Here is a 110,673-nt window from a genome sequence, read left to right on the forward strand (position 1 = left end):
GGTGAGCTGGACACAAGACAGCCAAGCTGAAGGGATGGAAGTCAGCAGGGCTGCCTTGTTTGTGCCAGCTGAAGGTCTTGACTTACCTGCTTAAAATGCAAGGACAGATCCGTCTAACTCAAAGTCTGCAAGATGTGACTCTTGAAAAACAGAGGGTTTCATTCCTTCCCTGAAGTAGCTCAGTGGCTTCATTGCGTCCCTGGAGGTACCGTATGGGTGAAGCTGGCTCCTTTGTTTAAAGCCTTCACTTTACCATCAAGATTGTTACAAACCCCTGTGTCAAATTAAATGTTGTCATACTCTTATTCTGATCCTGTCTCCTCCAAGTGGCTGTTTATATAAAAAAATAAATGTTGTCATCATCCTCCTTGCTCACCTTTCACAGGGAATCAAATCCAGCTCCTTCTTCTGGTTTTATTACTAAGTGCCACTACAGAAGGTGATTAAGGGGCTTTTTTTAACCAACTGGCAGCTACAGAAGTCATTGCACAAAATGTGTGATGGATATTGAGAACACTTTCAACCAGTTGTTTGCCTTGTTTGATTTGTGTGGCACAACTAATGTAATAACATCTTTGCAAATTACATCAATTATGACTTTCCCTTGTGTTATGGAAACAGAAAGAAGAGGTTTTTCAGAATATAACAGCAGCAATTTCTCATGTCCCGTACTTTGCAATGTTCAAACCAATTATCACATCAGAAAAACATGAAAAATATTTTCACTGTTACAGTCATTACTGAGAATACATGGTTGTAGTTGTTGAAAATGTGCTATCTACATTAACACACATCCTAGCAAATGCCAGAAGAATTTGCTTAAAAGAATCTTGTATTTCTCAAGCAACCACAGTATTACTAATAACCACAGTGGTGATAAACAAGTACACTTGCCTCTGTGGTCATGGCTTAAATTCTGCTTTCAAGATGAATATCTGAATTTGCTCCTGTTGATTGATACAGATTTTAAATCTGTATTGTCATAAATGTGAGGTTCTGCTTAGCAGCTGGGAAAACATATTTAAAGCTGGGGAGAGATTAATATGAATAAGAGGATGTGTGAGGAGCTGTTTAATACTGCCAGGAGCAGAAAGATCAGGTTTCTTCAGTTAATACAAACAGTATATTTGCATCCACATCTTAAGACAGGGACCCAGGAGTGACTAAAAGCTGCTGTATGGATGTTTTTGTTGGTAGGATTTTGTCAGCAAAGACCAAAGTAGAGGGAGAGCCTATAATGAGAAAACTAATCTTCTTCCTAGAGAGCTAAAATCCTCCTATCAATGTAATTAATATAGTAAAAAGACCCTACTGCTGATGTGAGTTGTGCACGTGTCAGGGGCTATTTTCCCAGCGTTGTTCCACCAGTGGGAGAGCATTTTTCTTGTCCTTGTAGCTCATTGCAGGAGCCTGGCACTGCATCTGCTCAATCACCCTGACACCAGGGTGGATTTGAGTGGGCAGAGGCACCAGGTCAGAGGCAAACAGCAAAGTGCTTGTGGTGAGAGCACTGAGTGGCGTGTTACACCGTGGGGTATTTGTTTGCCCTCAGTGTGATAGTAGGGTCAGGTTTTAGCCTGAAGCTCTGCCTTATAATGAGAAAGACAAGCTCTCAGTCTGCAGTTTCACCAGTACTTTAATCCAGCATTTTCTGTCACCAAGAAAGGCAGCCCTACTGCCTTCCCAGCTCTGTGCTCTTCTAGCCCCTGTGTTTCACAGCAGCTGTGTGTTCAAGTCTACACAGGACCTGATCTAGATCAAAGATGGCAATTTGCTCTCAGCCTTTAGTTATGCTGAGTTTCCCATCAAGCTCTTTGCTGTGTTAAATTCATCCTAGGAAACTGCAGAACAGGCTCATGCCGAGCCCTGTTGTCCAGTGCACATGGTGCACTGAAGACTGCTTTCAAAGTGTGGCTTTGACCGCGGGTGGAAGTCTTCACCTGAGCAGCCTGAAGGTGGCTGGGTGAAGCAGCTGTACCATGACGCAACTGGGAGGAAAACTTGGCTGCCTGAAGTCTGCAACATTACTTTAAATGTGATTAAGCATTAAGCCTTGTTTTAGTTAAAAAGCTTAATGAAACACTGCTACGGAGGTATTTCAGGAGTCCTGCTGGCCTCCCTTGTACTTCATAAAGTTCCTAAATGATCCTCTGCCTTATTTTGGTTTCATTCTCATGGGAAAAGCTTACCCTTTTGTTTTTTTGTAACTCATTAAACGCTGACAGATGGCATGATGTTGTACAAGACACAGGAAAAGAGAGCAGGAAAATTCAGAAGAAACATAATGCAGGATGTGTCCCCACAGTAACCAGAAGGCAGCTCTAAGTGGCAAAATCATGGGACTTGCATCAGCCTGATGTTTTCTGGATAAACAAAATGAAGCTAATTTACACCAATGACTAGACTGTGTTTCTGCTGAGTCCAATTGCAGTTTCCATTTGACACATCAAATTCAGCAATTAGATTTGTATGTGCGATATCCCCTGAAGATGGGGGACCCAGCTAACTCACAGCAAGGGCAGCCTTATTTTTCTTTGTGAACCAACCTGTCATTTCATGGTCACACTTACAGTGGTGCTGATACCGGTGAGGTGGTGTTGGCATAGCGATGCTGTCATCCTCCACCGAGCTGTGGGTTGAAAGCAGGCCTGATACACATCGATAGTGTAGTTGTTATGCCTGATTTGTCACATGCAAGTAACTCTGCCTTGCCCATCCTTGCGTCAAAGCAGTCTCTCAGAGTGACATTTCTCGAATCTTTATTTAATTTCATCATCCGTGGAAGGAGTAAGCAAAGGAAGCTGGAAGACAGATGTGTGGCTGATACAAACACAAATCCTTCTAATGAGCTCAGTGGAGCTGAACTAGTTACATTGGCAGAAAAAAATTCCCTTTCTTCCCAGGTCAGAAATTGAGACCTGCACCCTGGCTCATGCCTGAGTGATGCCATTTGCTCCCAGAAACTCAATTTCTATATTTTCAGAAAAGGACAGTGAAGGTTTCTTGGCCAGGGGGAAGAGCTGGGGTCTCAGCCGCCCAGCAGATGGAAGCTCAAGTGCCAAAGAGAGGAATGATGTTCGTTCGCCACCTTGCTGGCTGATGGCGACATCTGGGTGGCCCAGCACAGCAGAGTGGGAGGTGCTGACCTAGTCTTCTTGCATATGGCAAGGATGTGGGCTCATGACACTAAGAAGTGACGTGCTCCAAAAGCCAAGCGCTGCAACACTGATGTGCACAGACATGGCATGGTATTGGCCAGCAAAAGCCTGGATAGGCGTCATCCCTTACATCTCATCTGCCCTCTTTTTAGCAGAGAGTTTGCTTTTTTAATATAGGGGTAATAAAGAAATGAAGTTATATTTTTATATAAGCAGCAACAACATAGCTTTAGGGACTTACTGGGAATCCAAAAATCTGATGGTAAGAACAGGCAAAAGGATAACTCCAGTGGTTAAAATCTCAGGGCTGTTCTTTGAACTTTCACCTCATTTTTTAAACAAAGTCATCAGCTGTGATTGCATCCAGTTTGAGATCATTGCCTTAATTAATTTTAATTAAAGTATATTTAATTTCAACCTTAAAAAGCTTTTTCATGTCATTGCATAGTGCCAATATTCATGTATGATAGAACATTCCTCACATGCAATTTTGCAGTTCAGTGTTGACTCATACAATGCCTGCTAGCTTAGCCATGCTTTGAAAATTCAAAATACACTCTTGCAAGTAGGCTGCAGCAAATGCCAATACAATGATTACACAAGGCAGAGAAATCTGCTGTCGTGCATAGCTGCAATATTGTGGAATACCACATCACACGTGTCCTTGCACATGCCAATAGGTTTTTATGGCAAACTGTGGATTGATTTTTTCTGTGCCTTTATCTGTCGAGCGAGGCAGCGGGTCTGCCGAATGCCTGACAGAGAGCAAACAGTTTGACCTTGACCAGCATGTGGTGTACCCTTGAGCAGCTGGAAGGTCCTGGAGAAGTGCTGTGTCAGCTTGAGAAAGGAACTAAAGATAAGGAAGTAGAAGAAAAATGCTGTGGTTGTCAGATACCCAAACAGTGAGGGATTTCCAGGGAAGTAGCCAATAAAGTAATAGACAAACAACTATGTAACCAATGAGAATGATGTGTGGATAAAGTATATAAAGATATGAGAGAAGCAATAAAGGCTGTTTTTTTGCCACACAAACATTGTTGTGTCTGTCTCTCCCATGACAAATGGTGACCCCGACGTGATAATGACAAAGACGGGATCTGAGAAATTCTGCATAGCTGCAGGTCGACGTGCAGCGGGACGGAGCCTGGCATGGCTGAGAGCAGAGGGAGTCTGCCTGGTCTGGACCTGGACTTCGACACCTGATAAGGTGAGCCGTGGGGAACGGGACTGTAATTACGGGGCAACAAATAACTAAAGAAGGAGAAATTATATTGGCCACATGGAAAGCCCTGCTAGAGAGAAAAGGTGTTAAAACCACCGAGCAGAGTTTAAAAAGGATTTTGATATGGAGGAAAATTCATAGATTTGAAGCTATGGCAGCCACTGCATTCAGTGTGACTGTCTGGCAAGAAGTAGGACAAAAACTATGGGATGCAATTTCTAAAGGACAAAAAGATGCCAGCAAGTTGGCAACTACATGACACTTGCTAAGTGAATAAAGAAATGGAAGGCAGAGTGTGAGGAAAAAGAAAAGACATTAGAAATAACAAAAGTAAAAGATAACAGGCGAGGAATAAGCGATGTTGACGCTAAAATGTCAGCTGTTGCAGGAAGAAACCCCCTTACGGGAAAAATAAGATTACAGCTCCGATCTCAGCCTCCTCCTCCTCCTCCTCAAAACGATTTACAGGGTGGCGATGGGCATATGGCATCAGGGGATGAAGCGGTAGAACAGGTGACCCCTTCAGCACCCCTCGAGGAGGGGGAAGAACTGACCAAGGAGGGCAATGAAGTGCAGGAGAGTGAGAGTGATAATGAGAATGATGAAGAAGAAGAATTAAGTCCTGCTATGCAAACTTAGCACCTCTCTGATAAACCCACATGAAAAGGAAGTCAGTCATGGACTTTACCCACTGCAACTGTGACAGTGACCCTGAGATCTCCTGCTCGGTTTTGGGAAGAGGTTAGGAAATATGCTGCTGAGGTGGGAAATTGGGATTTAGTCAAATGCCTTGGTCCATGTTCTCTGACACCTATATATCAAAATAACATGGAAGGTGCTTTCCCTGTTGTCCTGGCTCAGCTAGGATAGGGTTAAGTTTCCCCAGCAGTGCGGAGGGAGCTCTAGCTGGGTTATTCAATACCATGCTGACGTCAGGTCCAGGCGCCCAAGCGCAGGAACAGTTTCTGTGTGGCTTTTGTCCCGGAGAGTACCCGTGACGGGGCTGCTCTATCCTGTTGGTATATCTCTGTATATCTTTTGTCCTGTGTACTGTTATTACTGCTTATTGTTATTGTTGTTGTTCAGTTTATTAATTGTTACTCTGTTGTATTAAATTTTTCCTTATCTCAAGCCCGGGGTTTGTATCTCACTCCCTGCCCCGTCCGGTCTGAGGCGGGGGAGGGACAATGGCAACATGGTCTCGGGTCCTGGCAGGGCCTAAACCACCACACCTGTCATTAAAGTGACTATGGGAACGAAACACAGATCTCTCCCAGTTTTTAAGGCAGCTGTGGGTATGAACCAAGATGATGAGCATAACCCAATAAGGCGGAAAGTGGTGCAGGATTTGCAAAGCAAACCGCAGAAATTTGGAATTAGTTCTCCTGAAGTAATGCAACTCATTCAAATCATCAGTACAGATCTTTTATGTCCCTATGATATTACTCATTTAGCACAGGTATTTTTCCAGCCCGTTCAACTTCAGGTGTTTCAACCCACTTGGAGGCAAATGGCCCGCGTGGCACCTCAAAATAATCAAAGATTGGCACAGGGTGACCCCAGATTAGGGGTTGGAGAAGATGCGTTGCTTGGTGAGGGACCATTTGGTAATCCCCAACTACAAGCGACCTGGCATCCCCTTATATTGGAACAATCTCAACAAATAGGAATTAATGCTCTAAAAAGGACAATGGAGTTAGCAACACCGAAAAAGAAGTATGTTACTATTCGCTAGGGTCCTAGAGAGCCTTTTTTGTAGTTTGTGGAAAAAATTTTGGCCACTTTGGAAAAGCATGTAGAAGATGATGAATTAAGACAAATGTTATGTAAACAATTGGCTAAAGACAATGCTAATAAGGATTGTCAAAAAATTATTGAAGCTCTGCCAGGGGACCGTGACAGACATGGTTGCTGCCTGTTCAAAAGTGGGCACGGTAGAACATAAAGTGTCAGCATTGGCTACAGCCATGAAGAGAAAAGCATCTCCTAAGTGTTATGAATGTGGTCAGGATGGGCATGTTAAGGCCAATTGTCCAAGTAAAAATGGAACACAGACAGGTATAACTTGCAATAAATGTGGCAAACTAGGACATTTTGTGAAGCAGTGTCGCTCTAAATTTCATGCCAATGGGAAATTGCTCCAGGGAAACGGCAAGAGGAGTGTGAGAGGGTGCGCAAAGACACAAAATCCCCCTGTACCCATGGCAGCTCGGCCGCCCTTTGTAAACAACTGTGTCACAACAGCCAGCTCCACAGGATTGGATGTATCCACCACCGACACAGTAACTATAGTGAGAAAAGACATTGTTAAGGTCCCACTTGATGCGAAAGGACCTATAGGACGAGGACTGAGTACGCTATTATTTGGGAGATTTAGCAGCACCTTAAATGGATTAATTGTGCATGTGGGAAGTATTGATGCCGATTTTGCTGGGCCAATTTGTGCTATGATTTCTACTCCTTACCAGTCACTATTCCCAAAGGCACTCACATTGCTCAACTTGTACCCTTTTTGAGTTGTGTTCCTAAAACAGAACAACAGTTGTGACATGATGGAGGATTCAGCTCTACAGGATCTTCACAAGTCTTTTGGTCACAGACTGTTTCATCATCAAGACCACAGATGGCCTGTGTACTATCCAACAGAGGACAATCGCCAGCAACATTGATACTTGCAGGACTTCTGGACACAGGAGCTGGTGTAACTATTACATCTCAGTATTCGTGGCCATCCACTTGGCCAACAGTAAATATAGGAATGGGAGTGGTGGGACTGGAAGGGTCAGTGCATTCTGATCACCAACCCTGAGGGTCGACAGGTGACCATCAAACCCTATGTGACAACAGCCCCCCTGAATCTGTCGGGGAGGGACTGTTTGTCACAGTGGGGATGAAAATTACTATGGATTTTTGATGGGGGCTACTGTGCTGCAGGGTGTAAAACAACCCACACTTGCGTTGACCTGGTTAACAAATGACCCTGTGTGGGTGGATCAGTGGCCCCTGCCAATTGAGAAATTAAAGGCCCTGCAGGAGCTGGTAGCAGAACAGCTAACTGCTGGACATATTGAGCCTTCCCATAAACCATGGAATACCCCCGTGTTTGTAATTAAGAAGAAATCAGGAAAATGGCGATTTTCACATGACTTATGGCAAATTAACACTGTTATGGCTACAATGGGAGCCCTACAACTGGGCCTACCCTCACCTGCCATGATCCCTATAGACTGGGAAATTATTGTGATGGATTTAAAGGACTGGGTTTTTACTATCCCATTGGCCTCCAAAAATAAAGAAAAAATTGCATTTTCTATGCCTTCTTTAAATCATGCGGAACCTACAAACAGGTATCAATGAAAGGTTTTGCCACAAGGCATGAAAAATTCACCAACAATTTTCCAATGGTTTGTAGCCCAAGCTTTGTTACCTGTAAGGGAAAAATTTCCTACTAGTTATTGTTACCATTACATGGATGACATCCTGTTAGCATCAAACAGCAAGGAGCAATTGAATGACATAGAAAATTTAGCCAGAGATTCATTACAACAATATGGATTAGTTATTGCCCCTGAAAAGGTACAAAAGGTAGAACCCTGGAAATATTTGGGATGGACAGTTACAAGCAAGCGGGTTGTGCCCCAACCTGTGAAACTCAGCCTTGAGGTTAAGACACTCAATGATGTACAGAAACTGTTGGGATCCTTAAGTTGCATAAGGCCCTATCTTGTACTTACCAATTCGCAGCTACAACTATTATTGGAATTATTAAAAAACTCCAATGATCCAACAGAGCCCAGAATATTAAATAAGGAAGCATTAATTGTAATTCACATGGTAGCACAATCTATACAGGAGAAATCTGCTTCTCGAATAGATCTGTCTCAATTAGTACAATTCTTTGTATTAATTGACAAAACTGTGCCATTTAGTGCTTTAGTGCAATAGAACCCTCAATAGGATAACCCATTACATATTTTAGAATAGATGTTTTTGTCATTCCAGCCACAAAAAAACTGGTCCTGTTTGAGCTTATTGCTGATTTAATTATAAAAGCCAGAAAACGACGTTTAGAACTAACAAGGCATGATCCAGCTACGATTGTTTTACCTGTACAAAACTGGTATTTTGAATGATGTCTGGCAAATAATTATGACCTGCAAGCAGCCATGGCAGGTTTTCAAGGGCAGATATCGTATCATCTACTGTCGCACCCACTATTGAAATTTGCTCGAGAAGTACCATTTGGTCAAAAAAATTTAAGCCAACCAGAACCTGTAAAAGGCCCCACTGTCTTAACAGATGGCTCAGGAAAACCAGGTAAAGCAGCAGTAGTGTGGTATGAAAACAACAACTGGAAAAACAAGGTAGTATATCAAAAAGGTTCTCCACAAGTAGTGGAGTTGCGTGCCATGGATGTTGTATTTTCTATTTTTTCTACTTCTGTAAATATTGTGACTGACTGAGTGTATGTAGCTAACTTAGTTGCTCAACTAGACAAAGTGGGTTTGACTATGTCGATCAATCAAGTATTATTTGATATTGCTTTTGGAACTCCGGAAGAGTATTCAACTGTGAACAGAACCTTATTTTATCATGCACATTCGTAGTCATACTACCTTACCAGGGTTTTATACAGATGGTAATGCCAGAGCAGATGCTCTTATTTCTGCTATGGCTCTGAGTCTTGTTCCTAACATGAAGCAACAAGCTGTATTATCACATGAATTTTTCTATCATGGTTTTCGAGCTTTACAACAGCAGTTTGGTTTGTCCCATACTGAAGCTCACTCTATTGTAGCTGCCTGCCCTGACTGTCAGGGAACTCACACTCCAGTGTAATTTGGTACTAACTCCAGAGGTATACAGGCCTTACAGATTTAGCAAACTGATATTACTCATATAAATGAGCTTGACTGACAAAAATATGTTCGTGTCTCTATTGATACATATTCTCATGCCTTGGTGGCAACAGCACATAACGGAGAAACAGGAAAAAACATGATTCAACATTTGCAGAAGGCCTTTTCTGTGCTTGAGGTACCATGCCAAATTAAAACAGACAATAGCCCAGCATATGTCTCAAAAAAAGTTCAAATATTTTTAAATTTGTGGGGTGTTACTCATATTACAGGTATTCCCTATTCCCCAACAGGGCAAGCAATTGTTGAACATGCACATGACACGTTGAAGCAACAGGTTCAAAAACAAAAAGGGGGAATGATTGGGGAACCAGCCCAGGCATGTTTAGATAAAGCAGTTTATGTTCTTAACTTTCTCCATTATGGGGATAATTCTTTACCTCGTCTTTTTCAACATTTTTCTTCTTTCTTTTTTTCAAAACAGAATTTGCAAAAAGGTGTCAAAGTACATGTTAAGGATTTAGTTACTGACCAGTGGAGTAGACCATGTGAGTTATTAACCTAGGGCAGGGGCTGTGCTTGTGTCTTTACGGATGCGGGCCCTCACTGGGTTCCTGCTCAGTGTGTTCGGCCTGTGCTGGAACCTGCATCAGGGAGAAGGATGGGTAGTTCCACAACCAAGCAGAATGTCTGGGTAACTTTGGCAAACATGACACATCAAGAAGCCTTGTGTCTCTCTACTGCGAGCCCTGAAAATCCATTCTCCACATGCTTGGTGGGATTGCCAGTAGACACATGGCCAAACCCACTGCACTATGTGGGTCTTTGCAATTCTCAAAAAAATTGTACAGCTAATTGAGATTATATATAGTTACCTTTCACAGGTTACACAAGAACCCCAAGAGCCAGAATTGTTAGGTTCTGTTATAATGGATGCTTGTGTGTTTTTTAATTATTCTTATAGTAATACTGCACAACGAGGGCAAAATATTAATGCAACTAATGTTATTTATCATAACCGCTTGGTGTAATTATACCTCACCTAACATTTTACGGTCTTTTGCTGTTCCTCTTCTGCTACCTCCTGGTGTGTTTTTGATTTGAGGAGATCGCGCCTGGGGAGGCATTCCATCCAAATTGAATGGAGGCCTGTGTAGCCTTGGATGCCTCACGTTATTAACACCAAACATATCAATGATTTTGAATATGACTTGAAGCCATAAGCAAGTCCGAAGGACTGTTCATCAGTTTAGCAGTTCCTGTCAAGACAACGTTGAATTTTGGAATCCAGGTGAAATCATAGCGGCCTCTGTGTTGCCACCAGAAGTTGCCGTTGCAAATGCTTTAACTACTTTGAATAAATTAGGATGTTGGCTTAGTAAGCAAACGAATGCTACTTCTTTAGCTCTAAGTGGTCTTTTAACTGATGTTGATAGCATTAGGCATGCTACGTTGCAGAATAGCACTGCTATTGACTTTTTGCTTTTAGCACAAGGACATGGTTGTGAAGAATTTGAAGGGATGTGTTGTATGAATTTGTCTGATCATTCAGAATCCATTTTTAAAAGCATTCAACAGTTGAAGGATGGAGTTAGGCAATTAACGGAAAGTGATGGCCTGGATTGGCTGACAAAAATGTTTAAAGGATGGGGACTGTCGGGATGTTTAATCTCATTGATCAAAACTGTAGGGGTAGTTTTCCTGATCATAATAACTGTGCTTTTAATGTTTCCATGTCTCATCAGTCTCCCGCAAAGGGCCCTGCAGAAGACTGCCAATGCAATACTCTTAGCACAAATACAAAAAGGGGGAATTGTTGGGGGAGGCAGCGGGTCTGCCGAATGCCTGACAGAGAGCAAACAGTTTGACCTTGACCAGCATGTGGTGTACCCTTGAGCAGCTGGAAGGTCCTGGAGGAGTGCTGGGTCAGCTTGAGAAAGGAACTAAAGATAAGGAAGTAGAAGAAAAATGCTGTGGTTGTCAGATACCCAAACAGTGAGGGATTTCCAAGGAAGTAGCCAATAAAGTAACAGACAAACAACTATGTAACCAATGAGAATGATGTATGGATAAAGTATATAAAGATATGAGAGAAGCAATAAAGGCTGCTTTTTTGCCGTACAAACACTGTCATGTCTGTCTCTACCGTGACACTTACCAATCTATTCCATCTCAGTATGAGGTGGCGATGCAGGATGGACAGGGCTTTGATCCTCACTTACAAAACTTCTGTAACACTGGCCATTTGACTGGCAAATTTATCTCCTTCTTCCCTAAATTGGAGCCATCCTGAAGCAGTCACTGGCTCCCAGCAGCTTCCAGCCCTGGCTGCTGTGGCATTCACTTTTGGGAAGCTGTGAAAAACAGTGAATACATCTACAACTGACTTGAGAGTCAGAAACATTTGGTATGGTAATAAAAATGTTCCTGGCAGAACAGTAGCAGCTGGTTTAATAGCTAATTGGCTTTATTCTCACCAAGTGGTATCTATACATTTCTTTGGAAACTGGATGTGGGGTTGAAGCAAGTGATACTCATATAAAGCTGACACAGATATCAGAAAGCAAGCATTTAAAGGTGTGATGCTATTAACTAGCTTATGAAAATACCATTTATATTTAGTAGAAAATGAAACAGAAGTATTTTATTTATATGTTTGAAACAATCAAATGTATAGACAAAGCAAACTATTTACTGTACGTATCTCCATATAAGCAGGTCACCACATCTAGCTAAGGCTGCAAATATTATTAATGGAAAAATGTATTGCTTCTCTTCCTGAAATTTACTGCCACCTTGAATTAGTATTCCTCATGGTAACCGCTTGTCAAGCACACGGCCAATAAATAACACGAATGGTGTAAACACAGCTATGTGATCGGGAAGCTAAAAAAGGTTTGGCAGTGCCTTTTGGGGGGTCTTTCTGTTTCTCAGATTAAGAGTTTTTCCTATACACAAAACTCCAAGTTATCTGTACAAGCCCATGTTGGCTCAGCCAACAGTTCACCTCTGTTCTGCAGATTTCAGCTACATGAATCATTTCCAGTTCCGCTTTCCTATTGCCACTGATTTTCAAAAGGGAGAGGGCGCAATCAACAATATCCAGCATTACTATTGTTATTGCTAAACCAAATGAAAATAAAGTTGAAAAAGCTCTTGAATGGACTCCTGGAAGCCAGTGTTTAACTCCTGGTGTTGGGATGAGAAATGCAGATTTTTCTACATCCTGGGAAGCATCCAATACTAGTCTGCATCAGAATTGCTGAACAGACTGGACTTTGAGATCAAGCCAGAAGATTAATTCCTACTTTCCTGCCACAGCCTCCTTCCTCCTGGAACTGGAAAGTGAGCCAGAAACCCCTAAGCAGCCTGTCTGGCCTCTGCTGTTGGCTGCCAGGGCCCTGGGTGCACCCGTTGCCTTGCTCCTGGGACCGCCATGGGCCCCATTCCCATCCCTGGCTGCTCCTCACTTGCTGTCTGGATGTCCCCATCTGGTCATGGACCTACAGTGCAGGGCCACCTCTCCCATCACCAGACTGCTTCCTGGCATGGTCACTCACCTCCATCTCTTGGGCAATTCATCCTAGCTTCCCTTTGTTAAAAAGCAGAAATTTGGTTCAGATCATTCAGAATTCTTTATTTTCAGTATAACTGGGGAACTGGCAGCATTTGTCACATAGATATGGTCTTTACAAAGAAAGATGTTGGAATTTTGTACAGTGAACAGGGTGACCTTTACTCACATGCTACCAAATTATACATAGGTAAACAAACCAGGTTCGAGACAAAAGGAGGTGGTTCTCCTTGAAAGAAGTGATGGATCTTAAGAAGTCTTTCCAAAAAGGGTGGTGTTTGTATACAAGACATTTTTATGAGTTCAAAGGGAAGATGGAAATGTACTTAGAGGAGAGACCCTTTGGTTACCAAAAGACAAAGCACACCAGGCTCAGGAAGCTCACAAGCTGAACTTAAGTGGAGGTTAGGAGAATATTAGGGGGCAGAAGAATCACATACGCTTGCGCTGCTCCTGGTCTCCCCTTGCAGTCTACTTATGGCCACGGCCAGGTACAGAATGATGGGCCAGGGGGATCCTTGGTTGGAGTGAGTGCAGCCACCTTGTCACCTCGTATGTGGCTTTCAGGAGCAAGACACAGCATCTGAATGGTGTTTCACTGGCAGAAGTTGCCCCTTGCTGAAGTCCTGCTTCTGTAGAGGAAAAGTTGTTGCATTTCCATGCTTAATGATTTATATTTCAAAATAGTAGGGTTTGGAGCAACACTGCTGCCTTCTCATGTGGATCCTGGGCACCATGAGGTGTTTAGTTGGTGATTGATTTGGATGGATTGTCTTATTGGTGGCTCAAACCTTTGGCTATAGGAACAGTGAATAATAGCAAAAATAACTTTTAACTTTATTTGACTGATTTTTTGCTTAAACATTAAGTAAATTCATCATCTTGATTAATTAGAAGTGATCTTTCAAAGTTAACAGAGCAAAATTACTTACTGGTGGTGGGTATACATAAAGATCTATGAATAAAGATCTACACAAAAGCCTGATCCTACTTTCCTTGTAATTTAACTCATGTGCAATGTTTCTTCAGGTTAGAAGTTATACAAAATAAATTTGGTTTGTCTAACTTCTCTTTCATGGGTTCCCAGAATAATCAAATGAACCCTTAAGTAAGGTGTAGCAGTTTCTAGGCTTCATCCCAATCCACTGGAACTCAAAAATCCAAGTTGCAGTAAAGAGAGGAAAAACAACATCATGGTTCCACAGCACCTCAGAGATGCCACTGGAATAACCTTAATTTGGTCCACTTGAAGATCTTGTTCCATGTTTCCAGATCAAATCTTACTTGAGCAAGACATCAGTTCAGAGAGAATTCAATGCAGTTTTTATTCATCGTGATAATTAATTAATTAAATCTTGTGTTTCTCTCAGCCAGCTGAGATTGTCTGAGGTTATTCTCTCTGGTGCACCAAGGGGTTTAGAGCCAGAACTGATGTCAAGTATATCAATGTAATGTAAAACGTTAACGATGATTTGTATTTTATTTTGTTTCTCATCATGTTTCTCATCACGTTCCCGTCTCCCCACTGCCTCTCTCAGGATGAGTGTGTGCTCTCCATGTGGGCTGGAGGCTTTCCTCCACCCCCAGGTTTTGGCCAAGGCAACTGTGATGGCTGGATGCCTCGGGCTCTCTGGAGGAAGGCAAACAATGCAATTTTGGTAATACAACATCTTTTATGTATGTATTAAATAGAAATAGACGGATCCTCAGCTATGGAAGAGGCTATCCTCATGCAGATGCCAGAAAGTATGAGTCCTCTGGACAGCTGAAATCAGGTCCAAGCAGTGATCCCCGCCAACTGTTGCACAGATGTTCCTGTTGGAAGTGTTTATAATTTGGGAAACTCAACAAGTACCATCTAAGAAAGTCCCCTTCTTTTTGCCCAGGGCGCAACCCCTCCAGTGGGTTGTAGTATCAAACTCTGTTGATTTCTAACTAACTCTCCAAATAATATAAATGTAAAAGATTTCTGGTGATAAAGTGTAATGATCTATGGAATAGCTGGTGCATGCCTCAGAGCCTGATTTTGATCTGTTATGCTGCTGTAAATCTGGAGTGACATTGAAAAGATTAGGAGAGATCTGACAGAGAAAGGACGTGGGAAGCAACACGCTGAGCAGGTTTGCCATCAGGATGGCTAGTAAAAATGCAGGTGCTCTGCAGAATGGGGTCATGGTGGTGGTCACTTCTCTGCGTATGAGTTAAGATGGGTTTTATAGCAACTGCTCCAGTGCCAAGGGAGAAGGACCTCTAAAAGATTCTCCAGTAACCATCCTGGGAGGCCAGGCTCAGGCTAACTGGGAAAAAAGGTACTGGAGCCTGAACTCCACTGTGGTCCCTTCTGACTCCTTGGAAGGGGCAGAGAAAGCCCCGCACGTCTCACTGGCAGAGGCAGTCCCTATCGCACACAGGGAACAGGTGTGCAGAAGGAGACTTTGTGCGCCCAACCAGAGACAATCTCACAGACTCCAGAAAGGAAAGAAATTTCTCTGGGGCAAATTCTGTCATCCTAAACCAAGCAAGATGCCCAGCAAAACCCTGGGAAGTTTACAAGAATTGCTGTGATTGAACCAGTAATTTCTGACTAATCATCTTCACCTTGTTGTACCTTCAGATACTCTAACCTGAACATAGCCCCCTCTTTTGCTGGACTCCATGCACGCCTATAACAAAACAGATTTATAGTCAATTTTTAGATATATTCTTACAGTTAAATTATATATATACAAAAATATACATACATACTCACATATAAAATATGTGCATGTATGCATTGTGTATAAATAAATATATACACACATACAATAATCTAAACTTCAAAAGATAAAGTTTAGAAGTGGAATACAATTGGTAATTCATAGTGTTTCCGAAAACCTTAATGAGGATATCCCTGAATATGTAGGACAGTCCAGCTCAGGAACATCAGCTTTGCTATTTTGAGTGGTATACAGAGAAAATTTCTTGCAGTGATTAGAGCTGTAAACTGCTGCTGAGCGGTAACCAATGCTACATGCAAATGCAGAAATTGCTTGTTAAGTGTAATGTTCAGTGATAAATGTTTTGATTGCAGTCGTTTCAGGGAAGTCTGGTATATGGCAGCAGTGAGATCGAAGGAATGTTAATTCCACCTTGGATCATCTCAAACCTGGGTCTGGTTGGAGATAGAGCAAAACTTGTCTCCTGGATAGCTTTAAGTTTTAGACAATTCTGAATTATTTGGGTTATTATAGCTAAAAGAAAGATCAGGATATCCAGGCTATTAAAGCCTGTGAAAGCCAGAGTGTAGAACCACCCCACCAGCAGATGCAGACATGGAGGACCCACCACAGCTCTCCAAAACTTGGTGGGCAGCTTCATTGGCTGGACTCTAGTCTTACACTAGAAAAGGCAGATTAAATTCTGGTCATAAAAAACAATAGGAGTGGGGATGAGAAGCGAGATATACAACAGCAGCATGCATGGCACAGCTGGAGCCAAAGCCAAGCCTGGCTTTGACATTCAGGGGTCCAAAGAACCTCTCTTTCAAAGTGTCCCTTTGCTATGGTCCAAGCTTTGAAGTCTCTCTTTTGTTATCAGTGTTTCAAATTGAAACAAATGTGCAGTTTGAAATTCATTAACACTATTTTTCTCCTATTCTTTTGTTTCTGACTAACACCAGCCTTAGATGAGGATCAGGACATTTTCCAGATGTATGTGCACAGACACGTGACCCTGAACAGAATTGCTTTCTGTCCTTTACACGATCAGCCCATCCACTATTTTAACTGCTCTTTAGCAGTTTGTAAATTCCCATTCACATCTGGAAACATCCCTGGGGAGCTTCCTCCTGCTGGTCCTGCTTGGATGCCATGGGGATATATGTATAAGAGGTGCTATGCTGCACGCTGCTGTGCTGCACAAGGATCTACCAGCCCTGCTCAAGCTGCACCATGTGCCAAAACTACCCAGCTGAAGAGTTGAGATGCCACTCGAGCATCATAGGGCAATTCCCCAGCAGGATATATTAGCCTGTGTAGAGGTCTACATCACTAGTCCCAAGGGATGTCATTATTAGCATGACTACCTCAGATACCCAGCAGATCCATGATCAACAGATTTAATGTTGGCAAGCCAGATGTTGGTGCTTTTGATAGTGACGTGGATTAAAACCTCGATAAAAATATGAGTGATGGATATTGTGAACGTGCCTGAAAGGAGTGGCTTTGAGAGAAAAAGCTTCCTGTACTCAGCCAGGACCTTTAGTGGCATACGGTTTGCTGGCCACAATGAGTACATGAACACATCAACCAAACAAAAATGCTGCATGATCATTATGCTGCCCTTAATCAACTGGAAGGCACCTTCCTGAATGCCACAGAGAAATGCACCAGCTGGTGTTGAATAGGTTTTCTTCTCTCCAAGTAACAAGACATCTGAGTCCAGCTTATTTTCCAAGGCCTCGTCCACCTCCTGCTCTGACTCATGAGATTATACCCAGTGTCAGGGCACTGAAGAGAACATATTTTATTCCATTGCTGGGAGTTTCAACCCAGTTGGTCCTTCAGCCCAGCACATCCTGTCCAAGCAGTGAAAGAGTATTTTTTTGTCTACAGAAGAAAGAAGACCATTTCAATCACCATTCTCTCCCCTGCTTTTTATACTTGGAGTGATGGCAAGGTCACAGGTTGATACTTTTATCTACTTGGTATGCCTTAATTTTGTTTCTATGCATCAGCCACTCAGAAACAGCTAGCAGGAGCCATGCCAGCCCCCAGACACACGGTGATAAGGATTTCAGTGTTCATTAGTTGAAAAAGAAAGTTTGGCAAAAATGTGGGTTTAGCTGTCAGAGACAGTGCAGATACAAAGTCTTTGTCCATTATGTTTCTAAAAGTTCCAGCCAGGGAGCCTGTCTGAAATCCCTGACTAGAACAGGCTATGAGTTTTCCAGCTTGCTGCTGGAGTATCATCCACGTGATAGTGACCTTTCTTACCTTGCTTGAAAAGTTCATTGAGAATCGGTTTGCAGGTACCAAACCAGCCACTGTCATTTGACTTGTACAAGGACAACATATCCCAAGCTTCTCTTGTATGACAAGATCATCAAGCAACTTCACTCAGGAATGGAGGGAGATTCAGGCAAAGGGAGACTTACCTGCAGAACCAGGCAGTGAAACTATGATTATCAATGCACCTGGAGTCTCAAGCCACGTGGGGCCTAGAGAGAGAGGATCTGGAACTCAACACTGCTCTCCTTACGGTCTTCTATCATATCATAAAGTTACTGGAACTGCCTGAGTCAACGCTTCAGTACCACTGATGGCATAACTCTATGGCAATCTCTTGACATGAAAGCATTGCACAAAGAGCCTCATGTGTAATATATATAAGAAATATCTATGAGAAATACGCACTCCTGCTTGCCCCATTCGTAATCCCAGTTCTTGTCTTATTTCTTTTCTTTCCCCTTTATATATTTTTGCAAATGCTTTGAACTTCATAAGAATGAAGTGGCAGTTCCACGTACAATCTTTCCGGCCCGTCTGTAATCCTTGAATTATGGGTTATGGGCAATGAAGAAGGAGAGGCAGGAGAGCCAGGGAGATATGCACTCCTGTCGGAGATATGCCCTTGCTGCCATCAGTGTCCCCATCACTGCCATTCCTATTGCTTCCGTGTCTTGTCCAAAAACCAACTCATCCAATGCCAAAAACTGCATATGGAGGGTTGGTGGTCCTTTCTTCCCCCAGATCTGCGCAGCATCTCTTCACTTGCCTTTGCAGTACACAGGTAGAATAAAAGAGCTGGTAGACTGATCATTGTCATCCTTTGTCTTGTGCTAGTTGCTCTTTGGTTTGTAAATGTCCTGTGCAAAAGGGGATGTTCAGAGACCATCTCCTAAAGCTGTCCTCCCAGCAACTGCCGTGGATGGCTTGTGCATTCCTCTTGCTGTTGGGCTGAACATTAGGATGGCATCACCCCAGGCTCACGGGCCTGTGTAAGGCCGAGTCCAAAAACATCCAACAGCAGAGTCACAGCTCTTCTGCACTGTTATTAATTCAGACAAAAAAATGATGGCAAAGCAAATCTCTTCAGAGATTATTGCAGAGTTGCTGAACCCCAGCCCACCAGCGTGTATTGATGAGGTGCTGTTCATCTCTGTCCCTCCCTGCATTAACCCACCTATCTATTAGAGGAAATTATAATAACCAGCTGCCTCAGATGGTGTTTTGAAGCTAAGCGCCTGCAAATCTTGAAGATATTTAGATTAAAGATAGGCTAAATAAAAGCTGATATGAGAAGTAAAGCTTATAACATGCAGTAAGACAAGGGGCTAGATTTCAGATTCTTTTAACTGGGCTTTAAATCATACCTTTTCTTCTGAATAATAATGTAAACCCATAAAACCTTTGTTACTAAGAGGCACCATAATAAGCATTTTGCATTGAAATCAAAATAGTTTCTTTTAAAAATACTCAAGCTCTCTTTAAACTGCCAAGTCCTTAGTCAGATATTTAACTCCAGATCAGAATTTGAACTATTGCCATTTGCCTTAAAATTTTAAGCATCAGTATAAAAATAAACCACAAATAAATTCATTTTGAGTACTGCAGAATACACAGACACAACAAGTTGAAAGCCAATTGTTAAACAAGCAAGTGCTCTCCTAATCATAACAAAAAGAGAGTGCCTTAACACAAGGTGAAAATAACCAGAAAGCAAACAAAACACACCATTGATTGAGTCCTTCATTATCTAGGATAGCTTTTAATGGCGGAACCTGTGTGTGTGTGTGTCATTGCTCTTATCTCTCCAAAGGCAGTATGCACACACTGTAAAAATCAGTCTCTTCATTTTCTGCTTGAAAAGATCATTGTAAAAAAAAAGTGTCAGGGAGTGGAGGTCATGCTGATTTATTGGCAATTAAACCTGCAGGATTTCTGCACTCCTTTCAAAACAAAGTATCTCTGGGTAATTCAGTTTGGCAGATTACATAGTGGGCTATCTTCTAAAAGGCATGAATCTTTTTGTTTGTGCACAACAAAAACAATTGACTTGGTCTTATTTAGGAAATTCCTACTATTTTCTGTAAGGTATTTGTATTACCCATGAAGAGAGGAAAGTAAGTTTTTTTCTTAAAAATGCAAGATTTTTTCCAATAGATTTATCCATTGTTGAGGATAACAAGTCTACAGATAAACTTCCTCCTGCTTAAAAGTAAATAGATGACGGTGCTAAATATATAATCCCAATGCATTGCTAAGGAAGACCCCATTTACTTTGGTCCGTGGCTGAATTATTCATACTTGAGTAGGTACTTCTGCACAAGCTTTCAAACCAGACCTGGTCTCTTTGTGATGAGCTTCCAGCTGTATCACTTAGAAGTCTGAAAAAAAAAGTCACCCTTAAGTGACATAGCTGAACTGTCAAAATGTTCACTGTTCTGTTTTGGCAGAACCAGCTCATGCGGGTTTGGGCTTACATCATTTACTGAGCTAGCATAAGCTGTGCCAAACAACCAGATGCAAGTTTGATCAATATTCCCACCCAAAGTGTTTCCTAGTGTAGCTTTTTAACACATACACCTTCTCAGCTCTGCAAACAGTTTCAGATAGCCAACAGTGTAGAGTCTTAATGTTTTGAGGGCGATTCAACACATGCCTTTTCAGTTCTTGAACATGCAACATGTGGTGCAGGAGGAATACTGCAACCAGCACTGAACATCTTTCCTATCACTATGGTTGGGAAAGCTTCTAATTATTAACTTTGCTGGATAATATTGCCCCTAAGACTCACTTTATAGTTACCTGCTTGTCTGAGCTCTGGATCTTTACTGCAGAGATACTCAGTGGAGAAGAGTGGGTCTCAGGAGATGTTAATAGATCCTCAGTCTTAGGAGGAGCTGTTAAAGGGGAAAGAAGAAAGCAGAGAGCATATTCAGTCCCTAAAATGAAAGACTTCAGACCTGTCTGTATATAGATACAACCAGATCTGAACAAGAACTTCAGCACTGAGTCCTACTTAGGGTGTAGCAAGAGATGAGAGAGAGAGCAAATGTGGCAGGTGTCAGGATGGTAGGAGAAGAAATGCTACAAATCCCACACTGCACAGTATCCCTTGTGGCTTTGCCTAGGGCAAGTGAAGAGATCAAATGCTAGACTAGACCAGTGGTAGGAGAGAGCAAAGCAGAAGACATTCCCAGACAGAAACTGCAAGCAGAAAGTTATGGTGTGGGAGCAGAGTCAGCACACACCCACCTGGATAAATAGGAAGTCCCTTTGAAGTTATTACTTCAGACAAGCTGCCAATGCAAATCAGAGATGAGACTTGCAACACGAAGTCCTAGTACAAGCAGGTGTCCAGCCATTGCTCAACTGGCATTTCTCCCATGGCATCCCTGGGCAGAAACAAAGCTTAAACAGATCCTGTGAACAGCAACCTGGTTTGCTCCTTTGGAGAAGACAATGCCATTCTTGTGTGGTTTAACCTGATAAACTCTTCTTATGCTGACTTTCCACAGGGTGATACACCAGCTGTAGGTCATAATGTGAAGTGCTGAGGCACTACAAAGCCTGGCTGACCTTTCACACATGTGACAGAAATCCTGGCAGAGTAACGCATGTCCATGTCACTGGACCCCCAGCACATGCCCTTCTGCTTTTTAGCGGTTCCTTTCTTGCCATTCCCCACTCTCCATGCAATTAGGTCGCACATAAGAGCACTGATGATGTGTTGTACTTTAGATGACAGGATGAGTGACTGGCCTGTGTGAGGAGGTGCTTTTGGGGCACTGGGTGACACGGGTTGGGTCTCGCTGATACAGCCCTGAGAGTCCCTGCTCTGCCCGCTCCTCTCAGGAGAGGCAGACTGCAGCTGCTGGGAGGCAGGTTTCATCTTCCCAGTGGGTTTGTCCTCCACATAACAAGTCTGGATCACCATCCTCTCTGCCTGGAGAAAGCCTTATCCCACTATGCATGTATAAATGCCACCTACCATCCACACCTCAGATCAAAATAAGAGAGAAGGTCTGAGGATTTTGACCCTGACATGGGAGAGGTGGAAGGTCCTATTTTGTGCCCAGAGCAGAAAAAAACCCAAATCACTTCTCTTTTACTTTTTTTTGTTTGTTTGCATTTCACAACCTGTGTTGAGGGCAAGGCAAGCAGAGCCGTGACTGTGCCCTGATGGGGAAAGGACAGCTATCGTCTGGCAGAAACCACGCAGGAGCTGGGAAGGAGAGCTGCAGTGATGAGAGAAGCCTTGGCAAAGCAGGCATGGTGTGTCCTTGAGCGGGCAGTACCTTCAAGGACAGCCCTGGAGCTGGGCCAGGAGGCACCAGCAGCCTCTGCTGAGTCTGCCTTGGCTCTGAGCAGGAGGTGACAAGTGTAGGGTGGTGGGCACCTCCTGCCATCTCCTCAGCACTTGCCTCAGCCTCTGCAGCCCGTCTTCCCCACGCCTCCTGCCTTGGGGTACTGAAGGAGGTGCTGCATGGACATCCTGGGGAGACACGCAGGTAGCACCATGACTAATTCTTGTCCCACCTATTTTAAAGGTGTGTGTTGGGAAACAGCACTATGACCTTGTCATGTTTATTGGATGAGTTCTGCTTTGCTTGGTTGCCGTTTGCTGTAGGTTTCCTTCTGTAGCTCTAGTGCTTGTCCTGCTTGCAGGAGAAAGCTGAGGTGGACTGAGAGGGAGACCAAGGCGGTGTGTGGGCTTGGACTGCCAGCAGCCACAGGCCTCCTTTGTGGGACAGGGTAAACTGCAGGAAATAATAGTTTAATGCCTTCAATCCAAAATCTGGGAGCAAGCAGCTTTCAGGGATTTTGCATAAAGCAGCCTGGCAGGGCATCCTCCACACCATGGCTCTCCAAGCTTCTCAGGGGTGAGCAAATGCGCAGCAGGACGACACAGGTGGCCTTGGCTCCATCTGATGCCGTCGCTCCCAGCCATCCACCACCTGGTCCCTCTTGCTCTCACAGATCATGTGCAGGATTTAGCAGGCAAGCTGGATGATGGTAAGGAAGCAGGGATCAAACGCGGTGTGGACACCAAACAGAGAGAAACACAGGTTTCTCAATCATCTGGCAGCTGCCTGGGCACTAAGTGAAGGCATCCTGATGCTGGCTGAGGTCACTAGTCAGGAGTCAGTACAGGCAGGGACAGGCAGAGCAAGCAAACATCAGGAGAGGTGTGAGTGCTCCCATGATGGCCCAAAAAGGCCTGCGGTGGATGACTGTCCCTGCCCGTTCATGAAGGGTGCATACCCTTCCCTCCAGCTGTGTGTTTGGTGGGGACCAGGAGAGCCAGGAGCTCTGGCGTGCCCCAGCTCCTGCATCAGCTGCAGGCACGGATCTGGGCCGCTGATGAAGACAGTGTGGAAACAAAGCGTTGCCCAGGGGTGCAAAGAGTGCTCTGGCAGGAATGCTGGTTTTTGAAGGGCTGCTCTTGGAGACTGTGGCTGGTGGGAAAGTGAACACCCTTGAGGAGCAACCCCCGATGCTGAATCACGTATCTCTGTCATGTGCCTGTCCTGTACTGGGTACCTGACCTGGCAATGCCCACTCAATGCTCCGTGCTCCAGCTGAGCTGAGTCCACTCCAGGTGCTCGTTCAACACTGCACGACCAAGCTGCTACAGAATTGCAACTGTATATGCTCCTCTAGAAGATGTAATTCTGCCAGTGGCATGTCACTGAGAGGAGTAGGATGTGAGTTGCAGAGCTGAAGACTCTCTAGGGATTGTGCTGTCTTTGGCCTTCCTTGACCCCATCCCCAAATCCACTGCTGCAACCACTGGTCATTTCACAGGCAGCAGAAGAGTGAAGGCAACTCTGGTTGGTGTTGGAGTTAAGGACCTGATGCAGAAGGCACTCCAGAAAGCTTCAGATCTTGGTTACTGCCTTTATTGATAGAGTTGCTGGATTTTCAACAACACAGTGTGTTTTAAAGGGAAAAACCCTACCGTGGGCATGTTGAGGAGTAGAGAGGACCAAGGAAGATAAAAAGTGACAACATTTTTCAGAAGGTGTAGAAACATTTTATTTCAATTGCTACACCCTGGTTTAAATAAAATGCCCGTTCAAAGGCCAAGTCCTATTTTTTTCTTCTGCGAGGGGATGGACACTTTGGGGCACTTTCAGCTTTTATCTTTTTAAGTTCCGTTTGGTTTGGGGTTTTATATCTTCCGTTAAAATATAAAGGGTGAGAGGGTGTACATTCCTGCTGAACTCAACTTACTTTTTAAAGGGTAAATGGGAAAATCTGAGAGCAGCCCTGCTTTAAAGGCGAGGGTGTAAATGCAATCAAGGGATGAGAGTGGATACCGCCCTCAGTGGCCCACACAGAACCTTTCATGTAACATATTCAAGGCAAAGGGATCCCTGATTCAAACATCTCTTTCAGGTTGCCGCCCAGCCAGGCAAAAGGCAAAGCAACACACCCTGGATTCCAACAGGCAAACAAGGCTCCGCTCGGCCCCCACTCCTCCCTCCTCTGAAGCAGCTGAGGTGTGGTAGCTAGCAAGGCAAGCTGCAGTGCACGCTTTCTGGGAGGCAGAGGGATGGGAATTTAGGCTAAAGAGCCTCTTATGGGCAAAGCGTTGTTGGTACCAGCAGTGCTAGAGGTCTATTTTTAATGATTTAGGAATGGAGGGCGCTTTCAGCATTAGACAGCTTTAGTAACACATAATTAATGTAAGCGCACCAAGTCCGCCAAGAGGGTAGGAAGGGCCTCGATAACTTCTGAAGCTGTGAAACGGAAAAAAAAGAGGTTGAATGAATCGTAATGTTGTATTCAATCAGTGGAAATTAGGTAGGAGGAAAATGAAAGTTGCTGAGAACAATTTATTTTGGTCAAAACTGTGCAGTTGTTTCCAAAGCTGGTCATGCTTCACGGCGCAGCAGAAGGAGCCTGTACGTGCTGGGCTGAGCCTCTCTGCCACTGCATTTGATCTTCCGCCCTTGGGAGAATAATTCTGCCTGCTGTAACCCTGGGCCTGATTCATCCTTACTCTTAAAAAACCCAGGAGGTTGTTGTCTGAAATTATTTCAGATTAAAAAAAAACCAACCCAACGACTGGTTTTTGCTAATGCGGAGTGGGGGAATTTCTTCGAAAGACGTTCCCATCCTCCCTTATAAATAAAATTACTGCAATGCATCATGAGGCGGGCAATAGCCAAGTGTCCTTCAGAAGGCAAGGAAACCTTGGAAGGGCAAATAAACTTTTCTGCAGCGGCAGATCGGCCGCAAAAGAAAATTTCTCCCTGCGAGCGACTTCCTGAGGTTCTCTTTTATTATGTTGCAAAACTGACAGTGTACGCAGCGCGCTGTAAAACCCTGCTAAGCAAACAGCAAAGTTCTCGCCCTGAAAAGCTTAAAGACGAAGGCACGAGTGGAGGACAATGCGCTACAAGGCAGAGCAAACACGGCGGCGGCTTCATCTTTGTTAAGAGGACAAAAAAAAAAAAAAAAGGTTTAATGTCATGGGAGAAATAAGAAAAATGTGAATAAAGGGGGGGGCATGAATAGGCGCGCACGGGTGATCGTGGACTTGCGAGGGGAGAGGAAAGGGAAGTGACACTGAAAGGAGGGTTTGCGTTTGAAATTTGGGGATCTTTGGGGGGTATTTTGGGGCAAATGGAAACTTTTCCCAGGCGGTGAGGATGCTCGGGGCGGGGTGCGGGGCCTGGAAGCCGCTCGCAGCCCGCTCCGCCCCGGCGGCCCCGAGGTGGCGGCGGTGCCGGAGGCACCCCGGGGCCGCCGGGGCGGAGCGGGGAGGCGGTACCGGCGGCGGGGGGGTGTGGGGGTTGTTCCCGGTTGCCATGGGGAGGCGGGGAGGGCGGTGCCGCCGCCGCTGCGCAGGGAGCAGCTGCTCCCTGACACATCCCCCCGCTGCCATATTGTGTCCGCGCCGCCGGCCGCACGGCTTCATGACCGCGGTGAGTGGAGCCGGCGCTTCTCCCCCACCTCCTTTCCCTCCTTCCCCGCCCCCACCCCCACGCCCGGTTTTGTTGCTTTTCTCCCTTTTTTGGGTTTAGTTTTCGTTTTTTTCGCGGGTTTGGGGGTTGGGTTTTTTTTGTTTTTAACGCTCTGGAGGGGTTTCACGGGGAAATGGGAAAGCGCGGGGAGCGGAGCGGCGGGTGCCGCTGGTGCTGGGGGGGGTGGCTGGTGCCCCACCTCGGGGATGCTGCGCCCCACGCGCGGAGGCGGGGAAGCGACCCCCCCCCCCCTCCCCCCGCGTGGGGACAACGCTTGGCGGCGGCGCTTCCTCTTCAACCGGTCTCGATGACGATGCGTGTGGAGGGGGGTGCGCACCGTGCGTGGGGACCCCCCCACGCGGCGGCCCTGCTGGCAGCGGGGCCACTCACCTCCCCCCCTCCCCCCCCCGGAGCTCCTCCCCCCGGCGCGTCTCCGCGGAGCTTCCGCCCGTCCGCGGGTTTTACGCGGGTGACCCCTCAAGGCAGCTCAGGCCCGCGCTTCTTACGCTCTTCCAAGTGGGGTGATGGAGAAGGGGACCCCCCGCGGCAGGGACCAGGCAGCGCGGCCCCTCCGTGCCCCTCGCCTTCGGGTCACCCCAGCAGAACCCTGACGCGGTTTACTTAACTAATTAAACGCCCTTTTGATGTCATTCCGGTGCGCCCCCTTGTCCCCAGAACGGTGGGGATCCCCCACGGGTGTGCAGAAGGTCTGCGGTTTGCAGAGGTGAGGAGGGGAGCGGGAGACACGTTACAGGGGTCCCGCGTTTTGGGGTTTAACACTCGAAACGGCTCCCGAGGTGCTCGAGGCCAGGCTGGGATCTGCACGTGGCCCTTTGGAGTTTTCCGCCTTTTTCAGGGGTTTTTGGTGGAGTTGGGCAGCGAAGCACAGTGGCGCCTGAGGAGCGGCAGCACCCTATTGCCCGCCTGGCTTAGTCCTGCTCAGCCACTCAGATCCACCAGCTCTCCCAGCCTGTGTGGGAGCAGAAACTGGCTTTTGTTCGTAAAGGTTTGGATTCTGACAAAGCCCAAACAAAGAGTAAAGAGGACAAAAAGTAAAACTAGAAAATGAGGAGTAACCTTGAGCGGGATGCAATGAACTCACCTCCCCGCCTTGGTGTCTGCCTAGGGGTGGACATTATATGCAAAATTAACTGTGGAGTTAAAAACACTGAATTATGTTGGACTTGAATGCTGTGCAGGTAACTTGATTAGGTTTGTGGCTAACCTGTGAAATCAAGATAATTTGATATAAACTACATATATATATATATAGACACACACACACAGAAACACGCCAAGCCTTGTTACGGGCGGACTCGCGTGTAGGTGAACTTTGGTAACGGTTGGACTGTGTTATATTGACACATGAATCATTTAACTTCTGTTGTGTTTCTTGGTTTGGGGTCTTTTTTTCCCCCCTCTCCTGGAAGTCTGCTGTGATGCTACATCTATGCAAGAAAAATTAAGCTGGTGTTACATTATGTCAGCAAACTTGAACTAGTTTGCGGTTGGTTTTTGTGGGTTTTTTTTCTTGGCAGGTGCCAACTCACATTTCGCAAGTTCTGCAAAAGGTAGTTGGAGACATCGACTCTGAACTGAAAGCTATATAGTAGCAATTAACAGGGCACAGAGCTTGAGCTAATGAATTTAGCTGGGTGCCAGGGTATGTTATTTCTGAGCTCCACTGCCTGTTGCTGCAGCAGCTCAGCTTGTGCTGGGGGCTCACTTGCGTCCAGCTGTGTGACTTTGAGTTTTGTAGAAATAGGGAGAAGATGATAATTCTCACTTTGTATGTATGAGTTGCCTTCAATATAAATAGGACTTTTCTGTGCTCTTAGTCTTTTATTTTTTTTTTCTTTTTAATGTGCCCATAAACCGAGTGGTGCCACTATATATGGTGTTTAGGCTTGGAGAGCGTGGTGGACATGCTGCGGTGCTGCCCTGGGGAGGCACCAACCCCATATTGCTTCAGGTGTGCAGCCCTGAGTGCTTTTGGGGACCTTGCTGGAATAAAACTTGGTTGATGTCTTTGTTGGCAGTGTCTTGAGCAGAGGATGAAGTTGTGACCCCCTTTGAGTGCTGCCACCGAGGCTGTGCTGAAGGAGCTCCACAGGGATTGCTCAGCCCAGAAGTAAGATTTATTTTTTTTGTATCCAAAAGAGACACCAACCAAGGAGCGTGCTGCCTCAACAGCTCCAATCGCCACAGGTTTTCTGTTTGAGGAGCCTTCCCGTGTCCTCTGGGGAGCTCGGGATGGAAGGTGCCAGCATTGCAGCAACTATCTCAGTGTCAGGACGTGCCAGTCCAGTAAGTAATGGAGCAGGTATAGGGAGCTGTAATGGTCCTGTCGAAGGAGAGAAAGGACTGCCTGGTGAGCAAGTGTAGTGCCTGGGAAAGAAGATAGAGGCTTAGGGGCATGTCAAGCTGATTTTTACCATCTTTATTAACCACACACAGTCTCTTCCCACTCAAGGTGAAAACCTGACACGTTGAGCAAAGGCAAACTCTTCTGGTGAACAAGATAGTTTGGCACCTGAAGATGCTGTGTATGGATTTAGTTTAAACTGGTAAGAAAGCGATGCAGTTTTTGGGCTGTTCTTATGGGAAACAACATTTCTGCACAAGTTTTTATGCTGGCTTCATTGGGATTGTAATTCCACCTTCCTCTCCTGTTGTCGCTCCTTGGCTACTCGTTGGGGTTAAAAGGAGCCGGTATTTATGAGAGGAAATATCCCAGGCACTCAGAAGACTTTTTCCACATGCAGGTTCAGGTTACCTTATCAGAATGAGCTGGACGCCAGGATTATAGCCGGCAGGATCACAGAAAGTAGGGGTGTTGGGAGGAGTGACACTGCTGCCGTGCATCTCTTACGCCGTTCCCTTCAATGGGGTAGTCTTACTGTACCACCACGGTGCAAAATGAGCTGTGTGAAATACAGTTTTCCTTTCCTGACGGTAAAATAATGAAGAGCAGCCTTTAGTCCCTGTCACTAAAGGCTGTCTGTGGTATGGATGCATATTCACAACCTTTTAGCACAGGTATAAATTCTGCCCTTTCTATTCCATTTGGCTCCTTGAGTTTTGTTTTTATGGTTGTTGCTGTTCCTCTGCCTCCTGTTAAAGAAGTGTATTGTGTATAAGCTCATATATAGGATGTCACTGCCTTGACTGTAACTTTTTTGAGGGAAGTAGATGGAGGCAGTGAGTGCCTCATCCTCGCGTGTGTGCCTTGCTGCTTGACAACTGAAATGGTGTTGGGCAACTTCCTGCGCCGAGATGCTGCTGTCAGCGGCTCTTGGTGACTCATGTCAGCACGTGGCTTTGTCTCTCGACAAGTGTGCACTTGCTGACTGCAAACCTTGTCCGCATCCCAGCGCAGCAACTGAGAGGGTCGGTTTGGGTGCCTGTGGTGTGTCTCTTCCCAGATCCAGCAGGCTCCTTGACTCCTGGAGGAGACACAAGTAAAACAAGAAAACCCTGAGATGCTGCTTCACATTTTTTTCTGGCTGGACCTTTAGGTGTGATACTTGTTTATTTGTTCCCTGTCATATTACATGTGCCTTCTGACTTAGTGCATGCTGTGTGATGATGAACTCTCCATCCCATCCTCACCATGCCAAGTAAAAGCACTCAGCAACACTCCAGGGTACTTGCAAAATACAAAAGAGACAGCTCACCCATGCTTCAGTTACAAATTATGTCGTACAGAAGTGTTGTCTGATGCCAGCCAGCATCTTCATGACCTCTGGTACTCTGCCTCCTCCCTGTAAAACGTTAATGGCTGTGGAGGCACAAGGGTTGGGCCACACTTGCTTTTGGAGAGTGCTGCTGGGTGGTGCTCCTCAGTGTTGAGTGCCCAGAGGTCCATGTGATCAGCAACCGGGAAGACTAGCAGTTGTGTCTGGGGTAGGAATACCCATGTTACCAAACGGTTGCTCGCATTTTAAGAGAAGCCTGGAATCTGTGCAGGTAAGATTTATGCCAGAAGTCCATGATGTGGATTTTGACCTTTTTTTTTTGCCTAGTGCGTTCAAATTTTTTTCTGTTATATTCAAACTAGACTTAGAGCTCCCCACTTTTTCCTCAAAGGTTAGGCTATGTTAAATTGGCTACTGCCACTGCAGAAATCACTCCCCGTCCCTGCTCTTCTTCACTCTTTAAAGATTAGATTATAAATTGGGAATGTTTTCACCCAATTCCTGCTGGCAGAAAATCCTAATACTATTTAGTCAGGAGTATCAGTGTGCATTAGCTGCCTTGCAGGACGGTTGTTGTCTAGGTATTTAATGCCACTTCTCTGAACTTGCTAATGGGGTGGGTTTGAACTGCAGGGCTGGGCTGAGATCAGGTCTACAGCTTCTGGCCGCAGTACTTATGGCCCTGTGTTGGCCTTCCCCTCCCGTCGGTGGCAAACCTGGTCTCTACATTACAGCCACAGACCCACACGCCTCAAAGTGCTTTTGAATGGCATCATTGGGTACCTTCGACTATCAGCGTGACTGTTTTCCATCTGTTAAGTGCTGGATGTGTGGTGTGCAGGTGATGCTGCTCCATCCTTGTGTTATTTTGCTTATGCATCTGGGTGTCCCACCAGTGTGTGTCATACGAATTGCCATTGTGTTTTTATTGTGGACTTTGTTGTGTGACTGGATGTATTCCCAAAGCCCATTTCCTGGAGCCGCTTATCTTGATACCATGCTCAGGCTTCGTTTCTTCTCTCAAATTCTTTTCAGTGCATTCCTATCTTGCAGATCGTAGCTACTTTAAGTTTCCCATTTCACATTCGGTCCCCTGCTTGCTTCCTTTTTAACACTCTCACTGGATTGCATTATGCTGAGATCTGGGGCAAGTATATGGTCGCCTAAAAGCTAATTACTGGATGTGGAGAGAGGTCAGCAACTGGAAAACTTGGACAAAGTAAAGCAGAATGAGTTGGAGCTAGGAAGCTTCCTGCCAAGCAGCAGCAGTCACTCATCCCTCATCCTCTGGTCTGTGAGGACCTTCACCAGACTGGTTATCAGCCAGTTTGATTTGCTTTAGGGATGTTGAATAGTCAAAAGTATGAGCTAGTATGCTTTTGGGCTTTTGACCGTGCCATATGGGAAGTGTCAGATGGCATCTTGTACTTTAATGGTCTAGTTTTGTTGGCACGGTTGTGTTTCTTCTGTGTTTAGAGAAACTTCCATCTTCTGTAGCCTTCTATATGAAGGTGTACCTTGACATATAGAGCCTGTATGATTAAACTGGGCCATATTTCCATGCAGTGAGCCTGCTTGGTCCACTTACTCCAGCATGGGGTTACTGTGTAGAAGAAAAGATAATTTTATGGCACAGTCATTATGAGCAGAGGGATTATTCTGCTATAAAGTAATTTTGAAACAGAAAGCCCAAGTTCAACAGTTGTGGAGTAAAATTAAGAGCAACTTGGTCAGGGAGGAGAGCATGGTGAAGAGCATTGCTTTGCTGTGCCCGTGGTGAAAGCTTTGCAGTCATGGAGTTGTACTGGTAATGTGGCGGTGGCTTTGTGTTACAGCTCCGATGATGCTTTTAAATAAAATCTTGCAGGAGGATCACTTGGGACAAAGCTTCAAATTACTGGTTTTCAGCTGAAAATCGGGAATTCTGGTACTTTAGGGCTGAAGAAGGCAGAAAAGCTGGATGGAAAAGATAGCATTATGTTTTCTAGTGTTGGTAAATTGTTACTGACACCAGCTGAAATGTAGCTATATTCTCTTCTCTTTCAAGAGGATGGTAGAGAAACATGTGGAAGGGTTACCCTGGCAAGGGAATTAGCATCAGAATTATTTTGCAAGGCATTTGCTCAAATGGCTCACTTGTGAACATATCAATGGCTTACATTTTTTCTTTTTTTTTTTTTTTTTTGCATTTTAGTCCATTTAGCAAGCAGCGTACTGAATTTAAGGAACATGACCTGAAGGCATCTTTTGAAAAGCTACTATTGGCAGTAAAGCATTTTTCTTAAAAGCACTTCTTCCCCCCCCCCCCCCCCCCGTTTCTGTGACACCAAGAGTTTTCCTTAATAGTTAAGATTTCACTGCTGGGTTTTTTGCGTTTGTTTGTTTGTTTTTTCCACTTCCCACTTTCTCTGTTAGACTGTTTTCATGTGCATGTTTTAAATCCGAGGTACAGGGAACTGGGTCCAACAGTGACTGCTGCCTTTGGAAAGGCTTCACGTTTGCAAAGTCTTTGCGGGCAGCGCTGGAATAAATGGCCCAGAGGCTCAGGGTGGTGCAAAGGGTCTGGATTGGGGTCTGGGCATGACTGAGTTTACGTATTATTTTTGTTTCAGATACCTATTTCAATCACAAACCAACTTGTGTGTGTATGTGTACTTAATAAAAAAATGAAAACTTTTCTCATATAAATTAGATCTCAGATGAAATCTCGTTCTCTCACTTCCTGCCCTTCCTTGGGCTATGATAAGGGTTTAATCCCTTCCCTTTTTAAATTCTGCAGCACTTCTTAACTTTCCTAATATCGGACCTTTTCACTAGTTTTTGTTACCATTTGTTTTCTTCCCCCACCCCACACCTTTAATTATTTCACAAGGTGTGGGAGGATATTGACATTAAAGGGACATTAAAATGAGAGAGGCTTGGAAGTATTTCAGCAAATACCTGGAAAACGTCTCTCCTTTGAGCTCACCAATGACAAGGTTAAAAAGAAACTCCTGATCTTATGGCTTGTCCGGTACTTCGGTTGTGGGGTGGTTTTTTGTTTTTCCACGCTGACTTCGAGAAGCTGGTAACTGTCTTTTAAATGTTGTGGGGTTTTTTAAAGCAATTATTTTTAATTTCCCCCCCTTTGCAAGCTAAGAGGAGTGGGAGGGGCCCTGTCTGCAGCGGGTGCTGCCCTGGGGGAGCATCTCTGGGTGCCTTTTGTCACCGGTGGGGGTACAGCTGCCTGCTCTCCCCTGCAGACAAGGGGTCCTGGCTGGCCGAAATCTATGGCCGAGAGGCGGTTTTGTCCTCGGGAGACCGTAATGCCTTTAGTTGTCTTGGTTACGTGACATCATACAGTGTTGTAATCAAATACAAGCCTTTCATAGAGCTGGGGGGGGGGGGGGATTTCAGCTGACCTCCAGCCCGCTGAGCCGCTCCTGTGAGGTGGGCAGGGGATGGAGCAGGGCAGCCTGAGACAAAGGAGCTGGGAGGGGGGGAAGGTTAAATTAATGGGGGAAAAATAGTCTGGTGTCATGCTTTTAATGCTCCCGGTCAAGCGGATGTGGTACTTTTTATCAGTGGGTTTTCACTAGTTGTGCCAAGAATTTTTTTTGCCGCTCTTCCCTGTAACATGCAAAAACTTGTAGCTGGTCCTGTGCTGTGTGCATGCTGACTTGGAAGTTTATCCCAAACTTCTGTAGGTGAGCAGTGACAGTAATTTATTTGTGTAATTCTCGGGCTGGTTTAACAACACAATACATACATAGATGTATTTTAACTCAGGACAAGCTGTGGTGTCAATACGCTTCCCGTAAACGTGAGGGAATATGAAAGATCAGTAGAGGAGTTTGCTATTGGTACAGTTGCTTGCATGCAAAAGCACGTACCCATCTTTTTAAGTCCTCTCACAGAGTCTGATTATGTTAGTACAAAAGTTGTACATGGAGTACGCAAATGCCCCAGCTCTGTAAATAAGGGTGCGTGCCCTGAGCTGGTTGCAGAGAGGGTGGTTGCAGAGCTGCTCTCATTATTGTGATATTGCTAAAAATCTCTTCTGGATTAAAATCATATTCAACTCCTCAGACTTAGACAATGCATGGTAATTATTTTTTAATTTCATTTTTTATATCTGGAGGGAAATTACTGCACTGTTAGCAGGTTCCAGGTCTTCACACTACTAGCAGAGGTGACCTAGTTGCTTGGCTAATCCTACAGAAATAAATAGGTGCATTTAGTTGTGGAGAAGGTTGTCCTAACCTAGGGCACTGATGTTGTGCAGATGCCAAATGGCACCTTTCATCTGACGCCACTGGAGAATAAAGAAGAGTCAAGCAGCAGCAAGAGCTCTGCTCACATGCTAACTTGGCATGGACAAGGCTGTGGCATCTTTTAACAAAAAGGCTGAATTCTTTCTTGCCAGGTCAGTGAGTCCAGGCATGGTGGCCATAGTAAAAACGATGTCTGTGCACTTTTAGTTGCAACGCTGCTGGTTTTGGAGAAGGTTACCTTTGGTGGGACGGAGGTATCTGCTACGGATTTGTCCCTTGGACCTGGACTCTGCTGGAGCTGAGACTTCTTCAAGATGGGGTGCCGCAAAAAAAGCTTGCTTCCCTGCTTGCCTGAGAATATGCCCAAGTGGACTTCAATTCTGTTAACAGTTGGCCTACATTAAAGCAGCTTTGTCTCTGTAAACGTTCACACACCAAAGCATTCCATTCTGTGGCAGAACATAGCAATGCTTAAGGTGTTCCCTCAAAATGAAGTCATAGCTGGGGATGTATATGAAGCGTGCAAACCTGGTTTAACCCCAGATGTGCTGTGCTTTGCTCTGCTGAGGACCTTCCTGTCCCCGTAACCTTTCCCAAACTTAGCTCTTCAGTGAGTTTGAAAGAAGACTGCAAAAAATATTACCTTGTCTTGTGACGCTGAATCTCTTCCAATCTGTTAGGGCTTCTCTGAACCTCTGAGTACATCTGCAGCCTTAATCAGCCCCTTTGGACCTGGGCTGTGCTGTTTGGGTCACAAGTGGCCTGGAAGAGCAGGACTTCACTGGGCGTTGGGTGCTGGGCTGGCATTTATTAGCAGGGAGGTCCTCTCCTGGCTTTTATGTGTGCTCTTGAGCGATGCCAAAAATCACAAGACTGCTGGAAAGAACATCTCGCCTCTTTTCTGATGGACCCTAACTTTTCTTTGAGCAACCTCAGTTGACTTTGCAGCCTTTTAGTCTTCTTACCTTGGAATCATAGTCCTCTATTAATTACCATGCAGACTAATGTGAATCTCTGCTGCCATACTTTGTATTTGAGGAATAGATGTTTTGTTGGCTTTTCTTTTAAAGGTGCTTACAGGAGATAGATGCTCGAATTCCTTAGGATTCGGATGCATGATGATCTGCTTTCCGTTGAAGTGTTAATAATAATTAACAGCAGTGTGCTGTGTTACTGTGTACTTATCGGTAGGGCAAAGCACATGGGATGGAGCATAAACTGTTGCACATTTTTCAGAGGTGTACTTAGAGCACGTTATTTCTGCATTTGCATGGCTGGAGGTTGCCTTCCAGCTCTGCTTGTGGGGCTGGGGCTGTCCTCATGGAAATTGCAGTGAGTCTCTGGGCATTCGATATGCCAGCCGGAGAGGTTGGTTAAACGGTGGCCATCTGCCATCCTCCTTCCATACCAAGTGGCTCTAGGAGAGCGGGAGGAGAGGGCCAGGGAGCGTGTCTCAGCAGCTGAGTGGGTGCGTTCCACTTGGAGATGGTTTTCTTGCAAGGCTTTTGCTGCCCCTGGAGGGGCAGACAAGGTGAGGAAGATGGCAGGAATAAAGGATTGGAAGATAAATTTCACTAGGTGGCCTTGCAGTGCTTGTGTGCCTTTCTGCTATGTTTCCCTCTCCCTTCCCTCCCTGTTTCACACAGGTGCTGCTAGTTCAGCTTGGATGGGAGCACTGTGGAGAGCAAGCCCTTGTGGCTACCTCTAACCTTGTTTGCATCAACCTTTGTAGCTGGTAACAGTGAGAAACGTTAGGAAGAAATCAGATGGTTCAAGTGTATACATTTTCATCACGGTGTCTGTGTTGGAGAGCTTCTTCCATGCTGTCATCTTCTCGTGGTCTGTTCCCCTTGCTCTTTCTGTGGATTTCCCGCAGACTCATCCCTGTCCACAAGCCCCTGCTAGCTTATAGCAGAGATGGCCTTGGTGAATCACACGACCCTTACGTAAAATATTAAACCCCAAATATTGGAAGTGACAATCTTGAAAATAATAGCTTGGAAGCTGTCTCACAGTCCCATCCGCTTATGGCCAAGCAGAGCACACATGCAGAAAAAGAAATTGGGAATATCAGATGTCATTAAGGGTCTGCATGAATGAAAAGGGGCTCTGGAAAGCATGTGCAAATTAAACTGACTGCTTGTGTGCCTTCAGATACACTCCAGTGGCACTGCTGTTCCTCCCCACCAGGCTGCTACAGGCAGAAAGGAGTGATGTCTCATCTGAGTAGTTAGTGATGGTCCTGTGGGCCACATGGCCCTTGGATTTTTGAGAGGTGAGGAGGTCCTGTGGACCGTGTGGTCCTTGGGTGCTTGAGTGGTGAGGCAGACTAATTAACGTGGCTGTCAGTGAGCCCATCTGTGGGGTACCCCTTGGAGCTGCTGTGGTTCATATTTGTCTAGGGGAAGGGCAAGCTTTTGATGGCGAGTATTGCTTCATGAAAATAGCTTTCCTGTTGCATACTCTGCTGTTTCTATATTTAAATTATTCTTGATGCAGCATTCAGTTGAGACCACTGAAAACTGCAGTAGTTATGGAACTGATTTTTTAAAAATTTATTAGATTATAATAGTCTAATGTCTTTATAGCTTTCTAGAAAGAAAGATTTTGATTTCTGCCGATGTGTTCAAGTTGATGTGTGAAGTGGTGAACTAGGCACTAAGAAGGTAATACGAGATGTGGATTTTTGTAATGCATCTACTAAGAGAAATGTGGCACTGGCCCATATTAATATTTACTCTAAGTATATTACTCGCAAATAATTTTTTTAAAGTAGCATATTAATTATTCTAATGATTCTCTGCTAACACATAGTAGTGTCCAAACAAATAGCGCGTTGACACCACAAAGCCTACCTGATTTTAAGTGCCAGTTTAATAAGTTAATAGTTTTTCTTCCCTCTATATTTTTGAGAAGATTGTGAGCATGCCCAGGCCCTATTTGTGTTTTAAAACAGGCTTTATTGCTCCGTTTCACCAAAGGAATAAATACAGTGACTTAAAACTTGAATGTGTGTGTGTATATGTGCATGTTCTCGATCTACTGTGCTGACTGAAGATTTGCAAAGGGTTATTTCATGCAACATGAACCGAGTGCTAAAATTACTGATACACGGCTGAGAGGTGTAAGCTAGTACGTAGTTGGCTAAAGAGGCGCTGAACAAGGAGGTAAAGTTACTCATTATAAGGAAAACGGTGCAACTCATGTTGCAGTAGAAATGGGGTTTGTCTCACTGTATGAATTTTATCACTAGCTCTTTGTTTGTTTTTCAATTTAAGAAAGGATTGAAAAACTGACATAAGCATATGTATATATTGCTGTGTTTAAAGCCAGCGATCACTGGCTGCCAATATAAATCTGCTCTGATGGCTTGGGAGAGAAGTAAATTGTAGGGAGAGCAAAGCTATTTTTGACCAGCTATTTGAGCAGTTCACTTTGCGCTTTTTTTTTTTTTTTTTTTTTTTTTTTTTTTTTAATGAATGACTGAGCTGATAGTTAATCACTCCCGTCCCTGCACTTAAATAGAAAATTTGAGGATGGTTTCCAGCGCTGGTAAGCATAGGTGCAAGTGTTACTGTCAAAACAGCTTTGCAATAGCTGGTGCAAAAGCATGTGAGCAGATGAAGAGAGGAGAAGAAATTGCTGGTGGGAAACCTAGTGTGTTTTCTGTGGCAGGCACAAATTTTGCACCCCACACCTGCCTGGCACCAGGCAGGGGCTGGCAGGGCTCTGGCTCCTGTTGGGTAGCATAAAATGGATGTATTCTGTTGCTTTTCTGTGTCACCACATCATACATGTCACCCTCCTCCTCCAAAATAAGGAGGCTGGGCAAATACATCTCTATGCAGGTTGGGCAACCTAATAGCATGGACACTGTAAGGCTGTGGGGTTGGAGCCAGCCAGTGGTGTGGTTTTGTAGGTGGGACAGCCAGACCGTGTATGCAAGCTGATCAACTCCTTGTCTCCGCTTGGTAGGAAAACATGCTTGTGCACAGAACCATGTGTTTACTAAAGACCGTTGTAAGAAAACATCCAGTAACTACATAAAGCTGTCTGGTGAGATATGATATGGAAACTGTCCTAGTCTTGCAATTGAGCTCATGCAGTAGGCACTGGAGCATGAAACCAGAATGATAGCAGGCAGTGGGACGGGGAACTGGTTTGGGTTTTTTGTTTGTTTTTTTGTTTGTTGGGTTTTGGAAGGTTTTTTTACAGTTAATATGAACCTTAGTTTTGCCGGTAAACTGCATCCATAGTTGGAACATCTTCTGTTTATAACAGGCTGGTGTAACTTGTGTGCGTGCATGTGTGTATGCATATATATATATATACATATACACACCACATCTGTAGAGGGGTTTTGTTGGTCTGTACTTCTGGTCTACTACGTTGGCCAAGGCTGTAGGTGCAGTGAAGCTCTGTTATGGTCCTGTCAGCAGGAAGAAACAGCTGTTGCTATACTATAGTTTGCCAGATGACCCCTTTTAAAACTACAAGCAAGAAGATGTTTTTTAGCGTAATGCCTCTAAAAGCACGCGTAGCCTGTAAGACTGTGCATTCTAGGTGGCAGTTTTTTATAGATAATTTTATGTGTTTCTTTTTTTTTTTTGCTTCTCATCTAGGGAAAAATTCAAAGCCAGTGGTCAGCCATTATTTCTGCAACAGGTCTGAGCTGCCACCCCAGCGGATGGTCCCTTCCTGTTGACAGCTGGTCGCTTCACCCTCTGCTCTGAAGGGGAGCCCGGGTTAGACCAGCAAGCCCATACAGGAGGGGAAAAAGAAGGTCTTTTGGACCTGGGCAGCTCCGCGGGACCCCGCTGATGAACTGATAGGCTGGCCAGATTTTTCCCAGGTAGAAACAGGAGGCGGTACTTGGGAATGATTGTGACTTGTAGGGGGTTGTAAAGACTTCATTTGCGCTGAGACCACAAATTCACTTTACGCTGATTTAAGTTTTGCAACTTATTTTTTCTTCTTTGGGTGCCAAAGGCAAATGCTTCTAATAAATAGGGTCAATTTACAATATGATGAGTATAAGAGTTAATGTGAGAGCTGAATGGATTAGATCCTACCTGTTAGGGTCTCTTTCAGATTTCACATGTTGACATCAAAATAGTTATTATTTCTGTGTCCAAATTGGCATTTCAAGATAGATACAGCAGTTTCCAAATGCTTACCACAAGTTCTGGATATAAACTGATGGGAGTTAACACATGCTCATGAGATTACGGGGCGCTCATGTTGGACCCTGGCTCTCATCAGTGACTACTACAGTGCTCTTGCACAGCATGGGGATGGTACAGCCCTGCTTTTGGGTTTGGTGGGTGGCCAATGAACGTGATTTTGAAAGTTCACACTGATTTCTGACCATCTCGTTTGTTGCAGACCAGTAAAGCTAAATGGGTCCAGTCACTGGAATGACTCCGGATAAGAAAGCTGAAACGCCAGGAGCAGAAAAAGCTGCAGGACTACGGCAGTGTCATGGGATGGGAAGCTTGCCTGATGCTGGCGATGCTGGCAGGCCAAAGGCCACTGTGGTAGACAGAGATTCAGCAGATGATGAACTCACAAATTTGAACTGGCTACATGAAAGTACTAACCTTCTAACAAACTTCAGCCTCGGAAGTGAGGGTCTTCCAATTGTTAGCCCCTTATATGACATTGAGGGTGACAGCGTGCCATCCTTCTCACCATCCTGCTACCAGAACCCTGAAAAAAAATCCTCCACTTCCAAACCCCCTTACTCTTTCAGCCTTCTCATTTACATGGCGATCGAGCATTCCCCCAACAAGAGCTTGCCAGTCAAAGAAATCTACAGCTGGATCCTGGAGCGCTTCCCCTACTTTGCCACGGCACCCACTGGCTGGAAGAACTCGGTCAGACACAACCTCTCCTTGAACAAGTGTTTCCGAAAGGTGGAGAGAAGCCATGGCAAGGTGAGACCTGGTGTGAGGGAGGTGGATCCAATTAGAAATCCAGGGGGGAATGGAGAAGGCTGTTGTTCTCAAGGACTTTTTGGTGGTTTCCTTTTTCCCCTTCATGTCATCTAACACTTTATTTGCAGCTGGAGATGTCACTTCTGACAAGTCACAGGATGACCAAAGTCACTTGGTTTTGTTATTTAGTGCTGACCAGTGTAGAGCTAGCCGTGGTGCATCCTTTTTAAAGCTGGCTAACATGCTATTGCAAAGGACCTTGTTTCCACTTACTTATAATTTTGTTAGCCTGCAACACCCAGCCTGAAATTTCTGACATCTGTCTTAGGATGTCTTTTCACTGAAGCTTCTTAAAGTGTGGTGTGCTCTCTGTTTTCCAGTGCTGAAATTTAGGGGTGCGTTCTTCCTTCCCTGCTTTTCCAGCATGGCCACAGCTATGATTGCACCGGGCAGCAGAAGAGATTGCAGGATGCCAAGCAGATTCCCTGCTTGACTAGTAGGGGTGTTGCCTGTTTGGGTTGCAGATGGGGTCTTCTGCAAGGCCCCTGTGCTTGCAGGCGCACTGTCTGTACATGGCTGAGCGTTTCTCAGTCTAACAGCTGTGTTGAATATTAAACTGATTTTTGCACTTGTGACCTTCTTTCACACTTAGCACAGCTCTATCTTTCCAATAACCATCTTAATTCCTGAATTTAATGTACTGTATTGCTTTAACCTCTGTCATAACATAACAGTGTGTGTCTCTGCATGGTGCAGATACAAGCTTCACTTCTTAAGGTCAATGATATTCTTTTCTGTACAAATTCTTTCTTCTTCTGACTTTGATGATTTCACTAGTGACTTCCTCTCTCTATCATTTCCCATCCCATTCCTCAAAGAGCCAGCTCTGACTTAAATAAACCAACAAACCACATACCAAAAGTCAACAAACAAATCCCAGACCTGTATGCTTGGAGGTCAGCCCAAGTGGTAACAGGCTTGTTATCAGAAATGCATGCAATGCCTGGCATGCTTGACAGCCTCTTGCTGTAGACAGAGGTTCTGGAGCTGTGTGGGCATCGGGAAGGACTGCTTTGTACTGGTAGGACTGAACATCACTTCTTCTCAATATCCCTGCTTTCCCATTAAATTGTTAGGGTGTTGTTTTCCCAAGCAGCAGCTTTGTCCTGGAAAAAAAAGACTTTCTGATGCTGTGTGGCAAGTCCAGTAGCTCTCTTCCATGGCTGAGTCGTGCTGAGTTTTAGGACGGGCTTTTAATGTGGCTCCAGGTGCTGTAACAGAGTAACTGAGATGCTGCAAGCTGTGCCTGTGTGAAGGATGTGGATCTGGGCAGCAACTGCATGTTGCCACAGGTGGCAAAGGTGCCCTTAAAGAACTGGGCATCTCTGTCCAGGAAGGGAGACACGAGTTTGAGAGGAATTAGGGTAGGGAAGGGAAATCTCCTAAATCATTGTATGAGTTCTTGTTTTCTGTGGTTCTCCAGTTCGGTTGTTTCCAGCCTGGAAACCCTGATGGTTTAGGAGTTACCAGTCAAACCTCATGTCTTGGCATTTGGGCAGCAGGAATTTGAGACTGCCTGGTCCTCTGCTTACCCTGGCAACTCCACTAGTATTGCTGGGCACAGAGGATGGCTTACTGCTAGATGTGACATCTCTAGTAGGAAAACCAAAATGAAGAATAGCTACTACCATTACCAGTAAGGTGGTGCTGATGTGCTCTGTCAGCATTTTCCCAGGGCTCCACAGTGCTCTAATTCTTAAGAACAGAAACTGCATTTATCAAAAAATATCACCCCAAAAAAGCCCCTTCTGAAACTTTGTGTAAGCTTCCCCATTTCCAACAGTAGTTAAATATTTACCCTCTGCCCTGCAAAGGACCAGATGAGAGTGCTGCTCCAAATTGTTCCTGCAAAATAAGTCCATGGTGCACAGCAGCACATGCAGGCTCTACAGGAATGGATCTGGCAGATGATGGGAATGCTGTAGACCCCTTCAGCTGAGCTCCTCAGGTGTCACTTGTTAGAGCAAGCAGCAGGAGCTTACAGGCTTGTTTTGCCGATTGTGTTTGCCTGTAACCATGTGCTGGTCATGCCTCTAGGTGCTTCTGAGTGGGACAGATAATTTTCTATTTTATTACATTTTTTCTGTTAATGGCACCTTAATTGTCTCAGAGGGAGCATGTAGCCAGCTTTCTTCTATCCCAAGTGCCCATGGAAGCAGAGGCCCATGGCATGTTGCACCAGAGGAGCATGGTTTGTTTTGTAACATCAGGGTAAGAAGGGTTTTAAAGCCTTTCAAATGAATGTGGGCTCTCTTATTCGAAGAGTGTAAACATCTGACAGGAGGGGAGGTTTTGTGCCCCCACATCCTGGGATAGGCTGCTTTTTGACGCCTCCCTGGCTATTGCTGCCAGCTACAAAATCATGTCTTGGAGATCTGGCAGCAAAACTAGGAAGGATCTGTCCTCATGTTTGCCGTAATGGTGATATTTTGGTTTGGACTGGGAGTGCACTTTGAAGTGAGCCTCCTGATTTTTCACACTTAGCCCACGTTAGCTAGCACTGCAAGGCAGTTTCAGGACATGTGAACCAGATTCATTTTGGCTGGTGCTAACCTGGAAAAGGTGTTGCAGGAGTGTCCTTACTGTGCCCTCATTGCACCTGGATGTTGTCCACAAGACCCGGCTGGAGCAGATCTGAGTAAAACATCCAAAGCATGTGCGGGTGACCCCTCAGCACCAACATTCTCACTCTGCAGAGCTGTTTCCACCAAGCTGTGCCACACAGTGTTGCAGAGGTAGCTGTGGATGGTCCATCTGTTTGCATGTATATTCCTATCAGGCAGCTAAATACCTTTACCCTGCCTGTTGCAGCAGGCTGCAGGCATTGGGGAGTCTAGGACAGTGTTCAGCAGAGATTGAGGGAAGGCTGTCCTTGCTTGGATCGCTGAAAAATATTGTATATTATGGTTTTCTTTTAATGAGTTGAAGGGCGCTGAAGGGAAAGTAACTGCCTTGAGATGCCTTATGAACAAGCACTGCAGTTGAGAGGAGGAACTTCTCATGCCATGGAAACAGGATGTATATACGTCATATGTCTGCTAAAATACACATTACCCTTTCTGTGTGCAGATATTGTGATGCTGCTGTATCTAAGTGGTTTGTCAAGGTTTACCTCAGGTGATAGACTTACAAGCTGAAATACCCTTTCATATTAGAGTTGCATTTGAGCTCATGCCTGCAGTCATCCAGACAGATGAGATTTCTAGTGGTTCTCCAGTGATGGTGGTTGGGTGCTGGAGCTGATGAACAGCAAGGTGATGATGCTGGGGCCAGTCTCTGGGACACCTGCTTGCCTCCCAGTGTACCTGCTGTGGCCCTGGTGCCCCTGAAGATGCGGAGGTGTGGTCATGGGCCAGTGATCCTCAGAAGGTACAGCTAATGCTCTTTGCATCATAAGCACTGTCATGCAGCCTTGGGGTTGGGGGAGTGAGAGGTCTACAGTGGGAAATTGCTCTTTTTGAGGGAGCAGTGTCTGATACACAGCACAGGAGGACCTGATTTGAAAAGCAGTTTGGAGTTGGAAGCCCTGAAGAGTCTCCCAGCTCTTTGCTAGGCTTGTTTTTACAATTGTGGGTTTGGGAGCTTTTAATTGATCGATACTACTGGGGAGAAAAGGTGAGAGGAGGCAGGAGTGGCATCCGCGTCAAGCATCAATCTGGCATACCACTGTGTGCATGGATGTGGCCCTGCCACTGTTTCCTCCAGAGGTCGGGGGTGCTAAGGCTTGAATATCTTCAACAGATCTCCCTTTCTTTCTTCTTGATAGATGTGTGTTTTAGGGTTTCTTTTTTTCTTTTCGGGTTTGTCTCTCTTTTTTTTTTTTTTTTTGACAAGAGATGGTGTAAACCTCATGATGAGTATGCAGCGTACCTCCATGCACACACACAGTATTTTTCAGGGGTTCACCTAGCTCGGGTGGAAGCAGCTGGTGAGAACTGCCCATACCCAATGGAGCTGGGGCTGCTGCCCAAGCTGAAGCTCATGGAGGGCTTTCTGCAGCACAGGGACAGGTGTCTGCCTCTGCAGTGAGCCCGAGCCACCGGTGCTGGCTGAGTTGCTCCACTTTGGTCGCTTCTTGGGCTTTCCTTGCTGGACTGGCCATATGCACTGGTTGTACTTCACTGCTAGCAGGGGAGGGACTGTGGTGGGGTGGTGGTAAAAGTAAAGGACAAGGCTGCACCATGTCGGGCATCTTGTTTCCAACCCATGTTGCTATAATCAAGCCCTGAAATGCTGAGGGCTGGAAACTTAGTGTCTACGAAATAGCCCCAAATGCTTCAAAATGTAGGAATTATTTTCTCTCCTTTATTTGCCTAGATAAAATACTGCAAGTCAAATCAGAATTGTTAGAAAGATGCAGAAAAGATGATAGACCAAAAAACAGTATCAATGACCCACTCATTTTGAGATGGGGAGTCAAAATGGTCTGGTGGTTGCTCTTCAGAGACTCTGGAGGGATGTTTCCCTTGAAGTTAAATAAAAGTTACACCTACATTTCAGCTAACACATCAACAGTTGCCCCACTGTTGATATGAAATGGTAACGTCCAGAGGCAGTTTAGCATTTTAGATCATGTTAGGCTTAGTCTTTGCTAGGAGAAATGGCAGTCTTTTTTGTTGCTGTGTTAGACTGCTGGATGTACCTGTAGTCTAAAAATTTCCAGCTCCATGTGCGTGGTTTTCCCCTAAAGCATGACAGTAACTTCAGACTTGTGTTGGATTTTGTGTGAGTCTTTGCTAAGCAGCTGATGTGAGTGAAACAGTGCACAGGAGCAGCCCCATGGGCATCGTCTCTTTTGCTCAATGTCTGCTTTTAGTACAAATAATGGTGGGTGGAAGCATGGTTTCACATTACACCTAACCCAATCTAACTACCCAAAGAAGTCACCCTGTTTATTGCCTCCTGCATTAGACTGTCGGTAAGGCTTCCAGGGTGTGCCCTGGTTCAGCTTGCTGTTGCAACACCCGCCCAAAATCCTTGTATTATGTTGTCAGGGCAGCAAGCTGGTGGGAGTACCTGGCTCGGAAGATGAAAGAAGAAACTAACCCCATTTTGGCTTCAGGCCCAGCTGAACTGAATTAGGTGTCAAATTGAAGTGCTAAAGTAGCAGATAAAACAGTATAGTTTGCTGGTCAGGGGAGTTGCTGGCACTCCCTGAGGGCAACAGCCTCAAAGCTGCTAAAGGGAAAGGGAGGGAGGGGGGGCACAACAAAAACAAGCCAGAGTTGGGATGCTGAGGAAAGGGTCTAGGAGAGGGGCAGGGAGTGGGATCAGGGTATTAGTCCGTCACTGCGATGACAGATAGAGCCAGTTGGGAGGATACCCACCCCCCGTTAGTACCTAGTTGGCCAAATCATCCTGCCAGCCACCATGGCTCTTTAATTAAAGGTAGGTGAAAATACCTTGATAGGTATCTTGCAGGCTGTGCTCAGTTTTAGCATGAAAAGATAAAAAAGATTCAGGTTAAGGAATACATCACTCTGAGAGATGCTGAAGCTCAGAGATCTTTATGAAAGGCACTGTCTGTAACTAAAATTACAGAGCAGCATCTCTCAGCTGGAGTGCTCCCTGATTTGATTTTTTCACACTGATAGCAAAGTACTTCCTCTTTTCAGGAAAAGCCCCATGACTTAAATAGGGCCACAGACTTACGTGCTTTGTGGGTCCTTTCCAATCTTCAGTAAGTCGTGGAGTGTCCATCCATAAAATGGTATTAATACCCCCTTGATACTGGCAGGAGGAGGCCAGCTGGCCTCTGTGGGCTCACAGGAGGTGCTCTATGAAGCTTGGGTTTCTGCTCTGAGACTTTTCCCCCAAAAATCCTCTAAAAGGGTCTTCCCATTGAGGTGTAGAGCTGCCCTATCTTTCTGCCATGTTGCATGACCACTTCTGTAACATCTGTTTTCCCCCTAAAAACCTGTCATCGCTGCCCGTAGAGCTGTTAGCTGATCTGTCAGGTCAGTGATTATAGATGTGTTTCAACTTTTCCCACTTAATTTTCCTCTTCATATTGCAAGAACTAGCAGGCTTAAAACCCATTTTTCTTTATATAGTAAATATGTGAAGAAACCCTTGAGAGGAGCAGGAGGTGCTTTATTTTGCTTAACTTTTTGATATATCAAATATAGTATCAAGAATGACACTAGCACAGTGGTGATCATATTGTTAGGTGCATCAAAAATACATTAATTAGATTTTCAGATTTTGGAAGAAGTGGGAATAATTCATTTTGTAGCTGTGCATCTGGCAAGATGCTTTTCCAGAATGATGTAAAGTTAAATGAGTATGTGGCCATATCTAAGTGAAGGGAAAGGTGCTTTGGTTACTTACTCAGAAACCTGTTAAATCGGAAGACTGCTGATCAGTTCACTGATGCCGGGACAGATTCTTAACTTAGAGCTGTATTTACCAAGTGTTAAAATAAAATTTACAGCTTTCAGTGGTCAAACATGAATGGAAGTGGGGCTTTAGAGAAGAGGCTGTGGAGATACTATCCCAAACTGCAAGATGGGTGCTTCCATACCATATAACAAGGGTCTTGGGACCATATGCTCAGTTTGGGATCATACTCTTTCCAGGCAGGTGATGGAGCTGCCTGAGGATGATGTACATCAGCTGTACGGTGGTGGATGCCTATGTCACTGCACTGTGCTGATCTTGGGAATGTCAAATTAAAAATTACTGTAACAGCCTGGCCCCTGGATTTTCTAATTTGCCCTACTTCTTTCTTGCAGGTGAATGGAAAAGGTTCGTTATGGTGTGTTGACCCAGAATATAAACCTAATCTTGTCCAAGCACTAAAAAAGCAGCCTTTTCCCTCAGCACTTGCATTTTATACTCCGCCAGCGTCACCGCCAAGGTACGTGGATTTTCTCGTCCGAGTAGGGCATGCGGTTACATTACTCCACCTAGCAGAGGAAATGCCTATGCGGATATTGATGTGTTGTTACCAGCTGCCACCTGAGAGAAGAATTTGAGTGGGGCTTAGGTGAGACCAAGTAGACGAGGCAGGGAGGTGTAATGAGCTCAGACTTCCCAGACAGCAGATCTGGGGCTTGTGTCCAAGTCATCTTCATAACTGTGGGAGAATTTAAAAGCAGGAGGTTGGGGCTGTGCTGAGTGCTTACTGGTGAGCCCCATTTCTCTGGAGGGCAGGCAGTCCTGGGAAGTGGAGCAAAATCCTCCTTCAGGCACAGTTCACTGGGACTCATCTAGGGTGCCTGGTGCTGCTAGCTTGCGAGGAGGTGTGTGTCTTCTCATATAAGTCACTCGTCTGGATATTAAATGTATATATTCTATGCTGTTGTCAAAAACAATCAACTTTTCTACAGTCTGAAGTGATTAGAGAGGCTGGTCTAAGAGAGAGGCCTTTTTTCTCTGAGGCTGTTAAAAAGCATTTTGCAGCAGGGATGGAAAGAACAGCCTTTACCATAAACATACTCTGAGGTGCAGCCTGCAAGACTTCTGCAATCAGGGCTTCCTCATCTGACACATTTTAAGATTAGGCAATAGACTTTTGAGAATTTGAAGTAAATGTCATGTGTTCTCAGCAGAGGAAGAGGAATGGCAGCTGGGTCAGCCTACAGAGGTGGGACAAAGAGAAGGAGGACAGAAAGCAGAGAGGAACACAAGGCTGTTGGTGAGCTCAGTTCTTAGGTTAGGCATGTGGCCAGTTTATCTAGTTCAGCAAAGAATTTGGGTGAGATAAGAGATAATTAAGGTCTTTGTACATTGCCCTATGCCTTATTCTTACTGCAAGGAGTTTCCTTAACAAACAGGAGGAACTGGGATTACTGGAGCAGGATGTAAAACTGATAACGTTGAGCAGACCTTTCTAAGGGTCCAATGGGACACTGACCCTGGGAGCTGGCACCCTCGTGCAAGCCTGAGCTGTCTGTCAGTGGCTGAAGATTTGTGTGGCCTGGGCTTTTCCACTTGGGCTTGTAACATACAAGCTGTAACAGTAGTCTCTGGCCTTCCAGCCATCTTGAACTGTAAAGGGTCATCTTGGGTTTGAACGAGCAAGGCAGAAGTGTGCTGTTTTCTAGCCTTCTACTGGAACAGGAGCATTACTAAAATTACCCTAAAGCATTTAAGTATTAAGAAATAATCAAATTGGAAAGTATAAGATGGCTGGTAGTATTGCCAGGCTTTGTTTTGTGGGAACAAAGATTACTGAAACTACTGTAATTGGACTCTGGATGATAATGCTTTTGCAGGCTTTAATGTTTCTACGTAAGGGCATGGACTTCTGCTTTTCGGTACAACTCGAGTGAAGGTCTGGTCCTTGGAAGCTTTGTTAACACCTTGTCTATGTTGACATGGTCAAACTTTAAAATTTAGATAATATTACAGATGAGAAAGAACCTCTGGTTGTTGTCTGTCCAGCGAGAGGAGCAGAGGATCAAGACATATTCAACCTCGGGCAGGGGGTTCAGAGCCTTGACCAGTTAAGCTTTTAATATCTCCAAGGTCTTCAAGATTAGTCCAACAATACAAGCACTGAAGTATGCTTTACCTAGCTTGTATAAATACAGTGTACTGAAATTAGGTGTAGGGAAGGAGACATTTTATCTGAATGCTGAAGTACTTGAAAGATCAGGACTTTAATTTGAAGCTGTTGTTTTCAGTAATTTTTTTCCCTTCACTGAAGAACTAGTAACACTTGCCAACAATCACAATTACAAGGAAATCCTGGCCCTAATGAAGCCACATGGCAGAATTCCCACTGACTTCAATACATGAAGAGTTTTGCAGTGGTTGTATTTATAAGGGCAACAAAATAGAAAAAAAAAACATTTTAAGATACTAAACTCCTCCCTAATGAGAGCTGGTTTATTTTCCTTTAATAATAAAAAACATCTGTGTGGCTTTAAGTCATATGCAGAAAAACAGATAATTTTTTTTCCCTTCCACATTTAAAAATTCTTAGATTAAATTATGGCATAATTTTGGGGAAGGACCCCCAAGGGGCTGCTTTACATGTCCAGAGAAAGAGAAAGCCCAGAGGTGGAGCTGGAGAGAGGCTGGAAGGACTGTCCAAATTTACCTACAGGGTGATGCTAGAATTTTACTGTGAGAGTTTCTGAATTTTTCTGTAGGAGGACTAGTGTTCATAATTATTTTACAGTGTGTTTTCAGGGAGTATACCTATCATTCAGCAGGATTTTGAAATAAAATTTAAGGTGTTACTTTGAGCAGAAGCTTTCCAAAACTGTAATCTGTGTCTAGTTACACTGAAATTTGTATTATCATAGATGACTGGCATCACCGGTGCATTTTATTTCTGCACAGCTTGTTCAACAAGTCAGTGCGAGGCCCCTAGCTGCATTCTGGTTCTAGTACTACCTGTATTATATCCCTGGGCTCTGGGGACAGCTAGGGTCCTCATCTTGCCAATACCTTAGTGCATATACTTAGTATTGATTAAGACAAGCTATGCATTAATTTGCTCTAGGAAAGCTCTATGTGGATACAATTCTTTAAGGATCTAAGCTCAGGCAAAAGGATGAAGGTGTTTAGCAGCTCTTTGTGCAATTTACCTGCAGACTGCAGAGCCAGCCAAGTTGGGTGGGTCCATTGCTTTCCTTGTGACTTTTAAAATTATTGTAAAATTTTTTCCCCCATTTTTGCATATGTTCCCTTCGCACTCTATCACCCCTACAAGAAAACATAACAGACATTGAACTCGAGTTTTGCACGTGTTTGCGTTCATCTGCACTGGATCTTTTTCCCTTTGGTTACCACATCGGGAGATGCTTAAATATTACCCTCCAGTAGCTTTGGTTACCAGCACCAGGAAGGCTGCAGTGCTGCAAGAGCTCCTTATGTAGCTCAGATGATGCATTTCAAGCCACCTTGCTTTGATTTTTTTTTTTCCTCCTGCACTATACCAACCTTTGGAGCTGTTACCAATGACTAGCTGAGTTTTGATCTGTGATGCGGGTCGGAGCAGTGAGAGTATTAAACAGGCATCCCTCATTAACAGCCGTGCAGAGTAGCTGATATCAGGGTTGCTGAGATGTGTGCAGCCATGGCACCAGCCAGGGAACAGTGAAAAATATTTTCTTCAAAATTCAATTTAAAGAATGAAGATTATAGATTAAAAAGGTATTTTAAAAACTGAAGTAATTGTTTGGATTTTCCTTAATGATCTAGACAGGTAATTAAAAAAAATGTTAAGCACTTAGTAGCTTTGTGATTTTGGGAGGATTTGTGTCAAGTGCCTTATCTTGGAAAATAGAGCTGCCTAAATATAATAAATATAGAAGGTAAACACATCTTAATGATAGGAATCACCTCATTAATCCCATAAGGCTGCTGTTATAGGGTGGGCTTGAAAATTCTGCTCATCACCCTTCGAGTTCTTCCAGCGATACTAGAAAAGATGTACATTGCTATGTGTCATGCAGTTTAGTAGTTGTGTACCATTTCTGTTCTATGTATTTCTAACTGTTTGCTAGTATATTTATAATGAACTGAATAATTAGGACTGGGTGTGTAGCAGAAAACCACGTGAAAGGTTTAACTTGCCCTTTATTCTGTAAGGTATTAAGTGGTACTTTGCCAGGTGCAAAGCTGGTCTCCTAACACAAAAAAGCAGACAGCATCACCAAAACAGCCCAGCTTCAGATAACTTTAAAATCAGCAGATATTTTGGTTTGGGTCTTTTGTTCTTCCCCCAGCTCTTTGCATGACGCTACCTTTTGTTTCTGTTAATCTCCCACCACCATTTCGAATAGCAGAGACAACTGCTTCTGGGCTCTAAGCATCCCTGTATAAGCTAATGTTTAGTTCACAAGTAGGGTTTATTACTAAAAAATACATACCTTTGTTTAAAATCCAGCCTTTAGGCAGGTACATAAAATTTCTAAAAGTTAGTATCTCTTGCCAATGAGACTTTTGCTTAGTGTGTGTGTTTGGAGATGTTTTCCAAGTGCTGATGATGGCTTATAGTGCTACATAAACCATCAACTAATCTGTAAAGCCATCTGCTGAGGGCAACAGAAATTGCTTGCCCAGCAAACTGTGGTAATTGGGTTGTTTGCGTTTTTACCTTTCTATGTTCGTAATATTGTGTCTACTATACTTTGTACAAATCATTTGACTAATTAGGGCTTGGCTTTGACCTGTTGAATTTTTTTTTTCAGTAGGTCAGCATCCCCTCACTACCTAACTTCAGTCCTTCAGCAGAATCATGGCCGATCTCTCAAAGGTAAACACTAAACTTTCTTTTGTTCTGTTTCTCTGGTTTTAGTCACAAGCATGTATTGAAATCCAGCTGATGGTGTGTGTGGACCTGCTCTGAAGGGTCTACTAGATTACAAAAAAACCCTGATGTAGTAGAACACATGCTTATTGTATTAGCTGCTTGTGTATTAAGTTTAAATCCATATGATGAATTTCAAGATGTAATAGGGGCCATCTTATTCTACCACGGAGGTATTTAGCAGGTATCCCAAATATGACCTACTTAAAGAATGCATAGTTCATTAGAAAACAAATCTGAAAGCTGCATATCTCTATGCTAGTTTTATTGGTTACCAAGAACTGATAACAAAAGGTAGCAAATTTTAATGTATAAAACTTGGGGGATTGTGGCCACAGAAGTTCCTTAAAGTTGGTTCTTTGATACTTTGGGTGGGAGAGCATGGCAGGATTTGCAGGGGAATGTGGAACTAGAAGTATACTTCAGATGAGTCTTTCCTAGCTGTGTGCTACTTTTCACTCACTGGCCAAAAAGTTGAGCACAAGCTGGTGTTATTGCCAGTGTAGTTATGTGGAAAAATCTTAGTTCTGGATATTAACCCAGCTAACAGAATAGCCTCATGATGTCTGTTTAGTTTAAGGTGTCACCTTAAAAACTGCAAATTGTTCATTTTAATTTTGGGAGAGGGGAATAGGATGGGTTTAATATATGGACTCCCAATTATAGGTCTTGATACTCTAGGCTGAAGTGCTGCTTCTCAACCAAGTCTATATCCCTCTGTGTTTCCTGCACTAGTAATGAAGTAGGTGCAGGAGACAACAAATGATGTCCACAACCAAAAGCTTTTATGTTGTATAAATGTTATTTTAATCGTAGTCATCAAAACTTGGTGGAGAAGGATTGGATCGGAGCAAGTTGTGCTTAGGGTATTACTGTGGATGAGTGATCCCTTCTAGCCAAGGCAGGAACTCAGTAGCACTGTATATTTTCCCCATCTAGCAAATTAAACATTGTTGTCTGTAGGTGATGTTTCAGAAGGTTCCTGTCCCTCCTGGTTGTCCCTGCAGTAGCTGGCACTGCTGTTTAGGGCAGTTACTCGGCACTTGCACACTTGCCCCAGGGGTGGGCGATGTGCCAGCAGCAGCCTGGAAGCTGAGCCAGGGATGGCAACGTAGGTACACCTGTGTTTTTGTAGTACAGACAAACCCAAAGTGGTATTGCTACTGAGAAAGAATGAAGGTATTTGGGGGGCGGGTTGCTGTTTGTTTTCAGGGAATCCCTGGTGAAGTGCAACATTGCTTATCTTTCTGGTGTCCCCTTCCTCAGCCTACTGTTACAGGTTTTAGTGAGTATTAGAGTAAGAAGGAATTGGATATAGCTCAGTCCTAGGGATTTTTACTTTTGATTTCCACAAGAAAAAACAGCCAGCCAGATTCAGATTTTTTTTAAAAAAAAGAGCTAATTTAAGATGGAAATCTGTTTCTCATCGACAGTCAAATGCAAATAGAAGTAGCAACAGCTGTTGAACAGAAGATGGTTACTTCATTTTCCCATATGTACTTTTAAAAAAGTTTTCTTCATTTTAAAAGATTTTAGTGGGCCTTGGTACCAGGACAGCATGCTGGGTATCACAGCATTTCTTTTGAAGAATCCTGTCGAGCACAGGTTTTGCACCTCACCACTAAAGCTTAATACATTGAAGGCTTCTCCTTGTCAAAAATATATATTTTTGGTTTTTTTAAAGTGCTGAAAAGTGAATTGTGCTCAATTTTCAAATGGCTGATTCCAAGAAAAAGTGAGCATGTGTTAATTAGTTGTAGAGGAGTGTTGTTAAAGCTGTTTCAAAAGGATAATGAAAGGCCACCGATGAAGCAGGACTTGAGCATCCAGCTCTCTGGTTTTGCTAGCACGGTAGGCTTTGAGGGGAGAAGGTTGCTTTCAGTTTTTAGCCACAAACCAGAAACATTGGTGAGGCAGCAAAGCCAAGGTTTTTTAGAGACCAAGCACCTTCTGGTCCATAGATGGTAATTACCATGCATCCAGACAGAGGTTTTACGGTCGCTGGCTGGCAAGGAAGCATCCTTGGCTGGCTGGCTGCTGCAGGGCTGCTAGATCTGAGATTCTCAGGGCTTGTTAGAGAATACAAGAAATCCCCCTTCTCGTAATGATTTTGCTGGTGTGTCCTGTGACAGGTTTGGAGATTGCCAGTCTGATGCTAACTATTGCAATTCACTACACTGGAAGTGCCGAAATAATGACATATATCTTCTCTCATTTAATTTCTGTATCTCGGTGAACTTGTTCAGAGTCTCCCTGGCATTAGAGGAGCCATTAATGCTCACAGGGTCGCATAGGGCAGCTGTTGTACAGATTGAAAGAATTCCTTGTAATAAGGTGCTTCCTTAGCAGTTCTGCTTGGGAAGCATAAATTTGGGAAATACTGCTCTATCGAGGAGAGCAATCACAAGTGAAGCCAAAGCACCTTAACAGTGACGCAGAGTACTGCTAAGAAATTGCTGCAGAAGTGTCTCTCCTCTTTCTTTGGGGTACTAAGATGCAGAAATGTTCTTTGCAGGTAGTAATTTTGTGTTGCATTAATGCCTCTGTTTGCTTGTCATTTTAACAAGGTGGTGCTTATATACCAACATCAGATGTTAAAATAAAATGTCTGTGATAGCAAGTAAGGAATGGGAATATTTCACTTACTGATTATGGTAGTGGAGGAAAGTAACTCTTCATGCTTCTTTTAATTTCTTTTTGTCAGTTGGATACATATGACTTGTAAATTCAGGGACTCTATTGCTGCCAAAGACAGACAAAACAGAGCAAAAAAAATAATCTCATGAGTGCGATGGAATAAACCTTAAAGGATGCTGGTTTTAAAATGAGAGACAGCAAAAATGAGGGGGGGAATGTGTATGTTGTGTAATCCTTGTTGGAAACAGCAGCTCAGTCCCCTTCCCACAAGGGTACAACATTCTCAAATTGTCATGTTCTTCAAATTTCTCCTTGACCAGGGATGAAGTTAGGGATAATTATATAAGATTAGGAAGCCAAACACATAATTCTGCAGTTCCCCTCCCAATACTAACCCTCCCTTCAAATTCAGTAATACAGTTAATGCATATAATGAGGGGGAAAGAAAACAAATGCCATCAAAAAAGACATTGCTGATGTTTCACTTCAACAGTTCCTACCCCCGTTCCTGTTCAGCAGGACTGGGAGCCTGTTCTGCTCGCTGCCAGTACCTTCCAGCACGTTGTCTTCCAGCCCCACTTCTCCACTCATTACGTACATACATGAATACGTACATCGGATGTAGTCTTTTGCTCTGAGACTCTGAGCCAAGGCTCTTGAGAGCTCACAGTCTCTTTGCTCCTCTTTTGCCTGGTTAGTCCACCATATATCTTTCTTACATATTTCTCTCCTGTATAAGGAGTATTCATCATCCATGGCTGAAGTGAACAAAGGAAGACCTTGCATTTCCTCTTTTTTTAAAGTGCGTGAGTGTGTCCTGAAGTGAATGGGGAAAACATGCTTGTTTCTTTTCCTTTTCACCTGACTCTGGTTAGAAATATCACTTTTTGCTATAGTATCCTCAAGGTGCCCTTTTTGAGATGTAAACAATTCACTCCGGGCAGCAAAGGATGGTGTTTTACAGCAGCACTTGTCACCACAGCTAAAAGCACTGCAGTTCACCTAAACCTTTTTAAGTGCCTGTTCGTTGTTTAGATCCCCATGCTTTCTAGATTGAACAGTTCAGTGCCCTTTCCCCCTTCGTCTTCTCAATTTCTTCCATCTTATTGGTTGTTAGTCTGAAAAATACTGCTGGAGGAGAGGTGTGCTGAATTAGTGCTGCATTAATGGGCACGTTTGTTCTCAGCCTTGCATATTCACGTAACCAGGGTATGAAGCTGCCAAGATGCTTTGCTGTGCCATATGCATAATCTTTCTCAACCAGTACAAACAAAAGCTACTTGTTGATAAGTATAGCAACAGCATCGTCATATGAATGTCTAATTAATGTCGCTGATTCTTGCCTTCAGCTTTGGTAAGTGCATTATGAGAATTCAGCTTTTCAATACCATAGTTAAGATATAAGACTTCTATAACTGTATTGTACTGTATAGGAGCCATGCTCTGTCTGAATTTGATCTTTTTTAACCCCCCCTGCTCTCTATTTTAGGCCAATATATGCAGATGTATATTCTTTGTATGTTCTAGGGACCTCATGTTGTCAGGCTTACCTGAAATCTAATGTTTTGCTGCTTCTCCTTCACAGAATCCGATATTGATGCTGCTACTGCAATGATGCTGTTAAATACTTCCATTCAGCAAGGGATGTTGGACTGTAAGCATAAACCATTTTACTGTTTTTTTGCTCTACCCAGTAGCTAAATGTTTTCTCTATAAAGTTTTAGGAAACGAGTATGGTCTAGTTTCCAAATAGTAGGAGCAGTCAAGAAGCAATTCTGGTTTGATTATTCTTTCTGCTAGCATTACAGAGTTTTATAGAACCACCTTCTCTTTTTTTTTTTCCCCAATTAATTTTGTTTTTTCTGCAGAGTTCTTCCCCTGCCCTCTTTGTGCTAGATAGTAGGAAGAGTTTCTTAGCTACTTCTCTGTTTCTGTAGTTCCTAGTTGTGCTTAGCTGAAGACTGTTGTCCTCTGTGGATGACAGTAAATGTGCAAAAGATAGTACAGCTCTTAAATGCTCACATTCAGCTTACTTTGCAGTCAGCCAGCCATAGTGTGCTCATTTTGCAGGTGATCTCATTGGAGTATTTGCTTACTGATGAATCTTGGTTTTAATAGGTGAGAAACCTCAGCCTCTGAAGACACCCAAGAAGAGGAGTTACGGCAGTGCATTCAATCCTCCTAGTTCCATAAATTTGCAGGAAAATGATTCTGTGGCCACTAATATTGATCCGAAGGAGGATCACAACTACAGTGCCAGCAGCATGGGTTCCCAGCGCTGTGCATCTAGATCCAGTGTGTCTTCCTTGTCCTCCCTTGATGAGGTGTATGAATTTATCTCCAAGACCAGCCATGACGGAAGCGATGGCAGCGAAGGATTTCACAGTGAAGTGGATACAGACGTTGACTATGAAGATGATCCTCTTGGAGACAGTGGCTATGCATCACAACCTTGTGTAGATACCTCTGAGGAAAGTCAGCCTAGCAACAAAGCACTCAAGGAGTTATGTCAAGAAATCGATGAGGAGTTGAAAGAAGCAGCAGGGTCTCTGCTCCACCTTGCTGGCATCCAAACATGCTTGAGTTCCTTAATAAGTACTGCAAAGACCCACTGTCACAAGCAGAGGAAAAAATAGAAAATAGTGTGTTTGTCAGTGTTGAATATATACATATATTTTTTTTAATTGTGGCAATACTCTTCTACTTTTACCCTTCACAAGGGAGATCAAAGCCATAAGAGGACTCATTGCTTTTTTATTTTTGGCGCTAACTATAATTTAGCCATTTATTTTTAAATCACTGCCTAAAAAAGAAAAAATTATTTAAAATTAGAAGAGATGCATGACTTGTGAAAACCTGAAAGCATACTTCTTAATGATCACTTTTTTTTTTCTTTTTAATAGTGGATTTTACCTTTTTTTTTTTTTTCAGATGTGTTTATTCAGATGCACATTGTGGATCATATTTACATCTCTGCTGGCCCCAGCTGCAGAGGTGATTTTTGCCCTGTCTAAGGGCTCTGACTTCAACGTAAAGGATTAAAAAGGAGGAGAAAAAAGAAAGAAAGGGGGGGGGGTAAAAAAGGGTGCTGGCTTTGGTTGCCTCCTCCTACCCATCCTCTCTTCACTCTTTTGAGACAGATCCGGTCGAAATGCTAGTGAAGCAGCTCCGAGTGGCTGCAGTTTTCAGCCCATCTGACACAGGGGCTGAAAACCTGTAGCACTCCAGGAGCTGCTTTCAGCAAGACGCTAAGTACCCCCAGGAAGAGTGGGGACAAGGGGTGTCACCTGCGGTTTTCTTTTTTTTCCTCCTTCCCCCCAACCTGCTGTGTGCAGGTCAGATTCCTGAAGGAAAACAGTTTGGTTGTTTTTTTTCATCTTAAGACAAATTGTCTTTTTTTTGGGGGGGTGTGTGTCCTTTTTGTGCAGATACATGCATGCATACCTACGCCTTCATGTAGCCAACCAACAGTGAAAGCTGCCACTTGCCAAGTTTGATGTTGTCCTCGTGTTACCACTGCTCTTGAATATATAGTAGCTGCCTAGTGTCGCAACATCTACCCTTTTTCCCCCTATATCAATTTTTGGGGAAAAAAGAACCCAACAGTTGATGGTGGTGACAGCGTGGATGAGGTGGAGTATTTAGGTGGCTAGATGGTGAATAGCTGCTGAAAAGGGAATGTCTTGCCCCATAATCTGAGACAAAATCAAATAGCTTCCTTTTGGATCAGTGAACCCTGAATTCCTTTTGGGGTTTTTGCCCCTTCCTCCCCAATGCTCGTTGTTTTTGTCACATGGGCTGTCCATACCTTTTGTTTCTCAGATCACTGTGCCTTGTGCTGTGTGAACCCTGTCAGCCTCCTGCCGCATATGGGGCATCTAATGGGCAAGGCTAGGCTTTAGCCTTTGGGTGTACATCGTAGCTCAGGAGGATCTCTCTGTTTTGGGAAGAAATTCCTTCACAATTCATTTTTGCAATAAGAGAATCTCTTTGTAGTTCCCACACATCCTTCAGCCAAAAATGTTTTAGGGGTATGGTAAACTTTTTTCCTTTTTAAAAAAATAAAAAATCAGTGGTGATTGATTAATTACATCTTCTTGTAGATGATGGCTTTCTAAATAATTTTCTGTTCAAAAATGGGTAAGCAGTTCTGTTGGAGTAAGTTTTAACAGTACTGTACATATAAGGATGCCTTAAGTATGTTGCAGAATTGTATACAACTATGAAAGGTCATCTTTCCTGTTTCTGAAAGGTAGCATGATGTGCCATAAATGTTCTTGCTAACACATGAAGCTATTGCTTCCAGCAGGTGTTCAGCAAGCTGGTTGAAAATTAGGAGCAAAGCCACCTAGGAAGCCGGTGTCCACTGTTTTGGTTGTTGAAAACAATGGATTGGATTCAGCCAAAAGTTAACCTTTCCTTAACAGGGTATTTTTCTGGCTATTTGGAGGCCTTTCTTAGACCAATGTGGGCTTTTTTTGTTTTGTTTTGTTTTTTTTCATATTTGTCAGTCTTCATGAATACTGCCATAAACTGTCTACTTTAGCTATGAACACAGCCATGCTGCTGAAGGTCTGTTGTTCTGAGGGCCTGTTCCAGTGCCTCTTGAAGACAACGGTGGTGCTCCTGTGACTCAATGGCTGTTGGATCAAGCCTGAAATATTTGATGTCCTTTGTGTCTTGGAATTTAAAGCCAACATTTTTTTTTTAAAGCACAAACACTAGAAAAAAAAGTAGTTTTTTTCTCTTCCCTCCCCCCCCCCCTTCAGTTTTAAGAATTATTTGTTTTATTTCTTGAAAGGGAAGAAAAATACTCTGCTGCATTCCTGCTTTGTGTGAACACCCATTAGCCTACACTCATAACGGGACAACATGTGTGCAGACATGTATGTCTTCTGGATATCACAAGTGGTGCATTAGCCAATTAGATCTGATACCGGATGTGTTACTGATGGATAGTAGGAGTAAAACTTGCTATTTAAAGGAAAATTAAGTACCAACGCAGTGGTTCTTAGGATTTTGGGATGTGGAGATGTGAATGCTTGCTGGAACTGCTTTTTGCTCATGGGTTGCTTTTGTACCTTGATGGAAAACTGCAAAGGGCAGAGTTTGTGTCAATGCACAAATGAGGATTCAGCTACACAGGAATACTGTTAGCAGTCTGGGATTTTGCTCGGTGCCGTGATTTCAGTTGCACACTGCTGAAGAGGGGTGCTGCCTGGTTCCCGCTGAAGGTGGTTGCAGCTTTTCTGTAGCTTCCAGTGAAAGCTGGATCAAGGTTCAAGTATCCCGAAAACTGCAGTCCTAGTAGGTTCTGTGGTTTGGTTTGGTTCTGAATTATTTTTTTTCCTCAGATAAAATTTGAGAAGGTTAATACTTACTAGGAGTGTGGCTGTGCCGCTGTTAACCCTGAAGTTGGTGATAATGAATGACTTCAGCATTTCTGAAGGGATGGGGTTGGGATGCTAACAATGCATTTAATTTACAATATGCAATGAGCAATAAAACCATACTAATCAGAAGTTAGTGGTGAAAGCTGCCTCCATCCTTACAGCTTTTGTCCCGGGAGAACTGGAATTGTGGAGGCGGGGAAGCAATTGCAGCCTTGCTCTGGGACACAGAACAGTGCGGCTGGGCCATGCTCTCCATGCTTTGCTGTCTTCCCTCTCTCCTCCCAAAGGAGCAGGTAGCCAATCTGTGCCCTGACCTACTCCACCACGTTGTCCCATACCTCTGCCCACACGTTTGGCAGGCAAAGGCCGCCAGCTCAGTTGCAGAGCACCCCTCTTGGTAGTGGGACAATAGCTGCCCTTCTTTCCGCTTACCTGTCTAGCATTGGGTTTGGGTTTGTTTGCCACCTCAGTTAGAGACCCTGGTGTATATAGTATAAATGGAGTATAATTAAAAGTTATTTTGATTGTTGGGTTTTGGGTTTTTTTGTGACACATGTAAAATGTTCATGCCAATGAACTCGGATATATTTTGGCAAGAAAAGTATTAATGAACCACGTTCAATTCTTTATATACAGTGAAGAAGTGTGTGAGACTTGTGTACAAGGGAGGCTGCTCTGTTCAGGATAATTCTGATGTGAATACTGTACGAACATGTACTGGCCTTTCAGATTGCAATACTAAATTACTGCTTTTGCAAAAGTTGCGTCAAATGTTCTAAAATCCAACTGTAAAATGGAAGTTGTATGGTTTGCAACTTTTCGTCAGCCTGAAAACTAACTACAAGCTTTGGCTAAAGCCAAGTACGCTCATACAGGTTAATAATGGTGTAGTCAAAATATTTATTGAAAAGAAAAGGTAGAATATTTTAAATGTTGCACCTGCCATTATATCTTAAAGCACATTCTTCACAGCTAACTGCCAGTGCCATTATCAAGTCTGTTTTATAAATGTACATTTCTTCAAACTAAAAAGTGCATAATTAAAAGTATTATGTTACTGCCATATAGTGATATAAAACATTTTATAATTGCCAATTCATTGTAACTATTATTTATTTAAAAGTGAATTGTAAGAATGCTTTCTGATCAAATGAACCAGAGTTGTTTTAAAACCATTCCCGTTAGCTTGTTTCTAATGTAGCATAAGCAATGTCCTTGGGTTTGTTTAGAATAATTTTGCCAGTAGGTGACCAATTCTAACCCTTTTTCCTCCAGTTTAGTCCTTTACCCATTTTAAAGACGATTTACAGAAGGTTTAGTTTTTTGTATGCTAATCTCTGTTAATTAAAATGTTTATAAAGTTTATTTTTACCAAAGAGATGCAATTCATTATGACAAAATATTGCAGAATAAACTTTGTTTTATAACATTTGTGACTTTTCTGCCCACATTTTTCATTCAGATGATCAAAGGGGCTTTTCTAAAATAAACAGCATTGCAAACAGAAAGCACTGTGTTCTCTCTTTATCTACAGACCCTGGTTCTGGTCTTATGATGGTGCTCCAAGTGCTCCACCTTCCCCTTTCAACCTCTTCCATGAGACGGGACTAGTGTAAAAAGCCAAATGTGTAATTTATTATAGGTTGGTTAAGACAGTTGCATGCCTGTGGAAGTCATCTGTAAAGTACCCCATCAGTCTATAATAGGATTTGCTTCAGTCAGGTTCAGCCACAGCTGGCCTGTAATATTTCAAGAGCATCTTGTTAAGGCCAGGATTTCACACTTAAACCTGGAACTTGAGGAATGTTTTGACATCTTGGAAATTGCTGAGATACTACTGCATACCTTCTTCCCTCCTGTGCAAAGCATTTGTTTAAACAGAAATAACTGGAATCTTTTTCTGATTAAACATCTGTGATTATTTATAGTTCTGTATCCGCATCACTGTGGCCAAGTTGCTTGTGTGATACTCAGAGATCAACAGCATAACACAGGACAGGTAATTTAAAAAATGTGTCCCTAGATAAAGTTGCATAGGTCTTGTTTGGTATTTTTTTACTGTTTACTTTCTTTAGATAGGATTTGCAGTGTCTGTTGGGTCTTTATACATAAAGCCTTAGAGAAAGCACAGAGGTGCGGACACCTGTCTCTTCACTAGCAGGAATGAAATACTGCCCATCCCACTGCCTGTGTGCCTCTGCTTGCTGCTCCTGGGCCAGCTGTCCCCTCAAGTGCCTGCACACACATGTGCCCTTACAGTGCCTGAGAGGCAGAAGTACCAGAGGAGGGAAACAAGATGTGACGTGATGCTGATCTCTCTTAAAAGCAGACATTGGTCCATCTCTTTTTATTATTTTTAACCTACTACTATCACTAAGTTTCCTCTGTAGGACTTGATGGAAATACAACAGTTCCTTTTGCAATACTTGAAGTGATGGGGTTGATTTCAACAAAGACACCTTCATCACCTTATCGAATAAAATTTAAATCACAAATTACAGAATATATATGCACTGTTAATATCTTTGATTTAGTGTTCATCTTAATATACTGATAAAAGAACAACTGCTCTAATTAGTTTGGACAAAATCACAGCTATGTATCATATGCTAATGATAATCTTTCTAATTATTATTCACTATATTGTGCTAAGAGAGCTTGAAGTTCGTTGTTAAATTTCCCAAGAGTGTTTTCCTCAGTTACGACTTTGCTGAAAATTACCCTCTGTATGGAGCCACAACTCTCGAAATAAAGCATTAATTGAAGCAATTACCCACTTATACCAGCTGTATTTTAAGGACATTTGTTGAGGAAATAATAGATTTATTTTGAAAAAATGGCTGTCTAAATTTGACACAGAATATGGTTCTATTTTCACAGATCTTAAGCTTCCAGATACCTCTCAGTGCTCTTAGTTTGAGTAGACTGAGTAAACACATGTATCTGTGAGCATCTGGTGTGCTTGGACGTAATCACATATGAGAAGTAGTCCAGCAATGTTACTGTGAACTTTCCCAGCATATTTGGACATAGAAACTGTCTTCCCTGTTTTTACCCACGGGAGCCATTCTTGCACCTGAGATGGCAAAGCAATATTGCCTCTGCTCAAATTGTCAGTCTTCAGATTAGTTAGGTTTCTTCTCCCTTTTCTTCCAGAAGGCCCTCCTGAAAGCTTCCTGCTCTTGCAGTTATAAACTACTTAAAACTAACGTAAGATTATTAACTACCCTCGACCAGTGTTAGTTTAAACAGCTCTTCGTTAAACATCAGAGTGTTTATTTTCCTATTGCATCAGTACAAAAGCAATCATTTCCTCCTTAGGCTCTTGACTTATTAAATAAACCAAGATCAATTAGTTTCCATTTGAAAGACATGATCTTCATTCCTCTTAACCACTTTTCTGTACATTAATTCCAGTTTAAATTCAGCCTGCTGGCAGGTGCATGAGAAGAGCTATAGACACTCTTCTAGAGTGCTGGTGCTTTTTGTAACGAGGCATTAATATTTTCCTGACTTTTCAGCACCACTTTGGCCTGGTATGTCTTAGGCTAGTCATGGCCTTTGCCCAGCCACATACAGTTGACTAATCCTATTACCAACTAATATGTCCATGTCTTTGTTCTCCTCCATCCCTGCCAAATGGTGAGGCCCCAGTCAGCAGAAAAAGTTGGTAGTTCATGATGTGGAACTTGATTTAATGACATCTGTCTGGATTCTGACTCTTTGTAATCTCTCCTGGTAACCTTCCTGCTCACCAGGAAATACTTTTGGTCGCAACTTGTCCAAATAAATAAAGAAGGACAAGATTTGTCAGTAATGATATGTATTTAATCAATGTTGTCGTTCAGCTCATTTTGCAGTTCTCTGCAGCCTCGGGTTTTTTGTTTAAAACAGTGGGGGCAGATCAAAGGTGTCTTTGCCTCATGTCTTAATAGGAGATGCTGCATTTGCCATTGTCACACTTCATTTGAGTCATCAGAATGACTACCCTCAACCAAGTAAGTACTTGTCTGTGCCCTTTCAACCTTCAGAGAAAGATGTCCAGTTTCTTAAAAAAAGCTGTGTCTACCCCAGTGTTGCTTTTATGCTGGTTGCCATAGTCTCTGTTTCCACAGTACCTTGACTTTCCAAGCCCTAATGGCAGCATACTAGATTGGACTGAATACCTAATTTCTGTATCCATTCTAAAGATGCTGGTAACAGTTAAGCACTTGGGTATTTTCATACGTAGAAATTCAGGTTGGTCCCTACCAGACCAACCTCTGAAGCACTGATGTGCTTATGTGCTTTGCAGTTGGCAGGCAGGTGTTCAGAAAAATCTCTGTAGGTGTCTATACCAACCTCCACAGAGCATCACTTTTAAAAATAGATTTTGTGTCTCAAAGGCTTTTTTTGATTTAATTAACTTGGTATCTTGGTTTCATACTAAGATCCCGTAGGTTCCCAGTTGTTTTAAAAGCTAAAATTAGCTCAGCAAACTAAATTTTCAGTTATTTTCAGTAAGGGTACATTTTATTCTCTCTCATAAGCTTTGTGCATGTTTTCTGAACTGCTGGTGGTGGTTTCCATGCTCTGAATACGCAGCTAGACCTCCACAGATTGCAGGTATTTTGCTTTTCTTTTGGTTCTGAGTAATTTGAAAAGATTAAAAATCCACCTGTTGAGTTTGACTACAATGTGCTGGCTGAAATGACCTGCTGTTCCGCGCAGACTCTGCGAGCCCTTCTGCGGGGCAGGTAAGGTGTGGGCAGACCTGAGCCATTTCAAAAGAAAAGATGTTTCCTTAAATCTCCGAGTGGCTACACAAATCTGGGTATTAACTCGAGTGTGGTGGTGTTGTACGCTACCTTAAAAAAATGATGCTGCCGTGCTGCATGATGTCACCTTGACCCAATCATAACCCATTTTCTGTGAGCATAATGATAACTCCCCAGAGAAGCATCCACTGAGTGACAGCAGCATCCCATGCAGCCGTTGCTAAGCGACAAGATTCAGCTTTCAGCAAGATCTAATTTTAAAGTATTTAACCCTAGATCTGTCAAGGTTCATTATTTCCGATGTGGTTGTTAATCCCTACTTGTTGGTGTTCAACTTCACAAATACCCTGGCCCTGGTAGTGTTGCTGTTTTATTTATCACATATAGTAGCTCATAACAAGGAGAAGCATAAGCACCCTGGGTAGATCTCAATGCCAAATTTCATTCTAGTGCTGATCTACACACAGAAATATGGGATGCAATTAGAGGTGGAAAATAGTGCATTGTCATTCTGTGAATCTTCCTTTCTTTGATGGCTTGCTCAGGTGGCTTGCACCTACTTTCTTTCTAAGGAATGCTGGTTTTCAAATGAATGAATGCTTATGGATGTGTAGCTGGCAATAGCAATTAAGCTTCAATTTTTAGTAATATTATGTGTCCTCTTACTTCTAGCCGAATTTTGTCTAGAAGCTTGTCTTCTTATCTAAAACCATTCCAAAAAACCTGCTGTTACTTTGAAATTTAGGGTTTTTTAAATACTGGAAATCTTTAACTCTTACATCATGAAATAGAATATTTACAGATCATGATGAAGTTCTACAGTTTGTGTGTCAATTGTTTGGGTTTTTTGTAAATAGTTTTCTACATTTTATTTCTTTCTAAAGTATAGAGGCCTGGAAGCCTACTCCCATACTCTACAAAAAAAAAAATATTTCTGACCAACTGTCTCATTCCTTGATTATTATCCCTGTAAGTGCACTCAAGTTCACTGCTAGCTTCTCAAAGGTATGTGATATTTCACTCAGCTGAAATAATGCTGCTTTTACTAGGCAGTATCATAACCACAAAAAAATACTGAAAACTGCACAGAAATCCCCATAAAATGTAGTAAATCACAAAGAAAAAGAAATTGGATGATTCATATTTTTAAAAATGCTAATATAGTTCCTCTCAGCCTTATAATCCCCCCTAGGATTCATTCTCCTCCTATTGTTAGGATTCAAAACTGACACTGCATTGCTCCTCACGCTGTTTCTCCTTTCCAGTTCATACTAATCTGCAAAGACAAACCTGTTTCCGCCAAGGCACTTTTTCCAGCAGTCAATGTAATCATAAAACTCCCCTGCTGCCTTTCGATTCTCCTGGGGTGTCCCCATTTCCACTGCTTCAAGTTCACATTTCCCATCGCCAGGCTTGCAATGTACAAGTGACTGTTAATCGCCTTTTCCTTCCGCATGGTGCGCTGTGCCTTCTCCCTGTGCTGTCGGTGAGGAACCCTGCCCCACATCCCCTCCACCCTTCTTCTTTTTCCATGACAGTCTTTATGCACCAAAGACCTGGCTTTAGCTCATTCCAAAAGTCCAAATTATTTTTGGAGCTGCCACAATCTTTTTAAAAAGAAAAATAATATCTTCATTAACAAAAACAACTCTGTTTTAAAATGTTTGTGAAACTACTGGTAAATCTGCCAGATCTCTCTCTCTGCTCAAGCATCCATCTCTGGAGATTTGAGAAAATTAAGACTCTATGCCATCTTTGCTGCAGGTAACAGGTCCTGCTTTATTGATGTTACTTGTGTGGGAGAGTCAGGCCTCCTTTCAAAGGCTTGCAGCTCTGTGTCCACAACTGGTGTATGTGAAAGAGCATCCACTTCTCACTGTACAATCTTCATCATGCTCCTTCTCAACTCAGTCTTTTATCTTTCTCTATGAAATTGGACAATTTGTCTCTCAGGATTTAATGTACATTGCTTTTATTTTTCTTTCTCCAGCAAACAGGCAAGACTGTAGAATCTGAGGGCAGGCAGTCTTTGCTGGGCCAATGTCTCTCAGCTATGGTCCCTGCAAGTGTGCAGAGAAGGAAAGCAGGAAGCAAGGCTGCAGAAGATGTGTAGACCTTCAGCAAGCAGATGGCAGAGCTAGGGAAGAGATTTCATTTTCCCGGAAGGGGGGGAATTCTGCACTCAAAAAAAAAAAATGGAAGAAACAAACTTTTACAGCTGTTACTAAGTTCTGCTGTTTTATGGAGCAAGTATCAGTAAGGATTTGCTGTGACGATACAGAAGTTGCTGTTGTTGCACTAGGGGCTGGTATGTGTTGTACCCAAGTGGAACGTGAGCTGCAAAGACAACTCTGGATTATCACAGGCACTGCCTGCTCAGTTTTTCCATCTTCTCTTTCTCAGCAATTTCTTTTTACACAAAGGCACCACTCCCCTGGCCATGCACACACCCTATAGATGACTCAAGCTATTTATCCTATGGGCTGGGAAGGGACGCGAGAGACAGAAAGACTTGTTTGCATTTCTATTTTTAAATTCTACGGAAACACTGAAATTATGATAATGAAGACTACAAATTAAAAGAAATTGTTCTGTGAAGTGCATATCTGTACGTGCATATACTTTTTTTTGAGTACGTGGCTTTTTTTGTCAGACTTTGAAAGAGGTGAAAGGTTATATATAACAAATGGTTTGTTACAGAGTCACCATGAGAAATAACGACCACATATCATGAGCACATATCCTGCTGTTCATACTTGCCGTTGCTAAGATAACAGAAACAAAACACCAGTTTAGGGTGTTTGCAGCTTCTGAGGATGTGGCTTGTGATAGTCTGATGACTGAAGATGGCTCCCTTCCAATTATTTTTGATTTTTTTCCGGATCTTAGAAACCCTTTTGTTGTGAATACTTGTAAGCATGTAAGTGATGATAATGAAGTTTATTTTCCCAAAGCACAGAAAACATCCTGGATGATTCAAAATATATTCTTTGTTTATTTCTCTACCTGCACCTATTCACAGGGTATGTGAGTACAAGTTCTGACTAATCAGGCAGGGGGGAAGGCACTGTTTGAGCCAGGAAGGGAGGATAAACGAGCTTGAAAATAGAACATATTGAAACAATCACTGTAATTCTTAAATAAATTATTTGTCTTGAGACAGCATGTAAAATTCAACACCCATTATACTAGCTGCTGAGCACAGACATAAGGACAGCCTCTGTTCCACTGCATATCTTTTGCTCTTCATTCTGTCCCATGAAAACCAACAAGACAAGTAAAAATACTATGACCCTTGTAAGGAATTTTTTTGCTCAACACGTCATGTTTTAGCTTGCATGAAGTTCTGCTGCCGTAACATGTACTTATTCATGTGGGTGGATTTGCAGAAGGTAGTATTTTGGGGGTCCTGTGGCAACCACCCCACACTGCTTGGCATTCCACTCACTTGACCTTTCTCGCTCTGAACTTCTGATGACAGGTTCAGTCCTTTGCAATTACATACTGAGTCACCGGCAAGGAAGCATTACGACACCACGCTGAAGCAACACGCATTGTGCACCTCTCTGGTGCAGTGGCTGGACAACCTTGCTCTCGAGGGAGAGATGAGTATTAAGAAAGTGCTTGAGAGGAAACAGCACAATAAAGAAATTTTTTCACCGTAGGGGAAGTAGTACTGCAGCTGCAATTATGAATCAAAAGGATGAATCTGATAATTTCCTATGAGAAAGTTAAAAAAAAAAAAAAAACAACAACAAACACAACAAACAAGCCACATAACTGTACATTTGGGGAACTTTGACTCAAGCTGTTCATCAAGTACCACCATGGAACTGTGATAAATTACAACATTATATGTTCCTAAAATTATAGGGACTCCAGGATCCATGAGAAACTAAGAGACAGGACCACTTTTAAATACAAGAGGCTGGCCTGATGCTTCAGATACACTGAAGTAGAGCTGTTCTGATGAGCCTAAAAATCCTGCAGTCAGTGCTCAGCCTTAAAGCAGTAAAAGCACCCATCTTTTGATTCACTCTGTCTGCTTGTGTTTTAAGAAACTGACATTACCTCCTATGATAAATGCCCTATATAATGCACATTTGGATCTTGCCATTATGGATGGATGCAGGCAAATAAATTCTGTGTTCCTCCACCCTGAATGCTAGCTGCCCAGTCAGAAACACCGTTGTTGTCAGTGGGAATGCAATTCATTCTGCTACAACTAGGCACTGTAATTCCCTCAGCTCCCTTTCCCAGCTTTCAGCTGTGAAACCTCTCTGCCAGCATTCACTGCACCAAATACAAGTAGAAAATTTTATCACAAAAGCATCTTTGAACACAGTACAAACCGGGAGTACTGTATTTTGCAAAGTAAGTTCAAAGGATTTCAGTCTAACATTTCATGAAACATATATCCTAGAAAATGCAAACCTGAAAATACAGGCTTAGAATCAATTGCAAAGTTTTTTAATAATTTTCTAGTATAAAATTTACTGCACTGACATATGAGGACATACCATACAAGGTGTGCTGCTGTTAATCCTGGTGTGCTGAACAGGAATTGCAAACTCCATTTACTTCATTAAGAACTTCTGTAGGGAATACAAAATGGGAGTGTAAGGAGTACTCTATCATAGCTCTAATGTTAAAAACTAGAGCTTCTTTATTTCTTATTCCAGTATTGCTATTTAAGCTCTTCTGGTCATGCAGAAGAGCAGCAAGATCATTTGGATGAATAGTGACAATATGTGTTTTGCTTTTTTCCGCTTTTAGACTTACTAAAAATGTGCAGTCTCTGTTCTTGGCAATATGGATCAGTGACATGTCCTCCAACATTAAGACTTCCTGTGGAGATACAAACATATTTACTAATCTGGCCACCATATCATATTTAGTGCTTGCCAACTCCACTACTGTGATAAGCAAAAGAATAGCACACACCATCAAAACCTCAAGACTAAGGAAAAGGATTAGCTTCCATTACAGGCACCTACTATCTACTCCTACTTAAGGGAAACAAAGAAAAAAGGAGGTAAGAAAATGGTAATTTAGGATCTCTAGTACAACCCACTAGTGTGGAAAGGCTATGAAGACACCATGCTGAAATCAAGTGGAAAAAAATGATACCATGGAAACTGAACAAAAATCATAATTTGCTATTACATCTCTATCCTAGACCAGGAAGCCCTTAACCTGCAAATCACTGGATGCTCAGCATATACTGGTGAAGTATCATCACATTTTTGCCTTATTATCCTTTTCCTTACACATCTGTTCCCAGTCATTTTCAGAAACAAAATCCTGCATTGGCTGGATTATCTGGCAGGACCAAATACACCTATTATGATGTCTTCAGATTCTGCTTAAAGAGTGCTGATGGTATATACATATTTAAATGTCTGGCAAATCTGAGGAGAAAAAAGAAGAAAATAGAAGATAATTAGCACAGTCTAAGCAATCTCTAAAGGAGGATGCCTGAATGTGGAGAAGCTGAAAGAGGGCTCTGAAACAAAGGGATCTACAGGCTGGAGGCAGCAGAGAAGGGCCCCCCCAGGGAACTGCAGGGTGCAGTCAAAATGACCCGAGACTCTGGAATTCGAGTTTCTGCAGCTTGAGAGCAAACAGACGCACTACAGTGATACACCGTTTATCCATGTTCCACTTCATTAGGCTAGAACGGCACTTAAGGTTGAAGAGAGCTGGAAGACCCAAGTGCTGCCACCGACTTAATCCCATCCCTGCCACTCACTTGTTGCAGACCGTTAGAAATTACTTAACTGCCTTTCGATTACTTTCTTCACCTATGGATCTGCAAAAAATGTATTTGCCTCAGTTTCTGTGGGTGTCGCGTGTGTTATGTTAGACAACAGCTGTAGTGCACTCTGAAGGAGGAACTCACGACGCTCAGTGCTGCAGGCAGCCTTCCCTCGCAGGCAGGTTACAGCTCAAGCTACCGCCCTCAGACGGTAGCTACCGCCTCTGCGGCCCGCGGAGGCCGCCCCACGCCGCCGCTGCGCGCCCCGCTGCCGCAGGCCCGGGCCCGCGGCTCCCCCTAGCGACAGCGCTGCCTCGGGCGCGGAGCTGCGGGACCGGCTCTGGCACTCGGCCCGGGCAGGCGCCGGGGCCGGGGCAACACCCGCCGCTGCCCGCATCGCGACCCGCCGACATGACGCCGACACGATATCCGCCCCCCCCGCCCCAATCTCCGTCCGCCCCGGGCGGACGCTGCTCCCGCGCGCCGCCGATGATTTTTGGGCGGGGTGAGGCCCCGTAGCCTCAAGGCCGCGCAGGGCCCGGCGCCTGTTACTATGGCAACAGAGGCGGCCATGATAGCCTCGCTGGTGTCACGTGGTCCGGTCCGCCCTCCCCCTCCCCTCCCGTTGCGGCCCCGCCCCCCTCCATGCCGCCATCTTGGAAGTTGCGTCAAGATGGTGGCGCCGGCGATTTAGGCTCCGCCCCTCCCCTCGGCAGGTGGGCGGTGTGGTGGCGTCATCGCGTTCCCGCCGCCTGAACCCGGAAGTGCGTCTTCCCTTCGCGGGCGTGCGGGGCTGGCGGCTGTGTTAGCGCCGAGCCGGCGGCGGGGAGATGGCGGCCGCTGCGGAGCTGCAGGGGAAGTACCAGAAGCTGGCTCAGGAGTACTCCAAGGTATCAGGCGCCAGAGCCCCTGTTCGATGCTCCGCGAGTGGCGGCCGCCGCCCCCCTGCCGCTCCCCTCCAGCCGCTCCCTGCGCGCAGGCTGCTGGCTGTTACGCGCCCACCGGCCGCCTCTCTGAGGGGAGGGGGCCTTCCCTCCCAGCTCGGCCCGCGGGGCTGCCCGTGCCTTCGTTGAGCCTGCTGTGCCCGCGGGAGCCGGCTGCTCTACCCCGGTGCCGCCGTGGGGCGGCGGGGCCCTGAGCTCTCCCGCCCGGCTTGCCTGCCTTCGGCGCTGTGCTCCAGCCGGAGCTGGGGGCTGGTCAGGACTGAAACGCCGATTTTTGCGACAGCGTAAAGCGTTTGGTGCCCAAAGGTTGGCTCTTGTTGAGGATGAGGTGAAGGCAAACTTGGGCAGGCAGGGGAGGCGCGAGTTTGCGGGTGCTGAGGGAACACAGTACTGCTGTGTGCTGGCTGCGTGAGCCGGCGTCATGAGCAAAGTGGCCTTGTCTGCAAAAGCATCCAGTACGACAAATAATGGGTTCAGCTACGCCAGGGAAGTGAAACTATCAGGGCTCTCCCTTGCTTCTCCACTTTCCAGTCAGGCGTGAGGCTTAGTTATCTTTCTGAGTGTGACTAATGGTTGAGGCCTTGGTCTTGTACCTTACCCACAGACTCTGAGTTTGCTTTGAGTGGTGGATGTTGGAGTTCCCTAGTGCTAGTAGCGTTGTGATGTTGCAGTGTCTTGGAAGTAAGGATACTCGACTCCACGCTTGTCTCATGTCTGTTTCCATTCTTCTGCAGCTGTCCTAGCTGACTTTGCTTCCTGTTTCTGCTGCTTAACAGAGTACGTGCAAAGATTTATGTCCCATAGTGGAGAATACCTTTCCAAGGTGCTTGAGACCATTTATTAAATGGTGGAGTCTTGCTTAATACAGAATTCTTCATTCTTGTTTCTTCAGTAAAAGGAAGAGTAGACCGTTCGTCTTGAATGGCATAGTTCTTCAATGGTCTTGGGAAAGAAAGACAGCACTTTGTTTTTGTGTAGCCCAGCATCACAGTGGTGCAAGGCACTTGACTGTATTTGACACCTTTTCCTAGATCACAGCATGATGTGTCTTTAAATACTGTTCTCCTTGGAACTGCTGTGAAAAACCCTGTATCTAAATTGTTCACAAATACTTTTACAAAATAATTTTAAGAAAACTGAATTCACTTTGGAACTTTGTAGGTCACAGAGTTCATATTTCTTGTTGCTTTCTCCAGTGGCTCTGCTGTACCTTGGAGATGAAAAATGGCTCTGGATAAGGTATTTGAGGGACTTCACTGCTTGGTTCCTGAATGAAACTTTGAAATGTGGACTTTTAACTATAGTTTCTGGAAGTTGCAGCTGCTGGATCCTCTTTCTTTTAGTATCATGGTGTCCAAAAGCTTTCTTTTAACTTCATCTTGCAACCTTCAGCCTGTGATGTTTCATTGGTACTTTGTGGGAACTATCTTTTGGTTTCATCCCAATTCTTGTGCAGCAACTCTAGGGCATTGTGGGATCCCCTTTGCAGATAACTCTCCTTTTTGTGCAAATGGGCAGTTGTTTAGTTGGTTGGTTATTGTGTGCAGGTGGAAAAGGAGGGTAGCCCTGGAAAGCTGTTTGCCTGTTCACTTATTTGTGTTGTGGAAGCCAAGGAGAGAGGTAGACAAGAGCTTGATAGATCCAGGGAGTGCCAAGGGAAGTACCTGCCAAAGGATTGCTTTCCCTCTCAGTTCACAGAGCAGTCCAGAAGGAGGATGTGTTTTCAGAGTCTCCTTTCCCTTGAGTTGCAGCTTCTGGCTCTCTCACACAACCCTGATGGAAGTAGTAGTCAAAAGGCTTTTTCAACTTGTGACAGCCTTTGGTAGCTCACTCTTCAGTTTAGTTATCTCAGTGCAGCACTATTGAGCTTGTTCATTCACTACACCTGACGTGTTCCTACATTAGTAGCTGTGGCAGAAAAAAGGCATAGAAAACCACTGCACTGCTTTTTCTTCCTAGGCAAACCCGGTGCTTGGAAGTCTTTCTGTGTTTCTCTCCCAAGTTTCTTTTGCCTTTGTGATGCATGAGCAGCACAGTGGGAATACTGCAGGGCAAAAGCCTGTGCTTAGCAATGTCAACTGACTTTTGACCTTTCAAATATATTTAGTCATCCGACTGAAAAGGTTAGCCATTGCTGTTTTAAAATTGAATCTTGCCTTCTATGCATCTGCCAGAGGTATTCCCAAACACTGTGCAAACCCTTTTAATTTATATCTGCAACAGCTGGACTCAAACATGTCAAATGAATACAAACTGCCATTGAAGAAACCAAGATTCAAGCAATTATCAAGAAATGGGAAGATGGAACTGTCGGTATCCTCATTGCTGCAGGGTAGAGGTACTCTGTGAAGTGACAGGGAAATAGATTTCTTGAATATCACTTTTCACCGCAGTGAATTTAGCTCAGATTTGTGAGCTATATAAGTAAGTCTTGAAGGGCTTTTTTTTTCCCGATGCTTTTTATGCATTTTCCTGAAGTGTTTCTCAAGCTGTTCTCTATGGATCATCTGCTACTACCAGTAATAAGCATTTTTGCATTAGTGTATAGTTAAACTCTTCCTGAATTGATATGGATTTTGACTTTCCTGAGTCCTGTTTATGTTCCAGAACGAGTCATGAACAGTTTTGGGGAGAAGAGGGGAGAGGCACTGAATATGAGCAAGAACTTTATTAGGCAAGGAAGAAGTTGCAATGTTTCCATACTTCTTCACTGTTCTTCAAACCTTAACTATATTCAAGTAACTAATCTTCCAAGATATTTATTGAGTAAGAATTATGTTCTATTTGACCAAATGGTACAGTAACTACTTGTTTCTTGGCAATTCAGGTTATGAATTGGATACTCTTTTCAACCTGATACCACTCCTTATCTACTTGAACAGAATACTTTAAAAAACATGCACTTCTTGTGCTCTCATGAGAATATGCTGCTTTATGCACATTCTAACGAATGGCTTTTATGTATTCCTTTGTCTTGCATAGTTACTGGCATCTCTTATCTTTCAGCTTCGAGCTCAGAACCAAGTGCTGAAAAAAGGGGTTGTAGATGAGCAAGCAAACTCTGCTTCTCTGAAGGTAATCTCTAAAAACTTCGTGTTGGATGTGTTAAGCTTGTGAAAAAATAGGTAAATGAGAATACTTTTTGCTCTATTGTGATTAAAAGAGTAAAGAAGGAATTTCTGTTCTGCAGATAATCTTCATTGTTCTCCGTAGGTGCTGACTTTGTGAAAGTGGAAGGTTGCTTCTTGATGGTTAAATTACACGATGAAGTACCTATTTGAGTGTGATCTGTGGCAGTTCAAGGAAGTGCATTCTATTTTTTGGTTTAAAAGCAATACTTTTTGTCTCTTCAGTCTTCAAATAGTGAAGAAAGCAATTCTTTAATACATTCTCTTCTTTTAATGTGATACTACTTATTAAAACTGTGTGAAAGTAAATGTGAAAGTTTTAAAATTAAACTTTTTGGTCATTCAGGAGCAACTGAAGATGAAGGATCAATCGCTGAGAAAACTACAGCAAGAAATGGACAGCTTGACCTTTCGAAACCAGCAACTTGCCAAGCGGGTGGAGTTACTACAAGATGAACTTGCATTAAGTGAAACTAAGGGCAAGAAGAACAAGGTATGTGCTAAAGGAGAAAAAACTTGCTTAGCAGATTTTGTTCCTCACCTGTCAATGTCTTATCCTGATTTCTAGCAGTAGTTGCCTTGTGTCAAGGGTTGAGCTCAATATTTTTGCCAGAACTTGTGTTATTAACTGATGTTAGTGAAAATAACCACTAAACAGGTATTGATTTTATATAATACATGCAAAGTAGTTCTGTACTCTTCTTTCTAGTGCATCAGCTAACTGATACTGAATTGCCATCTCCTTTTCCAGGTATTTAGGAAGTGTTCAAACAGCTGGGAAAGATCTTGGAGCTCTGTGATTAATCTACTGTTACGATGAAAACCGATCACCCCTCATTTCCTATCCCCACCTCTTTGATTTGTAATTTTGATGTTGATGGTTAACTCTTCAGCCTATGATTGTAGCTTTTTCTAGTCAGCTCTTATGTGAATCTTGTCAAATACCTTGAAATCTAAATTTTTAGCTAGTATTCCATATATTATTTCAAAGTGACAGTATAATTTCAGTACTGAGATCTTTCTCTGCCAAAATGCATGCCGATTAAACCTGGTTAATCTCTTAGTCTGAGATCAGCCACGTGTTCTCTACGTAACATCAGAGTTCCAGGGGTGATGTGTCTGGACTTAAATAATTCTCAAGCATCCTTTGCCACCTTCCTCTTATCAGGAAACCCCTTTTAATTACTATAATCTTTTCCCCTTGGTTAGCTCCCAAAATGCTGTAGCTATGAAGAATGACATTAAAGTAATCATTCAACTGATTACTAATATGATTATCTTCCTTTTTTCAAAGCTCTTGTGCATTTTTTTTGCTATCCAGTTCCTTGATAAGCATAGTACCTCTGACTTTCATTATTCACGCACTGTAGTAGATTGTTCTCCGAAATGCATCTTGACCCTTCTGTTATTTTATTTCATTTTATGTAATTTATCACTTCCCTAGGCATGTTTCCAAATTTTGAAGGACCTCAGCCTGGCTTGAGTAGCTTTGCAAACAATTGCCACTGACTTCCAGCTGTCAGAATGCACAATTCTGTATTTCTTTCTTAAAAAAGTGTTTGTACTACCTTTTAAATATGTTCCCTTCAGTTTTACCTGCTGGGCCTCACTGAGTACGTACATTATATCAAACACCCCCCCAGTATATTCCATGCCACCCTTACTTTAGAGTCTTGCCATTGGGAGACCATGTAAATCACATCTGAAACTATTTAGGTTAAGGTTCAGATAGATGATCTGTGTCAGACTGCAGTCCTTTTAGAAGGAGGAAAACATATGCCCATGTTTCAGGTGTTGTAGTTCGTAGGGTGATAGCAAATGCAGAGGTGGCTTAACTCTCCTAGCTGTTCCAAGTACTTGAAGTTTAGTGTTAAATTTGAATGAGAACAGTCTCCCTTTCATTTGGTGATGGTACTACCTTTGTTCAGCAGCATGGTAGAGCAGAGTAGTGTGGAATTCAGTAGTGGTGCGTGAACCTTTTGGATTAAATGGGTGAAAAATGAGGAAACAGTTGGCAGAGTTGCCTGAATTCTTAGGGTAGTTGGCAGACAGCGAAGACCCTGTGTTTTCCAGTGCCACCTTGTGCCACAGCCTGATGCGGGGTAGTCTGCTTTCAGTGATTATTTCTGGTCCCTGCTGAAACCAGACCAGCTTACACATGGACACTTGGTGGGGGCAGATGTGCCTTACACACAACTACCAGACCTAATAATCCCCTGTATGGTTTCATATTATTGACTGCATGGAATCATGCAAGGTTCAAATGATTCAAATGGGCATACAAGCAATTTTGTATGTGTGTGAATGTGATGCCTGAGTAGAGGCTTTCTTGAGTCCTGATCGAGTTAGCATTCTACCACTATACAGTAACAACGACATGAAGGAGAAAGTGCTGATTTTAGGCTCATGCTGTGTGCAATATGCATACCTTTTGATGTATTAGTATAAATAACTCATGTGCCTCTATTGGGAATTAGCAATGGGAAGTGTTTTCATATGCTTGGGGATAGACTTTGGGATACCTCCAGACACTTGGAGGTAATGAGTGCATTTTCTTCTTTTTTTTTTTTTTTTTTTTTTTTAGAAAAGTGCAGAATCCTCGTCTCAGTTGAGTCAAGAGCAGAAAAGTGTCTTCAATGAAGATCTTCAGAAGAAAATAGAAGAGAATGAACGACTACATATACTTGTGAGTGAAACTTGTTTATCCTTCTTAATTCAGAAAACTGGTCACATGAATGAAGATAGAGAAAATAAAATGCCATCTGAAAACTAGTGGGTATAGAAGCTTAATTATATGCAAAACAGTAGATTAGATTGCATAGCTTGCTTATAAAGGTGTTCACTGGGTAAATGGAAAAGTATTTTGACTTCAGATTCTTAAGATAGTATGTGGAATAACTCAATATGTGTTTTTTCATTTAGATTTTTAACTTTTGGTGACATGTAGCTACTTTACTGAAAATAGCCATATAGTTGGTACTGGGTGGAAACATTTTTAGTTCACTAACTGTTTCAGAATTGCCTTAAAGCTTAAAATACTTTCTGAAAGTTGCCATAATTAAGTCAGGAATTACTTCACTGAAATAGACTGCATTTCACTTATGTTTAGAAAATTTCAGAAAGACCTTATGGTTCAAGTTTAATTTTTCAGGTGTCTACTATTAGTTGGCAATATATTTAAGGAATGCTTGGTACTACAAAACGTTAATAAATACAGAGTATTCCTGAATCTTTTCTCTGTAAATATCATCATAACAATTGCTAGTTCTCAGATAAATAGAAATATTATTAACCTGGACTGGCTAATTAAATTGGTGTAAAATTTAAGTTTTTATATGAACTCTGTATTTCTTCTTTTAGTTCTTTGAAGCAGATGAGCAGCACAAACGTTTAGAAGCGGAGCTGAGAACTAGGCTTGAGGTTTTGGAAACTGATGCTGCGCAGCATCAAGCTGTGGTGGACAGTTTAACAAGGAAATACACAGATACCATAGAAAAACTGCAGAATGATAAAGCCAAATTAGAAGTAAGGAGTTTTACTTGCAAGTTTGAAAAGTTTTGAAATGAAATGTCTTGCTGTGTCAGTACTTACATTGTGAGATTATCTTCTTGCATAAAGATCAAGTCTCAGACACTAGAAAGAGAAGCTAAGGACTGTAGGCTTCGAACTGAAGAATGGTAAGTGTTTTTATTTAATATAATGAAAAATTGATTTAAATAATTGCTGTAAAATATCAACTGGAATATTTTTAGAGAATAATACATTAAAAAAAAAAAGACTGATAAAATACTGGGCAACAGCACATTAACATCAAGACTATGTAGGTCAGACCCCTTCCTTCTGCTGAGTATATAACTAGAAAATCCCACAGATTCAACTTTCAGTAAGAACAGTTTTGTCACCAAGCTTTTTAAATAGTTGTGAAGTTGATGAAAGCTTGAATTTATTTGTAATGGAATGTTAGAAAAGAAACTACTGAAGTTGTATGAAACGAAGTTGTATGAGTTTGTAAAAACTGCTTCTAAAAACAAAGCTTGAGTAAGGCATGCTGAGACAACTGACTGAAAAGAGTTTCAAAAATCCCCCTCCACCCCAAAATCTTCTTGAACAATCACTTTTGCTTCAGGTATAACACTCAGCTAGAATATTTGGAAGTTTGTTGAAGGGTTGTATTGATAGCTTTGAAATACCTTCATTGTCTTGAAGACAAGTTGTAGAAAATGAGAAGAAGTTGAGGACTGTGGGTCAAATCAAATTAGGGTTCAAATTCTCTGAAGTCGATTATTAAGGTGCGTTTTTTAAAAGACATATATGCAGTGTAGATCTCTAATGCAATGGATATATTGCATAGGGAATGATAAGATGAAGAGTTCCTTCTTTCAAATGGTAACCTAGAAGTCTGTATTTTAATTATTTTCTGAGATGCAGATAATTGTATTCCAATAACCAATACAGGCTAGGATTTCACAAAGAATGACTTGCAAAGGAGGATGAAAGCTGAAAGCTGTTTTGCTGCTGTTTGCTTTTCTGTGGTGTTTGAAAAACAGTGTAGTCTTAATCTCCAGTTCAGAGCTTGTTTGTCATGTTCTAGGTTGGCTGGGTAATTAATGTCATTGTAAGAAATTGTCCTACCATTTAAGAAGGGAGGCTTTTTAAAAATAATAAAGCCTGACACTTCTTTATTTTAAACACTGAAATCAGCATCTAATGAACAATGACAGAAGATGTCTTTGAGTACTGCTCTTCTGTTTTTCCCCTTCTTTCAGGGGAAGGGATCCGTTTGCCTCTGACACCCATGCTTTATTCAGGAAAGCCAGGGGATATAAGACTTGACAGCCTGCATGCCTTGAAAATTAAAGGGCAGAATGTAAAACAAAACATATCAAACTACTTGTTTGCCATTCCTCTGTAGTATAAAAAGGAAACATCTGTACTTTCGCAGATTGTCTTTGAGTTTATTTTCTATCATGCCCAGTGCTACTGTGGTTTTAGCTGTATAGTTTCTGTGAAATTTTGGAGCTACTTTTCAAGAAAAATGTTTGTTAATGTGCATGAGCTATTATTGGCCAGTTTCTTCATATCTTACTTGTCCTTGTCTATTTTGGGTTCTTTTTCCTTGTTAGTCCTGATAGACTTCCATGTATCAAATGTTTTTGTAAAAAAGGAAAAAACTGTCATTTTGATACACCCCCACCCCCACCTTGCTATATGTGCAGGAGTTCTAGATGTCAAACGGGAAGCAAAACAGTGAAGAATTTGGGGGCCTAAGTTGGGTAAGGTGTGGAATTTGGTCTGAATCAATATGCAGTAATCTTTGACATATGTAGATAATCCTGGAATATGTTACTCTTCATCTCAAGAAGCTATAGTAATGATATTAGTAATCCTAATAATTTAGGTTCACATCTATATACACAATCAGATGTAAGTGAAACAGATCTAGAACAAAATCATTTGAGAATGCATCAGAAATATAATTGTCAAGTCTTGTGGGAATGGGCCATATCATAGCCGTGATTAAATTTTGGACTTTGAAAAGGTTATGAGGTATTTCAAATAGTGATGTGACGTAGTTAACTGAATTATCAACAGCTCACTAATTGCATGTTGGAATACTGCATTGGATATATACTAGCTAACTTAAAGGTCCTTTTGCATTTCCATTCAAATTCCAGTAGAATACTTTCCTATAGCTTAATACAATAATTGTGGAATTGGAAAATAATGTAAAGGTTAACTCTGAAGTAAGGTAAGCTTCTCAAGAATGGAATTTAGGATTTACAACAATTTATTGCATCTTTCACTGTATTTGTTAGGGATAAAAATACAATGTCATATATCAAATATGACATAACGGAAGAAAAATTATTCCTACTGTCTTATTTATATTTAACCTCTTGAAAGAGACAGATTCCTGTACACTCACAAGAGGTGCTTATGGTGAGCTATGGTGTTGGTGATACAGATTAACTCTTGAAGGTTTACAATGTGCTGTGTGCTTTTTGTTTCTCTTCTGTTATTTAGCCAGCAACAGTTAAAGAATCTTCAAGCAGCTTTGGGCAGTAGACTGGAAGAATCTCTATGCATAATCAATGAGAAAGTACCTTTTAATGACACAAGTACGTATTTCCTTGGTCTGGGTTTCTTGTTTAATTTTGGGTTTCCATCTGGAGGAAATACTCTATGAATTAAAATGTGTCAGCTGTAAGAAGTGTTGGACATCTGAGCGGATACTTGGAAGTAATTGTAATGAGTGTTCCTAATACCATAATCTTTAGTGATCTTAAAATAGCAAGTTTTTATATTTATATGTATCTAATGAAAAATAAAAATTTTGAAGGCTTTTGAGTAATTTGCCACTTGTCTTGCTTAGTGTTGACAGAATATTGTAAAAGATGAAGGAATACTGTCAATTTACTGTTTTTTCCACAAAGATTTCTTCAGTTATCTCAGAGTAGTATTTTTGGTAGGGTAAACTCAAGAGTTACAGTAAGTCAAAATGGGGACAAACCAGTGGCTGCAGAGATGTTGAGGCACTGCATCAGTAATGGTCTAGACTTAGTGGGAAGTCTGTCAGCGTGTCTCACATCTGATCAGAGAACACCCAGACTAGTTCTTACCTGTGGTTTGTTTCAGACTTGTTCATCTTTTCATGGAAAAAAATCTTTTAAATTTGGAGACTGTTACCTGAAGCAACCTTTTTTTTTTCTACTTTCTTTCCAACTGCTATTAGATAAACTGAAGTGCAGAGGATAACATGAAGTTAGGAGTACTCAGCCTTTGCATTGTTTTGGTACAAGAATCAGTTCATATGTGCCAGATCAGTGCTGTGTACTGGGTGCTTTTGTAAACAGCTGGAACATAAGGTTGTACTTAGGCAGGCAGCAGTCTTTACTCTTTTGGCAGTGAGACTAGGAGGACCGGGAATAGTGAAAAAGCTGAAAGTAGTGGTGAAGGAGCAGAGAAGCGAAAACAGGCTGTTGAATTTCCAGTACATTTTATGGGTAGCTTCTGCATTTTTCATTCAGTTTAAAACTTGATGACAATGTTTTAAATAGCCTTAGGTTCTCTAAAAGCTGATCTGGTGGGGTGCTGCAGGGGTGAGCCTTCCAAGTTCTCCACTGGGTTGGCAATCCAGCAAGTCTTGGCTTAGAGACACCAGATCATCTTTTCTTTAGGAAATGTTGACTCTAATACAGTGAATTATGTGTAGATGTTGATGCCTTGAGTTGATAACCTCTTCCCTTCTTTCTTGACATCTGCTGCCTATTTCTACTTCTGGTGATTTTTTAATTTTATTTTTTTTATTACAGGTGGTTATCACTGTAGTAGAACTTTGATGCAAATAATTCGTTTATCTGTTCACTCAGCTGCCATAGTGTAATGTTTTTACTTGTGTAGAAAACACTGCAAATAGTGGACAGATCATTAGTGATAGAAGAATGAGAGAAAGTCAGGAAATGTTAGTCTGCTGTGGATTTCAACTGTGTTGCTATAGGCTCTGTAGTTGGTTTTAAGTGTAACTAGCAGCTGGCATCAGTTTCGGTAACAATCAAGTGACTTGTTGACTGCTGAGCATGATTTTGAGAGTAGAAAAATAATAAAAAAGCTTTCTGAAGCATTTTAGGATTTGGTCATTTTGGACAGTGTTCTGAATGCAACTACCTCTTCCCATGTGTTAATTGCCAAATGTGAATGATACAAAAGGAGTAAGAAGCTGTAAATTTCCTTTGTGTCTAGATTTTAAATTAAAGTGGTTGTTATTCCATTTAATTGAGGATGGATATTATCCCTTTTACATCTATAAGACTTTGTAAGCTGTTGTCTAGGTACAAATATCCCTCTAACCTCTTTTAAAAATTGTGCCTGGTTGTAATTGAATAATCATTCTAGTTGCTCTGTAACTGGAACAGAATGTTGAAATATGTGGAGAATACATCTTACTCTATCAACAAATCAAGTACGTACAGGAGCTTTTTTAAAATGTGCAAACCATTTGACAGTCCCTGGAATGTAATTGAAATGTGAAGATCTTGTATTCTTTAAGATCTTTTTATTTTTAAAGATTTGCACCCTTGTTAGTGATGAAGAATACTGGGTTTTTTGGACGAGAGGATTCTGCTCTTACCTATAAAATTCCGGGAGTTCAGATGGTTAAATTTGACTTATAGTCTGAGGCAAATATGGCAGTGCTTTCTCTCCACTGAGCCACAGTAATGGTTCTTAAGTGAGGTTGTTTAGGCCTACTTTATTGAAGCCTTTTTAGTTAATATTTTAACTAATATTTTTAGTTAATATTACTTACATGAACTGTAATAATACTGCCATTAGATTTTATATTTTAGAAAAAAATCAGTATTTACCAATAAGCGTCTCTTAAAAAACCACAATTAAGTGCATATAACTCAATTTTTGTCCTGTAGGATCTAATCAATACAATGCTCTGAATGTACCATTACACAACAGAAGATACCAGGTAATCACTTTTTGTGGTTTCATATGTAAAGATGCAACTTTCTGCACAGATACTGAATAAAACCAATCATTCTGGTGACTCAGAATGGCAGAAGATAGCCTGACTTTGTACTATTGCGATATTCCAATGTCTGTCCACAGAGCCTTTGTGCTTTTCAAAGGTAGTCTCATTTGTTCTTACATCGAGAAGTCAAGTTCATCTCACTTCATGAGAGTTAATCTGTTGGTTACTGGCTGATGATTACTGTAGGCAGTAACTCAGGCATGCCTTTCTAAAAAGAATGGCAAAAAGGTTTAATATTTGTCCCTTACTAAAGATACATGAAACATTCTTTTACCATGCCAACCTGCAGTAAGCTAGAACTTGAACTTTGCATTTTCAAAGTTGGTTAAAACTACGTTAGTTTAGAGGTCTTTAAGCTTTTTGTTGAAAAAGGGTAATTTTGGTATCTTAAATTCATTTTCCCCTCAAACTGAACTTCTTCACTCACATCATTTGAGCCCCAAAGAATGTTTGCATTTGGAAACTGTATGTTGGTGTGTATGCTAGAATACCATGCCAGTTAATATTACTTGTCACTAGACACTTGTCACTAGTGTATTGCCTTTGCTTTTTCAGAATGTTCTGTTTTGTATTCATTTCTTGGATACCTTCTTACTGCACTAAAGCCACAGAACAGCCTTATTCACAAGCAGCAGCTCAGTTCTGTCCAGGTGGGAGAGTAAGAATTGTGATACTGGTTAGAGAAGTGAACACTTTATTTATTCTGGGAGAAAACCTCATTGGTTTTTACCTTACAACCAGGTATTACAAATTACTCACAATCACCACACTGAAAGAACTGAGCTGTTGTCAGCAATTGGTCTATTGATCTTTAGAAATCTTAATTTCAAAGATGGTTTCTATAATTGTGCTAAGCTTTTAACTGTTCTGGTGGCCTGTAGTTTGAGAAATGCAGCAGAGGCGAAGCATCACCTGTTGTATAAAATAAAAACATACTTTGTCATCATAGAAAAACATGCCCTTCTGTGTGACATTGCAGTTTATTCATAAACTAAAAATTAACTTAAAGATAACTGCTGCTATGTATTTTAAGCTGAACTAGTAACAAAAAAAATTATTCATAGCAATTTTTTGTACCCAACCCTATTTTTTTTCATATTTAAATAGGTACAAGTCAAAAATAATAATTTTATAACTGTCTTTACAGCTGAAGTTGCGAGACCTTGCTGGCCAGGCGCTGGCTTTTGTTCAAGAACTTGTAACAGCTCTTTTGAACTTCCATACATACACTGAGCAGAAGGTACAGATCTTTCCCATTGATTCTGCAACAGATGCTATATCACCGTTAAATCAGAAGGTAACACAGTTTTCAGCTACAAGTGTAATCAATTCCATAGACTTTCATAAGTGGATAATTCATGCAAATTCTGCCACCTTTACTGGAATGCTATGAGTGTGTGTCTGAGAGACAGAGCCTCTCCAGCATAAGTCTTTTCTGTTGGGTGAATTCTCTGAATCTGGGTGAAGGTGTAGCTGCAGAGAATCCTTCTCCCCTGTGCTTCTGCCATAAGAGCAGTATAATAGTCAAATCAAGGCTCTGCTTTTTAAGTGCTAAATTAAAGTGCATTTATCAAAAGTTCAGCTGACTGATTTTAAAAATACACAAATATTGCACTGCTAAATAGGTCCTTGACTTAGTTAATGCACTGGAGCATGGGAGATGTTGAGACAGAAGGTCTTGTATTTAAGTATTTAATGTGAAATAACGCGGATGCAAGGTAGGCTTATGAAGGAGAGAACTTGGACTTCGTTCCCTTGTCAAAAACCACCTTTATATTCTGATATTGGGCTATTTGTATAAAGACCTTTCCTGTAAGTGTTCTGAAGCTTCAAGTTTGTAAAGCTTGTTGAAATTATTAGAAACCTGTCCTGTCTCTTTCTGTGCAACTCCATGGGAAGACTTTTCTGGGAGTCATTCAGAGCTGTTAAGCTTCATCTCTTGACTTTCTCTGCTATGAAGCATAGAAAAGAACTTTGTGCACAAGGATTTGTGTGGGGATGCATGTATGTATGCTTTGGAGTAAAACTAACGTCAAAGTTGTTGACTTCATAGCGCAATGAACCTATGTGCATTTAAGTTGCTGGATGACAGCAACTGATTCATTCAGACTGTAATTTCAATTTAGTAGTTTGTAGGGCTCAGACTTAAGCTACCAAGGTGGATGTGATTTGCATTCATCAAATGGCTGCAATGCATGTAGTGACAATGTTAACTATCACAAAACTTTGCAGTTCTTGGGAAGACCTGCTTTGATCTCTTTGTAGGCAACAAATATGCTTGCGAATGTGTCTGTTTGCTAGAGAAATCCTGCTCTATTTACCTTCTCAGTTGTTTAGTCTGAGAACAACATTTTCTTGATCCTGCCATCAAATGTACTCAAAATAGTGTATCCTTCTTGTGAAAACTATGAGGTTTTGCCATCTTCCAAATTCTTTAGGGCAGAAACTGTGTCTCCCTGTTTATGTGGCCCAGCGTGATGATTGGATTCTACAGACACTACTGCAGTTTACATTAAGGGAATAAAATCAGGTTTCTTAGACATCACTTCTCATGCTTTTTTTTCTTAATGTCCTAGTTAATACTTCTTTGTTGCCTTTCAGCAGAGAAGTGCTTTTACACAGCTGAAACATGCAACTTAATCAGAACTGTAATTTGATTCTCCTTTTCTGATAATTGACTCTGAGTCAGGAGTTCAGGCTTTGTTTGTTTTCATAATTATGTCTCTTGTAGTCTGCCCCATTGTGTATTCATGACCTAATTGCCTCAGTGCAGGCTACCTCTCAGGGCTTTTGTCGTGACTTTCCAGTGGTGAAGCATCTTTTATCACTCACTGAAGCTGCTGTTGCTCTTGTATTTTTGATTAATTTATCTATTTGCTTGGCAAGTGTTCTCAGTGTGATCTTAGCTCCTCCACTGAGTGGTTCAAAAACCTCCCCTTAATGTGGTAGAGAAAATGAGATAAGTGTCAGGTGGTAGCTTAGCACAGTTGCACTGATTTATTTTTCCCCAACTCCAGGTCTTGTCTGGCGCTTTCAAGCTATTTTCCCAACCAAACACTCAAAGTAGATGTGGACAATTCCCTTCCAGGTTCAAGTATTCCTTTTCTCTTTAAGTATTGGATTGCTGGGTTCTGCTGGGTCTTCAGCATAATGCCAGATAACTCCAGTCCTCTCTCTTGCAACACAAGTCAGGAGCGTTCTGCATGTGTTATTTCTTCCTTCTTAGATTTAGGAATTTTCCCTAATTCCATCCAGATTTGTGCATGCATGAATGAGAGCTTGGCATCTCTCTTTTCTTGTTAACACTGTGTTACTGCACTGTAATAATACAAGAAATCATTAAAATTTCTCGTACCCTATTTGCCTGGGGTCTTTAGCTACTATTGTGGTATAAATAATCAAAGGTGAAGGTATCTTTCCATGGGATAAAATAAAAGCCAAGGTCACTTTTGACTACCTCTGTCAATCTGTGGAAGAAGCTTTTTGTAACAGTGTGGTATCAAAACTGAAAGCTGATGGTACTGTTACATTTTGATTGTTTGTAAGAGTAAACAGCTTTTGTTCTCAGGTATACTTTTTTGAAGGCAATATTAGTCACAGAGTATACATAAGCAGTTTTTAGTAAAGTCAGGCAGTTCTGTGAGGCCAGAGTTTCATAATTGCCCAAAGCTGTCATAGTTCTTGAAAGTAAGAAATTCTTGCTTTGATTAGTTACTGCACCATCTTTTGCTTGGGCATAAGTAAGCTTTGACCCATGTTGAAAACTGGACTGGATACAGATTAAGATTAAAATGTATTTCTTGCTCTCAGTTTTAACTCTGTTTAGTTCTTCAGTACTTTGCACAGCATAGCATAACTATGCAAATGTTTGTGCTGATGCACAGGACGAGGGCTGAGAGGCAAACAGCTGGGAGGAAGGTAGGATAGTTTATTCTGGTGGCTTAATGGTGCATGGATCTGGCCTTAATTTGATGGAGTTGAGCAAGGAATGCAAGAATGTTTAAACTTAAGAAGGGTTTGGTGTGCTGTGCATGGCGGTTAAAATGAGATAGGGTGCTGTGGCAAAGCCCTAGATGGGTTTTTGTTTGGACTTCCATTGTAGTCTTCACTATTTCTCACTTTACTTCAAGGTTTGCGTGTTTGTGTCATGTAGCAGAGGTTGCTGTACATCACTTGACTGTTATATCATCTTATTGACGTCCTGGGGATCGTTTAAGATGATGGGTGCTTTGCTAAAGTGGACTGTTCAATTGTTAACTTGAAACAGTTTGCAAGAGCCTTCAGCAAGCACCATTTTAAAATCTCTGTACTCAGTTCTCACAGTATCTTCATGAAAATGCTTCGTATGTTCGCCCTCTGGAGGAAGGAATGCTTCACTTGTTCGAGAGTATTACAGAAGATACTGTAACAGTCCTGGTAAGATTTCTATTTTTAGTATCAAAAAAGATTTTTACAGAGCAAAAATATTTATGTGTTGTTTTTCCTTCCAGGAAACAGCTGTGAAATTGAAGGCCTTCTCAGAACATTTAGCTGCCTACTTATGCTTTTTAAGAAAGATTCTTCCTTATCAGTTAAAAAGGTACTTCTGATTTGATAGATCAAATTAAAGGGGCACTGAGTGTCAGGTATGCAGCATTGTCAACCGCTACAACTCAAATATTATTAGCCCTTAAAGCGCTGTGGCTTAGAAGGCAGAAATTTTTTTTTTCCTGCTGGTTTTTGAGCCTTTAGGATATGCATTTTTTTTTTTTTCAGCTGGGCATTAAAGCTAAACCCTGGTATTTTAAAGCCTTTTTTTCCCCCTCACAGATGAGACTGTAATAAAAACTGCACAGATTTTTAATGTTTCTTAATGTTATTCAATAGAATCGATACTATTTAGGTATGATACATGTTAATTTCCTGAGTCTGTCAGAAGATTATTTATCATGTAGTAAATAGAGTAATGTAGTAGAACTTGGCCAGATGCACATTCGTTCTGCAGTGAAAATCTTTGTTCCTGAGTGGGTCCAAGGGAGGTGAATTGTTAGTGCAAAGAACTGCTTAAAAAGAGGTTTTGGATTAAGGAAGAAAAAGCTTGGTTTATGCCTTTTCTATACCTGTTCTGCTCCTTAGGAAGTGAAAGCTAAATTATATGTAGTAGAGGAAAAGGTCTTTAAACTGATGCCATCAATTCCTTGCCATGAGTGTAAACCATTCCTGGCTTGTGATTGAAACTCCCAAGAGTGGGGATAGTACAGGCACACAGAAATTTTCATTTACTGCTAAATTACTCTGATATGTTATCCCTTCTAAAATAAATTCCTAGTCTATTATAGCTTTGGACTGAGGATGTAATGAATACTAGGTATCTACTTCAAAGCTCATGAACTTGGTTTTTAAGATAATTGCTCACTTGTAAAAAAAATAATTCATATATTCCTAGTTTGGAAGAAGAGTGTGAGTCTTCTCTTTGCACAGCTGCTTTAAGAGCTAGAAATATGGAGCTACACAGAGACATGAAAAGATTCACTGCAGTCTTTGAGAAGCTACATACATATGTTAGTCTTCTTGCGTTACCAAGTAAGTGCTAGTTTTGGCTTAGTTCGTTACATTGTGCCTGGAAGATTCTAGTTTTTGTTTTGGGTGGATATTGGGGGTTTTTTTGTTTGATTTTTTGTTTTGGGTTTTTGTTTTGGTTTTAAACCATACATGCAAACTGCCACCTCTGTGATAGAGGAAAACAGGATTATTGCTAATCTTTAGGTACTGTCTAAACTGTGGAGCAAGTGAGTTCTGCAGTATGCACTCTCATAGACCTTCCTTTATTCAGGCTGGGAGACCAAGTGTGCTTCTGAGTGTGCTGAGGAAGAATGTTTCCTTAATGCTCCACACTCTTCCTTCTGGATAGACATGGGCATGGTGCAGGCCTTGAAATTACCAAGCAGTCATATGTACCACATTTTAGATAGTCATAGTTAACCACAGAGGAGAAGAAATGACTCTAGGTTTTTAGAGTATGATTGACAGTATGTCTTTTGCCCTTTCTTAATCATGAAATTGTTAATAAACTACATTTTACTACTAATTATCACTTCCAGTTGCTCCTGCTCATAAGACTATTAAATACAACTCATACTAATAACTAAATAAAATCAGGTAAAATCTTTGTCTGTGTGTGTGTGTGGAAACTATCTCCAAATGCATACTTTAAGTAATAAGAGGAAACAGGTATTGTATAGCCTCAGGTTATTTCAGTCTGCACTCTTCAGAAGGACCCAGATGGTCCTTCCTACAGCAGTGAGCATGTAAATCTTTCTGCATGTGTAATTGGTCTTTAAGACCAAAACAGCTGATGTTTTCTAAATTTCATTCAGATTTTACAAACTTGGAAGTCCTTTACCTGCCTACTCTGGCAAAATTTGGTATATATATCCGTTTGAAATTGAAGGGGAAACTTAAGTAAATGAATCTGTTTATGATTCTTATACTCCATGCAAATGTTTCTAGTAGGTGGAAATTGGATTATTTTCAAAGGTAACTTTTCATTCATGGTAAAATCTTAGTGTTGGGTTTTTTCCTTTCTGTGCGGTGTTCTTAGGTACAAAACCAGAAGGCCTTCTTAGGACAAATTATGGCTTGGTGTTTACAAACATTGCTGCAACTCTTCATGGATTTCATGACACTTTAAAAGGTGAGAGTACAGGAATATTGTTATGTTTCAGGTCTGCTTCTTTCTGTTTAACATAGCACACGTATTCTCTGTAACAATGCTGAATGTGTAATATGTGATAAATCTGGTTTGTTTTGCCTTCACAAACTAAGATGAGAGGCTAAATCTACTAACTACTTGGTTTGGACACATATGCAGGTTTTTCACTCCTCCATTCTGTTAGTTTTGTTATTCTAAGTTGCTGGAATATTTCATTGTGGCTATCTTGATCTTCCTGAGCAGTATTGCTTTACTTTCTGAACTTCATTGCTCTAGTGGAAGTAGCATACAGAATGGAATGCTATTAAATGTATGTATTTTCCCCTGCTTACGTACTGTTGACCTATTACCTACCTTCAAAGTGAAATTTTTCCTTACTATTTTTACGTTGATTACTATTTTTAACATGAATATATAACCAAAGCTTAAGAAGTCTGCGTTATTTCTGAAACTTAACTTCCTCCTTGAAAATGGCTTGCTTTCCTTTTATCAGGAGAATATGGATATGTTACATTTTCAGTGAAGTGATGTTTGGTTAAAACTCAGGGAGTTTTAAAACACTAATGTTTCTGTATATCTTAGAATTTCTGTAACATGTAGCTGTTTCCAGGGAGAAAATAATATGTATAGGTGAATTGTTTTAAACAGCTGACTAGTATGAAACATTAAGCTTTTATAATTTTAAGCAAAATTGGATTTTTTTCCAATTATTTTGGTAATAACATCAATAGCGTGGTCCCATTTTGCAGAGTCCTTGTTTGAAAAAAAAGAATGTATTAGAGATTGTACCTCAAACAAACAAGACACTAAACCAAGAGTTTTCTAGCTCTTAAATAGATAAGTTTATTAATAAATACTTTCTACCTCTTAATGTAGTTACTATAATGTAAAATCATCCTGATTTATACTTTAACAAATTAAATAAAGAAAATGAAGTGAAGGACTGAAGAAAACTGTCAGTAAAATTCATTAGCTAGCAACGGAAATGTGGTGCTTAACATCTCACACTCCCATACTCTAGAATGATTGATTTGTCACTTCTTCCTTCCTTCCCAACTCAATTTCCAACTGTTTAAGCTTGCTTCAAATTATAGTTTATGGTGGTAATGACCTGGGATTTTTCCATTCTGTAGCAACAATACTGTATTGTAAAACAGGTACAAAATGTTCCTTTGTCAAATAATTATTTATTTTTAATTAGGCCAAATTGAGAATGTTTGTTCTTACATAAGTACTTGAGTCTCTTTAAATTTTGAAATTAATTAGATTTTTTAAGATAAGATGGTTTTGTGAATGACTCTTTGAAAGTTTTTGTTGTTTTGGTTTTTTCCCTCTCTGAAGACTGTTCTGTTAGATTTGCCTGAAAGAATTTTAGAATGTAGGAAGTAGCATTCTAAACTTCTGGTAGCCTTTTAGATTTGCTCTGACAGAATTCAAATACTCTTCCCTTAAGTCATATATTCTTAACACTCAGATATTGAACATGACTAAAAATTCTCCTTTTAAGTGTTCTGACGAAAATTTATGGAACTGGAAGTGCTAGTTTAGTGTGAGCTTGGATCCCCTACATAGCTATGATTTTTGGGATACAGAGTACTTAAATATACGCCTTTATTGTGCCTGGTGTAACAAGCATAATGTCTATTCCTTATGATCACAAACAGTTGTCTAGGGCAGTATACTGAAGAACTAAGAGTGTCTGGACTAAACTTTTACACAACTTAGAGGGGAGAAGCATTCAAAGCCTGAGATAATAAGCTGGATTTGAAAATGGTTGCTGAAATAGACAAAAATCATAATTTAACATAAATGTGTTTTTTCTTTTTCTAGATATTTCCAAGCACTACAGTCAGAAAGCTACTTTAGAACAAGATGTTCCAACTGCCACACAGAAACTCATAACTACAAATGACTGTATTTTATCTTCTGTTGTGGCTTTAACAAATGGAGTGGGCAAGGTAATGGATATCTTTGTTTCAGTGTAATGCCCAAACTTGTGCAGGTGTTTTTTTTTTTTAAATAAAACCCCAACAACCCAACAAAAATCTGTGTTGATTAATTTGAAAAATCTATGTGTGCCTCTGATTATTAATAATCTGTAGTATCAGGTTTGTTCCAAGATATTTTCAGGCTCCAATTTAAAAAACTGGGTGATAAAAGTAGATACTGTGAAGAGAATGCTTTGTGTTGTGGTCTTAGTTATGTGGAAGAGCTTGTTTGAAATTCCTGTTGTGAAGTCCAGTTTCACTAAATACTTGTCTTTCTCTTAAAAGAGGAATTGCTCTGGGTGAATCTTTCTGGTCAACATAATTCGAAAAGTGACTTTTCTTGATGTGTCTAGATTGCCTCATTCTTTAGCAACAACTTGGATCACTTCACTACTTCATTGAGCTATGGCCCTAAAGGAGGAACAGAGTTCATCAGCCCTCTTTCAGCTGAGTGTATGCTGCAGTACAAGAAAAAGGCAGTTGCTTACATGAAGTCTTTGAAGAAGGTTTGTTCAGATAATGTACTTGCACAGAGAAAGCACAGTTCTGTTGATAGCTGGTTATGCCAAAGAGAATACCAACTAAGGATTTCAGTATTTGGAATGGATGAAAATCTCTGAATGAGAGTCTTTGGCTGAGGAAATGGAACCCTTAGAGCAATAATGCTGCTGAAAAATTTAGAGAGCATAGTTGCCCTCACAACTGAGGGCATGTGCCAATTCTACTGTTACCCATTTCCACTAATGATTTCTGTGCCAAGACTCCAAGGAGAAGAGGGTAGCTGCTCATTTAATTTTCCTCCCATATTCCCACAATATGGAGTGAATGATCATATTCTTATACTTGCATTCAGTAGAAGACAGTGGAGAGGAACAACAACAAAAATAGGAGCTGGAAAAGGTATTGTGGAGAAAATGTACTGAACCAAAGGGTTGAACACTGCCAGATCTCCCTGTTGTCTTCGCTGAAATTAACAAATTAGTGATGGTGTGCTTAACAGTTGTTATTAGTCACTTTACTGTAATGTCTTTAAAATGGACTTTAAGATGCATTTGATCATTAATTAACACCTTAGATTTTTCTGAGCGCTTTTTAATCAGGTGTCCATTTTGGAGTGCTGCTGTTTTTTATGAGCTCTAAACATTTTTTCTACTGGCTGGTAAACATTTGGAAGATGTTTTTCTTGCTTTTATTAAAGTAAGGATGGCATTAAGAAAATAAATGTAGAGTACATATTTTGATCTACTGTGAAACATGTTTTGAGGTTTCTTTTATCCTTGTGCAGCCTTGTGCAGATTCAGTGCCTTATGAAGAGGCTTTAGCCAATCGCAGAGTTCTTCTGAGTTCCACAGAAAGTAGAGAAGGTCTTGCACAACAGGTATTCTGTTATAAATTTTACTAACATATATGTTAGTGTATTTTATAAAGGTAAAGTAGTATCAAATAGTCTCCATATATTTGAATGTGGTTGTTTGTACATATTTATGCATATACTGAAGCTTAAAATTAGACTAGATGTCTTGTAGAGTTTTGAAAGTAAAACTTATCATTGTCAAGCTAGTTAATCCAAGACTACTTCTGTATGTGCAGAACGTATGTGTAGTTATAAAAGAAAGAATTATGCCATTGATGTCTTGATTTCTGAATATAAGAAGTCAGGCAATCTTTAATTCAAATAAATGCAAAATGAAGACAAGAATAAGGCATACTGAAGTATTAAGTTCTAAAGTACTGTTTTGAGTGCTTTTTTTGAACTATGCAGGATTCATTAACACTGGTTAAGAACAATGATTTTTTCAGTAAGCATCTATTCATTGATGATAGTTTATCATTCTTGCAGTGTGCGTATATTTTTTTCTGGAGGCTGAGACAGAGGAAGGTTAAATTGGTATCTAAAATGGTATCTCATATAATGTGTCTAACTGATTAATACTAAAAATTCTTTATTAGCTTGAATGCTCTGACTGCTTGAGTCACCATCATCAAACTTTTACGGATTGTTTTGATTTGTTTGGGGTTTTCTTGTTGTGGCCAATACTCAAAGTGTATTACTAGGTATGAGATGAATTTCAACAGAAATGAGTGGAGTGATATGATGTGTGCTGTTCCATAGCTGATTTCTTATCAGGACAAGTGAGTTCTTCTGTCTCTGTGAGGTGGGGCAGCTGAGAGGGGAGAGAATTGTTTGTCTTTCTAGCATAGAACAAGACAGTGCTAGTGCCAAGCACACATCTTTCAGTTTTTTTTTTTTTCACCTAATATGTTGTTGCTTCTATGAGCTGTACCTTTGTGGTGCATGTTTTAGACTAATTAAATAACACAGTCATTTTTGATACATGACCACAGTTAAGCATACAGCTCGAATTGGTAGTTGTTTACCTGCTGCATTATTCATTACCTTGGTTATGTAATGGTCTAACATAATACTGTCTTCAAACATTTTCTGTGTGGCTGCTTTTCCCCTTTGTGTTCAATAACCTGGACTGTAAACTTTCCCTCCTAAAGGTCCAGCAGAGTTTGGAGAAAATTGCAAAACTTGAACAAGAAAAAGAACACTGGATGTTGGAGGCCCAGCTAGCTAAAATAAAGCTAGAGAAAGAAAACCAAAAACTGAAGAACTCTCTTAGTGGACATTTAACTGAAGCTATACAAGAGCGTTCTGTTTTGCCAAATGTAGCTGAACAAAAGAAGGAAACCACAGAAAAGAGTCTGAGGGAACCTATTAAGAGTACTAGTCTGGTAAGTGACCTTTTTCCTTCAATAGAGGAAAAATTCATTCTCTTTAGCAGTAGTACTATTTGATCAGTGGAACACTAATAATGAAAGCTTTTTGACTGTGTTGAAATGCATTCATGCTTGAGTTCCTTGTATTTTGCAAAGCGGCTTGCTAATACTTTCTGCAGAGTTTGGAACTTCCTGGATTTTGAGACTCTGTTCACTGTCTCTACTATCATGGAGATATTTTTATAGTTCTGTACTTGTATGACTGAGGGGGAAATAACTTCTAGCATGTGTGTTTTCTGTTTTTTTTTCTGACAGTGTAGTTAGGAAGCATTGCAAGTAGCGCATATCTCGGGTGAGCTCAGAGTTCCCAGTACTCTTTCATCTTTAGGTATGGTAAAGCAAATGGAAGTAGGTAATTAGTATTTTTAAATGGGTTCTGAGACTGATTACAGGTCAGTTTACTATAGCTTAATTTTAACTTGAAGAAGCTCTTCAAGCTTTCAGTGTTCTCTGGAGCACTAATTTTTACGTAACCTTCATAAGTACATACAGCTTGAGTTCAGCAATTGCTTTTGGATATGGCATATGTTCTGTCCTTGCTCTTGTGTGTTGGTAAATGGCTTTTTCCTGTTTATTATGAGTCTTTAAAAGGGGTTTGCCTTTCCTCTGAATTGCCACTTCTGAAGTGGTATTAATGGGGATGTAATCTGTAAGAAATAATCTACTCAGCTCAGCACTCAACAAATTTTTTTTTCTCCTCTTTCCTGCTCCAGCATAAAAATGACCAATGGATTGTTTTGAAATCCTCAGTTTTGAAGTAAAATGGCATCTTCAGGTTTTTATCCTGTATTTGATCCACTGGGAGTTTGAGGAGAATGGCTTTTTCTAGCGACAATGCTTAATGTAACTCACAGGTCAACATCTTGTATAAATATTTCCCATAAACCTAAATCTCTAGTCCTGTTGAGATCAGAGAAAAACCCTCTGATGCTCTATGAAGATATTTTTCCATTAAACTAGTTATTGTCATACACCCCTCTGCTAGAGTTCTGTCAGTGCTTCACACTGAACTGTCATTGTAGTTTACTAGAAAGTGGAAAGAAAGGAATTCGGAAGGTACTCAGGAAATCCAAGTTGGCTTTCCTTGCTCTTAAATATAAAAAGTAATGTTTCAATGTACTAATGTACCTCGGAAATAGTTTCATGTAATTGAGCAGTTGCATAATCGTACAAGCTAGCTGTGTCTTTTTGCTTTTATTGCTTTTTCCCCTGTGTACATCATAAGGCAAAGGATATATTTGGAGAGTTGGTGTCAGCTTTAATTCTGTTCAAGGCATTCATGTGTATTATTACCCTTGTTTATGTTATAGGTGAAAGTACTTAAATTTGGTTTTAGTTTTAACTTTTGCAAGATTTTTTTTTTTGTTTAAAATCCTTCTATGACTGAAGCTGAAATGACTTGCAGCTATGGTATCTATTTTTGCAGTTCTCACTTAAGTGTATTTTCTTTCTTGTTCCAGATTGGAATGTTGACTATAACTACCGATAATGAAAAGGTAATCTGTTTTAAGCATTATCAAAGTACATCTGGTAAATACTTCAATTCTAATTCGTTAAACTTACTCCAGAAGTCTAATTACCAAGAATAGTATTGTATAATGTCATGAGTTACCCGTGTAGTCTGTATATCCTGTGTTCAAGTTTATGAAATCTGTGTTTTTCTTAATTTTCTTCTTCTGTTTAGTGAACTGCTATCTTTTGTTTATGTAAGCAGTTCGGAGCAGTATGAGCTGTGGTCCAGGTCTGCTCTCTGTAATTTGAGGAAAGTGTTGGTCTGTTTGTATTTCAGTGACCCTAACTGCATTCCGAGCCTCAGTTCTTGAGGAAGGGCTCAAGCTGCAAAAAAAGTGGCTCACTGTAGTGCCTGGTGTTTAACACTGAAGTACAGGCTATCTCAAACCAGAGGTCACACTGAAAGAAACTTCAAACCAGCTGTGGGACGAAATGTTAACTCTTTATTTGACACTGCTGTAGAGTAACACTTGCCCCAGCAGGAACTTAGCAGAGTAATATTCAGTGCTTTCCCTTTACTGATACTGCAGGGAACTGATGTGTATTTTCTCATGAAGGTATGGTTAAAAAGGGGGTCAGGGCCAGATAGTAAGTTCTTAAAAGCTACTGCATAGTGCTGAATTTGAAGGTAATGACAAATCATGTGAAAGCTGCCTCTAGTGGGTTACTCTATAACTTACAGTAAATTGGTGAGTTGTGGGTTGTTTTGTTTTGGGTGTTTTTTAAAGTTCAGATCTCCAAAGAAACTTCTGGAACATGCAACTTCAGAAATAGTTCTGACTGTTGTGAGCTTCTCAAATTTAGTTATATGAAGGAATTCTTTCTTGTTGGGAAAAGCCAGTAAGTTTTTACGTAGATGAAAGCAGTTCACTTCTGCAGTGGACTTTCATCTTCATCGGAGACTTGATATGTTTAAAACAAGCTAACTTCTTACATCTGCAGTTAGTTCTTTGTCCTTTAAGGAAACCTCACATTAAGAGTCACCATAAGAGTGACAAATTGTAGAGTCACCTGCTGTAATTTGTCTGTTGTGTTTGGGGAATCTAATGCTCTTGAGTAGAGCAGCCAGGCCTAAGGACAGAAGAAAAGTCAGTTTAGAGGATGATGCTGTGATGCAAGTATTCAGTCTGCTAAACATAAATATCTGTCTACTTGGATTTTTGCTTTACCAGACTCCAGACGTTGAGTCTCGTGAAGACCTGATAAAAAACCACTATATGGCAAGGATAGCAGAACTTACATCTCATCTACAGCTTGCTGACAGCAAATCAGTGCACTTTCATGCTGAGGTGAGCAATCGGGCAGTGTCTATAAATGACAACTGTAAATTCCTTTTTGAACTTTCCACAGGCAACTGTTGTAACAGTGAGTTTAAAAAAATGGAACATAATGTTTCATAAAAATCTGTTCCTGGAATATGTTTTTTGGCTGTGGTCTAGTATGCATGAAAAGGGATACTGTAGAAAGACTTCTTTTTAATAAATCCTTTGCTAGCCTTGTCTTGGGTGTTTTAAGTATAATGTGTGTCATGTCTAGGTTTGTTCATATAAGCTGAAGCAGGTGGCTTTAGTTACCATGCTAGTTCTGACTTAATCTTAAAGTGATGCTGATGTCATTCAAAAATATTTGAGTGTATTCATGAAGTGATGAAAACAGCTCTCCTCTGAGAAGTTTGGTTCTTAGGCATAAGTTCTACTTCAAGAATTAACAAAATAATTCCTTGTATCTATGGTTTCCTGTTTTCATCTCATGAGGTAATTTTTTTTGAAAGTAGTGTCCATTTCGATTTGTGTAGTTAACTGATGTGGAATATGCCAGAGCTCCAGGTTGACAGAGCAAATCCTCTTAAATAATTTTTTTTTAATGGTAGATGACATAGTATGGAAGAACTATCTTTCCCTGATATTTGAACAATGTATGGAGTGAGTCGCTTGTATTGCTTTTTTACTTATGAAATATTTCCTAGTAATTATGTGAAAATAAGCTATTTAGAGGATTGGCAGTATAGTAATTCTGTAAAATGAAATTTAAATTTAATATTAAATATTATATTACCTTTGCATTTAAAAACATGCACAAGCTCTAACTAAGTTTCTTGAAATCTGGTGATTACAGAAAGATGGAAATGTCCAAAGTGATCAGTTAAAGATGGCACAAGACAATACTCTGGAGCTAACTTTTCTCCCTTCTACCCTCCCTATCCTCTTCTGATTGACAGTGTCGAGCACTTGCCAAAAGACTGTCTTTAGCAGAGAAGTCCAAGGAATCGCTCACAGAAGAGTTGAAACTAGCTAGTCAAAACATCAGTAGATTACAGGCAAGTATATAATAGATGCATTTTGTAATCATGTGTAAGGAGGAGGAGGTTGGAGGAGAAAAATTACAACCATCGAGCATGGTGATGCCTTTACTAGGTCCTAGATTACGTGAGGTTAAAAACTCTAATTGTATATAGAGAAGAGACTTAAATAATACACTTCAAATCCCGGGTATAAAGATGAAGTGGAACATGCTTGTAAGGGAAAGGGTATAGTAGCCAAGCCTGTCTTTTAGCACATTTGATATCAAGGCTTTTTATCAAAATGTGTCATTTTAATATCAAAAAGTGTGATTGTGTGACTGATTTCAGATGATACACCAAAGTCTTAATCCTTTGTAGCACATGGGACTGAAAGTTTTGGAAATGCCAGGGTGTTTTTTTTGAGATGGATAGCTTAATATTAAGCAAAAATAACTTTGGTGTAATCTGTAAGAAGCCGTTGTTAACAATAGATAACTGTTCCCCTAGATGTCTTGTGAATGTTCTGTCCCTTTGTCCTTCCCTTCCACACAGCTGAGAAAGGAGCCAATAGTAAAACAGAGTACATATAAATATTTAGTTCATGAATGCCTTCATGTTTTCTTTACATTTAGTTCATACCTCTGTTGCTCGCCTGTCTGAGATGGCTAGTACTTAGAATGCTCCATACAGGCAGTGAATATAAAGATATTCACGTAAAGGAATTGTTTGTAAACACGAAATGCTCTTTTGATTTGTCCCTTTAACAAATTCCACAATCAACACCCAGCTCAGCATGAGATGCTCATCTCCAATTACATGTTAAGCTTCCTGAGAAAAGATAGCAGGTGCACCATTTGTATGTTTAGTAGTCTGCATAATACTAAATCATAGCATTATTTAGTTTGGAAGGGTCCTCTGAAGGTAATCTGGTCCCCTCCTTTGGTCAGAGCAGGGAGAGTTCAGATCATGCTGTTGAATCGGGAGTTTCCTGTATAGCTATGCTGGCTGCCTGCCACAGTTGCTCTGCTTCCTAAGCATTGGACTGTTCTTTTGCTCTGTCCTTTGATCAGTCAGCTTTCCTGGGCCCCTTTAACTTCCAGGGCAGTTCTATCTGGTATCTTGCCAGGCAGACCTTGAAAAAGCCAAAATCTACTCTTATTAAATCTAGGGTTGCTGTAATTCTTCTATTCATCTTGCTTGCTTCCCTCAGGGTTGTAGATTCCACTAACTCATGGGTTGCTGCAGCCTTTCAGATCCCTGACCAGCTTTTCCTCATTTGTGAGTAACAGGTCCAGCAGAGAGCATCTCTTAGGCCTATTGATCACTGGTATCAAGAAGTTCTTTACCACACTCAACTCCTGAATCGCTTGTGTTCCACCTTGTTGCCCTTCCAGGAGATGTCAGAGTAGTTAAAAATCCTCATGAGGATCAGGATCTGGGGCTGAGAGATTTTTTTATCTGCTTGTAATGGATGCCTGCCCTATCGCCCTTGTTCTTCTCCTCTGATCCCTGCCTATGAGATCTTAATAGTCTTCAAACCAAACCACTCCTTCACATAAAGCATGATTTCTCCCCTTCTATCCTGTCCTTCCTGAAGTGTCTGTATCCCTTCATTGCTGCATTCTAGTCATGCATACTATCCCACCATGTCTCTCGAGTCCCAGAGAGATCGTAGCTCTGCAACTGAATGTGGATTGCTGATTCCTTCAGCTTTTTATGCCATGTATGTTCATGTACAGGCCATGATCTAAACCTATAAACTTGACTTGTTTCTTGGCTGGAAGACTTAAGCTGTTAGTCTTTTATCTAAGTCATAAAAAGTGGGGGAAAAATTATAAAGGAAACAGAGCAAAAACAAGGGGAACAGACCATGCATGAGACTTCATGTAAAATAAAAATAGCTACTGACTTTCTTTCATAAAGTTTTTTTTTTCAGTGGTTTAACTTAATTGCACACATTCAGCATCAAAAGTGTAGCTTACTAAGTGGAGATAGAAGTTGGCTGCTTTGCCAGTTGTCACTGATATACATAGGCTTCTGTGTGGTTTTTTTTTTTCCCCCTTAGGATGAATTGATGACAACAAAAAGAAGTTACGAGGATCAGTTAAGTATGATGAGTGACCATCTCTGCAGTATGAACGAAACCTTAACTAAACAAAGGGAGGAAATTGATACATTAAAAATGACTAGTAAGGTAAGTTGCCAGGTGTTGACATTAGGCACTGGCTGCAGCTTGGAGGTCTTGTGGATTGCATTTGGCATTTCTGCTATGCTACCCTTTAACAAACCAATTCACAGGTTCTTATTCTTGGCCAGTTGGAAGAAACCTCCAAACTTGGTCCTGCATGTTTCAGTGAAGAAAAAATTCTTGCAAAGCACATGTGTGGGAAAGAACAAACACTTTGTCACTGCTTCGAAGTAGGATTTCAAAGTGTACCCTCTGATGGAAGATCAGCACCTTTTTTTTGCTTATATGTGGTGAAAATAAAACTATTTGCAAATCCAGGTAGTGATACCAGTTGTTTATGATTAACTTACTGGTAGGAGTATTCTTTCTGCACTCCTTTCTTGGTTGTAGCATACTCAGTTCTTGGCAGCTATTCTTTTTCCTGTTCTAGATTCTAGCACATATGTGTCTCCTGTAGGAATGAAAGAGTTGCCACTTACATTCTTCTGTGAACTTAAAATGCACACTTAAATTTTCTTCCAAGCAAGGAGTCTACCCATTTATCAGAAATAAGTTTGGGCTTGTGCCATTTTTGACAGGCCTAAGTAAAAATATGCCTTGAAGATTGAGTGTTTAAAAACGTGCTTAAAGTTAAATCGATCTGTTATCTCAAACTGTTTCTGCAACAGAGTATATCCTCAACATCAAACATTAATGTTAATGATGAAAAATACAGAAGTCTGCTGTTTCAAGCAATCAGTGATTACACCATGGTATATCTTATTCTGATGGTTCTAGGGAGGAACAGATGTTGTCAAGGCTTCTACCCTTCATTCATCTGGCTGTGAAACTAAAAAACTCACATTATTCTCCTTAATTGTGGAATGCATGGAAGCAGATTTCACTGAAGGATTAAAAAAAAAAAAAAAAATCCGTGTTTTGATTAAAGGTCCCATGATGGTGATTTTTACTGTTTAGAGTAAACTCTTTCCCCCACATGTAGAACTGTTTTTCTTCAGATGGCTGAGTGTTTTGACTTGGCGTTGTAATCTTTAAAATTACATTTTGGTGTATAAGCTCTTGTGTTTTGAGAGGGAAGCTCTTGGCTGCACACTGACCATAGCACTGCATGTTTCCATAAAATGTTTTCTGGAATTTTTCACTTGTCATACTGTTAAGACTTGAACTGGTCCTCTGTAAGGAGGTAGATCAAAGTCTCACAACAGCAGACACAGATTTTCAGATCTTACCATATGTAGAAGATGATTTGGTGGAAATCAAAATGATGCAGTTTAAGCCATTATCACTTGGAGAGAGTGATTGGATAGATTAGAAACAAATGTTACCTTAAGGAAATAGGAAGACAGAATTGCCAGGAAGTATCTATTGCACAAAAGTTTATTTTAAGCTACACACTTATTTCGTGGAGTTGTGCAAGTCAAATGTGAATTGGTTAGCTGTAGAACAAATTATTTTCTAAACTAAGAATATTCTGTATAAACCAAATAAAAATTAAATTTGTTCTGGAACAAAATGATAGAATTGGGGATTGATTTTAATTTGACACAATTACCCTGTAAGGCTTATATTTGCAATATCACTAAAGGGTGAATTATGATTTGACTTGCCTTCACTACCCTTACAATATCAATAGTGTTAATGCAATGGAGTGTCTTGGGACATAACTCAAATGTCTCTTTTCCACAGATTTTAATTGAAGTAAGGTACTGTTTGTGCTTATTTAAAATATCTGTTACTTTCCTCTGTTATGCCTGTAAAGATAGAAGGATTTGTAGAGCAAGCAGTTACAGTCTTCCATTATTAAAAGCCTATGGACTGTTTATTTTCAGTTTGGCTGTACTTCTTTGATGTAGGCATAAATTATCAGATGTCAGGTTTTATGATCTGTCTAGATTTTCTTATCTGAATTATATTTTATGTTGTTCTTGTTGCAGGGCAATTCTAAAAAGAACAAAAATCGATAGCTTACAGCTAATCAATGGTCTACAGAAGCTGCTGCTGCACAGGAGGCAGATAGTGAATGTTCATTGTCCAATTCCTGTTTGTTCCAGGAAGCAGAGGGTGGTATTGGGTCTAGTAAAATCTGATTTGGTTCTGTAAATGGCTTTAAAATATTTAGAACTTATAACAGATAAAACAGAACTTCATGTTGGCTCTAAACCAGGAAACACACACTCTGTGGATAATTTATATAGTAATTACCTTCAGTTTTTACTGTGCACTTTTTAAAACCAGGTTTTAATTTCATGTAATAACTTCAGATTTTGTATATTTTCAAATATGATTATGCATTAACAAACTTGGATCAGTGCAGTAGTTGTCTGGTTTTGAGTTATATATTAGATTGTCACCATGGTACATTCCCTTACCTGTTAATAACAGTTTAAAAATCAGTTTTCAGACTTCTTCTGGCCATGCAAACTGTGCAGTTACTGTAAATGTATTATTCCTGTTCTCAGCCCTTTTGAATTAATTGGAATTGTGGCTTTAAATTATTTCTATAAATTCTCACAAGTAAATGGGATCATTATTTTATTTTAGACTGCAATAGTGGAAACTTCTGCTGCTTGTATTTGGCACTTTGGATTTTGAAGTAAAGAGCACAAATAGCTGAATTGGGATACTTCTATGAAATTGCTTTAAGCCCTTAGGCATTTTGTTTACACATATATGTATATATATTGGTTGAAATAGCTGTTTAAAGCTAGAGGAAATTGTGATTGTAATTTGCCCCAAAAGAGTGAAATGGTATGTGTGTAGAATAGATGAGCTTGCTGTGCTCTCTTACAGTAAAGAAGAATATGAAATATGTAGAAGATATAAACACTGAATTTGCAAAAAGTCTTCTTGGAATTAAGTCCTGGTGGATTCACTGTGGGGATGCACATGACTTTTCCTGTGTTTTGGGAAGTTTGTGAACTTTAGGCCTCTCCTAAGATGATTTTTTTTTAGTGAAGTCTAATACCATGAGTTTTCACTGCATTGATTTATTTTTTTTTAATCAGATGCTGTGCTGCTCCACACTTTACACTGATATTCTGTTCCATAATTTACATTATGCCACTTACCTGTCTCATAAGGGTTTACTCTGGTATCAGCTGTGTTGATATGTATTATTAGTATGTAATAATAAAATCAACTACACAAAACCAGCTTGACTCTTTTCTTAATTCCGGTTATACCCAGGTTCACAGTGTGGTATTGTGGTGAGATGTTAACAGCTATTCCTGTGAGGTGAACTTAAATGATTAGACCAACCTAGTTACTCTTAGCAGTGCTTCTCTTTCTTTGGGCCAGGTTGCATTTCTGTACCTAATACGGCAGTATGCAAAGTACACAGAGTCCACGTTAGCACTTCTCCCCTCTTCTCTGCTCAAAGGCAAACAAGTATTGATTGCGGTGGTTTCAGATACAGTTTTTCCTTTTAATGACAAAATGGATGTGGTAAACAAACTGGAGAGGAGGGAGAGGAGATGGGAAGAGCCTGCATGGTTTCTTACTAGCATCATGTTGAATTACAAACTACATGGTGGTGCTAATGAGGGTTGGGAAGCATTTACTTTTTATTTGAAGTGGTTAAAAAACCATTTTTATTTGAAGCAGATACAGCTTCACCTGTTTCAGTTGGGGTTGGAAGCTAATTTCTTCCAGTCATTTTTGAAGCTGCCTTTTCTGAGGACTTTCATCTTGCAGTGAAGGTACCAGTACAGTTATTTTAATTCTCCGAATCAAATTGCTAAACTTGTTACTGATGCTACTTCTCCTAGGTGGCTGCATTCAGAAAAAGGTTTTGCTTATGCCATTTTTTGACAGGCCTAAGTACAAATATGCTTTGAAGATTGAGTGTTTAAATCTGTGCTTAAAGTTCAATGTATCTTTTATCTCAGACTGTTTCTGCAACAGAGTATATACTCAACATCAAAAGTGGAACTAATATGGAATATAGAGGCATTTAGGTACAATTCCAATGTACGCTAGCATTTTTTCCTTGCAGTATCTATTTGGAAGTCTGTTTGGGTGTCCCCCTTGCCAATTAGTAGTAAACATGTTCAGGAAGAGACAATTTTGATCACTCAAGCTGCCTTGTTTTTCAAGGAAATGTTTTCAAGTTAAGTTCCAGACAATTGTAAACTGTCAATATACAAAAATAGAATCTTGGGGAAAAAAATTTAAAATGGTATTTTGGATACTGTTGTAGTAATGCTGTGAAGGGGCATAGAATACTACATTTAGCTCAGTGACAGTAGAAGCTGGAACAAGTGGAAATGTCCAACCAGTTTGTGCTTATCTGATAACCAGGGGGTTCTGAATCAGTTTCTGAGTATCTCAATTGCTCTTAAATATCTAAATTGTTACTGAGCAATGCTACACTACTAAAAAGCTGAAGGCTGTATTCAGCACGGTCTCAAAGATGAATTCTTCACTGCAAGGTTTTCCACAAATATGGATTTAAACTACTTTATCTATATGAAATGGTCTGTGCAGATTATTACAGAATGCACAAAATTTGGGCAAATAAATTGTACTAATACTGGAATTAATGTTAAAAATAATTACGGTGTGAATTCTTGACTTCCTAGTGGCTTAATCAGATGAATAATGACTAAACTTGTAAAGTAGGAGAATCTTTAGAACAAACCAGGGTTAAAGAAACATCCTAATGCTAGTTAGTCTTTAATGGACAGTTCATTGTAACACACAAGCTTCTAAAGCATTTTTAGAGTATGTAATTTCTCTGTAATGTTGGGCACCTCATCAATAATATCTCATAGCCATGAATAAATGGCTAATTCAGGTAACAGCACTATTTCTTCTTAATGGTTTTAGTAGCGGGATCTTCAGAAATTCTTGCTGTGTTTTGTTTTGTTTTTTTTTTTTTTAAAAAACCCCTATACTGATGTTTCCGAAGATTTCAAAATGTTTAGTTGTCCTAGATTTCTGAAAACATGTCCCTAGTAGCTGTTCTGCATATTCAAAATAAGTATTTGCTATAACCTAGAAAGAATTTAACTTCAAGATTGCCCTCTTAAGAACTACTGCTTCATGAGATTTGAAAGTACCCGCCAACCACCAAATACACTGGCTATTTCAAAAGGCCTTAAGCTCTTGGAGGTTTCCTTGACTGAAAGATTAACTTCTTAAACAGGAGTCTTAGGCTGACGTTGTCGTAAGCTGTGCAAGGGTGTTACCTCACTGCTGTTTAAATAATGATGTGAGTATTTTAAATTGTTACATTCATAACTTTACATCTGTGACTTAAATACCGATCATCTGAAGTGCTGATTTAAAAATAGTGGTGCTTGGAATGTCTTTTGCTAATTCCTTCAGATTAAGCCTTAACCAGCTCAGCGTTTCAATAATAGTGGTGCTGGGATCTTCACACTAGATGTGATCTAGTAGCACTCCAAGCAGCATCAGTATTGAGAATGAAACAGCATTGCTTCACCATCTTTGTTGAAATGCATTGGCTATTTATACAGGTCTTTCCCCTTTTTACCAAGACAGCTTCACTTCTAATCCTGTTGCTTTTTCTACTTTATCTTCCCTTGCTGACAGATGAGTTGAATTTTTGGTGGGGAGAGGTCTTTGGCCCAGCATGTTTCCTTGATGATGACTTTGGGCACAGCAGGGACCTGTCACTGTCCAACAGTGCTCACTACAACTCCAAAGAACAGATTTGCTCAGACATACAAGGCATTGGTTGCAAACAGTGAAAGGAAATAAACTTCATATCCACATATCACCTATCATGAAACTAGAGAAAGTTATTTACTGCCTTGGTTGAGCAATGTGAATGCTTTTTTAAAAAAATATAAATCCAGTGATATATTAAACTTTGGAGAACCACCTGGGTTTTATATAAACCGGGCAAACCTGTTGTTCTTTAACACAGTATGTATGTAAGGTAACTTGAAAGCACTATCTTAGCAACAACAGGGTCATAATAAAAATAAAGCTTAGTGCGGTAAAAAATGTAATTGCTACCAGAGGTCTGATTGCTTCCTCCCACAAAGGCTAGATGCCACTATTAAGAATGCTTGTTCTGTCTTATTCTGCATTTTCTGCTTTTGTTACTATTATACTTGCAGTGAATTACTCAGCAGTGAATGAAAACAATGTTTGTTTACAAGAGGCCATGTTTGCCCTAATTCCTGAATATTTCTTTTAATCAGAGAGTTACAAACTTGCTTTTGTGTGCAGAACTGCTAGCTTGGTTACAGATGGGGACAGAGAAGAGCTTTTGGGGACCTTTCTAAACCAAGGCCTGACTGGGGCTACGAAATTCACCGCATGGAAACTGGCCTGGGGGCAGTTCTCATTGTCTGCCTCTGCTGCGTGTGTAGGCAGCTTTAGACAAGTCGGTGCTAATTCAAAACCGCTCAGCTTCTTACAGAAGCTTCCAGTGCAAATAGCTGCTGCAATACTGAGGTTACACAGCTGAGCTGCAAAATAAGAAGCGTGTGATTCTCGTTGGGCTTAGCATGGTAGCTTGCCCTGCAAATTAACAGCCCTATAAGAATTGTAGTTTTAAACTTTTTGTATGTGAAATTGCAGAGACAACAGCAGAAATCACACTTTATCTGTACTGGTTTTAATTCTCCTTCACTCTGCAAGCCCAAAACTTTGTAAGTTGATGAGGTCTTAACTAATGAAGTAGCCTTTGAAATCCAGGCCTGGTGTCAAAACTGTATTTATGGTCTCCCATAAATAACACAGGTTCGTCCTGAGTAGAGTTAAAACCACAGAATTAAAGACTCCAGGTAGTTTCCAGTCACTTTAAGCACTAGGGATTCTTTAATGAATTGACTTGGAAGCTAGGCTGTGGTGGCATGTAGCTTCTTGCAAACTTTCTCTGTATAAAGCTCATTGTTTCTAAAATCAGTATGGGAAGACGTTGAAACTCCACACACACCCCCCTTTCTGTTACAAAAATTCTTCATCCTTGTCTGCCCTCCTACTAAAAGCTTCAGCTTTCCTTCCTCTTGGATTTAGAAGGCTTCAATTTGTGCTTGAATAGCAAATGCAGAATGCTTCAATAAAGATTATTTTAATGAAGTTATGAGCTTGAAAAAGTCTGAAACGAAAACTTCAGTGCAGTTTTGTGAACTGTAGCTTTTGGCATAAGGAACAGCTGTACTCATGGAATTGGTGCTGCACCCCTTATGTGCCTTCTACTTAGTGACTTTCAAAGTGTGTATAGCATGCCTGATGCAGCAAATTTTCGCCTTGGGTTGCGGGGAATCAATTTTACCAAGTTTCTTTTGATATCTTGAAAGCCTGGTTTATCTTCAGTCTGAACAAGTCTAAGACTATTGATCCAGCCCAGGAGTTCAAGAGCATCTGAAGCCAATGAGCACTCAATCTCTCACAGAAAGAACATGAGTATGCTAAATTTCTGTAACCAGTTTGGATGTACTTAATATATGGTACTTAAATGGTGAATATGCTAAACTTGTGAGGGTTTTTTAGTAGCAATAGTACTAAGTGGAAAATTAATTTATTAAATGAGAGGGAGAGAAGAGTTTGGCTCTCTTGCATTTTGGTTTGAATTATCAGATAAGAGACTTTTGCAGAAATTTATTGCTAAAAAAAGGCAAAGTAGTAGAGCAAAGAGTTAAAATAAGTCTACCAACGAGTGTTCTTCTGTCTCCAATTAAGAATATTTGGTTCTAGCAAGATATGAACTGACAGGTTTCACTTTTGACAAAATATCATAAACAGTAAACTTTTTTATAAAAGGGTAATATGCTGCAAATCATGATTAAAAAAAATACAGTCAGCAATGTAAACTGACTTTGTAAAATGTTAAATGAATTTAATAACTGCCTGTAGCGATATATAATACTATATCTTTATGTGAAGGACTCTTCAAACTGTATTTACAGTAGAAATAATTTTAATAGTTCTAATTTGTTCTGCATATGCTAGTCATTAAAGTCAAATTATATTAAGGACTTTTAAATCTCAGAATTTTTTTTCCTCTGCTGCTTCAGTTTATATTGCATTGAATTATTTTGAAGAGAAAATGATAGCAGAATTTACTGGAGAAGAACAGTCTTGTCATGAAAATGTGTACACTTGTCTCAGCAAAGGAAAAATCTGATCTATTTTTAGACAAATGCTGACCTTGATAAGGAGAAATTAATACCCTTCTCTCTTGAAAAACATTAGAAATGGCTAATGTGGAAGCTAACAGGTGGAAAAATTTATTGAATGTTGTGCAGGAGTATGCAAGAGTGAAGGACTCCTTTTGGGTTATGCAGAAAATATTAGAAATCAGAAAAGTATTTCTACTTTCCTGGTATTTTGGCAAAACAGGAGGTATTGATCCTCTGTTTTCCTCTGCCAAGAGGTTGGGTGTGTCCTGGGAGAAGGCAGAAGACTCACTGGGATGGAATTCCAGAGGAAAGATGTTGGGATCAGTTTTTGGGCCCTCCAGGGCTCCCTGCGTGGATGAGGGTGGCATGTGGAGCTACCTAACCCTGAGCTTGCCAGGGCTGCGGCTTTGTCAGCTGAGCCTGGAGGCCTCGGGCTGGCATACTGAAGAAACACGTTTAAAGAGAAAAAATGTAAATGTAACGATTCACTGGTTTGCAAGTTACAGATTAAATTATAGTGAAAAAGTTCCAGGCTATCAGAAGAAAAGACCGCTACCCTTTCTTTCCCTTCTCCTGTCTATGTAGGAGATCCTCAAACTTCTCCTCTGAACTGTGGCTGTCCCTTATGCAATATTGAGATGGAAATATAAGCAACAGCAAGATCCTGTCAGAAGCTGGTAGGTAGTAAGCCCTCAGGTGAAATGATGTATTATCAATGTATAATTCATTGGAAGCATAATTTTAATCACCAGTGTCTTACCTGGTTTGAAATGATAAACACTCATGAACACAGACCCAGCTAACTGTATCGGACACTAATTTTTTTTTTTTTTTTTTTTTTTAGTTAAGATAATCAAAATGGAATTTTTAAAACCAAGCATGGACAGTGTTTTTCCCGGTGCAACTTCTGTAATGGCATTAAGCTTACAGAAGAATTTTTTTGTAGGGAAAACTGTATTGAACACTTCTACTGCAAATGCAGACAGGCAGAGCCTGAACAGTATTTCCCATGCATAGAGCAAAGAAGCAGGATTGCTTAAGTTTCAGCGAAAACATAAGAAAACTTTTCAGAGAAGCAGGACAAACAAAAGCAATTTACGAAAGGACATCCCTTCTTATTCTCTTTAAAACAGAAGGGAAAGTTCAACAACACTGAAAGGCAGTGGAGCTAAAATGGATGGATGATGCTTTATGAAGAATTTTGGATGCATGACACGAGAAACTGGAGCTCACTGCTGTGAGTGAGCTGTCGCTGCTATTGACTGCTTTTCATATGGGCAATCCGAGCCTCTGTAGTCCCTGGCAGCGCTGCTCCATGCCCCTGGGAATGCTCTAGAGGGTTTAATAGGTCGTTTCCCCCTGTTCCTCTTCATCCTACCCGTTCTATGTGTTCTGCCCTTTTAGGAGCAGACTTTCTGTGTTGTACCTTGTCACCTCTGGTAGGTGCACTCTAGAGATGCCCATTGTAATGGATAAGAAGGAATTTCTATTATTTAAGGTAATGTGACAGTATTATTCTGTTGGCAACTAAGCCATTTTCCAAGCCTTGTGCTATATGTCTTTGGGGGAACTCCTATCTCCAGAGGAACTTGGAAGCATGAAGTAACCTGCCCTCTCTTTGAGAGGTCTCTGCAGAGGATGAACAGAGGGTGAGACCTGGCCTGGACTTGGTCTTCCCACATTGCAGCTTGGTCTTTCCATAACTCTGCTGTTTTTTAGGAAGGCTTGGTGATTTTGATGGCCTACCTTGAAGAAAAAGAAGTGATGCTTTACCAGGGTCTGCAAGGTGCTGTTGGAAATGCTGTCCTTCAGCATTGAGAGAAATCTTTGCTCTCTTGTGCTTATCAGAGCCCCTGCTCATCCCACCTCACACCATAGATTTTACTGGAACCTGCCTCAACTCAAGTTTCCAGAAAAGTCTGTCTGCTTTGGCGTGACTTTTTGACAACATACGAACTTGTAAAACAGTCTCACCAGCTTCTCACCTCATGGAAAATCATCCTTGGCTCATCTCTGTCATCTGGCAGCATCTCGTATCCTCACCAGGGGCTGCAACATGCTTCCTCCAAGCCTGTTCCCCAAGAGCCTGTTCCCCATCTTCATAAAACAGTGGTAGTTCACCTCTGCATCTCCTAGTCTTTTAGTAGCTTGTCCTTCCTCACCCCTCTTTGACTGCAACTCACTGTGTGAGCCGGCGCAGGCAGGACGCAGGAACAACTGCTAAACCACAGATAAAATGCAAAGAGTAAATTTATTCTCGCTACCTTGCGACCTCGGGGGATCTCCGCAACAACACCCAGGGAGAGGCACGCAAGCAGGGACGCAGGCACCACGGAGCTTGGTCCTTGCTAGTCAGGAAGAGGCGAAGAAAGAAAAGATCTCAAATCTGCTGCTTTTGCCTGTATGTATCAGGGATTTTTGCAGATACACTTTTCCACTGTGCTTTGATCTTTCCCACCACAGGTCAGGAGTCGCAAGGATGTTCAGTGGAGTGCCCCTGAGTTTCTCACAGGCCTACATTATCTAAACACAGACATTCTACCCATCAAGCGCACAGAGCCAAGCAACAATTGTATTAGATACGTGTTTTCCGGCACCCCAGCTGCAAGTCACTCGAGCATGTTTACAGTCCTCCTCAGCAATCTTCCGTTGTATTCCCACACTCGTATTCTCTTACTCTTGAGGACAACAGTAACGGATTTTTCTGGCTGTCCTCCACCCTTAAAGTTTTTTCCCAAGGGCTGAGCCTCATCTTCATTAAAGCATAGGTATTTTTTTTTTCTTTTAGCTGTCCCTTTCCTGGGACATGAACATTTGGACACCAAGAAAGCCTTTTTTTTTTTTTTTTTTTTTTTTTTTTGGACAGTGTTTGCCCTTTTGGAGAGAAGAAGATTGGCACTGCAGGGAAGGAAACGGCTCTTCTGGCACAACTGAGAAAACCACCCTGGCTTAAGATCTTCTGAAGTTTATGTATTTGGGATAAA

The 110,673-nt window shown here is 41.5% G+C and overlaps 2 protein-coding genes across 6 annotated transcripts; both read left to right on the forward strand.

The window, feature by feature from the left end:
* The first annotated feature begins 25,640 nt into the window (after positions 1-25,640).
* FOXN2 (forkhead box N2) lies at positions 25,641-60,516 on the forward strand. Of its 3 annotated transcripts, XM_074897389.1 has the most exons (7): positions 25,641-25,735; positions 38,348-38,577; positions 39,111-39,661; positions 46,456-46,580; positions 50,872-50,936; positions 55,213-55,281; positions 55,746-60,516. In XM_074897389.1, exons 3-7 carry the CDS (start codon positions 39,125-39,127, stop codon positions 56,261-56,263), a joined length of 1,314 nt encoding a protein of 437 aa, XP_074753490.1. In that variant the 5' UTR covers positions 25,641-25,735; positions 38,348-38,577; positions 39,111-39,124; the 3' UTR covers positions 56,264-60,516. The 3 variants fall into 3 exon arrangements, with proteins under 3 accessions (XP_074753490.1, XP_074753491.1, XP_074753492.1); XM_074897390.1 differs by lacking the exon at positions 38,348-38,577 and having other exon boundaries at positions 25,713-25,735; XM_074897391.1 differs by lacking the exons at positions 25,641-25,735; positions 38,348-38,577 and adding an exon at positions 27,863-27,905.
* Positions 60,517-70,314: 9,798 nt separating this feature from the next.
* PPP1R21 (protein phosphatase 1 regulatory subunit 21) lies at positions 70,315-102,736 on the forward strand. Of its 3 annotated transcripts, XM_074897392.1 has the most exons (22): positions 70,315-70,425; positions 73,486-73,554; positions 73,954-74,100; positions 76,192-76,293; positions 76,968-77,132; positions 77,226-77,284; positions 79,632-79,726; positions 82,031-82,083; positions 83,294-83,443; positions 86,461-86,562; positions 86,637-86,725; positions 87,572-87,708; positions 88,727-88,819; positions 90,668-90,795; positions 91,179-91,331; positions 92,111-92,203; positions 93,331-93,564; positions 95,070-95,105; positions 96,294-96,410; positions 97,340-97,438; positions 99,468-99,596; positions 101,525-102,736. In XM_074897392.1, exons 1-22 carry the CDS (start codon positions 70,366-70,368, stop codon positions 101,552-101,554), a joined length of 2,340 nt encoding a protein of 779 aa, XP_074753493.1. In that variant the 5' UTR covers positions 70,315-70,365; the 3' UTR covers positions 101,555-102,736. The 3 variants fall into 3 exon arrangements, with proteins under 3 accessions (XP_074753493.1, XP_074753495.1, XP_074753496.1); XM_074897394.1 differs by lacking the exon at positions 95,070-95,105; XM_074897395.1 differs by lacking the exons at positions 92,111-92,203; positions 95,070-95,105.
* The last annotated feature ends 7,937 nt before the right edge of the window (positions 102,737-110,673 follow it).

Source organism: Athene noctua, chromosome 1 (genome assembly GCF_965140245.1).
Source record: "Athene noctua chromosome 1, bAthNoc1.hap1.1, whole genome shotgun sequence".
NCBI classification, from domain to species: domain Eukaryota; kingdom Metazoa; phylum Chordata; class Aves; order Strigiformes; family Strigidae; genus Athene; species Athene noctua.

Bases quoted from the DNA above. Each gene is read 5' to 3' on its own strand.
- FOXN2 (XM_074897389.1), top strand. From the start codon at position 39,125: ATGGGTCCAGTCACTGGAATGACTCCGGATAAGAAAGCTGAAACGCCA. The intron at 46,581-50,871 runs GTACGTGGATTT...TTTTTTTTTCAG, and splicing joins CCGCCAGCGTCACCGCCAAG to TAGGTCAGCATCCCCTCACT. The intron at 55,282-55,745 runs GTAAGCATAAAC...TGGTTTTAATAG, and splicing joins TCAGCAAGGGATGTTGGACT to GTGAGAAACCTCAGCCTCTG.
- PPP1R21 (XM_074897392.1), top strand. From the start codon at position 70,366: ATGGCGGCCGCTGCGGAGCTGCAGGGGAAGTACCAGAAGCTGGCTCAG. The intron at 70,426-73,485 runs GTATCAGGCGCC...CTTATCTTTCAG, and splicing joins TGGCTCAGGAGTACTCCAAG to CTTCGAGCTCAGAACCAAGT. The intron at 86,563-86,636 runs GTAAGATTTCTA...TTTTCCTTCCAG, and splicing joins AAGATACTGTAACAGTCCTG to GAAACAGCTGTGAAATTGAA.